Source organism: Oncorhynchus mykiss, chromosome 12 (assembly GCF_013265735.2).
Source record: "Oncorhynchus mykiss isolate Arlee chromosome 12, USDA_OmykA_1.1, whole genome shotgun sequence".
Taxonomy (NCBI): Eukaryota; Metazoa; Chordata; class Actinopteri; order Salmoniformes; family Salmonidae; genus Oncorhynchus; species Oncorhynchus mykiss.
The window spans coordinates 18321841-18466019 of record NC_048576.1 but is presented as its reverse complement, the minus strand read 5'-3'; the positions used below and the strand labels follow the sequence as shown (position 1 = coordinate 18466019).

Genomic DNA, 144179 nt, shown 5'->3' with positions numbered 1-144179 from the left:
CTGATTCTACGTGGAATAGAGTTCCATGTAGTCATGGCTCTATGTAGTACTGTGCGCCTAGTCCGTTCTGGACTTGGGGGCTGTGAAGAGACCTCTGGTGGCATGTCTTGTATTAAATTGCTTCAACGGAATCTGGATGAACCTAAGGCATCTTACATAGAAAAAATACTGAAAGAGGCTGCTATGCCAAAGAAGTTGATTGCCAAGTTTTTCAAGGGTTGTTTGAAACTCTACCTGGTGGTTCAGAACCTAAAAGGAAAAAACGGGAAACAGATCTAAAGGAAGAAATTGGGGGGAACCATTTGTCACAGATATCGAATTGCTGGAGAGAAAAAAATTGAGCCATCAATTGGAAAGCCTCATATCCGCCCTCAATAACAAACTAGAGGACTGAACTATCTAGCTACATCCCATTAGACATTACAAAATCAAACATAAACCAGACACATTTGAATGTTTTCTATAGTTCCTGTTTCATTGAGTTTTTGTTGTGTTGTGTTATACAGTATGTGTTGTATGTAATAATAAAAAATGTAAACAAACAACATAGACAAAAATAGCTTTTTGCTAAAAAAATATTCCGCAATAAAGGATTTTGCTAGGACTTTCTGGGAGTAGTCTGAGTTGGGAGGGGAAAACTGAAAACTAGCTGTTATTGGCTGGTTCGGAACTCTCTTTGTTTTTGGTCTATTAACCAATTTACCCCCTGGTGATGTCACCAGGCAAGCCGAAACTCCCGCCCATGCAAACCTGCTGATTAGAAGGTCCTATGTAGATTTAATTTTCAACCAGCAACTGTCAGGAAATAACACTGATCAAATTTGTTCACACTTTTACAGCATTAGTTTCCTCAGCTGTTGTACAATATGATACAAAACAAAGGAACAACTGAATTTTGACTGCACTGGTTAAGTCTTTGACATAGCCATAAACCAGAAACACAACACATATTTTAGTAGTCCATCAATGATGACTAATATGCAAAGCAGAAGTAAAAAATAATGTACGTGAACACAGACCTTAAGCGCACCTTTCTGATTCAGTGTGGTAGGGTTAAATGCGGAAGACACATTTCAGTTGAAGGCATTCAGCAACTGACTAGGTATCCCCCTTTCCCTAGGCTTCTGGAAACAGGACATTCTCTCTAATTAAAAAAGTCTGGTTCTGAAAAGCATGTGCATTTGTTTTTTCATTTCCATATTTGTCACATATATTATGTAAATGAATGCAATACATTGATAAACTGAGAGCAGGGATCGGTAACCTGGTGTCCAGTCAATAGTGAATGAAGCCCCAATCTGTGGTAAGGCATCCATACCAGGCTACGGTATCAACTGGAACTATGTGAACAGTTTGGCTTTTGCAATTTGTGACCCTTCTTCAATTTCAGTTGGACAACCAGATCCCAGGTTAAGTCTGAATAGTAACACTGTGGAAGATAAGCCACACCAGCCAGTAAACGATTGACTTATTTACCCTATTGCCCTGATCTTGACTCGATGAGACAGTGCCCCCTCCCCATGATAATGATCAGTGTCAGGCCAAGGGTTGCCCTTATCTTCATTCTCATCCAACATAAATTTGCCACAGAAACCGGTTTGTCAGTCTCCTCGGGGGAAGCGAGCGAGGTGCATGTATGACACTGCCAGAGAGACAGTGGAGACGGGGGAGACAAAAGTAGAGAGAGAGAAACGAGCGAGCGTGTGACACGTTGGCTTTAAGTGTGAGGGACAGTACAGATAGCGGTGATTATTTTCAGGTATACCTGAAGATACATGTACCCGACTATAAAACTAAGACACCCAGTTTGCATTCCTCTTTGGGTTGGCAGAACACAGTGTGGGTGAGTTGTTGTTTTACCTCAGCCTGAACGTTGTTAAAATAACAAGTAGCCTAACTTTGTAACCTACAGTATGCATGCCATATCATGCATTTAGATGTTTTAATACAGGTATAAAATATAATTTAGAGGAGAGAGTGTTAAAAATTGTGTTCAAATCTGGAGTGTCTACCAATTCGATTTTTTACCTAAAATTTATCTTACTATTTGAGTCCCCTTAGTGCAGTTATTGCTGTACATGGGTGGTGGGTGTTGACTTCGGCACACAAAGTAAAAGCAGGAATCAAAGCCCATTAGACAGTTGTAATGAGGTTAGGATGAGACACAATGATGACTTGATCTTCTGTGTACTGCTACTGTAAGGGATTATCATCCTAGTTATCATATACTGCATCGTTTAGTGCTTCTGAAGACATGATGAGACATGAACGGCTCTATGGTGAATGTCTGTATTACCCATTCATCTCAATCTAGGGATGTTCAGACTGTCCACAGCGGGAAATGGAGTCATTTTTTGTTTTTTTTCACTGATATCATTAGAGGCATGCTTTGATACTTTCCGTTAGGTCCCATTTAAGATATATTGGGGTTTTATATGATAATAATTAGTATTATAAGAACAGATTTTATTTTGAACCCTTTTCAAGACCCCCAGTCACTTTACATACACAAGCTAATCAGCAGGATAAAAAGTAATACAATCACACATTAAAATAAGCAAATGCAAAAATACATACAGTGCCGTGAAAAGGTATTTTTCCCCTTTCAGATGTTCTCTATTTTTGCATATTTTTACACTGAACGTTGTCATAAAAAAAACAACTAATATTAGATGAAGGGAACCTGAATGAACAACAAACACAACATTTTGATACGTATTTCATTTATTTAATTTGGGGATGCTTTGCTGCCTCAGGACCTGGACGACTTGCCACCATTGAAGGAACCATGAATTCTGCTCTGTATCAGAGAATTCTAAAGGACAATGTCAGGCCATCCGTCAGTGAGCTGAAACCAAAGCGCAGCTGGGTCATGCTGCAAGACAATGATTCAAAACACACAAGCTAGACTACATCAGAATGTCTGAAAAGCAACACATTTAAAGTTTTGGAACGGCCTAGTCAAAGTCCAGAAAATCAGAAAGTGGAAAAATATTTATTCATGGCACTGTATATGGACTGTCAATACATTGTCTGTGTTTGTCTTTGGATTGAGGGGCAATCTGAGATGGGTTGACATATATGGTCCTTGAGTAAGTTTTTCCATTGCCACTGTGCTGAACATCGCTGTGCAATATTGAACTGGATGTGGGAGCACATCAACAGCAGGCTCTATGAGGATAGTCTAACTTATCTCTCATATATAATTACACGTTTATTGCTTTTCAATGTATTCATGTTATCCATACAGTGAAGCTATTTTCACTAAATCACTTACAATTTCATCGGTCTACACTACCCATCAAAGTTTAACTAGCAGACTATGTGAGTGATGTAACACCCCTTGAATTCCAATGCTAGCTTGGAAGTTGCTGTGTTTAATCATTGTTTCCTTTCAGGGAGGAAACACCATCTAATGATCAAAGAGTATCATGATGAGTGAAGGTTCTCTGTCTGATTCATTCCAGGAGCACGGCTAAGCGCCACACCAAGACCACCACCACAGCCTACCCCTTCCAGAGGCCATGGAGGAAGCCAAGGTCACAGAAGTTCCCCACCTGGAGCGGAGGGTCAGGAAGCGGAAAGAGCACATGGCCCTCCTGAAGACCAAGCTGAGCCGTAGCCTGTCCTGCTCCATGCCCAGGGTCAAGACAACCCTGACTGGATTATTCCCTGTGGTGCTCTGGCTGCCCAAGTACAAGCTGAAAGAGTATATCTGGGGTGATCTAATGTCGGGCCTCGTTATAGGCATCATCCTGGTCCCTCAGGCCATCGCCTACTGTCTGCTGGCCGGAGTAGACCCCATCTATGGCCTCTACACTTCCTTCTTCGCCAACATCATCTACTTCTTCATGGGGACCTCCAGGCACGTGTCTGTGGGCATATTCAGCCTGATGAGCCTTATGGTGGGCCAAGTGGTGGACAGAGAGGTGTATATGGCAGGGTTCGATTTGGATGACACCAAAGCAGATGGAATCTTGAATGTGACAGTTGACTCAGACAGCTCAGCCGTCAACCTGACCATGGGGGCCTTCGGCATGGAATGTGGGAAAGAATGTTATGCCATCAGTATCGCAGCAGCCATGACATTTTTGGTTGGGATTTACCAGGTACATTTTCAACTCAACCACTCTGATTCATCACTCTCAAAACTGCTTTGAAGATTTTGTGAAACAGATGTAACAATTACTCCTGAAATGATTTTACTTGATTAAACACTGATGTCATAAACATCGTAGAACCCCTACAGATGTAGGATCTTAATATGAACCTTGTTTCTACAGCAGAAAATAAATCCTGCAGCAACAGGAAAAGATGTAGATTATAATTCATGGGAATTTATTGTAGGGGTTGATACATTTTTCATTAGGGCAAATCAAGTCTGACATTTTTAAGTGGAAATTACTAACTTTAGAAGCCTTTTTAAGCCTTGAATACGGTACAAGTTTGCATTTCCTGCTGTACAGGAAAGTTATCGCCAATAAACGAGTGATCAAATGAAGATCCTACATCTGTACATCAAAGATGACTGTGCTGAATATATTGACCTTCAGAATAGATTAAATGAACTATCTGATAAAAATGGTTGTCTCCTTCCAGGTATTGATGGCTGTGTTCAGACTGGGCTTTGTCTCCGTCTATCTCTCTGCCCCCATGCTGGACGGCTTCGCCACTGGCGCCTCGTTCACCATCCTCACCGTCCAAGCCAAGTACCTCCTGGGGCTCAAGATCCCTCGCCACCAGGGCTATGGAACAGTGGTGGTCACCTGGATCAACATCTTAAGCAACATCCAGAATACCAACTACTGTGACCTGATCACCAGTGCCATCTGCATCTCCGTCCTGGTGGCGGGGAAGGAGCTCCAAGAGCGCGTCAAGGACCGTCTTAAGATCCCCCTGCCCACAGAGCTGGTGGTGGTGGCGATCGCTACACTGGCGTCCCACTTTGGAGACTTTCATAGACGGTACGACTCCAATGTCTCTGGGGCTATCCCCACAGGCTTCATCCCCCCTAAGGTGCCCAGTTTTGGGTTGATGCCCAGGGTGGCCTTCGACGCCATCCCACTGGCTGTGATCAGCTTTGCCTTCACGGTTTCCCTCTCTGAGATGTTTGCCAAGAAGAACGGCTACACCGTTCGCCCCAACCAGGAGATGATGGCCATTGCTTTCTGTAACATCATCCCTTCTTTCTTCCACTGTTTTACCACCAGCGCTGCCCTGGCTAAGACTATGGTGAAAGACTCCACGGGCTGCCAGACTCAGGTCTCCAGCATTGTGAGTGCCTTCGTCGTTCTCCTGGTCCTACTCTTCTTTGCCCCTCTCTTTTACTCCCTCCAGAAGTGCGTCCTGGCCTGTATCATCATCGTCAGCCTGAGGGGTGCGCTCCGTAAATTCAGAGACGTGCCCAGCAAGTGGCGCATCAGTAAGATGGACGCTGTTGTCTGGATGGTGACGATGAGTGCCTCAGCTCTGATCAGTGTGGAGATGGGGCTGGTGGTTGGGGTAGTTTTCTCTATGCTCTGTATCATCGTCCAGACCCAGAAGCCCAAGGTTTCTCTGCTGGGACAGATCCATGACACTGCCCACTACGAGGATATGGAGGAGTATGAAAACCTCATGTCTCTCCCTAAAGTAAAGATCTTCCGTTTCCAGGCCCCGCTGTATTATGCAAACAATGACTTCTTCCTGAAGTCCCTGTACAAAGCCGTGGGCTTGGCACCTTTCCTGGAGATGACCAGGAGGAGGAAAGCAGAGAAAAAAGGGGAAACACTGGCAGCGAAGGAGGCTGGGAGAGCCGACAAGACTAATGGAGAGGTAAAGGTAGGGCTGGGTTCCAGAGAACTTGACTTACATACGATCATCCTAGACTGCTCTGCCATGCCCTTCATAGACTCAACAGGGATGCAAACCTTCAAAGGGATCCTTAAAGACTATAAGGAGGTGGGTGTCACGGTGCTGCTAGCGAGCTGCAACACCACGGTCATAGATTCTCTCAGTCAAGGCTCTTTCTTTGGGAAGGCTGACAAAGACATGGAAAACTTGTCATTTTACACTGTACATGCTGCAGTTCGATTTGCCAATGACAGGGCAGCTTCTACATCAGAGCTCTCCTACCCAGTTCCTCGAGAGCTACCGTCCTGTAGGTTTTCGATCCAACCCTAATCTAGCACAGTTGTTAGTTGATAAACTGAATCAAGTTAGTTAAAACTGGGGTTGGAGTAAAAACCTACAGGAGGCCAGCTCTCTAGGAACAGAGTTGGAGAACCCCGATCTACATCCATTGGTGACGCACAGAAAGGTTGGTGGCACTTTCATTGGGGAGGACAGGCTCGTGGTAATGTCTGGAGCGGAATCAGTGGAATGCGACCAAATACATCAAACACATGGTTTCCATGTATTTGATGCCATTCCATTTGTTGCGTTCCGGGCATTATTATGAGCCGTCTTCCCCTCCGCAACCTCCACTAGACTAGAGCCATATATATTCAAATACATGGAAATGGAAATAAATGGCTCTGGTGTAGACTGAGACAGAAGAACAAGGTTTTTTTAATGTGAGGGAGAATGAGTAGTTGAAGAGTTAAATAGTGTATGTATGCAAGATTATGAAAGATAAAGTGAGCAAACAGCATCACTGGTAATTTTGCTCCTCACTTAGAGGCATGAATACATAATGTTTTACATTTTAATAAATGAATATGCTGATTAAGAATCCTCAAATGGAATAATACCAAAAGGGAAGTGTTTGGAGGGAAATTTTACTTGACTCCTCAATCAATACATAACATACAGCTACAGTTAACAGTATTGAACTTTTCAACAACAAAATATTCCCTTAATGTTATACTTGAATTATAAGACAAGCAAGCTTTTGTACAGTGATGACCATGTGTCAGTGATACTGTTAATGCGCTGGATGTTTTATCAGGGATTTATGATTGACCATCCAATTAATAATCAAGGGAGTATCAATATATTTTATGTTACATTTTGAGTTTGGCCAGGACAGATTCAACGTAACATAGTCCATTTCGACTTCACAATTTATTTTCTAAAACACAACCTATGGTTACTAATCCAATATGTTACCTCAAGATGTACAATATTAGTTGACTTTTCAGATTAATTTTTGAAGTTTGGAATCTCATCAAATAATTAAATTCCCATTTAATATTTCTTAAAATCTGTACATTTGAGTTACCAAAAGAAACAATAATTTTGTATATTTATACAGTATCTGGAAATCCATGGTTTAATAAACTATTACAATACATTGTGTAATTTAACTGACTAATGATTTTGAAACTGTGAAGTTATAATGAATGCCATTTTCAGCACGCAGTGTGTTAATTATTAACTGGCAAACATGGAGCATTGGACAACACTTCGTCTGTGCTCAGCCATATACAGCCTAGGCCTACTACTTTGTTTGATCATTTCATAATTTGTTCCATCGGTATGACATTGTTAAAATGTTTATTTAGCATTTATTTAACTAGTCAAGTCAGTTAGGAACAAATTCTTATTTACAATGACGGCCTACCCCGGCCAAACTCTAACCCGGACGACGCTGGGCAAATTGTGCCCCGCCCTATGGGACTCCCAATCACGGCCGGTTGTGATACAGCCTGGAATCGAACCAGGGTCTGTAGTGCTGCCTCTAGCACTGAGATGCAGTACCTTAGACCGATGACCGATTGGGTGCCCCCAAGTGGCATGTATTACGGTGACTTTTCCTATTACAGGTTCAAACATATGTCCAGACTATTACAGACATTCATTACAATTTGATCTAACTGTTTATTGAAAATGTATTGAATGCTCTGTCTAACGTGTCCATCTAATCAGCAATAGCTGGCTACAGTATTTGGACTGACAACGTTCAGTACTGAAGTGAAAATGTAATGTAGCTTACTATCCACTTGACGGAGGCAGAGAGCCTCTCTGACCAAAACGAGAAAAGGGGAGTGTCATTAGTGAATAGCACCATTGCTTCGTCGCGGTTATAATGACAATTCAAACCAGCCAGCCACACGTCTTTTTAATTTAATGTAAAACATTTATATTCGTCAATAGCTACCTAGTTTTCAGAGCAGCTAACGTTATGTCAAGCCGGAGGAGGTAAGTTGACTTGGTTTGCTAGCTAAAGTGGCTATAATTAACGTTAGCTAAACTTAGGAGTATCTCTAGTTAAGTTTGCTGCAGCAATGTGTGAATTAAATTAGAAGTAGCTACCAGAATGCAAAAAGCCAATACCATTGCTGGGATAGGGGAACGTTTCATACTAGACTACTCTTATTCTGACAATGACTATAGTAGGTTAGCTAAATTAAGTTATTCCGCGTTCAAAACAACTGGCAACTCGTATATATCGGACTGTGAGTTCAAGACAATTGGGAACCCGGCTGGCGGAAAAAAATCGTTTAATGGTCATCTAACTCGGAGTTCCAACTCAAGAACTCGGGCCTATTTCTAGAACTCTAACTTTCCGACCTGAAGATCAGACGTCATGATTTGACCGTCATTTTTAGTGTTCCCAGGTGTCTTGAACGCACCAATAGTTAAACACACGTTGTTTTCTAGCTCGGGAGTATTCATTACAGAACACGTTCAGTTTAATAACCAAACAGAACTAAACTCGTTTTTGGACAAATGCAGGTCTCTCATAGTTTCGTTTGCTTCCGTTTTAAGGACAGAATACAGAATTGGCGCAATGAATAGACCCGTGGGGCAAGAGGAGTCTTCAACGCGCTTTATCGTTAAATCATCCCCACATCACACATTTTTATTAGTGACTGGCTTTAACACGCTTTTGTTAATCATTAAAGTAAAAATGTTGCTAGAGTAGTGACAAACTTCCTCTGCTAGACCCACCAGACTAACGTTAGCTCCCGAGTCATAGTACAGATCCAACCCAGGCGAGGGGGGTCATGACTAATTTACCACAGCCCATAGAGAATGATAGAGGTCTCTAGTGGCCAAAAGGCCTCATTTCCATGGGCTGCGCCATGGAGGGCATCCACAATTGTAATGTAGTCAACTGGGTGGGACTTCCAACTTCATTGGGTGATCCCTCCTGGTGACCCTGTTCAAGTCATTTGTAACATGGTTACAAAGAGAGAAAAAGCATCAAAGGCACCCAAGATTTTGATAACTAAGCCAAGATAGACCACAGCCTGTCATTTCCAATGGGAATAAATTAGTCGTGGTGTGCAGAACAGGCAAGGAGGGGGCAGAGCCAAGCACGAGCTAGCGAGATCCTATTGGGCATTCAAGCATATTTGCATAAGGGAATGCCTACTCCGTGAAATCCATCTTCTCCTACTGTCTGCCACTGGGCTTCCTCTCATCACCATATTTGGTAGTGAGAGGAAAATGCCAATGAGATGCTTCACATGTATACTTCCGATTAACTATCTGGCTCATACCATACAACATCTCCTTTCCATAAAGTATATATTCAATTTTTCATACTATATTTCATTGGAAAGGCAGAGCGTTTATCAAAAGCAATCACTTTTGCATGTGAACACAGAATCGTACTCATTACTCCACATCCTTAATCTACCTCACTTTCGTTTTGAGTGAACTTTGCCAACGAATGCAATCACTCTTCACCCGATGCAAACTACTTTTGCCCGGGCCAGGGGTGTATGCATTAAGCCAAGTCTGTTGCAAAATGTTTTGTCTGTTCAACGTGATGTAAAAGCGGTTGGGTTCTTAAACGGAAGTTGTAGTTAATTTGAATTGTATGATTTCCACGCATTGCCATTTCAATCAGAATAGTCTGTGATGTGTTTGAGACAAAATATCCACAGGAAAATAGTATTAAACAGACTTCAAGACTTCAAGACTTTGCGGTCTCTGTGTGGCAGTCAATACTTGTTTGGTCATCGGCTAAGACACGTGCACAAGACAGAAGTACATGGATAGGATACAACAAAAGTCTTGAAGGTGTTTACATGGTGTACGCATGTGACAGATATAACAACGCCAGTACCAGCGCTCTAATAATTCAGGAAGACAACACTTTTCTGTGGATATTTTGTCTCACATTTTGACCAGCTGAAGAACCAACCGCACATACAACCAGTAGAGTAAGTGAAAATGTAATTTTATACAAGATTCTGGCTTGTAAGGAAACTTTCCAAGTTTTTGCAGTGCTTGGTTTGACTGTATACCAATAATTGGTATCATATCCAATTTATTAAGTAATGTGTTGGCGAATGGGGCTGAAGTATGGGATTAAAAACAAACAAAAATAACTATTGTAAATTATAAACTGGGTAGTTTGAGCCCTGAATGCTGATTGGCTGACAGCCGTGGTATATCAGCCCGTACACCACGGTCTTGACATGTATTTTTACTGCTCTAATTAACTTCTTGGCGCACCCATCCCGTTAGCGGGATCATTTTCGTCAACATCCGCTGAATTGCAGAGCGCCAAATTCAAATTAAATTACGAAAAGGATTTAATTTTCATGAAATAACAAGTGCAATATAGCAAAATACAGCTTAGTTTGTTAATCCACCTGGCGTGTCAAATTTCAAAAAAGCTTTACAGCAAAAGCTATCCAAGCGTTTATGTTAGGACATCTCTCTCAGCAGACAAAACATTACAAACAGCTAGCAGCAAAGTAGATTCGTCATGAAAGTCAGAGAAGCCATAAAATGAATCGCTTACCTTTGATCTTCGGATGTTTGCACTCACGAGACTCCCAGTTACACAATGAATGTTCCTTTTGTTCCTTTTTGTTTTTATATCCAAAATACCTCAATTTGTTTGCCGCATTTGTTCAGAAATCCACAGGCTCGAGCGGTCACGACGGGGCAGATGAAAATTCCAAATAGTATCCATGAAGTTCGTAGAAACATGTCAAACGTTTTTTATAATAAATCCTCAGGTTGTTTTTACAATAAATAATCGATAATATTTCAACAGGATCGGAGCTTTTTCAATAGGAGAGAGGGAGAAAATGTCTGCTCCAAGCTGTTGCGCATGCAAAACTCTGCTGGCACCCAGTCATCCAATGACGCGATGTGATCCTTCTCGCTCATTTTTCAGAATAAAAGCCTGAAACTGTGTAAAGACTGTTCACATCATGTTTAAGCCATAGAGAAAGGAATCTGGTTGATATATCTTTAAATGGAAGGAAGGCATGCAATGGAACAGAGGTTTCTGGAAAAACAGCACTTCCTGGTTGGATTATCCTTAGGTTTTCGCCTGCAAAATCAGTTCTGTTAATCTCACTGACAATATTTTGACAGTTTTGGAAACTCTAGAGTGTTTTCCATCCTAATCTGACAATTATGTGCATATTCTGGGCCTGAGAAATAGGCCGTTTCATTTGGGTAAGTTTTTCATCCAAACATCAAAATACTCCCCCCTACACTCGAGGTTAAGTTGGTAACCAGTTGTGTCATGCCTAAGAACTGCCCTTGGCCATGGTATATTGGCCATATACCACCCACCCCCCATGCCTGATTGCTTAAATATACTGTCTGTAAAATGTATGTATGAGCTGGATGTAGAAGCCTGACGGTTGTCCATTAGTTTACTCCAATTAGGGGAGGGATGGTAGGGTTGGGGAAAAATAATATATATCTTTTTTTATACAGTACCAGTCAAAAGTTTGGACAACTACACTCTTTCAAGGGTTTTTATTTTTTACTATTTTCTACATAGTAGAATAATAGTGAAGACATCAACTATGAAATGACACATATGGAATCATGGAGTAAACAAAACAAGTGTAAAACATTTTTTTATAATAATCTAAATATATTTGAGATTCTTCAAAGTAGCCACCCTTTGCCTTGATGACCGCGTTGCTCACTCTTCACATTCTCTCAACCAACTTCATGAGGTAGTCACCTAGAATGCATTTCAATTAACAAGTGTGCCTTAAGTTAATTTGTGGAATTTCTTTCCTTAATGCGTTTGATCCAATCAGTTGTGTTGTGACAAAATAGGCTTGGTATACAGAAGATAGCCCTTTAGTAAAAGCAAAGAGAAACGACAGTACATCATTACTTTAAGACATGAAGGTCAGTCAATCCGGAACATTTCAAGAACTTTGAACGTTTCTTCAAGTGCAGCCGCAAAAGCCATCAAGCGCTATGATGAAACTGGCTCTCATAAGGACCGCCACTGGAAAGGAAGACCCAGAGGTACCTCTGCTGCAAATACAGTGCCTTGCGAAAGTATTCGGCCCCCTTGAACTTTGCGACCTTTTGCCACATTTCAGGCTTCAAACATAAAGATATAAAACTGTATTTTTTTTGTGAAGAATCAACAACAAGTGGGACACAATCATGAAGTGGATGACATTTATTGGATGTTTCAAACTTTTTTAACAAATCAAAAACTGAAAAATTGGGCGTGCAAAATTATTCAGCCCCTTTCCTTTCAGTGCAGCAAACTCTCTCCAGAAGTTCAGTGAGGATCTCTGAATGATCCAATGTTGACCTAAATGACTAATGATGATAAATACAATCCCCCTGTGTGTAATCAAGTCTCCGTATAAATGCACCTGCACTGTGATAGTCTGAGGTCCGTTAAAAGCGCAGAGAGCATCATGAAGAACAAGGAACACACCAGGCAGGTCCGAGATACTGTTGTGAAGAAGTTTAAAGCCGGATTTGGATACAAAAAGATTTCCCAAGCTTTAAACATCCCAAGGAGCACTGTGCAAGCGATAATATTGAAATGGAAGGAGTATCAGACCACTGCAAATCTACCAAGACCTGGCCGTCCCTCTAAACTTTCAGCTCATTCAAGGAGAAGACTGATCAGAGATGCAGCCAAGAGGCCCATGATCACTCTGCATGAAATGCAGAGATCTACACCTGAGGTGGGAGACTCTGTCCATAGGACAACAATCAGTCGTATATTGCACAAATCTGGCCTTTATGGAAGAGTGGCAAGAAGAAAGCCATCTCTTAAAGATATCCATAAAAAGTGTTGTTTAAAGTTTGCCACAAGCCACCTGGGAGACACACCAAACATGTGGAAGAAGGTGCTCTGGTCAGATGAAACCAAAATTGAACTTTTTGGCAACAATGCAAAATGTTATGTTTGGCGTAAAAGAAACACAGCTGAACACACCATCCCCACTGTCAAACATGGTGGTGGCAGCATCATGGTTTGGGCCTGCTTTTCTTCAGCAGGGACAGGGAAGATGGTTAAAATTGATGGGAAGATGGATGGAGCCAAATACAGGACCATTCTGGAAGAACCTGATGGAGTCTGCAAAAGACCTGAGACTGGGACGGAGATTTGTCTTCCAACAAGACAATGATCCAAAACATAAAACAAAATCTACAATGGAATGGTTCAAAAATAAACATATCCAGGTGTTAGAATGGCCAAGTCAAAGTCCAGACCTGAATCCAATCGAGAATCTGTGGAAAGAACTGAAAACTGCTGTTCACAAATGCTCTCCATCCAACCTCACTGAGCTCGAGCTGTTTTGCAAGGAGGAATGGGAAAACGTTTCAGTCTCTCGATGTGCAAAACTGATAGAGACATACCCCAAGCGACTTACAGCTGTAATCGCAGCAAAAGGTGGCGCTACAAAGTATTAACTTAAGGGGGCTGAATAATTTTGCACGCCCAATTTTTCAATTTTTGATTTGTTAAAAAAGTTTGAAATATCCAATAAATGTCGTTCCACTTCATGATTGTGTCCCACTTGTTGTTGATTCTTCACAAAAAAATACAGTTTTATATCTTTATGTTTGAAGCCTGAAATGTGGCAAAAGGTCGCAAAGTTCAAGGGGGCCGAATACTTTCGCAAGGCACTGTAAGTTCATTAGTTAACGGCCTCAGAAATTAACTGCACCTCAGATTGCAGTCCAAATAAATGCTTCAGAGTTCAACTAACAGACACATCTCAACATCAACTGTTCAGAGGAGACTGCATGGTTGAATTGCTGCAAAAAAACACTACTAAAGGATACCAAGAAGATACTTGCTTGGGCCAAGAAATACGAGCAATGGGCTAGGGTCAGTTGGTTATATCTGGAGTACTTCTCCTGTCCTATTCAGTGTCCTGTGTGAATTTAAGTGTGCTCTCTCTAATTCTCTTTCTCTCTCTCGGAGGACCTAGGACCATGCCTCAGGACTACCTGACATGATGACTCCTTGCTGTCCCCAGTCCACCTGGCCGTGCTGCTGCTCCAGTTTCAACTGTTCTGCCTTATTATTATTATTATTATTATTATTATTATTATTATTGGACCATGCTGGTCAATTATGAACATTTGAACATCTTGGCCATGTTCTGTTATAATCTCCACCCGGCGCAGCCAGAAGAGGACTGGCCACCCCACATAGCCTGGTTCCTCTCTAGGTTTCTTCCTAGGTTTTGGCCTTTCTAGGGAGTTTTTCCAAGCCACCGTGCTTCTACACCTGCATTGCTTGCTGTTTGGGGTTTTAGGCTGGGTTTCTGTACAGCACTTTGAGATATCAGCTGATGTACGAAGGGCTATATAAATAAATTTGATTTGATTAGACCGGTGGAAATCTTCCCTTTGGTCTGATGAGTCCAAATTTGTGATTTTTGGTTCCAACCGCCGTATCTTTGTGAGATGCAGAGTAAGTGAATGTATTATCTCCTCATGTGTGGTTCCCACCGTGAAGCATTGAGGTGTGCTTTGCTGGTGACATTGTCTGATATTTATTTAGGATTCAAGGCAAACTTAACCAGCATGCCTACCACAGCATTCTGCATCGATACGCTATCCCATCTGGTTTGCGCTTAGAGGGACTATCATTTGTTTTTCAACAGGACAATGACCCAACACACCTCCAGGTTATGTAAGGGCTATTTGACCAAGAAGGAGAGTGATGGAGTTCTGCATCAGATGATCTGGCCTCCACAATCACCTGACCTCAACCCAATTGTGATGGTTTGGGATAAGTTGGACCTCAGAGTGATTGAAAAGCAGCCAACAAGTGCTCAGCATATGTGGGAACTCCTTCAAGACTGTTGGAAAAGCATTCCAGTTGTAGCTGGTTGAGAGAATGCCAAGAGTATGAAAAGCTGTCATCAAGGCAAAGGGTGGCTACTTTGAATACTGAAATGTATATTGATTTGTTTGACTTTTTTTTTCATTTATTTTTTATTTTTTACTACATGATTTTATAGTTTTGATGTCTTTTTTAATTTTTTTTATTTATATTTATTTAACCAGGTAAGCTAGTTGAAAACAAGTTCTCATTTGCAACTGTGACCTGGCCAAGATAAAGCATAGCAGTTCGACACATACAACAACAGAGTTACACATGGAATGAACAAAACATAGTCAATAATACAGTAGGAAAAAAAAGAAAACAAAGTCTATATACAGTGAGTGCAAATGAGGTAAGATTAGGGACGTAAGGCAATAAGTAGGCCATGGTGGCGAAGTAATTACAATATGGCAATTAAACACTGGAATGGTAAGTAGCAAGCAAGTAGAGATACTGTGGTGCAAAAGGAGCAAAATAGATGGGCTGTATACTGATGGGCTATGAACAGGTGCAGTGATCTGTGAGCTGCTCTGACAGCTGGTTCTTAAAGCTAGTGAGGGAGATGGGAATCTCCAGCTTCAGTGATTTTTTTTGCAGTTCGTTCCAGTCAGTGGCAGCAGAGAACTGGAAGGAAAGGCGACCAAAGGAGGAATTGGCTTTGGGGGTGACCAGTGAGATATACCTACTGGAGCGTGTGCTACGAGTGGGTGCTGCTATGGTGACCAGCGAGCTGAGATAGGGCGGGGCTTTACTTAACAGAGACTTGTAGATAACCTGTAGCCAGTGGGTTTGGTGACGAGTATGAAGCGAGGGCCAGCCAACGAGAGCGTACAGGTCGCAGTGGTGGGTAGTATATGGGGCTTTGGTGACAAAAAGGATGGCACTGTGATAGACTACATCCAGTTTGCTGAGTAGAGTGTTGGAGGCTATTTTATAGATGACATCGCCGAAGTCAAGGAAGGGTAGGATGGTCAGTTTTACGAGGGAATGTTTGGCAGCATGAGTGAAGGAAGCTTTGTTGCGAAATAGGAAGCAGATTCAATTTTTGATTGGAGATGCTTAATGTGAATCTGGCAGGAGAGTTTACAGTCTAGCCAGACACCTAGGTATTTGTAGTTATCCACGTATTCTAAGTCAGAGCCGTCCAGAGTAGTGATGCTGGATGGGCGGGCAGGTGCGGGCAATGATCGGTTGAATAGCATGCATTTAGTTTTACTTGCGTTTAAGAGCAGTTGGAGGCCACGGAAGGAGAGTTGTATGTCATTGAAGCTCGTCTGGAGGTTAGTTAACAGTGTCCAAAGAAGGGCCAGAAGTATACAGAATGGTGTCGTCTGCGTAGAGGTGGAATAGAGAATCACCAGCAGCAAGAGCGACATATCATTGATGTGTACAGAGAAGAGAGTCGGCCCGAGAATTGAACCCCATAGAGACTGCCAGAGGTCCGGACAACAGGCCCTCCGATTTGACACACTATCAGAGAAGTAGTTGGTGAACCAGGCGAGGCAATCATTTGAGAAACCAAGGCTGTTGAGTCTGCCTATAAGAATGTGGTGATTGACAGTCGAAAGCCTTGGTCAGGTCGATGAATACAGCTGCACACTAATGTCTCTTATCGATGGTGGTTATGGTATCGTTAAGGACCTTGAGCGTGGCTGAGGTGCACCCATGACCAGATTGCATAGCAGAGAAGGTACAATGTGATTCAAAATGGTCAGTAATCTGTTTGTTAACTTGGCTTTCTAAGACCTTAGAGATGTAGGATAGATATAGGTATGTAGCAGTTTGGGTCTAGAGTGTCTCCCCCTTTTGAAGAGAGGGATGACCGCGGCAGCTTTCCAATCTTTGGGAATCTCAGACGATACGAAGAGAGGTTGAACAGGCTAGTAATAGGGGTTGCAACAATTTCGGCAGATAATTTAAGAAAGAGAGGGTCCAGATTGTCTAGCCTGGCTGATTTTTAGGGGTCCAGATTTTGCCGCTCTTTCAGAACATCAGCTGTCTGGATATGGGTGAAGGAGAAATGGTGGGTTGCTGTGGAGGGTGCCGGGCAGTTGGCCAGGGTAGGGGTAGCCAGGTGGAAAGCATGGCCAGCCGTAGAGAAATGCTTATTGAAATTCTCAATTATAGTGAATTTGTCGGTTGTAACAGTGTTTCCTAGCCTCAGAGCAGTGGGTAGCTGGGATGAGGTGCTCTTATTCTCCATGGACTTTAGTGTCCCAGAACTTTTTTGAGTTTGTACTGCAGGATACAAATTTCTGTTTAAAATAGCTAGCCTTAGATTTCCTGCCTGTGTATATTGGTTCCTAACTTCCCTGAAAAGTTGCATATCACGGGGGCTATTCGATGCTAATGCAGAATGCCACAGGATGTTTTTCTGCAGGTCTGGAGTGAACCAAGGGCTATATCTATTCCTGGTTCTACATTTTTTGAATGGGGCATGCCTATTTAAGATGGTGAGGAAGGAACTTTTAAAGAATAACCAGGCATCCTCTACTGTCTGGATGAGGTCAATGGCGTTCCAGGATACTCCGGCCAGGTCGATTAGAAAGGCCTGCTCGCAGAAGTGTTTTAGGGAGCGTTTGACAGTGATGAGGGGTGGTCGTTTGCTCGCAGACCCATTACGGATGCAGGCAATGAGGCAGTGATCGCTGAGATCTTGGTTGATAACAGCAGAGGTGTATTTGGAGGGAGAGTTAGTTAGGATGATATCTATGAGGGTGCCACTGTTTACGGATTTGGGGTTATATCTGGTAGGTTCATTGATAAGTTGTGTGAGATTGAGGGCACCAATAGGATGGCCGGGTGTTAAGCATGTCCCAGTTTAGGTCACGAGCTCAGAAGATAGATGGGGGCAATCAAATCACATATGGTGTCGAGGGCACAGCTGGGGGCAGAGGGTGGTCTATAGCAAGCAGCAACGGTGAGAGACTTGTTTCTGGAAAGGTTAATTTTTAGAAGTAGAATTTTTTTTGGGTACAGACCTGGATAGTAAGACAGAACTCTGCAGGTTTTCTTTGCAGTAAATTGCAACACCGCCCCCTTTGGCAGTTCTATCTTGTCGGAACATGTTATAGTTAGGAATGGAAATTTCACGGTTTTTGGTGGTCTTCCTAAGCCAGGATTCAGACACAGCTAGGACATCCGGATTGGTGGAGTGTGCTAGGGCAGTGAATAAAACAAACTTAGGGAGGAGGCTTCTAATGTTAACTTGCATGAAACCAAGGCTTTTACAGTTGCAGAAGTCAACAAATGAGAGAGCCTGGGGGATGGGAGTGGAGGTAGACAATGCAGGGCCTGGATTAACCTCTACATCACCAGAGGAATAGAGGAGGAGTAGGATAAGGGTACGGCTAAAGGCTAACAGAACTGGACGCCTAGTACGTTCAGTACAGAGAGTAAAAGGAGCAGATTTCTGGGCACGGTAGAATATATTCAAGGCATAATGTACAGACAAAGGTATAGTAGGATGTGAATACAGTGGGGGTAAACCTGTGCATATAGTGATAATGAAAGATTTTCTCTAGAAATAGCATTTAAACCAGGTGATGTCACTGCATGTGTGAGGGGTGAAACTAAATTGTTTGCCGAGGCGTGTTGAGCAGTGCTAGAGGCTCTACAGTGAAATTTTTCTATTGTAGAAAATAGTAAAAATAAAGAAAAACCCTTGAATGAGTAGGTGTGTCAACTTTTGACTGGTACTATGTATACATTTTTTAAATATTTGATTTACTTAAAAAATAGGCATTGGAAATGCAGACAATTACATAGATTCTGTCAATCTGCAATATTAAAGCCGATCTACCTCCTAAAAAAATATTGTTTTTGCAGTGCTTGGTTTCAAACTGTATACCAATAATTGGTATCCTGTTCAGATTTGTTAGGCAATGTGTTTGCTACTTAGCCAGCTGAAGTTACCAAATGTGATGGTCATGTCACTCATCTCTGCAGTGAAGCCCTGGCTTTCTCTCTAGTGACGGGTATAAACCATGCCATGGCCAAGCTGGTGGACATCTGGGACAGCATGGGCATCATGGAGGAGCAGAGGGTAGAGCGGATGGAGACGGTGAAGAAACACATTGAGGTGAGGCTTCAGAAAACAGGAAATGTAGATGAACTGAAAATGAAACGGAAGCCTTGTCAAGTAACTAATTAACAGACTGACTTGACATTCCTAATCTAAAGGGCCTTTTGAATGACATGATCACTGAGGAAGAAGCTTTGAAGCACCGCATCCGAACCAATATCATCACTTTTGAAAAACAGTTGGATACCTTGTGTCTGGAAATGTCAATGGATCCATACAAAGTAAGTGGTTATTTCTTCAGGCTTAACAACAACAGTAAAGGTTGGTCTTTAAAGGTTCTGTGTCTCAATAGTTTAGCTGGTTCCACCCCTTGACTCTTTTCCTTCCATTGTGCTAACCTCCTGTTTCCATCTTGTCCACCTGTCAGTTTGAGGAGGGCCTGACAGTCCTCCAGATCGAGAAGAATCTGCGTCTGCGTGTGGAGGTTCTGACCAAGGAGAAGGTGGACCGTTTGAAGGAGTTACACGGACTGCAGCAGCAGGATAAGGAACTGTGCTTGGAGCTGTGCGTCACTCCCTATTATGCTCCCACAGGCAGCATACCCTCACGCACTCAGTTGCAGGAGTTCCGGGAGCACCTCAAGACCCTCAGTGAAGAAAAGGTATTGCAACAGCTGCCAGGATGGCAAGACATTAGTGTGAATGTTATGAATACCTGACTCAAGTATTACTAAGAACACTATTATTAATTTCTTATTTTTTAAGTCTCTTTTGTGGTCTTGTGATGTTTGTCTTTTGTTGGAAGCATCTCGTCTCTTGTCCCTCCCTTCCCCCGTTCTGTAGAAGAGTCGTGCAAAGGTGTTTTCAGGGCTGCGTGAGGACATCAGGAAGCTCATGGAGGACATGGGTCAGAAACCAGAAACCAGTCTGGAGAAAGAGTCGGTGTGTCATGGCGAGGAGATATTCCTGCTCACGCATGAAAACATCAAAGCCCTCCAACTGCTGTTGTCCCAGGTACTGAAAATAATTTGATAAAACTTACTAATGATTACTCAAATATTTTTGTTGTTTTGGTTCTAGGACTTTTGACCAATTATATTAGTATATTTTTGTTTAGATGAAGGTCAAGAAGGAATCCCTGATGAATACTCTGGCTGAGCTGAAAGAACGAGCTATGTGCCTGTGGAATCGTCTGGAAGCGCTGGAGCAAGATCGCACTGCGTTCCAGGAGAGTGTGCAGGGTACCCTTTCTGACCAAATCACACAGGTTGGAACTCCCTCTTCATACATATCTCTTCACCACTGTGTTGGACAAAGCTTCACTGGCATACCACTGCAAAACAGTAAACATGGCACCATAACTATTAAGTTTCCCCAGTATTGACTAACAAGGGAACAGAGAATACCTCTACAATGGTGCTAGAACATCAGTGTTTGACAGTCCTGTATCATTAGGGCAGTGTTTCCTAACTCCAGTACCTTCAACAGTACACATTTTTGTTCTAGTCCCAGACAAGCACACTTGATTCAACTTATCAACTAATGATCAAGCCCTCAATGAGTTGAATCAGGTGAGTTTGTCTGGGGCTACAACAAAAACATGTGCTGTTGGAGGTACTTGAGGACTGGAGTTGAGAAACACTGCATTAGGGCATACGGAAAATGTTAAATTAGTATTTCTTAAGGAACGAGTTCAGATGGTACCTCCTCATGTCGCTGTTTCAGAGATTTATTTTTACTCCTACTGAACCTGACCTTGTTGCCCTTCCAGTGGCAGGGGGAGGTTGATCGTCTGACAGTCCTGCAGAAAGCCATGTTGGAGGATGTGATTGACAAGGTCCGACAGGAACTAGTGGCTCTCTGGGACAAGTGCAACCAGGGCACTGAGCAGCGTGAACCCTTCAACGCCCACATCTGTGACGGTAGGTAGAACAATAATGGAAATACTTCCTCTCACTCATACGCAAAACGCATACATACTGATCGAACCGATCCGTCTTTCCCTAGATGACTTCACAGAGGAATTGTTGGCACTGCATGATGCTGAGCTATTGAAGGTGAAGAATTACTATGACCTGGCTAAACCCTTACTGGAGGTTCTGCAGAAATGGGAGAAGTACTGGGCCCTCTTCCAGGACTTTGAGGTAATGCTGGAATTTGCGGTCAAGCTATGTTTGTGAAATAAATTGCAAATATGTATTTTTAATTGTGTACCACTTGATGCATGTAATGGTTTTCAATCAAAAATATCCACAGTAGATACCAGCTGCTCTTGTTTCTGATACATGTTCAGTGTGGTGCAGAATTGTTTTTGTTCCACTTGACATAGAAACATATCTAATTTTCAAACCTCTTTGCAGAAAAAGGCCAATGATCCAAACCGCTTCTCCAACAGAGGAGGAGCCCTTCTCAAAGATGCCAAAGAGAAGGTCAAAGTTCAGAAGATGTTGCCAAAGGTAAGGCTGGATTTGACTCCTCAACATGTCCCTCTAATAACTTTATTTGGCAGTTGGAGGGAGGGAGAGAAAAACAATGTATATATTCTTTATTTTTAAAGTAGGGCTGTTGTACATGTTGGTCTAGAGCATCCCAATCATGCTCAATGGGTGACATGTCTGAGAATGGAAGAACTGGGACATTTTCAGCTTCCAGGAATTGTGTACAGATCCTTGCGATATTGAGCCGTGCATTATCATGCTGGACATGAAGTGATGGTGGTGGATGAATGGCACCACAACGGGCCTCAGATCTCGTCACGGTATCACTGCATTCAAATTGCCATCAATAAAATGCAATTGTGTTCATTCTCTGTAGCTTATGCCTGCCCATACCATAACCCCACTGCCACCATGGGGCACTCTTCACAACATTGACATCAGAAAACCGCTCGCCCACACGTCTGCGGTTGAGGCTGGTTGGACGTACTGCCAAATTCTCTAAAAGGTTCTTGCAGTCAGGAAACTTTTATTGTCCCCAGCACAATGTGCACCTGTGGTAATGATCATGCTGTTTAATCAGCTTCTTGATATGCCACACCTGTCAAGTGGATGGAATAGCTTGGCAAAGGAGAAATGCTCCCTAACAGGGATGTAAACAAATTTGTTCATAATTTGAGAGAAATGAGCTTTTTGTGTGTGGAAAGTTTCTGGGATCTTTTATTTCAGCTCATTAAACATGGGACCAACACTTTACATGTTGCATTCATATTTTTGTTCAGTGTATATATTTTTTTAAATATAATGTACATTTAAAATGTAATGTCTGCAAAGTGGCAGCAATGGTTGATGGTAATCAAAAGATCACTGCCTCCTTTATTCAATGTCAAATCTCGCCCCACTGTATGCTGCTGCCCCACTGTATGATGGGTATATGATGGTGTCATTGAGGTTGTGACCTTATGTAAAATGCCAATGATGAATACAGTTTAAATGCCAGTGAAGTGTGTGTATATAAAGGATTTTAACAAAGGAAACGTGATGTTGATCCTCCCTGTTATGTGATGTGACTAGTTGGAGGAAGAGCTGAGGACTGGTGTTGAGAGCTGGGAGAAGGACCAGGGTACTGCCTTCCTGGTCCAGGGCCAGAGAGTCATGACCTACATCTCCACCCAATGGGAGGAGCACAAACAGCTGAGGGGCAAGGAGAAGAGTGAACGTGCCACTGTAAGTCCAGCCCCTCATAATGCTCTCACATTGACCCAGCAGTGTTCCCCAGTCAGCCCAATACAGGTCCATAGAGGCTTCAGGTGGGCGTTTGCTATTTGTCTTTAAAAACTATCATCAAACCTGATCTCCCTGTTCCCATGTGCAAAAGGCCAATTCTAAAACGTACTGTGCTGAACTTGGATTGAAATAGACTTGTACACCATATGGTGGTCAGCATGTGTAACTGTTGAATGGTGGGAAACAGGGATTTGACCATTCTGTCCCCAGCAGAATGGTCTGTTTGTTATTGACTGGTATGTGACTGAGGCTTTGTTTGTCTCGGTGTTGCAGACATCAAAGAAGGGGGAAATGACAACTCTCTTCAAAACTCCCACGAAGAGGGCCCATGGCGGGATGAACACCCTCACCCCCAACAAGATCAGGAAGGTACAGTAACTAGCAGTGGTTCACATAAGGCTAGTTCACTCCCCTCCAAAACCAACTGGCCACTTTACTATTGTAACTTTTTTTTATTTATTTAACTAGGCAAGTCTGTTCTTAACTTTCTTATTAACAATGACTGCCTACACCAGCCAAACCCAGACGACTCTGGGCCAATTGACCTTGACCACCATGACTGTCCTTTCAGCAGACTCCTACACAGCCTATCATGGTGCGCTCCTACAGCTGCAACTCATCCAGCACATTCATCAGTGTGCCTAGCAGCAAGCCTCCTCTCTCCCAGATTCAGATGCAGGTACACACACAGCACTCACTCCAAACTGTGGCCCATCATTGGTTCTTGTGCTTGCACACGTATATCCAAATTGAATGTTCAACATCTTCCTTTTATATTGCTGGACAACTATTAAAACAACCACTAGGTGATGCTGTTATAGAATTTTTCTTATTCAAGCGGTAAGCCATTCGGCCACAGTCAACTTAGCTTGTGAAAGAATATTGACAGTAAAATCAAAACTTGTCTTTTAGAATCTAACCTCTTTCCAAGGTCAATCATTCTGGTAAAGAGATGCAGAAATTGAATACTTCAAATGATTAGCAGAGACTGCTGGGAAGGAAGTGTGTTGCATGCTCAGTTTGTTGACTGATGTGCTGTTTGTTTGTCCATTCATTGGCTAAGCAGAAAACCAAGTCCCTTGAGAGAAGCAGCGGTAGTCAGAGAACACCCCTGCAGGAGTACAACGGTACAGAGGAGAAAAAACCTGTTGACATCAGCTACTCTGACTTCACTGTAAGACCAGCCTTTTAAACTATACTCTAACTCAGCGGTCACCAACCTTTTCTGAGTCAAGATCACTTTCGGAGTCAAAAAGCAAGCCGAGATCTACCTCACAGAATTGATTAAAAGCATGACATGAATCGAGGCCTATGCAACATTAATCTAATTAAACCAGTTCTGTAGGAATGAGGTTTGTGCTGTATGCCTAATATATTACCACAGCATACTGCCAATCTTGTTCTTGTCGGACCATACACTGCCATTCAAACGTTCGGGGACACTTAGAAATGTCCTTGTTTTTGAAAGAAATTCACTTTTTTTTTTCAAATTGATCAGAAATACAGTGTAGACCTTGTTAATGTTGTAAATGACTATTGTAGCTGGAAACGGCTGATTTTTATGGAATATCTACATAGGCGTACAGAGGCCCATTATCAGCAACCATCACTCCTGTGTTCCAATGGTACGTTGTTAGCTAATCCAAGTGTATCATTTTTTAAGACTAATTGATCATTAGAAAACCCTTTTGCAATTGTTAGCAAAGCTGAAAAATGTTCTGATTTTAAAGAAGCAATAAAACTGGCCGCCTTTAGACTAGTTGAGTATCTGGAGCCTCAGCATTTGTGGGTTTGATTACAGGCTCAAAATGGCCAAAAACTAAGCACTTTCTTCTGAAACTCAGTCTATTCTTGTTCTGAGAAATGAAGGCTATTCCATGTGAGAAATTGCCAAGAAACTGAAGATCTGGTATAACGCTGTGTACTACTCCCTTCACAGAACAGCACAAACGGGCTCTAACCAGAATAGAAAGAGGAGTGGGAGGCCCTGGTGCACAACTGAGCAAGAGGACAAGTACATTAGAGTAATGGAGTACAAATTCATGACCTCCATATTAAAATAGACACGACGAGCTGCTTATAATTATAACGCAGGGCTGTCGATACTTTTGGCTACTCATTCATTGCAGCTACAGTTCTGGTTGTAGCGGGAGTAGAAGTAGGGTGAAGCGCATTTTTATGTTTTGTAAAAGTGTTGAATAAAAACAGTGTTGACGGTGCTGAATTAAAAACTGAAGTATGAACTCACTCATGAAAACAGCAGCTCTTTGCTGTGTTCTTTAAGTCTCTCTGGTCATGGGTTTTAAAGTGATTAGATCTCATGTAGTTTGGGGGTTGTGGAAGCTGTAGGCATGGTGATTTGAGCTATTCAATAGGCCAGTGCACTTGATTTAGCTCTCAGGTCTGCCGGGTAGGCAGAGTTTGTTCCTTCAGACAAATGAAATGGTTCAAAATGGGAGTACTTTGATTATCTGGCGTGCAGGGCTTCTGAATCAAGTGCACCTACCGCCAGCAGCACAAGATGAATAAAAAATAATAATAATAGGCGCATAAGGCTTTATCGACCAGTTAACTTCACTGTAAGACCAGCCTTATATGCTGCCACCTCAACTTGCAATGTTTACTTCAATAATCCATACCAGACACATGAATTGAAAGCAAAGTGACAGAAAAAATGTTTTCTCCCATTCTGCTTACTCCTTTAGATTGCTTTTTTTAATGGGGGTGGGGAGGGGTATATCAGTTACTAAAATATGTGTCTTTCATTCCCCCCAGGGTGACCTGTCCAAAAAGACAAATGATGCCATTTTCAATTCGACAGCAAAGGACCTTTTCTGATTTTCTCATGATGGTCCTCATGTTTTAAGATGTGCGTGTGGACAATTCACCCCGCACAGGTTGTGTTGTGTCCACTTGGCACTCCTCTCGTGTGTGTATATATGGCCGGTGTTTGTAATGGTCAGTGAGCATTTCAGGTCTTTGTTATCTTGATGTAAATCATTTTTTGTAGTTGGTGTTGCTGTTACTTTGAAATGTGACCAGTTTAGCCTTTTTGTAATGCTTATTTTTGGACACCCTGTATGGAAGTGAATAGGTCTAAAGGGACTCTGTATGTGTCAGGTGTGGATGAAACATCATAAAGCCATGTTTTCCAGTTATTAATACTGTGCAGTCCAGGGAAGTGAATCACAAGTTTGATACGGTAGAGCCCCTTAGATGTTACATGCAGTACTTTTGATATTCCTTTTGATATTTGACTTGTTTATAAATGGCCAGGCTCCACCGGAGGAAGCATCCTGTTTTGATACAGACCTTCCAGCACAACAACATGCAGCTCTTTCTGTATGTAAATATTGCTCTCTTGAAAATATACTTTTCTTATTGCACATACGGTATTGACAATGTGTTTTGTCTTGACGTGTGCGTTGTCTTGTCAACATGTGCCTGTTTTTATTTTATATTTTTTGACTTAATTAATAAATATATATATTTCAATGACATCTTTTGAGTTTATTTTTTAATCTACGGTATCATATCATAATACACATGAAACAAGAGTTTGGCTTTAATCATATGGAGGAGTGTTCGATTAGAGCCAAAGTCCTTAAATTGAACCAGGCCCTGTAAACTTGAGTGGTTATAGAGAATATGAATTCCTCTTCTGCGCCATCAATCCTGGATTGTATCGTTGACCTTGAGGTAAAACACTCCTCTACCCTCGACCGATGAGTGGGATTGTAGAAACCATGTAATTATCATGGATAATCAAGTTAGTCATTTATGAAAAGGGAGAAGAGGATTTTTGCTGTGTAATTGCCTCACTGAAATAATAGCCTAATGGTCAAACATGTTTTAAATGCTTTCAAGGCAACCCAGTATTACACAATTAAAGCTGTTTGCTATTCAGCGGTCTTCATTGAAGCCCATCAATTTTTCTGGCCTGCATAATCAGAAGTACAAGGCTAGACAGCAATTCAAAAGCAATTTTGTTAGTTCTTGGCACATAAAATTGTGAAGTTACACATTTATTTATCACAAATAATATCCAACAATGCAAAATAAATCTGACTAAAAAGTTGTCACATAGTAACAAGACATTGCTCCTTATTTTCTGAAGCCAAAATAAATACAATTTAGTAATGTCTATTTTATACCATCAATTCTCTTCAGATTAAAATGTACATGAAATAGTTGTTGTCAGAGTCAAAACTGAATATAAATAGTAAATGCTAAGTTGATTGACATAATTAAATACAGTTGTTAACATACACGGGTCACTACCAGGAATGAGACTCTTTCATCCAGTGTTTCCCCCAGATATTTTTTCAGCAGCGGTGGCAAGTAAAGCAGGGGGTGGTAGGCATGGTCAATGGAGCGGTTTTAGAAGCCCTCTTGACAATTCTACACGTTTTGCCGTAGGGCAGAGAGAATTTTACACTTTTAAAGCTAGTTTCCTACAATTGTTCTTATGCTGAGTAGCTCAAACAAAACTAAACTAAATGCCATGACATTTTTGGAATTTCAGATTCTCCCTGACTAGTTTTTATTGTGGTGGTTGTTAGTTCCTCAAATATGATCTTATTTTTTTTTTTAAGTGTGTATGTATGTGTATATATATATATATATATTGCTCCATTATCTTTTCTACATTCCTTATATGGTTTTAGTTGTTGAAGTTTAGATTTAAAATGTTTTACCATCCCGAAAATATATATTTTTTCAGTGGCGGCAATGATTTAGCAGCGGCGGTGCGACACTTGTAAAATACATATAGGGGAAACACTGACAAAACTGGTGAGCCAACAATAGCTTTTAACTTCATAGGGACCTGTAGAATATTAATCACCAACAATCATCTTGGCGTAATGCTCAAGTCATTCCACAGACACTAACTGGCTTTTGATCTCTTCATGCATCTTCATTGTCTGATTGTCTTCACCTGGGGAAAAAAAACTCTGACTGGACAGTGCTTTTACGCAGTCAATTCATAAAACCACGATCTGGTAATTCAATAATCAAATGATTGACTTCTTCACTATCAGACTGTAGTCCTTCAGACCAGAGTCTCATTGTGGTGACCATACGTCCCCATTAATACATACTGTATTTCACTTGTTGAACTTGTGTAAGACATAAGCAGGTTTAGGTCATTATCTCTGGGCTATAGACAGTCCACCCATGGAGTCCTGAGATTCCAGCTCATTGGATAAAATCCTCCTGCTGTTGTCACTGTAGCTTCCGTTGGGAAGGAAGGATAGTCTAGAAGGGGGAAATGAAAAGAATGTTGTTAGTTATGAGCTCAGCCGGCCGCGACCGGGAGACCCATGGGGCGGTGCACAATTGGCCCAGCGTCGTCCGGTTTAGGGGAGGGTTTGGCCGGTAGGGATGTCCTTGTCCCATCGCGCTCTAACAACTCCTGGGCCGGGCGCATGCATGCTGACACGGTCGCCAGGTGTACAGGGTTTCCTCCAACACATTGGTGTGGCTGGCTTCCGGGTTAAGCGGGCATTGTGTCAAGAAGCAGTGCAGCTTGGTTGTGTTTTGGAGGACGCACGGCTCTCGACCTTCGCCTCTCCCGAGTCTCTGTACGGGAGTTGCAGCGATGAGACAAGACTATATCTACCAATTGGATACCAAGAAATTGGAGAGTAGAAAGGGGTAAAATAATAAAAACACTTTTTTTTTTAAAGAGTTATGAGCTGATGAGGGTCCAAGTAAAAGACCGATGATATCCAATGGAAAGTGAATCTGAAAAAAGACAGTTCTTGACAAATGAAGGCTCCTAGCAGGCAGGGCAGATACCAGACAGTGTTACACAACCAGCTACGCTAACCGTAGAATAGACGCATCTCCCACGCCTCAAGACATGAATTCTTAATTACAATGTTCCTCCATGTGAGACAAGGGAGATGTACCTGTCCATAGTTTTGTCTGTCTTTGTCTTGTCACTACTATTGCTGCCAAACTTTGCTGCATCCCCCTTCCCCTCCAAAAGGACCACAATGAAAATAAGCTTTTAAGCTTTGTGTTATCATTAATGATTTTCTTAAATTGTTTGTGGAGGCGTCACTGGCTGGAGCGCCCTTATGTATGTATTTAAAATGGTCTAAATTCAATCCAATCAACCTCCAAATGCACTCTGTTCTCGCAGAAGACTGTTTACTGTCAAAATAGAGCTCTCAATCTCTATTTATCAAACAAGTACTTATCATACCCATATGAACAATGTCAGATGCTATTTGTCTAAGCCTGTACAGAATGTCATATCAGGCATTGTCATGATCAACTTGACAACATGAAAATGTCACCAGGACATCCATCAAACTTGGACATATCACTCCTACACTGATGTTTCAAACATACATTTTCTGTCAGGAATGACAAATGGTTTATAAATAGCCTACTGCAATTGCCTTAGTTCATATTTACACTGCTAAACGGCCATTAAAGCTGCCATAATGCACAGCTATATATAATGCTACAGTGCCTATTCTATGCCAGGTATTTTGTCAGTGTAATGATGCCACTTAAATGGAATGAATCACGATGGCACAATGTGGCATCACACCACACACAGTAGCAGAATCACTCTGTACCTATGGCATCCTGTGGCACTGGACTTGTTCACTGCAGTTATGTTTCAGCACTTCCTGCAGGGTCGACAAAGGTACCTCATAACATGCGTTCCTGATTGACAAAATACACAAGACGTTCAATGTTATTTCTAGATTATTAATGTTATGCACTCTAGACTAGCGCCAGCTCAAACCTGAGGGCTGCATCCATGGAATCAGACAGTTGTGCTATCCACTGAGAACCGAAGGCATTTTGCGGGAATTAGACATTTTGAATGCTGATGATACATTTCTAGAGCACCACCCTTATATGGTTCATTTCACCTACATGCCATGTGATTCAGCTTAAGATGTTTATGGTTAAAGAACTAAAATAGATCTCCATAATGGACATTCCCACGTTTGACCACAGTGGGATCTATAAAAACTGTGCTCCACATTGTGAACCCTGAACCTTGAACTGTATTTCGCATCATGCAAATGCTTTGGCAGAGATGTCACCCTATCTCTTACACTAAGCAGTAGATCCAACTGATATCTTTGGCTGTAGTGCAAACTTCATTGCAAGAACAAAATGTGTTGTCCACATTTTTGAAAACAGGGTGACCTCCAGCCAGGATGTACTGTTTTGAAAGAACAAGTGCCAAAATAAACCCACATGAGGTCAAGCACTCAACATAAACATACTGTATCAAAAGAAGCACTATAACTATATAGATACCATTCAATGCATGTCCAATTTGGCCTAAACTTTCCAACAACTCTCCAACTCTATACAACTCCTCGAAAGAGAATGTGTAGTGAGCATGAGAAAGCCGATTTGGTTTATTAGCTTAGATCGTTGTCACTTAATACAATATTTAGGCAAGTGAAGAGGGAACACAACCCCTTCTGCCGTTTTCTATGCTCCATTTCATGGCAATATTTTTTTTTGTATATCAAATAATCAAACCCTCATCAAATAAAAATGAAAGCAAATTTTATTTGTCACATACACATGTTTAGCAGATGTTATTGCAGGTGTGGTGAAATGCCAACAATGCAGTAATATCTAACAATTCACAACAATACACACAACCTAAAAGTAAAATAATGGAATTAAAGAACATATAAATATTAGGATGAGCAATGTCGGAGTGGCATAAACTAAATACAGTAGAATAGAATACAGTATATACATATGATGAGTAAAGCAAAAAGATGTAACATTATTAATGTGACTAGCGTTCCATTATTAAAGTGGCTAGTGATTTCAAGTCTACGTAAACTACCGTTCAAAATCTTAGGGTCACTTAGAAATATCCTTGCACATTGTTTTGTCCATTAAAATAACAAATTGATCAGAAATACAGTGTCAACATTGTTAATGTTGTCAATGACTATTGTAGAAACGGCAGATTTCTTTTATGGAGTATCTACTGTACATGGGTGTACAGAGGTCCATTATCAGCAACCATCACACCTGTGTTCCAATGGAACTTTGTGTTTAGCTAATCCAACTGTATCATTTTAAAAGGCTAATTGATCATTAGAAAACCCTTTTGCAATTATGTTAGCAACAGCTGAAAACGGTTGTGCTGATTAAAGAAGCAATAAAACTGGCCTTCTTTAGACTTATTGAGTGTCTGGAGAATCAGCATTTGTGGGTTCGATTACAGGCTCAAAATGTCCAGAAACAAAGAGCTTTCTTCTGAAACTCGTCAGTCTATTCTTGTTCTGAGAAATTAAGGCTATTCCATGCGAGAAATTGCCAAGAGCCTGAAGATCTCACAATGCTGTGTACTACTCCCTTCTCAGAACAGCGCAAACGGGCTCTAACCAGAATAGAAAGAGGAGTGGGAGGCCCCAGTTCACAATTGAGCAAGAGGACAAGCACATTAGAGTGCATTTTAAAATGATAAACTTGGATTAGCTAACAACGTGCCATTGGAACACAGGAGTGATGGTTGCTGATAATGGGCCTCTAATGGGCCTCTGGCCTATGCAGATATTCCATAAAAAATCTGTCGCACAACTGAGCAAAAGGACAAGTACATTAGAGTGTCTAGTTTGAGAAACAGACGTCTCCCATGTCCTCAACTGGCAAAACACCAGTCTCAACGTCAACAGTGAAGAGTCGACTCCGGGATGGTGACCTTCTAGGCAGAGTTCCTCTGTCCAAAGCCCTGACCTCAATCCTATAGAAAATGTGTGGGCAGAACTGAAAAAGCATGTCCGCTCAAGGAAGCCTACAAACCTGACTCAGTTACACCAGCTCTGTCAGGAGGAATGGGCCAAAATTCACCCAACTTATTGTGGGAAGCTTGTGGAAGGCTACCCGAAACATTTGACCTAAGTTAAACAATTTAAAGGCAATGTTACCAAATACTAATTGAGTGTATGTAAACTTCTGACCCACTGGGAATGTGATGAAACAAATAAAAGCTGAAATAAATAAATCATTCTCTCTACTGTTATTCTGACATTTCACATTCTTAAAATAAAGTGGTGATGCTAACTGACCTAAAACAGGGCATTTTTACTAGGATTAAATGTCAGGAATTGTGAAAAACTGAGTTTAAATGTATTTGGCCAAGGTGTATGTAAACTTCTGACTTCAACTGCATTCAGACCCCTTGACTTTTTTCACATTTTGTTACATTACAGCCTTATTCTAAAATGAATGAAATTGTTTTTTTCTCTCATCAATCTACACACAATACCCCATAATGACAAAGCAAAATAAATTGGAAATATCACATTTACATAAGTTTTCTGACTCCTATGTTGTCTTGGCTGTGTGCTTTGGGTCGTTGTCCTGTTGGAAGGTGAACCTTCGCCCCAGTCTGAGGTCCTGAGCGCTCTGGAGCAGGTTTTCATCAAGGATCTCCCTCTACATTGATCCGTTCATCTTTCCCTCGATCCTGACTAGTCTCCCAGTCCCTGCCGCTGAATAACATCCCCACAGCATGGTGCTGCCACCACCATCCTTCACTGTAGGTATGGTGCCAGGTTTCTTCCAGACTTGATGCTTGGCATTCAGGCCAAAGAGTTCAATCTTGGTTTCATCAAACCAGAGAATCTTGTTTCTCATGGTCTGAGAGTCTTTAGGTGCCTTTTGGCAAACTCCGAGCAGGCTGTCATGTGCCATTTACTGAGGAATGGCTTCCACCAGGCCATAACCATAAAGGCCTGATTGGTGTAGTGCTGCAGAGATGGTTGTCCTTCTGGAAGGTTGTCCTTCTCCCATCTCCACAGAGGATCTCTGGAGCTCTGTCAGAGTGACCGTCAGGTTCTTGGTCACCTCCCTGACCAAGGTCCTTCTTCCCCGATTTCTCAGTTTGTCTGAGCAGCCAGCTCTAGGACGAGTCTTGGTGGTTCTAAACTTCCATTTAAGAATGATGATGGCCACTGTGTTCCTGGGGACCTTCAGTGCTGATGACATTTGTTGGTACCCTTCTACAGATCTGAGCCTCGACACAATCCTGTCTCGGAGCTCGACGGACAATTCCTTCGATCTCATGATTTGGTTTTTGCTCTGACATGCACTGTCAACTGTGGGACCTTATATAGACAGGTGTGTGCCTTTCCAAATCATGTCCAATCAATTGAATGTACCACAGCTAGGCTCCAATCAAGTTGTAGAAACATCTCAAGGATGATCAATGGAAACAGTATGCACCTGAGCTCAATTTTGAGTCTCATAGCAAAGGGTCTGAATAATTACGTAAATACATTTATAAAGTTTTGAAAACCTGTTTTCACTTTGTCGTTATGGGGTATTGTCTGTTGATTGGAGAAAAATACATTTTAGAATAAGGCTTTAACATAGCAAAATGTGGAAAGGGGAAGGGGTCTGAATACTTTCCGAATGCACTGTCATCAACAGAGACGAAGGGAGACCAGTTGAACGTCTCCAGGGGAAGGTTGTTTCTGTTTAATTTAGTCTTAATTCCTCGGGCGCTGGTACACATGGTTCTTTTTATCAACATATGTGATCAGTCTTAAACTATAAACTCTGAATCCTGGAGGACTCTGAGTGGAAATGAAACCAAAATACAGGACCTCAGACCTTGCCCTGGCAGACACCAGGAGCCATGGGGATTGCATGTTGATTAGCTTAATAATGATGTGATTTTCTTCTGACATGACATCAAGGAATGTAGAAATAGAGCTACAACAGGGGTGGGCCAGTTCCGGCCCGTGAGCTCATTCAATCTGGCCCGCGGGAGTCTTGAGTAAGAATAAAATAAAAATCACTCCAGGCCACTCTTGAATGTCTTCAACTAGATAGAAAGTATGTAGAAATTATAATGGACCTATATATTTTCAAATACTTGCCCTTTTTCTGAAATTTCTTTTGACAAACAAATCCTTCCAACAAAAAAAATCTGTGAAGCCCTCCGCTGAATTTTTAAATCCCACCTCCTGATCTACAGTATATCTCTCAGACACTTCGACCTTATTTCACAGGGTCAGAAAACAGAAAATGGCTTGAGTCCCTTGGGTACCTGACTACCCTGAATTTCTTACTGCCAAAACATGTTACAAAGAATTTGTGCTGCCCCTGAAAACAAATAAATTGCATTTTTGCAGCTCTATCAAATCCCTAAGTCCCAGTCAGTCTCAAATGAATTACAACCAAATCCCATCTATGGTGCAGTATTTGTTCAAATGTAGTCATGGTACATTTTACAACTGTTTATTCCCAGACTAAAAATAACATGTCTTTCTATTGAAGAGGGCAGAACAGCAGTACATTCCCCTAAGGAAATTAAAACACTGACTTTCAGATCACTTGACCATTATCCAAGGCATTATGCCACCGGTATAGTACGTCTATAATATACTATTCTGATATTTTAAAACATCTATATAATAGATGAAAACATCTTATATTTTTTATACCTATTCATCCATTCATCTTGCACTGCATAAATCCATTTGCAGTCACTGACGACAACTGAAATTGCCATCCGGATCAGCTCCTCTGATCCCTGGTATGTGGACGTTACTAGTTTCAGTTTGTATGGGGTTTATTGGATTGAGGCTGAGACACACTGTTAAATTCCCCAATCCTGGTATGTGGACGTTACTAGTTTCAGTTTGTATGGGGTTTATTGGATTGAGGCTGAGACACACTGTTAAATTATCCAATCCTGTGGTCCTAAACTCAAACCTTTGATCATAACCAGATGACCACCAGTATGGTGAGGGCAGGACAGGAGTGAAAGGGGCTATGTGTGAGAGACCCTTCTATCTGAGCCCTGCTATCTGAGCCTTGCTCTCTCAGCCCTGCTATCTGAGCCCTGCTATCTGAGTCCTGTTATCTCAACCCTGCTATCTGAACCCTGCTATATGAGCCTTGCTCTCTCAGCCCTGCTATCTGAGCCCTGCTATCTGAGCCCTGCTATCTGAGTCCTGTTATCTCAACCCTGCTATCTGAACCCTGCTATATGAGCCCTGCTATCTGAGCCTTGCTATCTCAGCCCTGCTATCTGAGCCCTGCTATCTGAGCCCTGCTATCTGAGTCCTATTATCTCAACCCTGCTATCTCAGCCCTGCTATATGAGCCCTGCTATCTGAGCCTTGCTATCTCAGCCCTGCTATCTGAGCCCTGATATCTGAGCCCTGCTATCTGAGTCCTGTTATCTCAACCCTGCTATCTGAGCCCTGCTATCTGAGTCCTGTTATCTGAGTCCTGTTATCTGAGCCCTGCTATCTGAGCCCTGCTATCTGAGCCCTGCTATCTGAGCCCTGCTATCTGAGTCATGTTATCTCAACCCTGCTATCTCAGCCCTGCTATCTGAGCCCTGCTATCTCAGCCCTGCTATCTGAGCCCTGCTATCTCAGCCCTGCTATCTGAGCCCTGCTATCTGAGCCCTGCTATCTGAGCCCTGCTATCTCAACCCTGCTATCTCAGCCCTGCTATCTGAGCCCTGCTATCTGAGCCCTGCTATCTGAGCCCTGCTATCTCAACCCTGCTATCTCAGCCCTGCTATCTAAGCCCTGCTATCTGAGCCCTGCTATCTGAGCCCTGCTATCTCAACCCTGCTATCTCAGCCCTGCTATCTGAGTCCTGCTATCTCAACCCTGCTATCTCAGCCCTGCTATCTGAGCCCTGCTATCTGAGCCCTGCTATCTGAGTCCTGTTATCTCAACCCTGCTATCTGAGCCCTGCTATCTGAGTCCTGTTATCTGAGCCCTGCTATCTGAGCCCTGCTATCTGAGCCCTGCTATCTGAGCCCTGCTATCTGAGCCCTGTTATCTGAGTCCTGTTATCTGAGTCCTGTTATCTGAGCCCTGCTATCTGAGCCCTGCTATCTGAGCCCTGCTATCTGAGCCCTGCTATCTGAGCCCTGCTATCTCAACCCTGCTATCTGAGCCCTGCTATCTCAGCAGGTAGCCAAATCTCCACAGGTTAGATCACTGAAGGGATCTGTCAAGCATCAAACCAGCTCTAGTAAAATAAACAACACAAACCTTGTATCTGAAAAAGTCAAATGAACATTACTGTTCAAGTTTCAAAACATGCATATTAATTACACATGAACATGTAGTGCTCATAAAAGCTTCCGTTGAGTCCATCATAAATCTATTCTGTGCAGTAAACAAACACCTGGTTTGACTAAAGTCTGCAGAACCTAGAGGGGCTGAGTTGTGAGTTTAGTACAGTTAAAATTATATTAAATTATATGGTTTGACTCAACCATGTTTATTTGGTTTGAATCAACCATATTTGCATGATATTGTGAGAAGTAGTAAACAATTTATATAACATAATATAATCGGGAAATTCACAGTACATTTGTAATACAATATAACATGGTGAACTATGTTTATTACAACTTGTTGACGTCAAAGAAAGTACTGGAAGCTTTGTTATTAAACTGGAACAGATCAGTTGCCCCCAGGTCCTGAAGTCATTTCCCCCCCATTTTTCCACAGTCTTTCACTATTACATCAAGACATAATAATAATAGTAATAATATGTGCCATTTAGCAGACGTGACTTACAGTCATGTGTGCATGCATTTTACATATGGATGGTCCCGGGAATCGAACCCACAACCCTGGCAGTGCAAGGACCACAAGACAAGGCAGGAAGAGATAGAATCAGACATCCACATCAGTTGAGGTCCTGCTGTATTTATGAGCTATATTAAAATCCAGTCTCCAATAATACACTCAGTACACTGTACCAAAATACACTCCACGGCCAGTTTATTAGGTACACAACCCTGTTCACGAAAATGGTTCGCTCCTAGTGAGTCACGTGTCCATGGCTTGCTATATATATTTTTTTATTTAACTAGGCAAGTCGGTTAAGAACAAATTCTTATTTACAATGACGACCTACCGGGGAACAGTCGGTTAACTGCCTTGTTCAGGGGCAGAAAGACAGCCACTAGGCTACCTGCCGCCCTACAGCAGGCAGACAAGCATCGAGCCATTCAGTTACTGTTCGATTGAATGTTATAATGGGAAAAACTAGTGACCTAAGTGACTTTGAGGGTGATATGATCGTCGGTATCTCAGAAAAGCCTGGCCTCCTGATCTTTTCACGCATGTCTAGAGTTTATTAAGAGCGGTGTGACAAAACAAAAACCATCCAGTCAGCGGCAGTCCTGAGGGTGAAAACAGCTAGTTGATGAGAGGTCAAAGGAGAATGGCAAGAATCGTATAGGCTAACAGGCAGGCCACAAACAGGCAAATAATGGCACAGTACAATAGTGGTGTGCAGAACGGCACCTCAGAACCCACACCTCGTCGGTCCCTTTCACAAATAGGTTATTGCAGCAGATGACCGCACTGGGTTCCACTCCTATCAGCTAAAAACAAGAAGGAGCGGCTCCAGTGGGCATGCGATAACCAACACTCGATAATATGAGGAATGGAAATACATTGCCTGGTCCGACGAATCCCGGTTCCTGTTGCGTCATGCTGATGGCAGAATCAGGATTTGCCTGGTGTCAATGGTACAGGCTGGTGGCGGTGGTGTAATGGTGTGGAGAATGTTTTCCTGGCACATGTTAGGTCCCTTGATACCAATTGAGCAATGCTTCCATTCCCCAAAAAATTCTGTCTGTTCTGGAGACAAAGGGGACCGACTCTGTACCAGATGGGTGTGCCTAATAAACTGTCAACTGAGAGTAGATTCCCACAATAGAAACAGCCTGGACCTGGCTTGTTTTTACAAGTTTTAAAAAACTGCCTGGCTCTGTAAGTTTGTTTTCTTTGAAGAAAATGAAAACGATTTCATAAAAACGTTCCTTCTTTTGATCATCCTGTGCCTTCGGAAAGTATTCAGACCCCTTGACGTTTTCCACATGTTGTTACGTTACAGCCTTATTCTAAAATGGATGCAATAAAAAAATCCTCAGCAAACTACACAGAGTACCCCATGAGGACAAAGCGAAAACAGTTTTTTAGACATTTTTGCAAATACCTTATTTACATAAGTATTCAGACCCTTTGCTATGAGACTCAAAATTGAGCACAGGTGCATCCTGTTTCCATTGATCATCCTTGAGATGTTTCTACAACTTCATTGGAGTCCACCTGTAGTAAATTCAATTGATTGGACATGATTTGGAAAGGCACACACCTGTCTATATAAGACCTCATAGTTGACAGTGCATGTTAGAACAAAAACCAAACCATGAGGACGAAGGAACTGTCTGTAGTGCTCCGAGACAAGATTGTGTCAAGGCACAGATCTGGGGAAGGGTACCAAAACATTTCTGCAGCATTGAAGGTCCCAAAGAACATTATCATTCTTAAATGGAAGAAGTTTGGAACTACCAAGATTCTTCCTAAAGCTGACTGCCAGCCAAACTAAGGAATCGGGGTAGAAGGGCTTTGGTCAGGGAGGTGATCAAGAACCCGATGGTCACTCTGACAGAACGTCACATCTGGAGGAAACCTGGGACCATCCCTACAGTGAAGAATGGTGGTGGCAGCATCATACTGTGGGGATGTTTTTCAGCTGCAGGGACTGGGAGACAAGTCAGGATCGAGGGAAAGATGAACAGAACAAAGTATAGAGAGATCCTTGATAAAAACCTACTCCAGAGTGCTTAGGACCTCAGACTGAGGTGAAGGTTCACCTTCCATCAGGACAACGACCCAAAGCACACAGCCAAGATGACATAGGAGTGGCATCGAGACAAGTCTCTGAATTCCCTTAAGTGGCCGAGCCAGAGAACGGACTTCAAATAGTCCATAGTCTATTGGTAAATAGCCCACCCATTTTCACCTACCTCATCCCCATACTGTTTTTATTTATGTATTTTTCTGCTCTTTTGCACACCAATATCTCTACCTGTACATGAACATCTGATCATTTATCACTTCAGTGTTAATCTGCAAAATTGTAATTATTCGCCTACCTCATGCCTTTTGCACACATTGTATATAGACTCCCCCTTTGTTTTCTACTGTGTTATTGACTTGTTAATTGTTTACTCCATGTGTAACTCTGTGTTGTCTGCTCATACTGCTATGCTTTATCTTGGCCAGGTCGCAGTTGCAAATGAGAACTTGTTCTCAACTAGCCTACCTGGTTAAATAAAGGTGAAATAAAAAAATAAATAAAAATTAAAAAATTAAAAAAATAAAATCTAAGTTTATTTGTCACGTGCGCCGAATACAACAGGTGTAGTAGACCTTACAGTGAAATGCTTACCTACAGGCTCTAACCAATAGTGTAAAAAAGGTTAGGTGAACAATAGGTAAGTAAAGAAATAAAAACAACAGTAAAAAGACAGGCTATTTACAGTAGCGAGGCTATAACAGTAGCGAGGCTACATACACCAGACACCAGTTAGAAAGGCTGATTGAGGTAGTATGTACATGTAGATATGGTTAAAGTGACTATGCATATACACTGCTCAAAAAAATAAAGGGAACACTAAAATAACACATCCTAGATCTGAATGAATGAAATATTCTTATTAAATACTTTTTTATTTACATAGTTGACTGTGCTGACAACAAAATTACACAAAAATGATCAATGGAAATCAAATTTATCAACCCATGGAGGTCTGGATTTGGAGTCACACTCAAAATTAAAGTGGAAAACCACACTACAGGCTGATCCAACTTTGATGTAATGTCCTTAAAACAAGTCAAAATGAGGCTCAGTAGTGTGTGTGGCCTCCACATGCCTGTATGACCTCCCTACAACGACTGGGCATGCTCCTAATGAGGTGGCGGATGGTCTCCTGAGGAATCTTCTCCCATACCTGGACTAAAGCATTCGCCAACTCCTGGACAGTCTGTGGTGCAACGTGGCTTTGGTGGATGGAGCGAGACATGATGTCCCAGATGTGCTCAATTGGATTCAGGTCTGGGGAACGGGCCGGGCCAGTCCATAGCATCAATGCCTTCCTCTTGCAGGAACTGCTGACACACTCCAGCCACATGAGGTCTAGCATTGTCTTGCATTAGGAGGAACCCAGGGCCAACCGCACCAGCATATGGTCTCACAAGGGGTCTGAGGATCTCATCTCGGTACCTAATGGCAGTCAGGCTACCTCTGGCGAGCACATGGAGGGCTGTGCGGCCCCCCAAAGAAATGCCACCCCACACCATGACTGACCCACCGCCAAACCGGTCATGCTGGAGGATGTTGCAGGCAGCAGAACGTTCTCCACAGCGTCTCCAGACTGTCACGTCTGTCACATGTGCTCAGTGTGAACCTGCTTTCATCTGTGAAGAGCACAGCGCGCCAGTGGCGAATTTGCCAATCTTGGTGTTCTCTGGCAAATGAAAAACGTCCTGCACGGTGTTGGGCTGTAAGCACAACCCCCACCTGTGGACGTCGGGCCCTCATACCACCCTCATGGAGTCTGTTTCTGACCGTTTGAGTAGACACATGCACATTTGTGGCCTGCTGGAGGTCATTTTGCAGGGCTCTGGCAGTGCTCCTCCTGCTCCTCCTTGCAAAAAGGCGGAGGTAGCGATCCTGCTGCTGGGTTGTTGCCCTCCTACGGCCTCCTCCACGTCTCCTGATGTACTGGCCTGTCTCCTGGTAGCACCTCCATGCTCTGGACACTACGCTGACAGACACAGCAAACCTTCTTGCCACAGTTCGCATTGATGTGCCATCCTGGTTGAGCCACTTGTGTGGGTTGTAGACCCCGTCTCATGTTACCACTAGAGTAAAAGCACCGCCAGCATTCAAAAGTGACCAAAACATCAACCAGGAAGCATAGGAACTGAGAAGTGGTCTGTGGTCCCCACCTGAAGAACCACTCCTTTGTGTCTTGCTAATTGCCTATAATTTCCACCTGTTGTCTATTCCATTTGCACAACAACATGTGAAATTTATTGTCAATCAGTGTTGCTTCCTAAGTGGACAGTTTGATTTCACAGACGTGTGATTGACTTGGAGTTACATTGTGTTGTTTAAGTGTTCCCTTAATTTTTTTGAGCAGTGTATGATGAACAGAGAGTAGCAGTAGCGTAAAAGAGGGGGTGGCAGGTGGTTGGTGGCGGGCCACAATGCAGATTAGCCAATGTGCGGGAGCACTGGTTGGTCGGCCCAATTGAGGTAGTATGTACATGAATGTATAGTTAAAGTGACTATGCATATATGATAAACAGAGAGTAGCAGCAGCGTAAAAAGGGGGGTTGGGGAGGGGGGGCACACAATGCAAATAGTCTGAGTAGCCATTTGATTACCTGTTCAGGAGTCTTATGGCTTGGGGGTAAAAACTGTTGAGAAGCCTTTTTGTCCTAGACTTGGCACTCCTGTTGTGTCGTCTGCAAACTTAATGATGGTGTTGGAGTCGTGCCTGGCCATGCAGTTGTGGGTGAACAGGGAGTACAGGAGGGGCCTGAGCACGCACCCCTGTGGAGGTCCAGTGTTGAGGATCAGTGTGGCAGATGTGTTGCTACCTTCACTCACCCCCTGGGGACAGCCTGTCAGGAAGTCCAGGATCCAGTTGCAGAGGGAGGTGTTTAGTCCCAGGATCCTTAGCTTAGTTATGAGCTTTGAGGGTATTATGGTGTTGAACGCTGAGCTGTAGTCAATGAATAGCATTCTCACATAAGTGTTCCTTTTGTCCAGGTGGGAAAGGGCAGTGTGGAGTGCAATAGAGATTGCATCGTCTGTGGATCTGTTTGGGCGTTATTAAAATTGGAGTAGGTCTATTGTTTCTGGGATAATGGTGTTGATGTGAGCCATTACCAACCTTTCAAAGCATTTCATGGCTACGGATGTGCATGCTACGGGTCTGTGGTCATTTAGGCAGGTTGCCTTTGTGTTCTTGGGCACAGTTGGTCAGCACATGCCCGGAGCACACGTCCTGGTAATCGGTCTGGCCCCACAGCCTTGTGTATGTTGACCGGTTTAAAGGTCTTACTCGCGTCGGCTATGGAGAGCGTGATCACACAGTCGTCCGGAACAGCTGATGCTCTCATGCATGCCTCAGTGATTTAGCTCGTCTGGTATGCTCGTGTCACTGGGCAGCTTGTGGTTGTGCTTCCCTTTGTAGTCTGTAATAGTTTGCAAGCCCTGTCACATAAGACGAGTGTCAGAGCCGGTGTAGTATGATTCAATCTTAACCCTGTATTGACCCTTTGCCTGTTTGATGGTTCGTAGCAGGGCATAGCAGGATTTCTTGTAAGCTTCCGGGTTATAGACCGAGTCACTGGTGCTTCCTGCTTTAATTTTTTCTTGTAAGCAGGAATCGGAAGGATAGAGTTGTGGTCGGATTTACCAAATGGAGGGGAGGGAGAGCTTGACTAATGATGATAAATACAATCCACCTGTGTGTAATCAAGTCTCCGTATAAATGCACCTGCACTGTGATAGTCTCAGAGGTCCGTTAAAAGCGCAGAGAGCATCATGAAGAACAAGGAACACACCAGGCAGGTCCGAGATACTGTTGTTAAGAAGTTTAAAGCCGGATTTGGATACAAAAAGATTTCCCAAGCTTTAAACATCCCAAGGAGCACTGTGCAAGCGATAATATTGAAATGGAAGGAGTATCAGACCACTGCAAATCTACCAAGACCTGGCCGTCCCTCTAAACTTTCAGCTCATACAAGGAGAAGACTGATCAGAGATGCAGCCAAGAGGCCCATGATCACTCTGCATGAAATGCAGAGATCTACAGCTGAGGTGGGAGACTCTGTCCATAGGACAACAATCAGTCGTATATTGCACAAATCTGGCCTTTATGGGAGAGTGGCAAGAAGAAAGCCATTTCTTAAAGATATCCATAAAAAGTGTAGTTTAAAGTTTGCCACAAGCCACCTGGGAGACACACCAAACAAAGAAGGTGCTCTGGTCAGATGAAACCAAAATTGAACTTTTTGGCAACAATGCAAAACGTTATGTTTGGCGTAAAAGCAACACAGCTGAACACACCATCCCCACTGTCAAACATGGTGGTGGCAGCATCATGGTTTGAGCCTGCTTTTCTTCAGCAGGGACAGGGAAGATGGTTAAAATTGATGGGAAGATGGATGGAGCCAAATACAGGACCATTCTGGAAGAACCTGATGGAGTCTGCAAAAGACCTGAGACTGGGACGGAGATTTGTCTTCCAACAAGACAATGATCCAAAACATAAAGCAAAATCTACAATGGAATGGTTAAAAAATAAACATATCCAGGTGTTAGAATGGCCAAGTCAAAGTCCAGACCTGAATCCAATCGAGAATCTGTGGAAAGAACTGAAAACTGCTGTTCACAAATGCTCTCCATCCAACCTCACTGAGCTCGAGCTGTTTTGCAAGGAGGAATGGGAAAAAATTTCAGTCTCTCGATGTGCAAAACTGATAGAGACATACCCCAAGCGACTTACATCTGTAATCGCAGCAAAAGGTGGCGCTACAAAGTATTAACTTAAGGGGGCTGAATCATTTTGCACGCCCAATTTTTTAGTTTTTGATTTGTTAAAAAAGTTTGAAATATCTAATAAATGTCGTTCCACTTCATGATTGTGTCCCACTTGTTGTTGATTCTTCACAAAAAAATACAGTTTTATATCTTTATGTTTGAAGCCTGAAATGTGGCAAAAGGTCGCAAAGTTCAAGGGGGCCGAATACTTTCGCAAGGCACTGTACATTTTATTGTTTGCAAGTTCATTGAGAATTCTTTAGGCATGTGAGTGTGAAGGTGTATAATTTATAGAATGCATTTCATCGTTGTTATATGGAATGTTTGTCCAAAGTTAATTTAATTGTTTTGCTGCATAATGTGGAGGATAGCTTGCCTTAAAAAAAAAATCACAAAACCAATTAGCAATGCTGTATCAACAACTGTCAAAGCCAACACATTGATTTGGAATGGTCATATCAAGGCTAACCAATGTAAATAAACCTTTAATAATCTCTTAATCCAATTTAATCAAAGCCAAGAGGTGATACAGTATGTAACCAATTCCAGCATTTGTACTGAACACCGCTGAATCTCCAGAGGTTACTGCGGACTGATCAAATCCAGGCTTCATCTACGCCACTAATCCAAGCACACTGCTAACAGAAACCACTGAAAAGCTCAGTGTGAATAGAACAGTGCATATTTATACTGGCAATTGCTTAAAAGCAAAATCCTCCAAACGCAGATCCTGCCAAATGCCTGTCTTGAATTGGGTCCGGAAAGACTCATCAAAATGATAGTTTTGGACAGATCTGGCAGAATCAACACCTCGGCTGGATTTGTACACGGACATCAGACGATACACATGAGATGATGTGCTAGATGTTTTGCTGTTACTATACAATCAATCAGGATGGGAAACAACCTCTTTGGTTGTTAGTATCATTCTGAAAGTACCTGATATTATTTATTTATTGTAAAATTGTCATTTATTGTCAAATGAGTCATGCAAGCTGAAGAAGAGACTCCCTGAAATCTACACTGGAACCAGTATAACAGTTTACAACAGAAATCATTCCGCAAGCGTTTCCAGGTTACACAGGTTACGATGATGATTACTGAGATCATAAAATACAAATCTACCACAATTAGGAAAGCTGCTCTTCTGGATGTTAAAACAACTACATTAGCAAGATATTTCAGGATGCTGTATTTGACAGACATAAGAGGCGAACCTGATAAAGAAATCATTGTTTTCAATGGCTAATCAATGTGATTGACTGACGCTGTAGCCCAAAGACTGACAGGGCTGGCCATCAACCTGAGATGGGTTGATTTGGTGCTTTAGAGAAAAACATTTTCCTTGGTTTGACCAAATATGGAGATATACTTCTAGGTAATTGCTTAGAAATGAGGTTTTACTAAATGCTTACTGCAGCTGGAGAAATTGGCACACAAGGGTTATTCTCTTGGTAATAGTCACCATGGTGATAAACACTTATAGAAAGCCTAATAATTGTGAGACAAATCTACAGCACAGCCTCACTCAATCCACTATTATTATCCGCATCAATTATTTTCTGTGATTTCAGTAAAAAGAGGATTTGATTCATTCTAGCGGTAAATCAAAAACATTGATCTCCCTACCAACAGTGCAGTTGACTGTAAGAGGGGATTGTATATTTACCTAGATATGTCACACTCACAGGATTAAATTGAGATTTTGTGTCACTGGCCTACACACATAACGTTAAAGTGGAATTATGTTTTTTGAAATTTGTACAAATGTATAAAAAAATCTGAAATGTCTTGAGTCAATAAGTATTCAACCCCTTTGTTAGGGCAAATCTAATTTCAGGAGTAAAATGGGCTTAACAAGTCACATAATAAGTCGCATGTGCAATAATAGTGTTTAACACGATTTTTGAATGACTCCCTCATCTCTGTACCCCACACATACAATTATCTGTACGGTCCAACGGAATCAGTCGAGCAGTGAATTTCAAACATAGATTCAACCATAAAGACCAGGGAGTATCACTCTTCATATTTTCAAGCATAGTGTTGGCTGCATCATGTTATGGGTGTTAAAAATACATGGAAATGGAAGTTTCCCACTGCAGGCGGTCAATGAGTTTGAGGTGCTAAAGGAACTCCTTAAACTTGACCCCCAAAAAACATCTGGGTCAGATGGTTTAGACCCTTTCTTCTTTAAGGTTGCTGCCCCTATCATCACAAAGCCTATCTCTGAACTGTCTATTCTTAGAGCTTGAGGTAGTTACCTCATACAAATACTCTTCAAATGACCATCCTACCCATACTAGACTACGGAGACGTAGTCTAGTATGGCAGGTAAGGGTGCTCTCGAGCGGCTAGATGTTCTTTACCATTCGGCTATCAGATTTGCCACCAATGCTCCTTATAGGACACATCATTGCACTCTATACTCCTTTGTAAACTGGTCATCTCTGTATACCCGTCACAAGACCCACTGGTTGATGCTTATTTATTAAGCCCTCTTAGGCCTCACTTCCCCCTATCTGAGATACCAACTGCAGCCCTCATCCTCCACCTATTCTGCCAGTCACAATCTGTTAAAGATCCCCAAATCACACACATCCCTGGGTCGCTCCTCTTTTCAGTTCGCTGCAGCTAGCGACTGGAACCAGCTGCAAAAAACACTGAAACTGGACCGTTTTTTCTCAATCTCTTCATTCAAAGACTACATCATGGACACTCTTACTGACAATTGTGGCTGCTTCACTTAATGTATTGTTGTCTCTACCTTCTTGCCCTCTGTTCTGTTGTCTGTGCCCAATAATGTTTGTACCATGGTTTGTGCTGCTACCATGTTGTGCTGCTGCCATGTTGTATTGCTACCATGTTGTTGTGACGTTGTGTTGCTACCATGCTGTGTTTTCATGTGTTGCTGCCATGCTATGTTGTTGTCTTAGGTCTATCTTTATGTAGTGTTGTGGTGTCTCATCGTTTTTCATTTTCACTTAGTCATTGTGGGGTTATTGTGTGTAGATGGGTAAGAAAAAAAAATATTTAATACATTTTGAATTCAGGCTGTAACACAAAATGTTGAATAAGTCAAGGGATATGAATACTTTCTGAAGACACTGTATGTCAAGTCACTATAGGAATAAAACAGGACAATGTGATACAAGGAGGCAACCTACCCTCTTCATGCAGCTTAATTCCACTTCCATAAAAAGAAAATATATTTAGCTGTTCAGGTCTACAAAGTACAGCTGTTGGTGGTTCACATTGGCATAATGAATAGAGACTACATCACATCAGTTTCTACAGAGCACAGACTTTCTACACAGTAAACAGAAAACCAAAGGGTGACCACTAGGGCTGTTACATTGGCCGTATTACTGCCACACCGGAGGTCACGAGTCATGACGGCAGTCAAATTCCACGTGACCATTTAGTCACGGTAATAAGGCTTCTCCAAGCTCTGATGTTGCTGATGGTCATTAGTAGCCTACCAAACTTGCTAACTGCCTGGTACTCAGCACTCTATTGTCCATCTAATCACTCTGACATCAATGCAAATGTAATCGAAAATCAAATCAAACACTTCATGAGAACCCATGAGCTCATGTTGCACAACATTTCTATAGATTGCAAATGTGTGAGAAAACAGAGTGATGGTCTCTATTAAAAATATGAGGATCCCATTAGCTTTCTATAGGCTAGGCCTTATATTTATTTCTAAACTTTCCTAATATTAAGCACATTGCTTATCATTACAACAGGAGTATAGGCCACCTAGCTGGCATGAAAATGAACCACGCAAAAAGCACACTCCATTCTCTATTTAAGTACATAGATGACATTTATTTTTTTCACCTGTTTCAGACATCATGAAAACGGTCCATTCTAAATAAAACAAATTTCACACATATATTATTTGGTATACAGTACCAGTCAAAAGTTTGGACACACCTACTCATTCAAATCAAATCAAATCAAATGTATTTATATAGCCCTTTGTACATCAGCTGATATCTCAAAGTGCTGTACAGAAACCCAGCCTAAAACAGCAAGCAATGCATGTGTAGAAACACGGTGGCTAGGAAAAACTCCCTAGAAAGGCCAAAACCTAGGAAGAAACCTAGAGAGGAACCAGGCTATGTGGGGTGGCCAGTCCTCTTTGTCTTCATTCAAGGGTTTGTCTTTATTTGGACTATTTTCTACATTGAAGAATAATAGTGAAGACATCCAAACTATGAAATAACACATGGAATCATGTAGTAACCAAAAAAGTGTTCAAATCAAAATATATTTGAGCTTTGAGATTCTTCAAAGTAGCCACCCTTTGCCTCGATGACAGCTTTGCGCACGCTTGGCATTCTCTCAATCAGCTTCACCTGGAATGATTTTCCAACAGTCTTGAAAGAGTTCCCATATATGATGTGCACTTGTTTGCTACTTTTCCTTCAGTCTGTGGTCCACCTCATCCCAAACCATCTCAATTGGGTTGAGGTTGGGTGATTTAACTAGGCAAGTCAGTTAATAACAAATTCGTATTTGCAATGACGGCTTACCGGGGAACAGTGGGTTAACTGCCTTGTTCAGGGGCAGAACGACAGATTTATTTTACCTTGTTAGCTCAGGGATTCGATCCAGCAACCTTTCGGTTACTGGCCCAACGCTCTAACCACTAGGAGGTCAGGTCATCTGATGCAGCACTCCATCACTCCCCTTCTTGGTCAAAGAGCCCTTACACAACCTGGAGGTGTGTTGGGTCATTATCCGGTTGAAAAACAAATGATAGTCCCACTAAACACAAACCAGATGGGATGGCGTATTGCTGCAGAATGCTGTGGTAGCCAAGGTCAGTCAATACAGAACATTTCAAGAATTTTGAACGTTTCTTAAAGTGCAGTCGCAAAACCATCAAGTGCTATGATGAAACTGGCTCTAATACCCAGACTTACCTCTGCTGGAGAGGACAAGTTCATTTGAGTTACCAGCCTCAGAAATGGTCAAAATAAATGCTTCACAGAGTTCAAGTAACAGACACATCTCAACACCAACTGATCAGAGGAGATTGCATGAATCAGGCCTTCATGGTCTAATTGCTGCAAAGAAACCACTACTAAAGGACAACAATAATAAGAGGATACTTGATTGGGCCAAGAAACACAAGCAATGGACATTAGACTGTTCTTTGGTCTAATGAGTCCAAATTTGAGGTTTTTAGTTCCAACTGCCGTGTCTTTGTGAGACACAGAGTAGGTGAATGGATGATGTCTGCATGTGTGGATCCCACAATGAATCTTGGAAGAGGAGGTGTGATGGTGTAAGGGTGCTTTGCTGGTGACACTGTCTGTGATTTATTTAGAATTCAAGGCACACTTAACCAGCATGGCTACCACAGCATTCTGCAGCGATACGCCATCCCATCTGGTTTGGTCTTAGTGGGACTATCATTTGTTTTTCAACAGGACAATGACACAATACACCTCCAGGCTGTGTAAGGGCTATTTGACCAAGAAGGAGAGTGATGGAGTGCTGCATCAGATGACTTGGCCTCCACAATCACCTGACCTCAACCCAATTGAGATGAACTGGGATGAGTTGGACCGCAGAGTGAAGAATCTCAAATATAAAATATATTTTGATTTGTTTAACACTTTTTTAGGTACTACATGAAAAGCAAAAAAAGCAAATAAAATAAAATGTTATTGAACATATACACATGTTTATGTGGCAGGTTGCCTATTGGTTAGAGCGCTGGGCCAGTAACCGAAAGGTTGCTGGATCAAATCCCTCAGCTAACAAGGTCAAAATCTGTCGTTCTGCCCCTGAACAAGGCAGTTAACCCACTCTTCCCCGGTAGGCCGTCATTGTAAATAAGAATTTGTTTTTAACTGACTTGCCTAGTTAAATAAAGGTTACATTTAGCAGATGTTATTGCGGGTGTAGCGAAATGCAGCTTCATAAAATAGTATCCGCAAAACACCAGTCTCAAAGTCAACAGTGAAGAGGCGACTCCGGTATGCTGGCCTTTAAGGCTGAGTTGCAAAGGAAAAGCCATATCTCAGACTGGCCAATAAAAATAAAAGATTAAGATGGGCTAAAGAACAAAGACAACGGACAGAAGAACTCTGCCTAGTAGGCCAGTATCCCGGAGTCGCCTCTTCACTGTTGACGTTGAGACTGGTGTTTTGCGGGTACTATTTAACGAAGCTGCCAGTTGAGGACTTATGAGGCGTCTGTTTCTCAAGCTAGACACTCTAATGTACTTGTCCTCTTGCTCAGTTGTGCACCAGGGCCTCCCACTCCTCTTTCTATTCGGGTTAGAGCCCGTTTGCGCTGTTCTGTGAAGGGTGTAGCACACAGCGTTGTACCAGATCTTCAGTTTCTTGGCAATTTCTCATATGGAATAGCCTTAATTTCTTAGAACAAGAATAGACTGACGAATTTCAGAAGAAAGGTCTTTGTTTCTGGCCATTTTGAGCTTGTAATCATACCCACAAATGTTGATGCTCCAGATTCTCAACTATTCTAAAGAAGGCCAGTTTTATTGCTTCTTTAATCAGCACAATAGTTTTCAGTTGTGCTAACATACTTGCAAAATGGTTTTCTTTTTTTTAAAATTATATATTTTCTATTTTACCCCTTTTTCTCCCCAATTTCATGGTATCCAATTGTTTTAGTAGCTACTATCTTGTCTCATCGCTACAACTCCCGTACGGGCTCGGGAGAGACGAAGGTTGAAAGTCATGCGTCCTCCGATACACAACCCAACCAAGCCGCACTGCTTCTTAACACAGCGCGCATCCAACCCGGAAGCCAGCCGCACCAATTTGTTGGAGGAAACACAGTGCACCTGGCAACCTTGGTTAGCGTGCACTGCGCCCGGCCCGCCACAGGAGTCACTGGTGCGCGATGAGACAAGGATATCCCTACCGGTCAAGCCCTCCCTAACCCGGACGACGCTAGGCCAATTGTGCGTCGCCCCACGGACCTCCCGGTCGCGGCCGGTTGCGACAGCCTGGGCGCGAACCCAGGGTCTCTGGTGGCACAGCTGGCGCTGCAGTACAGCGCCCTTAACCACTGCCCCACTCAAAAAATGGTTTTCTATTGATCAATTAGCCTTTAAAATGATAAACTTGGATTAGCTAACACAACGTGCCATTGGAACACAGGAGTGATGGTTGCTGATACTGGACCTCTGTACGCCTATGTAGATATTCCATTAAAAAAATCTGCCATTTCCAGCTACAATAATCATTGACAACATTAACAATGGCTACACTGTATTTCTGATTAATTTGATGTTATTTTAATGGACAATTTTTGAAACCTTGAAACCTTCAAACCTTTGAATGGTAGTGTAGGTATTCCTCCGGTCCATATGGGATAGGGCAGTGTGCAGTGCGATGGCGATTGCATCGTCTGTGGATCTATTGGGGCGGTAAGCAAATTGAAGTGTATCTAAGGTGTCAGGTAAGGTAGAGGTGATATGATCCTTAACTAGCCTCTCAAAGCAATTCATGATGACAGAAGTGAGTGTTACGGGGCAATAGTGATTTATTTCAGTTATCTCTGCTTTCTTGGGTACAGGAACAATGGTGGACATCTTGATGCAAGTGGGCACAGCAGACTGGGCTAGGGAGAGATTGAATATGTCCGTTGCCAGCTGGTCTGCGCAAGCGACCAGGGTTAACACGCTTAAATGTCTTACTCACGTAAGAAGGAAGAAGGAAAGGAAAGCCCACAGTCCTTGGAAGCGCGCCGCGTCGATGGCACTGTGTTATCCTCTCAGTGGCCGAAGAAGATGTTTAGCTTGTCCGGAAGCAAGACGTCGGTCTCCATGACGTGGCTGGTGTTCCCTTTGTAGTAGGTGATTGTCTGTAGATCCTGCCACATACGTCTCATGTCTGAGGCGTTGAATTGCGACTCCACTTTGCCTTTATACTGACATTTTGCCTGTTTGAGAACCTTACTGAGGGAATAACTACACTGTTTGTATTTGGCCGTATTCCCAAACACCTTGCAATGATTAAAGGCGGTGGTTTGCGCTTTCAGATTTTAGCAAATCCTGCCATCTATCCACGGTTTCTGGTTAGGGTAGGCTTTAATAGTCACAGTGGGTACAACATCTCCTATACACTTCCTGATAAACTCAGTCACCATATCCGTGTATTTGTCGATGTTTTTCTCAGTGGCAACGTGGAACATATCCCAGTCTGCGTGTTCAAAACAATCTTGAAGTCTGGATTCCAATTGGTCACCTCAACGTTGAATAGTTCTTTGCATGGGTACTTCCTGTTTGAGTTTCTGCCTATAGGAAGGGAGGAGCAAAATGGAGTCATGATCAGATTTCCCGAAGGGAGGGCGGGGGATGGCCTTGTAGGCATTTCGAAAAGCTGAGTAGCAGTGGTCTAATGTTTTCTCAAAGCGAGTGCTACAGTCAATGTTGGTAGATCCTCTTTAGCATTTTTCTCAAATTTGATTTGTTATAATTCCCAGCCACATGTGTTATTTCATAGTATTGATGTCTTCACTATTATTTTACAATATAGAAAATAGTAAAAATAAAGAAAAACCCTTGAATGAGTAGGCGTGTCCAAACTTTTGACTGGTACTGTACATACGCAGCAAGTGAGTTTCAAGCTTGGGTAAGCAAATTATCACCATAAAAATTCACCTTTATAATAAAAGCATTACATGCATAATCGCATTTGTCATCACTTTTGAGAATGGTGTTTTCTTGCAAATGAAACATTTGCACTTCGTCTACTGCCATGTGCGCATTGCTGAACTTAAAATGTGAAGAAATAGCCTAATAGTTTATCATCATTTTAAGCTAAACGTTCTCATCTGTTGCGTTAGGCTCATTGCTTTTAAAACATCTTTCTTGATGCTAGTGGTTATATTCATTTGGGATCTATCGCATCCCACAACTGTCCCAGACTATCTATTGAATATTTATTTCTCACACAGAATAGAATTTGGTCAACTTTTGTATTATGGGGGATAGTAGATTGACATAGGCTAGTGCTTTTGCTGTTCGTTAGGCCTACTCATCTTGTTGGCTAACTAAAAGTACATGTGGACAGTTCTTCCAATATGCAGCTGGGAAAATGTAGGCATTATCCAGTCCTTGTCAAATTATTAATGAGAGACTGATGAAGTGTGTACAGCCTTTGCAAAAAACAAAGCAGATCTCATGTCTTTCATGCAACTTTTTTCAAATCATTGTTAGAGTAGTTTCATGCAGCCTTAGAATATATAAAAACATCTGAAACATATAGCTCAACATTTGTATCACAACTAAAGTTTCATAAATAACTCTAAATTTAGCATATAGAAGTACCTGTTCCTTTGTTAACCTCTCAACACAGAATAGACGCATGTGTGCACTCCCTCAAAACATTTGGAGAAAATACCCCTTCTATTTTATTCAGTTATGTTCAATTGTATTATTCATACTGTCAAACATACATACTGCCAAACATAAGGACAACTCAGAGTATGCAATTCTGTTCTTCTGAAATAAACCACCTTTTCTTCATATAATGTTTCTTTAGACCTGTCTAAAATAAAGAATGGATTTATTGTGATGGTGTAGGCTATATTACAAGGATTTATTAGACTTAGACTCCTAGATCAGCACTCCTACTCTGAGAAGCTTTTTGGATACGGGCCCAGGGCTGTTTGAGCTGAAGGTCATTAAACTCTCACTATGTAGTTGAACATTTTACCAGAACTATACTGTAGCTACCTGGGCTTTTACAACATGCAATAACCACACTTCCCCATCATTGCATACAGACCAATAAAGCAATATCACCGCCTTTATAAAGGGAAAACCAGCTGTGTGGCAAACACAGATGCCTCTCTCCCAGACGAGCTAAACGCCTTTTACTCTTTCTTCGAGGTAAACAACAGCGATCCTCCTACGAGGGCCCCCGGTGCTCAACGGGATGTGTGCTCAGCCCCCTCCTGTACTCCATGTACACTCACGACTGTGTGGCCATGCACGACTCTAACACCATCATTAAGTTTGTCAGCGACAAGACGGGGGTGGGCCTTATTGCTGACGGTGACAAGACAGCCTACAGGGAGGAGGTTAGAGCCTTGGCAAAGGGGTGCCTGGGGAACAGCACCTCCCTCAATGTCAAGAAAACCAAGGAGCTGATCATGAAATCCAGGAAATGGGGGAGGATCACACCCCCATCTGCATCGACGGGGCTGCAGTGGACATCACAGAGGAACTGACATGGACCAATCACACCGACACTGTGGTGAAGAAGGCACCACAGTGCCTCTTCAACCTCAGCAGACTGAAGAAATGTGGCATGTGCCCTCAGATCCTCAAGAAGTTATACAGGTGCACCATCGAGAGGATCTTGACCGGCTGCATCACCGCCTGGTATGGCAACTGCACTGGCCTCGACCACAAAGTTCTACAGATGGTGGTGCGGACAGCCCAATACATTACTGGGGGCGAGCTCTCTTGTCTGAGGAAGTCCAGGGAGATCGTCAAGGACTCCAGTCACCCGAGCCATGGAATATTCAATCTGTTACCATCTGGCAAATGGTATCGGAGGATCGTGTCTTGGACCAACAGGCACTGAGACAGTTTCTACCATCAGGCTATCAGACTGTTGAACAGCTAGACCCTAGCTGTATAACTGCTCAGACCTGCACCACCAAGACTATCTGCACCACCGAGACTGTCTGCACCACCGAGACTGTTTACACCGACTCTCCACACATCCAACCTTTACACACAAGCACAGACACATACAACCACAAACAGCTTTGTTTTGGTAAAATGTCAAGACTTTTTGGAATGTAAATATGTTTGACCATTAAAAATCCCTAACCCTTACCTTAACCCCAAAACCCTAAATCTAACCCTTAAGCTTAAAATAGCATTTTTAACAAATTCAGGACCTGAAAAAAGTCCTGACTTTTCAAAACAGTTCTTGTTTTCCTACCTTTTCAGGACATTTGGGTGAAATGTCAGGACATTGGGTTCCTGATAACGTAGGAAAACACCCACACACCCACATAGTCAACGCTACTGTTCTATTATATACTTTTATTAAACTGTGCGACCAAGACACAATCCACTTTACATTTGTAACAGAGTTATAGTTGATCATAGCACATTCATTATTTATATCGTATATCCTATTATGTACATATCAGTTTTATTACTATGCATACTACCTTCCTCTATTCATTGTTATTTTCCATATGGATTATTATTGATATCGATATTGTATCGCAATGTTCAGGGAGCTAGCATGTAAGCATTTCACTGCACCTTAGACCTGCTGTAAACTATGTCCGTCATTAATAAAATAGGATTTTATTTAATTTCATTCAAGTCTGCCTTGAGATAACTAACAGCCAACACAATGCTCTACTACCGTAAAAGGATTCCATCTTCTTGCCAGAAGTAGCGGACTAGAGCCATCAATGCTGCATCCAAGTTAAATGCATGGATGCAATACAGTTGAAGTCGGAAGTTTACATACACTTAGGTTGGAGTCATTAACTTCTTGGTGACAGAGGGGGCAGTACTGAGTAGCTTGGATAAATAAGGTGCCCAGAGTAAACTGCCTTCTACTCTGTCCCAGATGCTAATATATGCATATTATTAGTCGTATTGGATAGAAAACACTCTGAAGTTTCTAAAACTGTTTGAATGATGTCTGTGAGTATAACAGAACTCATATGGCAGGTGAAAACCTGAGAAAAATCCAACCAGGTAGTGGGAAATCTGAGGTTTGTAGTTTTTCAACTCTTTGCCATTCCAATATACAGTGTAAATGGGGTCATATTGCACTTCCTACGGCTTACACTAGATGTCAACAGTCTTTAGAACTTTGTTTGAGGCTTCTACTGTGAAGTGGGGGCGAATGAGAGGGGATAAAGCCAGGTGTCTGGCAGAGTGCCACATGCTCGTGAGGCGCGGTCTCGTTCCATTGCTTTTCTACAGACAATGGAATTCTCCGGTTGGAACATTATTGAAGATTTATGATAAAAAAAACATCCTAAAGATTGATTCTATACTTAGTTTGACAAGTTTCTACGACCTGTAATATAACTTTTTGAACTTTCCGTCCGACGTTCGGCTGGACCTGAACGCGTGTTTGGATTTGTTTACCAAACGCCCTAACAAAAGAAGCTATTTGAACATAAATTATGAACTTTATCAAACAAATAAAACATTTATTGTGGAACTGCGATTCCTGGGAGTGCATTCTGATGAAGATCATCAAAGGTAAGTGAATATTTATAATGCTATTTCTGACTAATGTTGACTACACAATATGGAGGATATCTTTTGGGCTGCTTTGTTGTCCAAACGCTGCACTCAGATTATTGCATTGTTTGCTTTTTCCGTAACGTTTTTTTAAAATTTTATCTGACACAGCGGTTGCATTAAGGAGAAGTACATCTCTAATTCCATGTATAACACTTGTATTTTCATCAACATTTGTAATGAGTATTTCTGTAAATTCCAGAAGATGATGTCATGGCTTTAGAAGCTTCTGATAGGCTAATTGACATCATTTGAGTCAATTGGAGGTGTACCTGTGGATGTATTTCAAGGCCTACCTTCAAACTCAGTGCCTCTTTGCTGGACATCGTGCTTGAAAATCAAAAGAAATCAGCCAAGATCTCAGAAAACAATTTGTAGACCAACACAAGTCTGGTTCATCCTTGGGAGCAGTTTCCAAACGCCTGAAGGTACCACATTCATCTGTACAAACAATAGTACGCAAGTATAAACACCATGGGATCACGCAGCCGTCATACCGCTCAGGAAGGAGATGCATTCTGTCTCCTAGAGATGAACGTACTTTGGTGCGAAAAGTGCAAATCAATCCCAGAACAACAGCAAAGGACCTTGTGAAGATGCTGGAGGAAACAGGTACAAAAGTATCTACAACCTCAGTAAAACGAGTCCTATATCGACATAACCTGAAAGGCCGCTCAGCAAGGAAGAAGCCACTGCTCCGAAACCACCATTAAAAAAAGCCAGACTACCGTTTGCAACTGCACATGGGGACAAAAATCGTACTTTTTGGAGAAATGTCCTATGGTCTGATGAAACAAAAATAGAACTGTTTAGCCATAATGGCTTGTTTGGAGGAAAAGGGGGAGGCTTGCAAGTCAAAGAACACCATCCCAACCGTGAAGCATGGGTGTGGCAGCATTATGTTGTGGGGGTGCTTTGCTGCAGGAGGGACTAGTGCACTTCACAAAATAGATGGCATCATGAGGTAAGAAAATTATGTGGATATATTGAAGGAACATCTCAAGACATCAGTCAGGAAGTTAAAGCTTGGTCGCAAATGGGTCCTCCAAATGGAGTTCCAAGTGGACAATGACCCCAAGCATTCTTGCAAGCAAAGTTGCGGCAAAATTGCTTAAGGACAACAAAGTCAAGGAATTGGAGTGGCCATCACAAAGCCCTGACCTCAATCCTATAGAAATTTTGTGGGCAGAACTGAAAAAGCATGTGCGCTCAAGGAGGCCTACAAACCTGACTCAGTTGCACCAGCTCTGTCAGGAGAAATGGGCCAAAATTCACCCAACTAATTGTGGGAAGCTTGTGGAAGGCTACCCGAAATGTTTGACCCAAGTTAAAACATTTAAAGGCAATGTTACCAAATACTAATTGAGTGTATGTAAACTTCTGACCCACTGGGAATGTGATGAAAGAAATAAAAGCTGAAATAAATAAATCATTCTCTCTACTATTATTCTGATATTTCACATTCTTAAAATAAAGTGGTGATCCTAACTGACCTAAGACAGGGAATTTTTACTCGGATTAAATGTCAGGAATAGTTTAAAACTGAGTTTAAATGTATTTGGCTAAGGTGTATGTAAACTTCTGACTTCAACTGTATGTTTGACCTGAAATGTATATATCTAAGTGATGTACAGTGGCCATTTTGCACCAGGACACCCATCATCCTATGTATGAACTATTTTGGTGGCAAGATGACGAGTCGACACAACCAATGGAACATGGCCAGACTGGGAATTCCACAAGGAAATCAGGGTCAGTATACAAATGTGTACTCTCTGAATCTTCAAATCAATTTTTATTGGTCACATACACCTGTTTAGCAGGTGTTATTGCGGGTGTAGCGAAATGCTTGTGCTTCTAGCTCCGACGGTGCTGTAATATCTAACAATTACACAACATAAACCCAATACACATAAATCTAGTAAAGGAATGGAATTAAGAATATGAAAATGTATGGACGAGCAAAGTCAGAGAAGGCACAGAATAAGATACAGTAGAATAGTATAGGATACAGTATATACATATTGACCATAAAAGGTTGAGAGCAAAACATTTGTAAATTAATGAAAGGGGCGTAACAAGAAAAACTTCCCAAAAGGATTCATTCAAGGCAGAAAAAAGTTTGAGCACTCAACAAAAAAGGCTAAAAATTATTTTCTCCATTGGTCAGGTTGAGTAAATCACCTGTAGTCATCCTGAACAAAGGATTAAATGGAGCAAATGAGTGCTCCAATTTAACACAACATTTTGCCTCAAATTAGTCCTTTTGGAAGTTTTTCTTGGTAAGCCCCTTAGATGGATTTTGGTCATTGTTGTCGAGCACCCCTCCCACTTTTCATTGTTTGCAGTAGCGCGGAGGCCTACCTGAACTCTCAATTGGAAAGTAAATGCACTCATTCTCAGACTTTTTTTCCACTAATGGTTCTTTTGACCAATTAGGTCAGCTCTGAAAAAGATCTGATGTGAAAAGATCTAATGTGATTGGTCAAAATGCCAATTAGTAGGGCAAAGTTTAGCATTGGTCTGCCTGTGTAAACACAGCAAGAGAGGCTGAAGGGGTGTGTGGCTGCTAGAGCCTGACACAATCCTCTAAAATATCCCTGAAAAAAAACAACTCAGTACATCCCTGCCAACAGATCAGCACCATTGGGACATGTTTCTGCATTTGGCATTCCTGGATTACAATCTTAGGGTTTATGTGAAAGTTAAGAACATTCACAACATAGCAAAAATAAGAAGTCCAAAGTACTTGGAATAGAAGATATTCCAGCTCTTTCCAGGCACATGCAATATCTGTTAATATAATTAACATTCTTACCAATTTTACCTAACAGCTCGAACAAGACTGATGACACACTTCAACTGAATAGAACACCAGAGACATGGTTAGAAGGGGGGAAAAAATGAATAACCAGCATTCTGTGCATCGGCGTCTGCTTTTGAATCCTTCACTACTTGCTATGTGAATAAAACCATTGAATGAACCAAGGATTATTCATGTGTGAAGCAAGGTGAGAGCTGAGTGCAGCAGAGGGCATGGTCTGTGTGAACCAAGGCTAAACCTGCTTTTCAGTCACAGGAACTCCATTCTCTCTCTGCATTATGACTACACTTGTTACACAAGGCTTGGTTTTTGACGTGTAATGTGCTTATGCCTTTTTCCTTCAGATTACTAAACACACACTATGAATCCACACTTTGTTCTGATGCTGAAAGCAGCTTTATAATGAAAACACAGACTAAAGCTGCTAAAGTCGCTGAAAAAGGAAATGTTTGTCTATAATGATATCCATAAAAAACACTAAAAACAATGGATTTGACCATCCTATGTAAGCATTATAAACTAACTATCAAAGTGTTATTCAACATCCTACAACCTCCTGGAAGGACGACTGGGACCCTGTGTGGGACGTTGAGTTCAACCCCCGACCCCCAGTCAAGCCAGGTGCTCATTTGATCTGCCACAGTATAATACAGATAGGCTAGATAAAGACACAGAGCTGACAGTGAATTTCTCTGTACTGTATCTCTGAAATGATTTACTATAGTCAGTCACATGGTGAAGTGAACATTTGAACCAATAACCTAACAGCATGGCTATAGTACTCTCTCTAACCCACTGCCCTGAATAATCATGGGATTAGCAGCCAATGTAAGGGCTGTAGTACTCTCTCTAACCCACTGTCCTGAATAATCATGGGATTAGCAGTCAATGTAAGGGCTGTAGTACTCTCTCTAACCCACTGTCCTGAATAATCATGGGATTAGCAGTCAATGTAAGGGCTGTAGTACTCTCTCTAACCCACTGCCCTGAATAATCATGGGATTAGCAGTCAATGTAAGGGCTGTAGTACTCTCTCTAACCCACTGCCCTGAATAATCATGATATTAGCAGCCAATGTAAGGGCTATAGTACTCTCTCTAACCCACTGCCCTGAATAATCATGGGATTAGCAGCCAATGTAAGGGCTATAGTCAGCATTGATGCGTTGTATGACTGCTAGGGAGCAAAACAGTTGCAAGCAGAAATAGCTCTTGTGATTGAAAACATTTGACTAATACATGTATATTATTGATGTGTAATGAATATAGAAACGTCACAAAAATCACATGGCTGCACTAGTGCATGTGGAACTGTATCTAAATTAACAGCGCTGACCACTTTAATGCTGGAAGAAAAAGTATCTTACTCAAAATCCGGAATTACTTTCCAACAGCTTCTATTCTAGTTGCAGTAATTTGATTCTGAGCGGAAAAAAGAGACATCTGCTTTGTGTCTCAGACACGTTTTAATAGACAGACATTAATACTGTTTGTTTTTCTGCCTACTAAATGAATCTGAGGAGTAACCTCTACATCTGTGAATATAGCCGCAGAGTTACCAGCTAAACATGAAATGTTCTTTTCCACAACTGAATAAAATAGAAACACATGGATGGTAGACTTGTAACACTTTGCATGGAAACAAAGTCATAATCATTATATGTGAAAAACCCACAAAAAAATGGAACAATAACAAGAGGCTAAGTCACACCCTGTATGTAAAACCAGCAACTGCTCTCTGTCTCTGTCTCTCGCTCTCTCTCCCTCTCTCTCTGTCTCTCTCTCTCGCTGTCTCTCTGGCTGTCTCTCTCTCTCTCTCTCTCGCTCTCTCTCTCTCTCTCTCTCTCTCTCTCTCTCTCTCTCTCTGTTTCTGCCTATGTCTCTGACTCTCTGTCTCTCTATCTCTGACATTCCACGATAGAGTCAGGTCCATTTTCCTTTTCCACCTCTGTGTAACTAGTACCGTTGAATTCATGTAGATGCGTGCTGCTTGTGGCGCCGGGCTGAGGGGCGTAAGTGCCTTCCTTACTCATGAGCCTCTGACTCTGTCAGAAGAGTACAGCACTGTTCAATGAGCCCAACCAAATTGAGTATGGAAAAATCAGGGTATAGGAGCAGATCTAAATCTCCCTAATGATGCCCCATCCTTCACTTATCTTCACTTGAAGATAACGTCCTCAGTACTCAGTAATACAGTACCAGTCAAAAGTTTGGACATACCTACTAATTAAAGGGTTTGTATTCATTTTTACTATTTTCTACATTGTATAATAATAGTGAATACATCAAAACTATGAAATAACACATATGGAATCATGTATTAACAAAAAAAAGCATTAAACAAATCAAAATATATTTTATATTTGACATTCTTCAAAGTACCCACCCTTTGCCTTGATGACAGCTTTGCACACTCTTGGTATTCTCTCAACCAGATTCATGAGGTAGTCATCTGGAATGCATTTCAATTAACAGGTGTGCCTTGTTAAAAGTTAATTTGTGGAATTTCTTTCCTTCTTAATGCGTTTAAGCCAGTTGTGTTGTGACATGGCAGGGGTGGTATACAGAAGATAGCCCTATTTGGAAAAAGACCAAGTCCACATTACGTCAAGAACAACTCAAATAAGCAAAGAGAAACAACAGTCCATCATTACTTAAAGACATGAAGGTCAATCAATCCGGAAAATGTCAAGAACTTTGAACGTTTCTTCAACTGCAGTCGCAAAAACCATCAAGCGCTATGATGAAACTGGCTCTCATGAGGACCGCCACAGGAAAGGAAGACCCAGAGTTACCTTTGCTGCAGAGGATAAGTTCATTAGAGTTACCAGCCTCAGAAATTGCAGCCCAAATAAATGCTTCACAGAGTTCAAGTAACAGACACATCTCAACATCAACTGTTCAGAGGAGACTGAGTGAATCAGGCCTTCATGGTCGAATTGCTGCAAAGAAACCACTACTAAAGGACACCAATAAGAAGAGGAGACTTGCTTTGGCCAAGAAACAGGAGCAATGAACATTAGACTGGTGGAAATCTGTCCTTTGGTTTGATGAGTCCAAATTTGAAATGTTTGGTTCTAACTGACGAGTCTTTGTGAGACGCAGAGTAGGTAAACGGATGATATCCACATGTGTGGTTCCCACTGTTAAACATGGAGGAGGAGGTGTGATGGTATGGGGGTGCTTTGCTGGTGACACTGTCAGTGATTTATTTAGAATTCAAGGCACACCTAACCAGCATGGCTACCACTGCATTCTGCAACAATACGCCATCCCATCTGGTTTACGTATAGTGGGACTATCATTTGTTTTTCAACCGGACAATGACCCAACACACCTCCAGGCTGTGTAAGGGCTCTTTGACCAAGAAGGGGAGTGATGGAGTGCTGCATCAGATGACCTGACCTCCTAGTGGTTAGAGCGTTGGGCCAGTAACCGAAAGGTTGCTGGATCGAATCCCTGAGCTAACAAGGTAAAATAAATCTGTCGTTCTGCCCCTGAACAAGGCAGTTAACCCACTGTTCCCTGGTAGGCCGTCACTGTAAATAAGAATTTGTTCTTAACTGACTTGCCAAGTTAAATAAAGCTACAAAAATAATAAATAAAATAAAATAAATAAAAATCAACCTCAACCCAATTGAGATGGTTTGGGATGAGCAGCCAACAAGTTCTCAGCATATGTGGGAACTCCTGTTGGAAAAGCATTCCAGGTGAAGCTGGTTGAGAGAATGCCAAGAGTATGCAAAGCTGTCATCAAGGCAAAGGGTGGCTACTAAAATATATTTTGATTTGTTTAACACTTTTTTGGTTACTACATGATTTCATGTGTTATTTCATAGTTTTGATGTCTTCACTATTCTCCTACAATGTAGAAATAGTAAAAATAAAGAAAAACCCTTGAATGAGTAGGTGTGTCCCAAACTTTTGACTGGTACTGTATGTGCTGCTTCAAGGCTTTCCTAATGTTTTCTTCCTTCCCCTCATTCAGAGCAGAGCTAAATGTGTTATGTGTACTGAAAGATGAGGGGAAAAGATGAGGCTGTTTGTCTATAAATGTCACGACTTCCTTGTACGGGCGGCATTCGGTGGTCGACGTCACCGGTCTTCTTGCCATCCTGATCCATCTTTCATTTTCCATTGGTTTTATCTTGATTTTCTACACACCTGTTTTTCATTATCCAATGACATGTTCTTGTACTTAACCCTCTGTTTCCCCCATGTTTGTTGTGGGTGATTATTTCTATGTTCAGTTCGGTTCCTGATGGCTGGTTTTTCGACGGGTGCTGTGTTTACCGGTGCGTAATTATTACCGTTGGTTTTTGGTCAAGTGTATTTGTTTACCTTGTGCTTTTATTGTTTGAGTAAAGTACGTTGCTCACTCATTTTGCTCTCCTGCGCCTGACTTCATGCACCAGCTACACTCCGCTTCTGACAATAAAAACACCTCATAACAGCGCTGAACCACGGATAACTAAGAAAAATGTTAAAATAACACAGACATTCAACACATTTAATATTCAACATCTCGAAATCTGATCTAAATATGAATTATTTGATTACCCTGATGGGAGTTGGAGAATAACCAGATTTTTCCAAATGTTTTTGGCAATGTCTCAACTTAGATGTTTAAAAATGTATTTTAAGTAAGATTAGACAACAGAGATTCCGCATAACCCACCTACCTAAGAGAAGATGATGCACCTGTACCTGAGAGAGAATTATCTTAATTCAGGGCTAGTTGATAAAAGGGAGGACATGGGTGGGTGGTCCAGTATCAGTTCCTTACCTGAGCGCGATGGAGGTCCCGTTGACAGATCCAGAGTAGTGTCTGGTGGGGCCATAGCTCCCCTGGCGTACGTATCTCTCATCACCACAACACAGTATCATGAGGAAGGCCCGTCTGAAGGCCCGGTTCAGGAAGGCGTAGAGAAAGGGGTTAAGGCCAGAGTTAATATAGCCAAGCCACAGCCAGGCGGTCCACATCTGCCAGGGCACACTGTAGTGGATGAAGGGGTCCACCACGTTGGTGATGAAGAAGGGGGCCCAGCAGAGACAGAAGCAGCCCATGATGACAGCCAGGGTCTTGGCAGCCTTGGTCTCTATGCGCATGCGACTGGAGCCCTGCTGCTCGGAGCTGAGGTAGTGCTGGGGGGGTGCCGAGTAGGGGGCGGAGCCTGCCCGCTGCAGCGTGCCAATCTGACGCACGTGGCCCATGGCAGTGACGTAGATGCGCTGGTAGGCCAGGACCATGAGGCTCAGGGGAACGTAGAAGGCCACGGCGGAGCAGATGAGAGCATACGGACGGTTCACCACGAATACACAGTTGGTCTCGTTGCTGTTGCCGCTAAACTTCCTCTGCTCTATCTGAAGGCAGTGTGCAGAGAGAACAATCCATTAACAAGTCGATCCACATACAGGAAGAGACATGCACGTTCTGTAGTATCCACATCCACATATGCAATAGTTACACACATGTTTCTCATTCAACCAACAGTATATAAGTAGAGAGAGTGCAACGACTGACTGCCTAATGCCCATTTCCTGACTCTCTTATAACAAACTTCGAACAGGTATTATTTGTGTTCATAAACTGGTAGCTGTGGATTGTGCTCAGCACTGACTTACAGTAGGTCTCAGAGCAAGAGGCTGTATGCCTGGTGTTTATGTCTGTCTATGTAAATGGTATTAGTAGCTTTAGTCTTATGATTATTGAGTGCATGGAGAAGGCCTCCATTTGACAGAGGGAAGTTTTTTCAGGTGTCAAAGGTGAAACAATGAGTCATAGTGCTGTTTTTAGAACTATAAAAGGGCTTGTGTAAGTTTGCTCTTCCCAAAGAGCATGATGCTTGAACTGACTACTACATCCCCATCCCATGAATTTGAAATATGTTATGCTTGTTGGTTTAACCATGTGTCCTTCACTTAACATGTGTCCTGTTCACATTTTCAAGGATCAACAAAATTTAGTATTTAGTATAAAAAGGATTTAGATGTAATGAATAAGACTAAAGAGCAAGCCACTGTCTGTAGTAAAACCATCAGACAGACAGGAAGAACATAGCTGCTTATAGACTTACAATGTCCTCTATGCCGATGGCGTGCCAACTTTGCATGATGGGAAGGAAGGAGATGAAGGAGGGGATGACCCAGCATCCTCCCAGCATCAGGGCCACTCTCAAGGGCGTCATTTTATTCCTGTACACCAGCGGTTGGCAGCAGATTGCGTAGTACCTATCAATAGAATATAACAACATTATAACAACATTATAACAACATCCACAACATCATAGATTCAACTGAGGTAAAAAAACATAATATATTGATGGTATTTTTCTGAATTCTATCTACAGGCCACAAATATCTACCTAATATGTACATACCAAAATATTGCCAGTGGTGACTCATACCTAATTCCGTTTTCTTTAAAATAATCTCATGACTTGCATAACCAAATAATAAACAAAATTCACATCCTATTGAATTCACCATGTATGGTGGCTTTAGCCCTTAGTACATATTTTGGTATGTACATATTAGGTAGATATTTGTGGACAATAGTGTCCAAAATATTAGCAACACCTTCCAAATATTGAGTTGCACCCACTTTTGTCCTCAGAACAGTCTCAATTCGTCAGGGCATGGACTCTACAAGGTGTCGAAAGTGTTACACAGGGATGCTGGCCCATGTTGACTCCAACACTTCCACAGTTGTGTCAAGTTTGCTGGATGTCCTTTGGGTGGTGGACCATTTTTGATACACACAAGAAACTGTTGAGCGTGAAAAGCATTGCGGTTCTTGACACACTCAATCCGGTGCGGCTTGCACCTACTACCATATCCTGTTCAAAGGTACTTAAATATTTTGTCTTGCCCATTCACCCTCTGAATGGCACACATACACAATCCATGTCTCAATTGTCTCAAGGCTTATAAATATATATTTTTTACCTGTCTCCTCCCCTTCATCTACGCTGATTGAAGTGGATTTAATAAGTGGCATCAATAAGGGATCATAGCTTTCACCTGGATTCACAAGCAGTGACTCATCACTTCATATGCTACTTTAAAAAAGATAAGCATAATTCTAACAACCAATCAGGCCTCTTGTCATGACTCATGTCTCATATTTCCACCCAGGGAAGCTAAAAGAATTATTAGTCCTGTGGAGAAGCAGAAATCATATTTGTGTTTGGAGTGAGGGGCTGAGCTAGCAGGTGACTCACTGCAGTGGCTTTTCACTGTATGGTGCAGGACAAGACAACATAGCTGCTCATCTGTCAGCCATGACAGGCTGCCATATGCTATGGACAAAGGACAAAGAGGTGCTCGAGGGCCATCCAAGGCACATGCTAATTCTAATACAGCTGGGTGCTAACAGAGGCGTACGGCTATTAGGCCGAACGGATGCATCAAGGTGAATGGGATAGGCGCGTGGAAAAAGTTAGCAATAGCTGGCTGACATATTTACAAATGTTTACATGAGTAAAGGTATGTTTTTCACTATATTCATTGCTCACCTGTCCAGTGCTATGCAGCACAGGTGTAGGATAGATGCAGTGGTCAGCAGCACGTCCAGTGAGGTCCGAACCAGACAGAATATCTCCCCGTACCGCCACTGACTTGTGGTCAACTCAATGGCTGCAAACGGCATGACAACCACAGCAACCAGGAGGTCTGCAAACGCTAAAGACACTATGAAGTAATTGGTCTTCTTTTTCCTAGAGGGAGACGAGGAACAAAAACATTTTGATTTATTTCCAGAAAGGCACATGAGTTGAATGTAAAGATAATTATATTTTTGTTATCTGTTAGAATTGTCAACTGATCTGCACAAGACAGAACAAACCTAATGACCCTTTAATACCATATCGCTAAACATAAAACATGACAGAAAGGATGCCAGTGCCGGATGTAAAAACAGCTACTTAGTTTGTCTCCAAATAGCTAGGAAGTGGCCTGTTCATCAGTCTGTCCATCACACGCCCTACTTCAATTGAATTCTGATCAATCATCTTTTGGTACATCATTTCATATACAGAACCAGTCAAAAGTTTGGACACACCTAATCATTCAAGGGTTTACTTTTACTATTTTCTATATTGTAGAATAATAGTGAAGACATCAAAACTATGAAATAACACATATGAAATCATGATGTAACCAAAGAAGTGTTAAACAAATCAAAACATATTTTTTATTTTAGATTCTTCAAAGTAGCCACCCTTGCACACGCTTGGCATTCTCTCAACCAGCTTCATGGGGTAGTCACCTGAAATGCTTTTCCAACAGTCTTGAAGAAGTTCCCACATATGCTGAGCACTTGTTGGCTGCTTTTCCTTCACTCTGCTGTCCAACTCATCCCAAACCATCTCAATTGGGTTGAGAACGGGTGATTGTGGAGGCCAGGTCATCTGATGCAGCACTCCATCACTCTCCTTCTTGGTCAAATAGCCCTTACACAGCCTGTAGGTGTGTTTTGGGTCATTGCTTGTATTTCTTGGCCCAAGCAAGTCTCTTCTTCTTATTGGTGTCCTTTAGTAGTGGTTTATTTGCAGCAATTCAACCACGACGGCCTGATTCAAGCAGTCCCCTCTGAACAGTTGATGTTAAGATGTGTTTGTTACTTGAACTCTGTGAAGCATTTATTTGGGCTGCAAACTGAGGTACCGTTAATTGACGATATCTGGGGCTGGTAACTCTAATGAACTTATCCTCTGCAGCAGAGGTAACTCTGGGTCTTCCGTTCCTGTGGCAGTCTTCATGAGAGACAGTTTCATCATAACACTTGATGGTTTTTGCGACTGCACTTGAAGAAAGTTCTTGAAATTTTCCGTATTGACTGACCTTCATGTCCTCTAAAGTAATGATGGACTGTCATTTCCCTTTGCTTATTTGAGTTGTTCTTGCCATAATATGGACTTGGTCTTTTACCAAATAGGGATATCTTCTGTATACCACCCCTACCCTGTCACAACACAACTGATTGGCTCAAACGCATTAAGATGAAATAAATGATGATGAACTTCACAGGGTGGTGAAAGTGCAAGGCGGTGAGCTTGATGCTCCTTTCCAATAAATATTGAAGGTCTTATTCTGGTGACATGATGATCGATCCTTGGCCGCCGTTTGACAAATAAAAAGAATCATATTATTTTACCATAATAATCTCAGCATGTAAACTATGCGTGCGCTCTAGCCAACAGCATTGAATCTGTACCCTGTGCGCTGTTGGCTAGAGCACACGTGCCAAACCCAGAGTGGGCACACTCACTATATAAAGCAACATGTTTCATGAGAAAACCATCAGTAAAGTTGAAAATGCCATTTAACTTGTATTTTTTATCCGGTACATGGGAATTTAACAGTATTTTTATGTGAACTACATCATCACGCACAGCCCTTTTGGGATCCCGAGTGGCGCAGCGGTCTAAGGCACTGCATCCCAGTGCTAGAAGCGTCACTACAGACCCTGGTTCGATCCTGGGCTGTATCACAACCGGCCATGATTGGGAGTCCCATAAGGCGGCGCACAATTGGCCCAGTGTCGTCCGGGTTAAGGTTCGACCGGGGTAGGCAGTCATTGTAAATAAGAATTTGTTCTTAACAGACTTGCCTAGTTAAATAAAGGTTAAATTAAATTAAAATAAAATGTATCTGCAATAAGTCAATTTGATGGAAACATCTCTGGTGGGAAAATGCGCATATGTTTTTATCCTGATTTTAGAATATTTGCATGAAAATCTATTGTCAATCGGATGAAAAACCACACTCTAAAGAGGTCACATTTTTTCCTCTGACAACTTTTATTTGACAGAATGTGACTTACATGTAAACAGGAAGTGTGCTTACCGCAGTTGTCTGTCCTTGCAGAGCGCCACCATCACCAGCAGGTTCCCCAGAACAGTCATGATGATGATGATGGTGAGGAAGATGGTGAGAATGATCCTCTCCAGCGAGTTCAGCACTTGCTCCGTGTTTGCCACTTCATCGACTGAACTACACAATCAAACAATGATGGTTATTGAGTTCATCATCATCATCACATCATTTCAAATGTGACTAATGAATACAGTAATGCATTAGATACAAGCACAACTCAATCATGACACATGTATAAATGAAGACCTTTCATAGAAAAATATATAATTTTCTGAGTGGCCTTTAGATGTTTAATGTTGATCATCACATGTTCCACTGTGTGTTCTTACTGATCAGGTGGGTGTGATTCTGTGGCCATCACTGTTCATCTGCATGGAGTTTGCTAGAGGAGAGTCCTCCACACAAAATGCTGTGGCCCTGAGGACAAACACAACCAGGCCCATTCATCACAGCTCCAATACAAACACTGTGAATTATTCAAGTCTACAGCTCTAATCCTGTATGATGGTAATGTTACCCACTCTAAACCTGTCTCGTACGCATGTAACAATGGCTGTTTAGAGGACTTCTTTATCAGTTTTGAATATTATTAACTCAGAAGTCCAGGAAAGTGGTGTTGTCTTATAGCAAACAGTTACAAAGTTCCTGTCATAACCCACCATATCTAAAGTGTGTGAGGTTTACCTCATGTTACAGTATCATATTCTCTATGTCAACATAGTTGAGAATCCCCGTCTATGGTCAACGTTTGGCCAACAGTTTTCTTACCACAAGTAAACTTCCTTGAAGCAGACTTGAGATAGGACAGCTACAATAGATAACCAGTACAGTCTGAGAAGGGCTTGAATCCAGGGTCTGGATCCCTCAGACTTTAACAAAACAATAGTGAAAGAGCAAACAGAGGGCAGTGGTTGCATGTATCTGCACAGCGTGCTTATGACCCACAAATCTCCCCTCCACACAAAGCTTAGGGGCCTGACAGCACACATAGACACACAAGCACACGTGCGCACTGTGCACCCACACACACACCTTACAGAACAAACACAACCCACACAGCCAGCGGAATGAGACAATATTTGCCATATCTGTATGTCAACGGCATAAAAGAGAGCAGAGAAAGTTCAGACAATGGCACTATTTTCTTTGACCCAGTATTTCCCTAGATTTTCCGATCATAAATGTGTCATTTGTTAGACAGGGAGTTGAGATGAACAGGAAGATTTCCTTACACAACATGAGGAAGGGAGAAGGGTTTTGGCACATTATTATGAACATGGAGTCCTCTGTGGCCAAATCACACCTCAGCCTCCGGAGAGGGAGCAGTGGGTCCAAGTCACACAGGAGTGCTCTGCCTGGAGCCCCTGCTGGATAAATACATGCGGAGAGTGAGAGTGAGGTGGGAGTATGCTGAGATCCAAGTGGGTAAATACATGAGAGGACTGAGGTGTATGCTATTTTAGAAGACTCCTCATTCCAATGGAGATCACACTCTTAAGCACAGCTCTTCAAAACAAAGGCATGCCTCCCATATTGGATTTCTCCATAATCTGCCAGGCTTCAGTACTCCATGAATTTTGCAGCCTCAGAGTGGGATGACAGTCCGACAGCTTCTGATGGAATGATGGACCATACCAGAGCAATTATATCCTCACAAGTTACATTTATAAGCATGTAATCACATTGGAATGACTGTCATTCTATAGCATTCCAAGAGTTGTATAAAAAAAATGTAGGTAAATAAATATACAATCATTTGACACTGTCTTCACAAATCACAGTTTGAGATCTAGTTATCCTTAATCCTAAACTGGAACATAAAGTACACATCTTACAAAGTGAAGACGCATTCCAGGAACATAAACACTTGACTTGGCGATGGCATCACAGTCTATTTCACAATGCTCACATTGAGTCCTCGAAACACTCTCTCTGGGAATTTTATTCATGTAAGGCTTTTCTTTTGTGTTCAAATACTTCAGAGAAGTATATTAACTTCTCATTCCAAGGCTTTGAGGCAAAGAAACACAGTCATGGTTGAGCATAAAAACAGTCTGAAGCCATTGAAATTAATAGCTTGTCGGAGTCAAGTCCTCAGCAAGCACTACAATAGTTTAGAACAGGAATGTCATGCAGAATGTATCCAAAGCACTGCAATCCTGTGAAATAACTGCCATCCTTGCAATTACAAGAACCAAGATATTTGCAGATGATTATGCCATGAATACAAATACAACTTACTGTAAAAGCCTTGAATGAATCCCAATTCATTTACCAGTGCCTCCATATAAATAATTAGCAAGTAGATACTCCAAAACAACTTCACACATAATTTCACAAATCTTGCTTTAAGAGGTCTGGCATGCTGTGGATTTACATGCGAGGAGGAGGAGGGTAAAATCTGGCCACTGGCAGCTTGGATTCCTCCATGACACCACTGTAGTGCTCTCGTTGCTCAATGGGCGAGGTTCCTCTTATCATATCCACAACCAATACATTCCAGAAAACACAAACAGACATTATATTGAAAAGCACGTTCCTTGTCTTTGAAAATTGTAATATACACTGAGTATACCAAACATTAGGAACAACTTCCGAATAATGAGTTGCTTTATCGACACTGATTGAAGTGAATTTAACAAGTGACATCAATAAGGGATCATATCTTTCACCTGGATTCACCTGGTCAGTCTATGTCATGGAAAGAGCAGGTGTTCTTAATGTTTAGTACACTCAGTGTAGTTCAACTGGTATTGGATAAATAAAATACAATTGTTTACTACTAAAATCCATGAAAATAACACTTGTTGCCTTTGTTCATTTTCATCCGTGGTCCCAGAATAAAAATAAAGGATTTCAAATCTGGGCAATTAACTTTCCAGTGTGTTCAGGGCACACTTTTGTCCCAACAAATTCAGCCAAGGAGCCGAGTTTAACTCAGACAGACATGCCTGAAGAGAAATTGAAGGGAATTTTAGAAATAGCATACTTACAAAGTTTGTTCAAGAACCAATATATATGAGCTCCTAGAGAATCAAAATTACTAAATCAGAGATCCCTGATATGTTAAACACCTGCCACCATCACAATTCTGAGTTATTGAGAAGATCTAAAACAGATTAATTGAATCACAGTACAGTACATTACATAACATTAGTGGAGGAATAACAAACAGTTCTGACAAATTCTGCTCGCATAATCAGATCTGACACCTTCCCACACTAGCTGTCTTTACCGTGTGGCTCTTCAACAGGCAAACTGATTCATTTTTGATACACCTCCACTGACCACATGCCACAATTTGTGTCATTTATTTTATTTTAATTATAGAATATATCATGTAGCTATGCTATAATCTCAGCCACAGTAGTTTATTACAATAAGAGTAAGTAACTGTAACAGCAGATTGATAGTAACTGTAACAGTAGGTTGATAGTAACTGTAACTGTGGGTTGATAGTAACTGTAACAGTAGACTGATAGTAACTGTACCCGTGGGTTGATAGTAACTGTAACAGTAGGTTGATAGTAACTGTAACAGTAGGTTGATAGTAACTGTAACAGTGGGTTGATAGTAACTGTAAGAGTGGGTTGATAGTAACTGTAACAGTAGGTTGAGATTAACTGTAACAGTGGGTTGATAGTAACTGTAACAGTAGGTTGAGATTAACTGTAACAGTGGGTTGATAGTAACTGTAACACTAGGTTGATAGTAACTGTAACAGTAGGTTGATAGTAACTGTAACAGTAGGTTGAGAGTAACTGTAACAGTGGGTTGACAGTAACTGTAACATTGGGTTGATAGTAACTGTAACAGCAGATTGATAGTAACTGTAACAGTAGGTTGATAGTAACTGTAACAGTAGGTTGATAGTGACTGCAACAGTGGGTTGATAGTAACTGTAACAGTGGGTTGATAGTAACTGTAACAGTAGATTGATAGTAACTGTAACAGTAGGTTGATAGTAACTGTAACAGCGGGTTGATAGTAACTGTAACAGTAGGTTGATAGTAACTGTAAAAGTAGACTGATAGTAACTGTAACAGTGCTTTGATAGTAACTGTAATAGTAGGTTGATAGTAACTGTAACAGTGGGTTGATAGTAACTGTAACAGTGGGTTGATAGTAACTGTAACAGGAGGTTGATAGTAACTGTAACAGTGGGTTGATATTAACTGTAACAGTAGATTGATAGTAACTGTAACAGTGGGTTGATAGTAACTGTAACAGTGGATTGATAGTAACTGTAACAGTGGGTTGATAGTAACTGTAACAGTAGATTGATAGTAACTGTAACAGTAGGTTGATAGTAAATGTAACAGTGGGTTGATAGTAACTGTAACAGTGGGTTGATAGTAACTGTAACAGTAGGTTGATAGTAACTGTAACAGTAGGTTGATAGTAACTGTAATAGTAGGATGATGTAACTGTAACAGTAGATTGATAGTAACTGTAACAGTAGGTTGATAGTAACTGTAACAGTAGATTGATAGTAACTGTAACAGTAGGTTGATAGTAACTGTAACAGTAGGTTGATAGTAACTGTAACCATGGGTTGATAGTAACTGTAACAGTAGGTTGATAGTAACTGTAACCATGGGTTGATAGTAACTGTAACAGTAGGTTGATAGTAACTGTAACTGTGGGTTGATAGTAACTGTAACAGTGCTTTGATAGTAACTGTAATAGTAGGTTGATAGTAACTGTAACAGTAGGTTGATAGTAACTGTAACAGTAGGTTGATAGTAACTGTAACAGTAGGTTGATAGTAACTGTAACCATGGGTTGATAGTAACTGTAACAGTAGGTTGATAGTAACTGTAACAGTAGGTTGATAGTAACTGTAACAGTAGGTTGATAGTAACTGTAACAGTAGGTTGATAGTAACTGTAACAGTAGCTTGATAGTAACTGTAACAGTAGCTTGATAGTAACTGTAACCATGGGTTGATAGTAACTGTAACAGTAGGTTGATAGTAACTGTAACAGTAGGTTGATAGTAACTGTAACAGTGGGTTGATAGTAACTGTAACAGTAGCGTGATAGTAACTGTAACAGTAGGTTGATAGTAACTGTAACAGTAGCTTGATAGTAACTGTAACAGTAGGTTGATAGTAACTGTAACAGTAGGTTGATAGTAACTGTAACAGTAGGTTGATAGTAACTGTAACAGTAGGTTGGACAGTGTGTTCTATGTACCATACGTTCTAAGTATGTTTTGGGACTGTTCCTCTAATGGCTGACTAATTGTACTTCTCTACAGTATTACTATGGTGTCATCTTTACAAATTCACATGGCGAGCATTTCAAAGGCTCTCAATTTCTCCATAAACAACATTATTAAGACGACTTTAACTTTCCCATGTGCTCAGGGAGACAATTTCACACGCGATGCACACCAACGACAGGGACAAGACGCAAACCCGGACATTCGTTCAGTGCAAAGAAATATATTTCATGAATTGAGCTACTTGATCATGCAGGGACACTCAGATGAGTTGTGACAGCCTGTGATGGGGGTAAACAGAGAATGAACATAGACACACCAGGCACCATGGAATAAAACAGCTATTTGCTACCATCAGGCTGCTGTGGTTGTGGTTTTCCCTTTATTTGGTGGGAACTGACTGAATCTCCATTCTCTCAATGCACCATATGGCAGCACTGTCAATATCAATGATTTCTAGATGCTTGAGCTATTGACTGTGACTAAAGCTATGTCAAGTGTACCATAAACAAGTTTTCACATGATTTCACATGTGAAATTTCACATGAAATCATGTGATTTTCCACATGTTAAATCATGTGGTTTTCCCTGTAAGGGAGATAGGAGAATTTCACTTTGTCAAAAGTGGAGCTTGGAAGTCAAAGCAACCTGAAACAGAAGGAAACAAAAGGAAAGTCGTAGCAGAATCCTATGGGTGTGGTAGGCTACATTGGAGCACTAGCAGAGACAGACTCATAACACTGTGTGCAGCCACCTGGAAGGCACAGTGCTATATCTATAGCCGAGTTACTATCGTCCTGATTGTGTCTGCTGGTGCCTTAATTAAGAGAAAGAGCAAAGTTCCTAATCAGAAAACTGTACCTACACATGCAAACATCCTCTTGAAGGTATTTCAGCAAGGCTATACATGATGCCTTGGAAATGAATGAAATTAAATGAAACAGGATTGGCTACAGGATAAGCATTCCTCCTGGAGGGTAACGTTACATAATCACTGGAGCTCTCCTAAACAAACTGTAGACCAGGGAGCAGCTGATATCTGTTTTGGTAATATATTTCAAAGGGGCAGGAGATGATAATCTGACCCAGAGAGAGCAGTGAAAGGGGGGATGTGCACGTGCATACGTGTGTAGGGGTGGCAGGTAGCCTAGCGCTTAGAGTGTTCGGCCAGGGCTAAGTAACCGAAAGGTCGATGGTTTGAATCCTCGAGCTTACAAGGTGAAAATCGGTCCATCTGCCCTTGAGCAAGGCACTTAACCCTAATTGTTTCTGTAAGTCACTCTGGATAAGAGTGTCTGCTAAATGGCTAAAATGTTTTTTAAAAAATTTGTGTGTGATAGAGATAGCGTGTGTACTCTGTGCTGTTAAATGGATGTTCTGTACTTTCTTGTCTCTTTTTACCTCCTTTTTTTACAGCGGTGTTAGTTGAACTGTGGACAGCCAACCTGATCTCTGCTCTAATGAAATCCACAAGGTGTTACACTATAAAACCCAACAAGGTGTTAGACAATAAACCAACCCCGTGTGTGATAGGCTACTGTTTCTAAAGGGTGATGAAGTAACAAGGAAGGAAGAATTCATATCTGATGTTAATGGAATATTCATTTCGAAAAACATTATTTAGATTAAAAAGTGCTCTTTGGTTCTGAAAGACTTCTATTAATATTATTACAATTTATAAGCCTACTATTATTTTGATATAGCCTACAAGCACTTAGATTTGCCAATGTCATATCACCATCAAGCAATCAACTGTAATTTAAACTATGGAGAATAAACTGTTCTTTGCCAGTTAAGTACGAAAACTGGGTTAAAATAGTGCACTAGAATGGACAAAAATATGCACAAAAAAAGCAAGTTTAATATGATACAGCTCTGTTCCAGTTTTGGGGAAGTTACTCTGAAAATATAGTTGAGTCATGTTTATTAAGGTTTCTTTACTTATACTCAAGTATGAAAATTGGGTACTTTTTCCACCACTGATTTCTCTACTCCCCAACACTACTCTGTTCACAATCAAATTAGCTACCCTATCATAACCATGAACACATAATAATAATGGCTAGATAAGTGCTATCTCGATTATAACATGCATTAATTAGTAATAAAAATAAATAATTAGCATATACAATTCCAGTGGTGGAAAAAGTACTCGATTTTCATACTTGTGTAAAAGTTAAGATACCTTAATAGAAAATGACTCAAGTGAAAGTCACCCATTAAAATACTACTTGAGTAAAAGTCTAAAAGTATTTGGTTTAAAATATTCTTAAGTATCAAAAGTAAATGTAATTGGGGCAGCAGGGTAGCCTAGTGGTTAGAGCGTTGGACCGGAAGGTTGCAGGTTCAAACCCCCGAGCAGACAACGTACAAATCTGTCGTTCTGCCCCTGAACAGGCAGTTAACCCACTGTTCCTAGGCCGTCATTGAAAATAAGAATTTGTTCTTAACTGACTTGCCTGGTAAAATATTTAAGTAGTAAAAGTACTAATGCACAATTTTCTAGTTGTTTTTTAATTTACGGATAGCCAAGGTCACACTCCAACACAGACATCATTTAAAAACTAAGCATTTGTGTTAAGGTCAAGGATTTGTGTTAAGGACTCACGTCCGCCAGATCAGAGGCAGTAAGGACCAGTCATAGTCTCTTGAGAAGTGTGCGAACTGGACAATTTTCTGTCCTGCTAAGCATTCAAAATGTAACGAATACTTCTGGGTGTCAGGGAAAATGTATGGAGTAAAAGGTACATTCTTTTCTATAGGAATGTAGTGAAGTAAAAGTAAAAGTTGTCAAAAATATAAATAGTAAAGTACAGATACCCCCCAAAAAACTACCTAAGTAGTACTTTATAGTATTTTACTTAAGTACTTTACACCACTGTACAATTCAGGGTTTGTATGGGGGCTGTGTATGTCTATAACATAATTATGATAATGCGTCCGTTAATCATAGTCGGATATACCAGTCAATTTGCTGAATTCTCGTACGTAATTGTGTTACACACAACTATATCGCCCATGCAGAATATCCCTAGAATATCCCTAGCTATATTATTTTCGACGTAACCCATTCATTTTCAATGTCTGAATAACTTAAAAACAAACCACAACGCTGCTGAGAGGTTCCGAATTTGATCTTAAAGTTTTCCTCACCTCTGGGCTCGGCGCCTCGGTTTACGGGTTCGAACAGCCCTGTGTTGCTATGGACTCTCATATTCCATTGGTATTTTGTCACAGATTACACACATCAAGCAATAACCATTGAGTGCCATAGGTGCGGGTAAATGAGATACCATGGTGCGCAAGGCGATGTGCAGGAGAACAGATGATTGAGCCGCGATCACAGTTTGCAAACGAACTAAATTGTCGAGTTGCTGTAGATGGGAAATCCTCTTTCAAAGCCCGCTTCTCCCAGATGAAAGAAAGAGTTGACTATGACGCCCCCGTGGGGTGCCAATAGGGAGACACCAGACCACATATCTCCATATCGATGGCTCTGTCTGTACCAGCTTTTATTGTGTCAAGTGCTAGGCTAGATAAACACTTTGTTTCATTTTTGTTTGGCAGGACAACTGTTACTTTGGTGGCCAACACTGACATTCTGCTTGCCTCAGAATCTGCATTGGTCTGCAGCTTCAAATAAAAATGTCAAATGAAAACAAAGTAGATGTTCAAACAGTATTAATCCAAGACATAGCGAAAGAGGATTATTTTGGAACAATACACAATGAATCTTGCTTACAACAAACGTGTGCCTTTATTTAGATTGTTTTTGTGCTGATTGCACATATATTGTGACAGCTGGTTAAATGAAATCACTTGCGAAGGCAAGAACAATAATCATGTAAGGAGAAGTGCAGTATTATCATAAGGAGACGTATACTTGTAATACGGAGGAGGAATGGAGGAAAAAAGAGAGGCAGAGGAGGTCTAAGAGAGAGAGGGAGGAAGAGGGTGAGCTTGAGTCGGTTAAAAAGGGTGGGGAAAAGGGAGATGGTTTGTTTAAACAAGAATGGTAGAAAGTGTAAGCAGAGTGAGCTGAAGACAGGAGGAGAAATGGAAGTGAATGAGGGTGAAGTATCGGAGGTGGTAGATGTGGTGAAGTTCTCGGAGCCCGAGGCTTGCACCAAAGGTCAGGATGAAGATGATTCTGTGACAGTAGGAGTTACTTTTTTGGAAAAGGTGGACCCTTGCCTTTTAGCTGATCCCTTCATCACCAGATTCCACAGTACCCAACTCTGTTTTGACCCACCCTGAAACCACAATTCACATCTCTTCCCCCCATTCATTTAACGCGGAGCGCCTGCTCCCTCTGACCAGCAGAAACACAAACAATTAACACAAGACCACTTCTGGTTGCCCTCACCGATTCCACAGCGCCCAACTCTGTTCATCCTGACCTTTGGTGCAAGTTGGGTGCTGTGGAATCGGTGAGGGTAGCCAGAAGTGGTCTTGTGATAATTGTTTGTGTTTCTGCTGGTCAGAGGGAGCACGCGCTCCACGTTAAATTAATGGGGGGAAGAGATGTGAATTGTTTTGCTCTCAAGAAAAGGGCACCATTGAAAGGAATGATTATTGGAGTAGCTGTAAATGGGAACGTTGACCAACTGAAAGGGAAGATTCCCGGTGTTTGTGATGCTCGTCGTTTGGTGCGACACAGATAGGGTGGCGTGAGTGGTGAAACAGAAGAGTTTGTTCTTTTGAGTTTTGATGTTGAGTCTTTGACCGACAAAGTGATGTTAGGATATATAAGTTAGCCTGTACAAGCTTTTGTGCTGAATACATTAAATTGTTACAGGTGTCAATCTTATGGACATGTGGCAGCAGTGTGTAGGAGGGAGGTTCCTAGGTGTGAGAAGTGCAGAAAGGCATGAGACAAAGGAATGTGTAGCACTGGGGAAAGTAGTGGCATGTGTTAATTGTAGGGGTGCCAATGGGGCTGGGGATCAGAAATGTCCCGTGCTAGAGAGGTCGGTTGGGGTTTCCAGGTTTAGAGTGGTGCAGAAGTTGTCATATGCTGAGGCAGTGAAGAAAGTAGAGGAAAATGGGTAATGGGGGAGGGGTCCTGAGATGAGTGGTGTGAGAATAAACCAAGAAGTGATATATGTTTCAGTACGATTGGATTTTTAGCATTTAGTGCAGGGAGGGAACGTAAGAGTGTGCAGGGAGGTATTTGGGTGTGTGAGTATTGACGTCAAAAGAGTTACAGGGTGTGTTAAGTGGTGGGGTCCCATCCTTTCAGACTGTTGGCCTGAGGTAGGATTAAATATATTTAAATAATGGAATAGGGTGTTATTTTATTTTCTTGTTTCTTTTTTGTGAGTGTAGTGTTAGATGGTAGTGTATTTGTTTATTTAAATAAATAAATAAATCTATCAAAGGATGAGGGATTTATACTCCAGTCTAGTAGGTGGCGGTATTGCAACATTCATTCGATGCCAACCGCCGTTAAACCTCATCGAAGAAGAAGACAAACGTGTGCCAATCTGCTACAGGAGGCTCGAACTGCAGGCACTGCGCTTGATGAAGTGGTGGGGGTGGGACTAACTGAAGTCCATCCAGGAAGCGTTTTGCTGAATACTTTCAGTTGCCATCGAGATATCGCGATGAGATAGCAGTAATGTGATAGTTCTGTGTAATACAATATGCCAGTTTTTAGAAAAAACTAAACACATTTCGTAACGTTAATAATGAGTTTTTTTTCCGGAGTTTGTTTTCATGGCATAGTTAGACAAATAGCCATGTGTATCGTCAACCTTGTTGCAGAATTGATCAATAGTATATGCAGAATAGATGCAGAATAAGTGTTGTTTTGGACCATCTGTTGTCTAATCCAACAACTGTGTGGTTTAATTTACCACTGAACTAACCCCAGCAGTAAACTCATTTTAAATAATGTCGAAACTAGTGGGCACTGCGGGGGTCTCTGTGTTGGGCGACAAATCTTTGGAGTTTTACCGAGATCCAGTGGCTTTTTGTGAACAACGTATTGAAAAGCATGGGTCACGGATATTTCAATCAAGACTTCTGAACAAACCAACTTCCTTCGTCTGTTCGGTGGAAGGGATGAAGGAATTACTTTGCGGTATAGCCACGTATTCGTGTGTATGTGCGTGTGTGTCACAATAACCTAATAAGTTCAACGGTAACAAGTTTTGACTAATAGGCCAACATTTTATACATTCATAGTTTTTGCTTTTCGGTCCACATATCAGTTTAGAGTCAATTTCAATTTTTAACGCATTAGTAGGAAGTGATATGATTATATCAATGATGGGCTCCCGAGTGGCGCACTGCATCTCAGTGCGAGAGGCGTCACCCTGGTTCGAATCCAGGCTGTATCACAGCTGGCCGTGATTGTGCGCTGCCCTATGGGACTCCCAATCAGCCCAGCGTCGTCAGGGTTTGGCCGGTGTCAGCCGTCATTTTAAATAATAATTTGTTCTTAACTGATTTGCCTGGTTAAATTAAAAATACATAAACAAATATATATGATTTGTACATTGATTAGACATGGCTTGGTAACTGACCATGTCAAGAGATAGACCTGTGACTTTGCCTAGTGGGTAGGGGTGAGAATTGTGTGTTTCCCCATTGAAAGAGGACATTGCAACTTATGTGATCATGACTGTATTTCAGAGAAGTCTTCTGTGTTCCTGAAAGACCCCACTGATGTAATGCACAACATGTATGGAGACAACATAGTGACTGCTAATGGTGAGTTGATGTCCCAAAGGTCCACAGGGTGCTGCTTGCATGCAACTTGCTTATAAGGGTATAGGGGTTGTATTAGAGAGCCTACACCTCCTCTGGCCTTTACAAAAACACATTTGATTGTACATGTTCACAGGGTAAAGCTGCTTTAGGCCTTCACACTATTTGCTTGTTTTATTAATTTATCCGAAGTTGAAAAACATACAAACAGAATATTCGTTATTTTGCACATTTTTTCTTTATTTCTGCTATGAGCAACTCCATAATGATATTCTATATGGTTCATCCAGGCGAGGAAGCCTGCTTGCTGCGTCTGTCTCTCACCAACCTTTTCACAGGAAAGTGTCTGGCCTCAGGCTCTGACCTCATTAACAGGTAAAGACTAGTTTCATTTATTGAGTATGACAGGGTGACCAAATGTCATTATAAATATACCTTCATTAAGGATAACAATGCTTGTTTCTCTGTTTTTCTTTCCTGCACAGTGTTTCTGAACGGTGCTTGAAGAACCTTTCTGCAACGTAAGAACCCTTGAAATCCCCACTTCATGCACTTCTGTCTTACTCAACATACACTAGCAGGACCATACCAGAAATGTTTCACCTACACTGCCTTCAGAAAGCATTCATAACCCTTGACTTATTCCACATTTTGTTGTGTTACAGCCTGAATTCAAAATTAAAACAAAAAATATAGAATTCTCTCCTACAGTATCTACACACAACACCCCATAATGACAAAGTGAAAACATGTTTTTAGACGTTTTTGCACATTTATTTAAGATGAATACAGACATTTCTCATTCACACCCTTGAGTCAAGACATGTTAGAATCACCTTTGGTAGCTATTACAGCTGTGATTCTTTCTGGGTGAGTCTCTAAGAACTTTTCACACCTGGATTGCACAAAATTCTTCAAGTTCTGTCAAGTTGGTTGTTGATCATTGCTAGACCGCCATTTTCAAGTCTTGCCATAGATTTTCAAGCTGATTTAAGTCAAAACTGTAACTAAGCCACTCAGGAACATTTCATGTCATCTTGGTAAGCAATTCCAGTGTATATTTGTCCTTGTGTTTTATGTTATTGTCATGCTGAAAGGTGAATTTGTCTGCTGGAAAACAGACTGAACAAGGTTTTCCTGTAGGATTTTGCCTATGCTTAGGTCTATTCTGTTTCTTTTTATCCACTCCAAAAAATCCATAGTCCTTGCCGATGACAAGCATACCCATAACATGATGCAGCCACCACCATGATTGAAAACAGTGGGGGCTGGTGTGAGGAGCTATAGTAGGATGGGATCATTGTAATGGCTGGAATGGAATTAATGGAACGGAGTCACACGTGGTTTCCATATGTTTGATGTGTTTGATAACATATCAATTTATTCCATTCCAGCCATTACAATTAGCTCGTCCTTCTATAACTCTTCCCACCAGCCTCCACTGATTGAAAATATGACGCATGGTACTCAGTGATGTGTTGTTGTGTTGAAATGTTTCCTTATTTAAAAATATATATATTTGTCATTTTTGTATGATTCAGCACCCCTATTTCCCGTGGCTATGACTGGGTGTATTGATACACCATTCAAAGTGTAATTAATAACTTCACCATGCTTAAAGGGATATTCAATGTCTGTTTTTTTTTTAAAACCTATCTACCAATAGGTGCCCTTCTTTGCAAGCACTGGAAAACCTCCCTGGTCTTAGTCATTGAATCTCTGTTTGAAATTCACTGCTCGACTGAGGGAACTTATAGATAATTGTGTGTGTGGGTTACAGAGATGAGGTAGTCATTCAAAAATCATGATAAACACTATTATTGCACACAGAGGGAGTCCATGGGGTAGTGTGTGTAGGCCAGTGTCACAAAATCTCTATTTAATCTATTTTAAATTCAGGCTGTAACACAACAAAATGTGGAAAAAGTCAAGGGGTGTGAAACTATCTGAAGGCACTGTTTTTCCATGTATGTCCTGTTCACTTCTCTGATTACCACTTCTTGTGTAGTGGGGAGCCCGTGTCGGTGTACCCTCTGTTTAAACGACTGGGAACAGAACTGGTGTTGGGGCTGTTCCTGAATGTGAACCCAGATGAGACACCAGAGCTTTTCCAGGAAATTACAGCACTCTGTACCCTACACTGGCATGGTGAGACTACATGCTCTGTATCCTGAACTGGCATGGTGAGACTACATGCTCTGTACCCTACACTGGCATGGTGAGACTACATGCTCTGTACCCTACACTGGCATGGTGAGACTACATGCTCTGTACCCTACACTGGCATGGTGAGACTACATGCTCTGTACCCTACACTGGCATGGTGAGACTACATGCTCTGTACCTGGCATGGTGAGACTACATGCTCTGTACCCTACACTGGCATGGTGAGACGACATGCTCTGTACCCTACACTGGCATGGTGAGACGACATGCTCTGTACCCTACACTGGCATGGTGAGACGACATGCTCTGTACCCTACACTGGCATGGTGAGACTACATGCTCTGTACCCTACACTGGCATGGTGAGACTACATGCTCTGTACCCTACACTGGCATGGTGAGACTACATGCTCTGTACCTGGCATGGTGAGACTACATGCTCTGTATCCTGAACTGGCATGGTGAGACTACATGCTCTGTACCCTACACTGGCATGGTGAGACTACATGCTCTGTACCCTACACTGGCATGGTTAGACTACATGCTCTGTACCCTACACTGGCACAGTGAGATTACAGGCTCGGTACCCTACAATAGCACAGTGAGATTACATGCTCGGTACCCTACACTGGCACGGTGAGATCAGTCTCTGCCATCTGTAGGTTTTCCCCTCTTACAATGGAAGGCATGCCGCCCACACTGGGCCTCAATGAACAATCACAACTACAATTTCAGCATACCAGCAATTGAAGAAACACTTTAGTCTCACTTTCTTTCAAAGAACTTACTGCCCCCTGAAGGTGGTGAATATATGTATAGCCAGATAGATGTCTGACAAAACAGACTGCTCTGCATTCAAGGAGCCCTGTTTTCAAAGGCGAGTGGAATAGACTCACAGATCTGTGCATTAGCTGAGCGACAGTGGTAATTAGATCTCAACACCTTCATTGACAACTGCCTCAGGCATCTCGGGGGAAACTCAGTAGGTGTCAATGACTATTACATTAACACAGCATGTTAATGTGGTAATTGTGGGGCCAATATACTTTTCAAAAGGGAAACTGTAGTGGTTTCTTTTCTATAGGTAGACATAGGCCCCTTTTCAGGTTGATGTAAACATAGAGATAGAAACATATATTTTGTCAGAAAGTGACTTTTGACCTGTACTTCCCCTACAGGGATCATCTCAACTCCAATCAGTGTGAAGGTTCCTCTGTGGTCCTCTGGCTTTTGCACAGCGCTGGAGGCTAAAGACAAGCTCATGGACATCATTAAAGACAAGCTGGAGTGTCAGAGACAGGGGTGAGTCCATAAATATGTTGTCATAGACACACAACCTTGTGGTCACATTGTCACTTTCTCTTATTAATGCTTTCTCATTTACTATCTTTTTCTCTCTCTATCGCTCTGTAGGTTTGTAGGTTATCTCCGTGATCTACCTCTCCCTGATGCCAGTTGTGCCTCCCAGCATCTGCTGTTGTTCATCTCTGCTCTGATCCCCAAAGCCCTGGCATCCTTACTCACCTCCTTCACCCTGGTTCTGAGTGGCGCAGGCAAGGTGAGACGGCCCGGTTCTCTTACTAAACCTTCAGAGCACGGGAACGTACTTTAAATCATGTTGACCTTACATTGTAGTAACAACTACACAGCTTTGGATCAGTGTAGTACTGCAGCAATCCTGGATGAACACTAACGTTTCATTTTTTTTGTCAGAAGGAAATTAGGAATCGTGCGAGGGCAGACCCTGATTACCTTTACTACGTCCTCCTGGAAGTACAGAGACTTTGGCCTCCGTTCATTGGTGGAAGGAGAATAGCCAATCAAGTGAGTCCACTACATTGCTTGTTATCAATAACATTTGATCTGATATCTTCCCTCTCTCTGTCCATTCATGATCTGAGCTCAAGGGGGAGTAGCATGCCCACAAATAGATCTCTAAATAAGTAACATCATGTATTTTCCTAGACTTATGATAGCCAACTGTGATCTCCCTGCGGCATGCAGTGACAATTAACTTATTTCTAAGTTGTTTAAAATGATGAATGACAAGTATGTTCACATGTTCCCCAGTTGATATCCTCTATGAATGATTATCTTTCTGAAATATTGCATGAGCAGCCCAAGCATGAGTATACAGCTATCGACTCTGTTCATCTCATTGTATTCTATGTCTGATAACAGGAAGGCTATTAATCAAAACAGGCCTCCTACATCCAAGTCAATGTTTATGATGCAGATGCAGAAATGAATGCATTGTGTGACAAAAAATAAGCTATTGAATATTGTATAATGGTTGTTTTTAGTAATAGAGCTGTCAGCCAGTAGATTATTGGCTTACTGTGATTGTCATCTCTTCATTGTTCACTGGCTGGCTTTGTAATCAAAATGGTCCAGTTCATGACGTCCATCTTGGAATAGTGTGACCTCATGCCTCTTCACGCAACAACAACAGCCCATGAGGGGAATTGATTGGGCTCAAATTGATTGACCCTCTTACCCAAGGGCTGTGTTTGCTTTATGAGTGGAAAAAGTAATAGCATTTGCAATTGCTTAAATTGTTTACTAGCTAGTATGTTGTGTAATTTATTTTTCACCTTTTTTAACACGGAGTGAGTATAGTTAGCATAGTCTTTGAACTTTTATTTTTTACTAGGAAAATACTTCAATTGGTCTGATGTAGAGATATCTCCCTGTGTGAGTCCTAGCCTGGAGAGGTTGTTAATAATAAGTGACTTTGGACTTCAACCAGCCGGTGAGGTGTTGACACAACTAGGAGCAGAAAAAAACAAGTATTGAGATTAATCGGTTATTGGTGCATATTTAATCAAAATAGTTCATGAATATGAATCTGTTGTGCAGAGTGAACTGTCAGGGTGACAGAGTGTTGGGGACGGGAAGGATGGATGGAGAGGGAGAGGATGATAGAGAGTGAGATGGTAGAAAGGATGGAGAGAGGGATAGGGGAGGAGGGAGGGATGGAGAAGGAGGAAGGGAGAGGCGGGGAGGAGAGGAGCCCTGAGTTTCTGGTCGTCTTGCTTCAGAGCCCAGCTCCCAGTAGACCTAGCAGCCATAGGGAAATACAGCTGGGCCTCTTCTGCCTTTGGGCCATAGCAACACACACAGAAAGTCACTAACACACATTTTCATATCAGAATATTTTTAGTCGTGAATTAATTAACATTGCACTACACTCTGTACTGTACATTTAATTTTCTCCAGGGTTGTCGGGAAAAGGAACATTTTGTGACTCACCCTCCTCCCATTCCATCGATGGTAGTCAGTGAACTGTGGTTATGCCCACAGTCTCACATGTAGATTGGGATGTTTGGCTCCTGTTTGCCTGTGAGTGTTAACGTCACTGTGGTAACAAAAAGGTGTGTGAATGGGTGTTACATATTCATGATGGAGGTGGAAGGCGGGGGGAGGCACCATGTGTGTGTAACAGTATAGCTTCCGTCCGTACCCGGGCTCGAACCAGGGAGAGCAAGTGAGAGGGACCCTCTGCACACACAGACAACTGACACCCACGAAGCATCGTTACCCATCACGCCACAAAAGCCACGGCCCCTGCGAAGAAAGGGGAACAACTACTTCAGGTCTCAGAGCGAGTGACGTCGATTGAAACGCTATTAGCGAGCACCACCGCTAACTAGCTAGCCATTTCACATCGGTTACACTCGCCCCCCTTTTGACCTGCTCCTTTTTTTACGCAGCAACCAGGGATCCGGGTCAACAGCATCAATGTAACAGTATTGCTTTTGTCCCCTCGCCCGACCCGGGCTCGAACCAGGGACCCTTTGCACACATCAACAACAGTCACCCACAAAGCATCGTTTCCCATCACTCCACAAAAGCCGCGGCCCTTGCGGAGCAAGGGGAACAACTACTTCAGGTCTCAGAGCGAGTGATGTCACCGATTGAAACGATATTAGCGCGCACCACCGCTAACTAGCTAGCTGTTTCACATCAGTTACATGTGCATCCCAAATGGAACCCTATTTTTACCAGAGCCCTAGTAGTGACAAATAGGGTGCCATTTGGGACACTTTCCTTGTCATGTGCTCTCATGGCTCCCCCTCCTTCCCTCCCTTCCTTTCTCCCTCCCTCTATCCCGGCTGGTTGGATGAATAATGGATACCCACACGCCCAGGTTATGATGGGTAATTGATTGAGGCGGTAAACACTGATGTTACAGTGTTGGAGTTGGGTGGAGGAGCGGAGGGGGAGGGAGGGTGATTGCCATGGGTGGAGGGGGGTTCGTCACGCCCTCCCCTCACCTGGGGTAAAGCAGCTCCTCCACAATGAGAGAGAGAGGGGAAGGGGGCTGGGCCATTTTTTTTGTTTGGTGGGCTGGTCGAAATTGACACACACAAAAATATATATTTTTAGAAATAAAACAATTTAAAAAGGGCCTGTTAAGATGTTTTTTATATATATATTTGTGCAATTTCGCAGTTATAATAATCTATGATGAGCCTTTGGCTGATCAGTGGGTAATGGCCTGCCCCCCTACCAAGATGTGCCGGCCTGGTTTTCTGATAGGCTGAGCTGAGGTTATGCAAACTCATGTTCAAAGTCAAACACGGCATCAGCAAAGTGACCTGCTCCGACTCTGTCATCAGTTAGACAGCCAAGATCATGGGTCGTAAAAAACAGAAAAGGTTGCGGTAGATACTGTATGTACATATCACAGGAGGAGGCTGAGGCAAGAATGGCTAGTAACAGTGACTCAGGTTCAGGGCAGGGTATGGCTAGTGATGACTGTCTATTGACACAAATGTGTGTCAATCAAATTTACATCATAATATTTTTTTACCCCACTGCAACCGACTGTGTCTACATTCAGCATCTGCGGTGGAAAGTGACAGAGCTACAGCGCTGTTTGTCAGACCAGGAGACATCCCGAAAATCGGTCTTCTCACAAAAACGTCTGTGGTGTCCGAAAGTTTTGGCTTACTAACTAATATGACCACTCTATGGAAAGATGAGACTTTCACGAACATGACAGGGATATGAACATGAATATTTCCATAAACACTCCAGCTAACTGGTCTGCACATGCTTTGAGGACGCGGCTTGGGATGCTGTCTAGGCCGACAGCTTTCTGACAATTAACACACTTAAATGACTTACGTCGGCAACGGAGGCGTCGGTGGCTGACTGGCTTTCCCTTTTTAATCCTTAATTATCTGGTGTCCTTGACGTCGAATTGCAGTCCTTGTAGCCGTCCCGGAAGGGAGAGTAGCAAAGATCAAGAGTTTGTGATGCACGTGTAGCACCGGTGATGTGTTGATAGAATTTGGTTTTCCTCAGATTTCCTTCATTAAAGTCCCCAGCTACAAAAAAATGTGGCCTCAAGATATGCGGTTTGCAGTTTGCACATAGTCCAGTGTAGTTCCATGAGAGCCGTCGTGGCGTCTGCTTGGGGGGAATGTACACGGCAGTGATGATGAGCGAAGAAAATTATCCCGGGAGGTAATTTTTCCGCTCCATTGGCCAATGTGCAATCACTGGAGAATATACTGGATGATCTCCGTTCGAGACTATCCTACCAACGGGACATTAAAAACTGTAATATCTTATGTTTCACCAAGTCGTGGCTGAACAACGACACAGATAATATACAGTTGGCTGGGTTTTCCGTGCATCGGCAGGACAGAACAACTATGTCTGGTAAGACGAGGGGTGGGAGTGTGTGTCTAATTGTCAATAACAGCTGGTTCGTGATGTCTAATATTGAGGAAGTCTTGAGGTATTGCTCGCCTGTGGTAGAGTACCTCATGATAAGCTGTAGACCACACTATCTACCAAGTGAGTCTATATTTTTCGTAGCCATCTATTTACCACCACAAACTGATGCTGGCACTAAGACCACCCTCAACGAGCTGTATAAGGCCATAAGCAAACAATAAAATTATCATTCAGAAACGCCGCTCCTAGTGGTCGGTCACTTTAATGCAGCCAAACTTATAACTGTTTTACCTGATTTCTACCAGCATGTCACATCTTTTATTTTTTAAAATTTTATTTCACCTTTATTTAACCAGGTAGGCAAGTTGAGAACAAGTTCTCATTTACAATTGCGACCTGGCCAAGATAAAGCAAAGCAGTTCGACACATACAACGACACAGAGTTACACATGGAGTAAAACAGACATACAGTCAATAGTACAGTATAAACAAGTCTATATACGATCTGAGCAAATGAGGTGAGATAAGGGAGGTAAAGGCAAAAGAGGCCATGGTGGCAAAGTAAATACAATATAGCAAGCAAAACACTGGAATGGTAGATTTGCAATGGAAGAATGTGCAAAGTAGAAATAAAAATAATGGGGTGCAAAGGAGCAAAATAAATAAAAAAATTAAATACAGTAGGGAAAGAGGTAGTTGTTTGGGCTAAATTATAGGTGGGCTATGTACAGGTGCAGTAATCTGTGAGCTGCTCTGACAGTTGGTGCTTAAAGCTAGTGAGCGAGATAAGTGTTTCCAGTTTCAGAGATTTTTGTAGTTCGTTCCAGTCATTGGCAGCAGAGAACTGGAAGGAGAGGCGGCCAAAGAAAGAATTGGTTTTGGGGGTGACTAGAGAGATATACCTGCTAGAGCGTGTGCTACAGGTGGGAGATGCTATGGTGACCAGCGAGCTGAGATAAGGGGGGACTTTACCTAGCAGGGTCTTGTAGATGACATGGAGCTAGTGGGTTTGGCGACGAGTATGAAGCGAGGGCCAGCCAACGAGAGCGTACAGGTCGCAATGGTGGGTAGTATATGGGGCTTTGGTGACAAAACGGATTGCACTGTGATAGACTGCATCCAATTTGTTGAGTAGGGTATTGGAGGCTATTTTTAAATGACATCGCCAAAGTCGAGGATTGGTAGGATGGTCAGTTTTACAAGGGTATGTTTGGCAGCATGAGTGAAGGATGCTTTGTTGCGAAATAGGAAGCCAATTCTAGATTTAACTTTGGATTGGAGATGTTTGATATGGGTCTGGAAGGAGAGTTTACAGTCTAACCAGACACCTAGGTATTTGTAGTTGTCCATGTATTCTAAGTCAGAGCCGTCCAGAGTAGTGATGTTGGACAGGCGGGTAGGTGCAGGTAGCGATCGGTTGAAGAGCATGCATTTAGTTTTACTTGTATTTAAGAGCAATTGGAGGCCACGGAAGGAGAGTTGTATGGCATTGAAGCTTGCCTGGAGGGTTGTTAACAGTGTCCAAAGAAGGGCCAGAAGTATACAGAATGGTGTCGTCTGCGTAGAGGTGGATCAGAGACTCACCAGCAGCAAGAGCGACCTCATTGATGTATACAGAGAAGAGAGTCGATCCAAGAATTTAACCCTGTGGCACCCCCATAGAGACTGCCAGAGGTCCGAACAGCAGACCCTCCGATTTGACACACTGAACTCTATCAGAGAAGTAGTTGGTGAACCAGGCGAGGCAATCATTTGAGAAACCAAGGCTGTCGAGTCTGCCAATGAGGATGTGGTGATTGACAGAGTCGAAAGCCTTGGCCAGATCAATGAATACGGCTGCACAGTAATGTTTCTTATCGATGGCGGTTAAGATATCGGTTAGGACCTTGAGTGTGGCTGAGGTGCACCCATGACCAGCTCTGAAACCAGATTGCATAGCAGAGAAGGTATGGTGAGATTCGAAATGGTCGGTAATCTGTTTGTTGACTTGGCTTTCGAAGACCTTAGAAAGGCATGGTAGGATAGATATAGGTCTGTAGCAGTTTGGGTCAAGAGTGTCCCCCCCTTTGAAGAGGGGGATGACCGCAGCATATGCAACTAGAGGAGAAAAAACTAGACCTGCTTTACTCCACACACAGACACATACAAAGCTCGCCCTCCATTTGGCAAATCTGACCATAATTCTCTCCTCCTGATTCCTGCTTACAAGCAAAAACTAAAGCAGGACGTACCAGTGACTCACTCAATACAGACGTGGTCAGATGACGTGGGTGCTACGCTACAGGACAGTTTTGCTAGCACAGACTGGGATATGTTCCGGGATTCATCCAGTGGCATTGAGGAGTATACCACCTCAGTCACCGGCTTCATCAATAAGTGCAGCGACAACGTCGTCCCCACAGTGACTGTATCCCAACCAGAAGCCATGGATTACAGGCAACATCCGCACCGAGCTATAGGTTAGAGCTGCCGCTTTCAAAGAGCAGGACACAAATCCAGAAGCTTATAAGAAATCGCGCTGTGCACTCAGATGGAGCATCAAACAGGCATAGCGTCAATACAGGACTAAAATGTAACCCTACTACACCGGCTCTGACGCTCGTCGGATGTGGCAGGGCTTGCAAACTGTTACGGACTACAAAGTTAAACCCAGCCGCGAGCTGCCCGGTGACGCAAGCCAACCAGACGAGCTAAATGCCTTTTATGCTCGCTTCGAGGCAAGAATCACTGAAGCATGTATGAGAGCACCAGCTGTTCCGGACGACTGTGTGAAAACGCTCTCTGTAGCCGATGTGAGTAAGATCTTTAAAACAGATCAACATTCACAAGGCCGCGGGGCCAGACGGATTACCAGGACCTGTACTCAGAGAGTGCACGGACCAACTGCCAAGTGTCTTCACTGACATTTTAAACCTATCCCTGACCGAGTCTGTAATAACTATATGTTTCAAGCAGACCACCATAGTCCCTGTGCCCAAGAAAGCGAAGGTAATCTGCCTAAATGACTACCGTAGCCATGAAGTGCTTTGAAAGGCTAGTCATAGCTCACATCAACACCATCATCCTGGAAACCCTAGACCCATTCCAATTTACATACTGCCCCAACAGATCCACAGATGACGCAATCTCAATTGCACTCCACACAGCCCTTTCCCACCTGGACAAAAGGAACACATATATGAGAATGCTGTTCATTGACTAGAGCTCAGCATTCAACACTATAGTGCCCACAAAGCTCATCACTAAGCTAAGGACCCTGGGACTAAACACCTCCCTCTGCAACTGGATCCTGGACTTCCTGATGGGCCGCCCCCAGGTGGTAAGGGTAGGCAACAACACATCTGCCACGCTGATCCTCAACACGGGGGCACTTCATGGGTGCAAGCTTAGTCCTCTCCTGTACTCCCTGTTCACCCAAGACTGCATGGCCAAGCATGACTCTAACACTATCATTAAGTTTGCTGATGACCGGCAACGATGAGACAGCCTATAGAGAGGAGGTCAGAGACCTGGCAGTGTGGTGCCAGGACAACAACCTCTCCCTCAATGTGAGCAAGACAAAGGAGCTGATTGTGGACTACAAACAAACTCACCAAGACAGTTGTGAAGAGAGCACGACAACATCTTTTCCCCCTCAGGAGACTGAAAAGATTTGGCATTGGTCCCCAGATCCTCAAAAGGTTCTACAGCTGCACCATCGAGAGCATCCTGACCAGTTGCATCACCGCCTGGTATGGAAATTGCTCGGCGTCCGACCGTAAAGCGCTACAGAGGGTTGTGCATATGGCCCAGTACATCACTGGGGCCAAGCTTCCTGCCATCCAGGACCTATTTTTTATTTTTTTTATTTTTTTTTATTTTTTATTTTTATTTCACCTTTATTTAACCAGGTAGGCTAGTTGAGAACAAGTTCTCATTTGCAACTGCGACCTGGCCAAGATAAGGCATAGCAGTGTGAACAGACAACACAGAGTTACACATGGAGTAAACAATTAACAAGTCAATAACACAGTAGAAAAAAGGGGAGTCTATATATACATTGTGTGCAAAAGGCATGAGAAGGTAGGCAAATAATTACAATTATGCAGATTAACACTGGAGTGATAAATGATCAGATGGTTATGTACAGGTAGAGATTGGTGTGCAAAAGAGCAGAAAAATAAAAATAAATAAATAAAAACAGTATGGGGATGAGGTAGGTGAAAATGGGTGGGCTATTTACCAATAGACTATGTACAGCTGCAGCGATCGGTTAGCTGCTCGGATAGCAGATGTTTGAAGTTGGTGAGGGAGATAAAAGTCTCCAACTTCAGCGATTTTTGCAATTCGTTCCAGTCACAGGCAGCAGAGAACTGGAACGAAAGGCGGCCAAATGAGGTGTTGGCTTTAGGGATGATCAGTGAGATACACCTGCTGGAGCGCGTGCTACGGATGGGTGTTGCCATCGTAACCAGTGAACTGAGATAAGGCGGAGCTTTACCTAGCATGGACTTGTAGATGACCTGGAGCCAGTGGGTCTGGCGACGAATATGTAGCGAGGGCCAGCCGACTAGAGCATACAAGTCGCAGTGGTGGGTGGTATAAGGTGCTTTAGTGACAAAACGGATGGCACTGTGATAAGCTGCATCCAGTTTGCTGAGTAGAGTGTTGGAAGCAATTTTGTAGATGACGTCGCCGAAGTCGAGGATCGGTAGGATAGTCCAGGACCTATGTACTAGGCGGTGTCAGAGGAAGGCCCAAAAAATAGTCAAATACTCCAGTCACCCAAGTCATAGCTACCGGAGTGCCAAATCTAGGTCCAAAAGGATCCTTAACAGCTTCTACCCCCAAACCATAAGACTGCTGAACAATTAATCAAATGGCCACCGGACTATTTACATTGACACCCTCCCCCCTTGCCCTTTGTTTTTACACTGCTGCTACTCGCTGTTTATTATCTATGCATAGTCACTTTATTTCTACCTACAAATTACCTCGACTAACCTGTACCACCGCACATTGACTCTCTACCGGTACCCCCTGTATATAGCCTTGTTATTGTTATTTTATTGTGTAACTTTTATTTAATTTATTACTTTAGTTTATGTAGTAAATCTTTTCTTAACTCGATTTCTTGAACTGCATTGTTGGATAAGGGCTTGTAAGTAAGCATTTCACGGTAAGGTCAACACCTGTTGTATTCGGTGCATGTGACAAATACAATTTGATTTGATTATAGTTACTCCACAATACTAACCTAATTGGCAGAGTGAAAAGAAGGAAGCCTGTACAGAGTACAAATATTCTAAAACATGCATCCTGTTTGTATCAAGGTACTAAAGTAATACTGCAAAAAAAATGCTCTGAAATCAAAGTGTTATGTTTGGGGCATCATATTATGGGTGTTCTTGTAATTGTTAAGGGCTGGGGATTGTAAATGTCACTGTAGGCACTGTATGTGTTTGCGTGTGTGTGTGTGGATAGAGACCTGTGAGTGTGCATATCGCCAGTGCAGGTAGAGTCACTGCAGATAGTCCATACAGATAATCTGGGTAGCCATTGATTAGCTATTCAACAGTCATCAGAGGCGCCAGGCCTTACATGGCATCATTAAGGTTGCGGATTAAGATTCCTGAGCTTTCGGAAAGACGTGAGTAATCCTCTCAAATGGAACGGGGGGTGTGTGCAGCAGCATTTTGAGCATGTCCTGTTGTTGCTTGCTAGTGGAATATTAACTGAGGTCAGTGAGTCTCACTGTTCTCTACAATGGACTGACTGGAGATGAGATGTTTCCACTCTGGACAGTCAGAAATAATGAGGAAACACTGACAGACCATCGCCTCTTCTTTCCTGCTCTAGCTAGGCCACTGCGTTCATTGACTTAGCCCTGGACTCTTGGACATCAGCACACTTTGCCTCTGTAAAGTCCTCTGCAACAATCACTCTTGGACTCACTCACTTTATTCTGGAGCTCATGAAAGGCTTTATGTTTCGCGTCAGCCGCTGCATCCCCTTTGTGCCAGCCTATGATCAGAGAAGGTCCAGACAGCAACTCTTCAAATCCAGACCCATCTCTGCCCATGTTGTGTTTCTTTCCCTCAGAACCCAGAGCCCCAGCCAGCCCCAGCCCAGCCCAGGTGGGCCCATATGCTGCCTGCTAATGGGGTTATACATAAAACATTCTCATCTGGCCAACTGCCTGCCTGGCTTCCTGATAGAAGGATGTGCATGTCACTGGGAATAAGGACCAGGCCTGATGAGGGGCTGTAGTCTACTGGGGACCTGTGATACATTACTGTAGCTCCTCAGCTTCAATCAGCCCTCTTTAAAAGCCAGGGATCATGAATACAGACATCCTAAATATGCGATATCTCTTTTCCCAGTTTTTAAATCGTTTTCATAGAATCTTATTTCCCCAGAATCTCTGCTGCTGTACAATGATCAGTGTTCCTTTAAAAAAAAAACAATGATCAGTATTCCTTTAAAAAAAACAATGATCAGTATTCCGAGAAGTGTTTTGTCTAGCACTCTGCAGAGTGTGGAGACACATTAAGCAGTGTTTTTCAGAGCCCGTGTGTGTGTTTTTGTATGTTTGTGTGTGTGCTCATGCCTGCGTGAGTGTGAACCGTGTGTGTGTGAGAGTGATCTCTGCTCTGCTCTGAGAGGAGGCTCTCTGTCTGCCCTTGATAAACAGGAAGCAGCTTTTCAATAATGACATCTGTGCTTCTCTGTGATGGACTTAATGCCTTAACAAACACCCCACTGCCTCTAAATGAGTTAATGCCTTAACAAACACCCCACTGCCTCTAATTGAGTTAATGCCTTAACAAACACCCCACTGCCTCTAAATGAGTTAATGCCTTAACAAACACCCCACTGCCTCTAAATGAGTTAATGCCTTAACAAACACCCCACTGCCTCTAAATGAGTTAATGCCTTAACAAACACCCCACTGCCTCTAAATGAGTTAATGCCCTAACAAACACCCCACTGCCTCTAAATGAGTTAATGCCCTAACAAACACCCCACTGCCTCTAAATGAGTTAATGCCTTAACAAACACCCCACTGCCTCTAAATGAGTTAATGCCTTAACAAACACCCCACTGCCTCTAAATGAGTTAATGCCTTAACAAACACCCCACTGCCTCTAAATGTGTTTTTTTTTCTTTTCTTTATTTAACTAGGCAAGTCAGTTAAGAACAAATTCTTATTTTCAATGACTGCCTAGGAACAGTGGGTTAACTGCCTGTTCAGGGGCAGAACGACAGTTTTGTATCTTGTCAGCTCGGGGGTTTGAACTTGCAACCTTTCAGTTACTAGTCCAACGCTCTAACCACTAGGCTACCCTGCCACCCCCTAATTTAATTAATGTTTTAACAAACACGCCACTGCCTCTAATTGAGTTAATGTTTTAACAAACACGCCACTGCCTCTAACTGAGTAAATGCTTTAACAAACAGAGCGAGATAATTAATTATTCCTCTGGATTCCCTCTCTACGTTTTTTGCCAGTCTAAATATATTCAGTAAGTAAATAGTGATTACTAATTATATACAAAATGTATGTTTCTATAATTACAAACCTCCGGTTGTTTCTACCATGTTCATAGCGGCACTGTATGTGAGGATTTCTAGGAAAATCAACCATTCCCACATGAAAAAATACTTCAGTATTTACTACATTATTCTGTAGTAAACTGCAGTATACTTAAGCAATAAGGCATGAGGGAGTGTGGTTTATGGCCAATATACCATGGCCAATATACCATGGCCAATATACCATGGCTAATATACCATGGCTAATATACCATGGCTAATATACCATGGCCAATATACCATGGCTAATATACCATGGCCAATATACCATGGCCAATATACCATGGCCAATATACCATGGCTAATATACCATGGCTAATATACCATGGCCAATATACCATGGCCAATATACCATGGCTAAGGGCTGTTCTTAGCAACGACGCGTCACACCCCTGAGGTGCCTTATTGCTATTATAAACTGGTTATCAACATAATTAGAGCAGTAAAAATAATTGTTTTCTCATACCCGTGGTATACGGCTGTCAGCCAATCAGCATTCAGGGCTCTAACTACCCAGTTTATAATGTAGAATACTATACTACAGACTGTAGTATCCCTTGATCATGTGTAGTACTTATTATACTGTTGTAGTATACTGTAAAATGCTATGGTAAATACTACAGAATTATCCGCAAAAATAACACTGTGTAATGTTCGCAAAAACACTACAGTCAGCAGAAACACTACACTTTTTGTACTATAGTTAACACTACAGTATTTCATTTGCATATACAGTTGAAGTCAGAAGTTTACATACACTTAGGTTGGAGTCAATAAAACTTTTTTCAACCACTCCACAAATGTCTTGTTAACAAACTATAGTTTTGGCAAGTCAGTTAGGACATCTACTTTGTGCATGACACAAGTAATTTTTCCAACAATTGTTTACAGACAGATATTTCACTTATATTTCACTGTATCACAATTCCAGTGGGTCAGAAGTTTACATACACTAAGTTAACTGTGCCTTTAAACAGCTTGGAAAATTCCAGAAAATGATGTCATGGCTTTAGAAGCTTATGATAGGCTAATTGACATCATTTGGGTCAATTGGAGGTGTACCTGTGGATGTTTTCAAGGCCTACCTTCAAACTCAGTGCCTCTTCGCTTGACATCATGGGAAAATCAAAAGAAATCAGCCAAAACAAATTGTGGACCTCCACAAGTCTGGTTCCTCCTTGGGAGCAATTTCCAAATGCCTGAAGGTACCACGTTCATCTGTACAAAAAATGGTACGCAAGTATAAACACCATGGGACTACACAGCCATCATACTGCTCAGGAAGGAGACGCGTTCTGTCTCCTAGAGATGAACGTACTTTGGTGCGAAAAGTGCAAATCAATCCCAGAATAACAGCAAAGGACCTTGTGAAGATGCTGGAGGAAACTGGTACAAAACTATCTATATCCACAGTAAAACGAGTTCCATATCGACAGAACCTGAAAGGCCGCTCAGCAAGGAAGAAGCCACTGCTCCAAAACCGTCATAAAAAAGCCAGACTACGGTTTGCAACTGCACATGGGGACAAAGATCGTACTTTTTCCTCTGATCTGATGAAACAAAAATAGAACTGTTTAGCCATAATGACCATCGTTATGTTTGGAGGAAAAAAGGGGGAGGCTTGCAAGCTGAAGAACACCATCCCATTCCCAATAGATGGCATCATGAGGTAAGAAAATTATGTGGATATATTGAAGCAACATCTCAAGACATCAGTCAGGAAGTTAAAGCTTGGTCGCAAATGGGTCCTCCAAATGGACAATGACCCCAAGCATACTTCCAAAGTTGTGGCAAAATGGCTTAAGGACAACAAAGTCAAGGTATTGGAGTGGCCATCGCAAAGCCCTGACATCAATCCTATAGCAAATTTGTGGGCAGAACTGAAAAAGCATGTGCGGACAAGGAGGCACACAAACCTAACTCAGTTACACCATCTCTGTCAGGAGGATTGGGCCAAAATTCACCCAACTTATTATAGGAAGCTTGTGGAAGGCTACCAGAAATGTTTGACCCAAGTTAAGCAATTTAAAGGTAATGCTACCAAATACTAATTGAGTGTATACTACAGTTTTCTTTTACTACAGTATTTATACTATAGTTAACTGTAAATACTACAGTATACTACAGTAAATACTACAGTGAATACCTCAGTCAAGTCTGCAAAAACACTAAAGTACTATAGTGTATAGTACCACGTTGAGTTATTATCAAATGACTGCCCTCACAACTCAATGCCAGTCTCCTACTGTTTTATTCACTCCAAAGGACACTACTCTGGGAGGCTTCCACATTCCCAAGGCTTACGCTGCCATGTACATCAGCCACGCCATCCACCGTGACCCGGAAGTGTTCCACCAGCCAGAGGACTTCCTGCCAGAGAGGTGGTGTGGAAGGTGAGGACTTTACACAGAAACCCTTCTCTTTTTGCTTTTACAGTAGCATCGTTCACTTCTTTGCTCAAACAGGCCAACCTCCACCTATACTAAGATCTTCTGTCTGAGCACACAGCTGTGCCTCAGTGTTAAACAGTTTACCAAATCAAAAGGAATGTTTTGTTCTGACCTTGTCCTGTCTCTGTGTGTGTGCCTCTGTCCATGCCGGTAGCCAGGCTGCAGCTGGAGTTAAGCAGTTTTATCAGTATTGTCTCTTTCTCTCTCTTTCCTTCTCTCTATTTCTCTCTCTCAGATTTTTTAAGTCTAACAGCTTTCTCTCTCTCTGCAGGGTTTTATTCTGGTATTATTCTCCCTCTTTTCTTTACCGTGACCTGGTTGACCCCTTGCATTCTCCAGCTCACTTCACAGACACCTGGGGCTCCGGTTTAAAAATAACACCCTCTGTGCTGAGAACATGTTATGTATTCTCTCGTCCTCCCTCTTTCTTACTGACTTGCTTTCTTTTGCTTTGAAGCTTCCTGTGTTTGTGTGTGTATACATTAGGTTGAACTCTTTACTCCAGTGTTCATGAGTTCCCTTGAATCATTAGAGAGTGTGTCCTCTGAGTGCATCATGGAGCCCAGGCTGGAAAAACAGCCAATTATAAAGGTCTCAGGACAACTCTCACATACTCTCAAATTTCCAATAACATATCCACAAATGTACTCTAGTTTGTCTAATACCTTTAGAATATAGCCCATGTAATGTAAGGATTTTATATTTTTGCCATCATTGGATGATGAGCTCGAGATGAACATTTTAAATATGCTGATGATTAATCTATTCAATGGAGTTACCATCTGGTGTTGCCTGTGGTTCTAAAGGAGGGACTTCTATATTGTGAGCTCATCTTGTCCTGTTCTGAAGGATTTACCATAGAAATAGATACATTCATATATATGGGATTTATCTTATCTCTATTCTATGGGAGAGGCTGATCATGAGAACAACTGAGTATCAGAGATACTGTTGCGAAGGCTGTCAATGCTTAGCGCCCAAAGATCTGGCAAGAGACAAAATGAGTCATACAGTTATAGTGTTACAGTGAAATTCTGTGCTAAAACTGGGATAATGTCTGATAAGCGCATTATAACAATGTGTGAGATTCATACCATGACTGATGAATCAATAAACAATGTTCAGGGTAGGTGCTCTGATGATGATGGGGGGGGGTCACTGAGAGAGAGAGAGAAATAGTAAGACGGTTAGAAAGGTGGAGACGGTGAATCGAACTGGCCTAATTGTCATTTGGATGCACACAGATGCTGCCCACTGCTGTATGGCATGATCCATGATGGGACCTGGCTTGTCCGCCGTGTATGAGGTCACAGTGAGTGGTGGTTCGCTTCCGGTTCCTATCTCTCCAGCTGTGACGGCCTCTGCTGAGGGTAGGGCTTCAGACTACTGGGGGGTGGGGGATAGCAGAGCTCAGTGAGAGGAGAAAGGCCTGAGGATGGCAGGGGATGGGGGTAGCAGTGCTCAGTGAGAGGAGAGAGGCCTGAGGATGGCAGGGGATGGGGGTAGCAGAGCTCAGTGAGAGGAGAGAGGCCTGAGGATGGCAGGGGATGGGGGTAGCAGAGCTCAGTAAGAGGAGAGAGGCCTGAGGATGGCAGGGGATGGGGGTAGCAGTGCTCAGTGAGAGGAGAGAGGCCTGAGGATGGCAGGGGATGGCAGGGGATGGGGGTAGCAGAGCTCAGTGAGAGGAGAGAGGCCTGAGGATGGCAGGGGATGGGGGTAGCAGAGCTCAGTAAGAGGAGAGAGGCCTGAGGATGGCAGGGGATGGGGGTAGCAGAGCTCAGTAAGAGGAGAGAGGCCTGAGGATGGCAGGGGATGGGGGTAGCAGAGCTCAGTGAGAGGAGAGAGGCCTGAGGATGGCAGGGGATGGGGGTAGCAGAGCTCAGTAAGAGGAGAGAGGCCTGAGGATGGCAGGGGATGGGGGTAGCAGTGCTCAGTGAGAGGAGAGAGGCCTGAGGATGGCAGGGGATGGCAGGGGATGGGGGTAGCAGAGCTCAGTGAGAGGAGAGAGGCCTGAGGATGGCAGGGGATGGGGGTAGCAGAGCTCAGTAAGAGGAGAGAGGCCTGAGGATGGCAGGGGATGGGGGTAGCAGAGCTCAGTAAGAGGAGAGAGGCCTGAGGATGGCAGGGGATGGGGGTAGCAGAGCTCAGTAAGATGAGAGAGGCCTGAGGATGGCAGGGGATGGGGGTAGCAGTGCTCAGTGAGAGGAGAGAGGCCTGAGGATGGCAGGGGATGGGGGTAGCAGTGCTCAGTGAGAGGAGAGAGGCCTGAGGATGGCCTGAGGATGGAGGTAGCAGTGCTCAGTGAGAGGAGAGAGGCCTGAGGATGGCAGGGGATGTGGGTAGCAGAGCTCAGTGAGAGGAGAGAGGCCTGAGGATGGCCTGAGGATGGAGGTAGCAGTGCTCAGTGAGAGGAGAGAGGCCTGAGGATGGCAGGGGATGTGGGTAGCAGAGCTCAGTAAGAGGAGAGAGGCCTGAGGATGGCCTGAGGATGGCAGGGGATGGGGGTAGCAGAGCTTAGTGAGAGGAGAGAGGCCTGAGGATGGCAGGGGATGGGGGTAGCAGAGCTCAGTGAGAGGAGAGAGGCCTGAGGATGGCAGGGGATGGGGGGGTAGCAGTGCTCAGTGAGAGGAGAGGGCCCTGGGGATTAGGATGGGTAGTGGTCGACCCCCCCCCCCCCCCCCCCCCCCCCAAGAAGAGAGAGTTTTTACACACTGCTCTGGTGATTATCCATGAGCATCATGCTCTGTGGCAGCAGGATGGAAAATGTGAGGTAGACTAATCTAGAGACTCACTCATCTAGGCAGTTGAAGCTCAGTTTTGCTCTTTTTATTATATTGACTCATATCTCCCTCGCCTGTAGTGCTTCTAAGTAATTTGAGTCTAAATGAGACATGGAGCAATATGTGGAGGAAAAAGTAGAGATAGGGAATATTGTATGGATATGCACCAATGGAAAGTCATCAAGTAGTCATCAACAGGATGATTGGCCACTGTAATCCTTCTATATACACACACACACACACACACACACACACACACACACACAAGGTTTAAGTGAGGGGAAGCTTTCAGTACTGTCTGTGTCACATGAAGAATAGAGAGACATTCAGGGGGGAATGCGTTAGAAAAACACATTTTAATAAAAACCAGGGGGAAAATAACTAATACATTTTTCATAAATGGAATTGTGTTCATAATTTTTTTGTATTTTTAAAAGCACTGCATAAACAGAGAGGGAGGGGCTATGTTTACGTGTTTATGTTTTACAAACAGTGACTGTCTGGGAGTAATGTGGATGAGTTCAGAGCTACAGGTGTAGGGTCTTAATTTGAGCCAGTTCGCTATGTCAAGTATATACAGTAACAGGAAATGTGAATTATTATTTTGTAGGGGGGTTGATACATTTTTCGTAAGGGAAAATCAAGTCTGAAATTTCAGTGGAAATTACAAACTTAAGAAGCATTTTTAAACCTCAAATGCACTACAAGTAAAAAATGTCCTGCATAATCAACCAATCAACAACTGACCACAACCACACAACTACTGACTACAACTACTGACTACAACTACTGACTACAACTACTGACTACAACTACTACTTACCAAAACTACTGACCAAAACTACTAACCACTACTGACCACAACTACTGACCACAACCACACAACTACTGATCAGAACTAATGACCACAACTACTGCTCTGGCCTGCACTAGATCGGGTCCAGCTCTGGTCCTGGGCGTAGCTAGCTAGCTCTGGTTCGCACTAGCTCTGGTCTAGCTCTGGTCTGCACTATAAATTATAACTACTTAAATGTGCTTAAATTAGCATATAATACTGTTGTGTGTTTGGCAATGCCGGATTAAGTGAAATGACATGCTATTCTATAAAATTATTTCTCCGTAATTAATATCACCTGATTGAGCTAATCATGTAAATGTAATTAACTAGAGTCGGGCACCACAAAATAATATTTATAGAGTTATCTGTTATCTTCCGAATAAACTCTTAAAGACCTAGTAATATTTTACTTCAATAGCAGTCAATATCAATCGTCGTCTTAATTCAGTCTCATCTGAAAGTTGTAAATTCTTGGCACAATTTGAATCAGCAGTGCAAAATTGGGTTTAATTGTTTATTTACTAAATACCTAACTAATCACACAGAATTACACATACACATAATTAAATCATAACTTGATTACAAATTACGTCATACAGGAAAACGTCCCTAGTGGGCGGAACAGATATGACAGCTTGTTACACAAAGGAAAAGGGCTGGGTTTGAGTGAAAGAGCGGGAAGACTGAGGGACACAGGGCGAAGCTGTGCTATCGTAAATACAGTATCTGATGCATTCTAAATTACCGCCCATTTACTTTTTTAGCTATAACCAGTTACCAACATTAGTACTGCAGACACTACTACAACTATAACTTGTTTCAAAACCATGCATATTTTAAAACAAGCACACCACATTTTATTCAAAAATGTACTTTTCAGTGATCTTTTTTATTGTATTTATTTGTTATTTAATCTTTGTTTAACTAGGCAAGTCAGTTAAGAACAAATTCTTATTTACAATGACGGCCTACCAAAAGGCCTCATACGGGGATGGGGACTAGGATTAAAAATACATTTAAAATAAAAAAATATAGGACAAAACACACATCACGACAAGAGAGACAACACAACACTACATGAAGAGAGACCATGGCAGCAACACATGACAACACAGCATGGTAGCAACACAACATGGCAGCAGCACATGTTAGCAGCACAAAACAAGATACAAACCTTATTGGGCACAGTCAACAGCACAAGGGGCAAGAAGGTAGAGTCAACAATATATCACGCAAAGCAGCCACAACTGTCAGTAAGAGTGTCCATGATATAGTCTTTGAATGAAGAGATTGAGATAAAACTGTCCAGTTTGAGTGTTTGTTGCAGCTCGTTCGAGTCGCTAGCTGCAGCAAACTGAAAAGAGGAGCGACCCAGGGATGTGTGTGCTTTGGGGACCTTTATCAGAATGTGACTGGCAGAATGGGTGTTGTATATGGAGGATGAGGGCTGCAGTGGATATCTCAGATAGGGGGGAGTGAGGCCTAAGAGGGCTTTATAAATAAGCATCAACCAGTGTGTCTTGCGATGGGTATACAGAAATGACCAGTTTACAGAGGAGTATAGAGTGCAGAGTGAGAGCACCCTTACCTGCTGATCTATGAATTATGTTTCCGTAATCTACCCTGGGTAGGATGGTCATCTGAATCAGGGTTAGTTTGGCTGCTGGGGTGAAAGAGGGGCGATTACGATAGAGGAAGCCAAGTGTAGATTTAACTTTAGCCTGCAGCTTTGATATGTGCCGAGAGAAGGACAGTGTACCGTGTAGCCATACTCCCAAATACTTGTATGAGGTGACTACCTCAAGCTTTAATCCCTCAGAGGTAGTAATCACACCTGTGGGGAGAGGGGCATAATTCTTATCAAACCACATGACCTTTGTTTAGGAGGTGTTCAGAACGAGGTTAAGGGCAGAGAAAGCTTGTTGGACACTAAGAAAGCTTTGTTGTAGAGTGTTTTAACACAAAATCCGGGGAGGGGCCAGCTGAGTACAAGACTGTATCATCTGCATATAAATGGATGAGAGAGCTTCCTACCGCCTGAGCTATGTTGTTGATGTAAATTGAGAAGAGCGTGGGGCCTAGGATAGAGCCTTGGGGTACTCCCTTGGTGAGAGGCGATGGATGAGACAGCAGATGTTCTGACTTTATACACTCTTTGAGAGAGGTAGTTAGCAAACCAGGCCAATGACCCCTCAGAGACAGCAATACTCCTTAGCTGTCCCACAAGTATGGAATTGTCTACTGTATCAAAAGCGTTGGCCAAATCAATAAAAATAGCAGCATAACATTGCGTAGAATCAAGGGAAATGGTGACATCATTGAGGACCTTTTAAGGTTGCAGTGACACATCCACAACCTGAGCGTTAACCAGATTGCATGCCAGAGAGAATACTATAGAAGAAAGCCAGTCAGTTGATTATTGACAAGTTTTTCCAACACTTTTGATAAACAAGGCAAAATAGAAATAAGCCTATAACAGTTAGGATCAACTTGATCTCCCCCTTTAAATAAAGGATACACCGTGGCTGCCTTCCAAGCAATGGGATCCTCCCCAGAGAGAAGAGACGAGTTAAAAAGGTCAGAGATAGGCTTGGCGATGATAGGGGCAGCAACATTAAAGAAAGGGTCTAAACCATCTGACCCAGATGTTTTTTTGGGGTCAAGTTTAAGGAGCTCCTTTAGCACCTCAGACTCAAACATTTGTAATGGGGCAGGGGAAAAAGAGGGAGGAGCATCGGGGCTAGTCGCATTAGAAGAGGTGGTAGATGAGGAAATGTTGGACGGGCAAGGAAGCATGGCTGAGTCAAATAGGAATCCTGACTTATTGAATTGGTGATTTTAAAGAGCTCAGCCATGTGCTTCTTGTCAGTAACAACCACATCATCAATGTTAAGGGACATGGGCAGCTGTGAGGAGGAGGGTTTATTCTCCAGGTCTTTAACTGTTTTCCAGAACTTTTTGGGGTTAGACCCACAGAGAGACAACTGCTCCTTAACTTCTTATGGCTGCAGGGGCCGTATTGAGTAGCTTGGATGAAAAGGTGCCCATTGTAAACGGCCAGCTCCTCAGTATCAGTTGCTAATATATGCATATTATAATAAGTATTGGATAGAAAACACTCTAAAGTTTCCAAAACTGTCAAAATATTGTCTGTGAGTATAACAGAACTGATATTGCAGGCGAAACCCTGAGGAAAATCAAAACAGGAAGTGGCTTCTATTTTGAAAACGACATGTTCCATAGCTTCCCTTTGCTCCATTTAAAGGGATATCAACCAGATTCATTTTCCTATCGCTTCCTCAAGGTGTCAACAGTCTTCAGACATAGTTTCAGGCTTTTATTTTGAGAATTGAGCCAGAACGATAACATCGCGTCAAGTGGTCGCATGAGTTTTGCTCACGCAACTGAGTTTGGACAGCCATTGCTTTTCCCTCTACTACTGATAAAGACATTTGCGGTTTATATATGATTGATTATATATTTTAAAAACAACCTGAGGATTGATTATAAAAAACGTTTGACATGTTTCTGTGGAGATTACGGAAACTATTTGGTATTTGTCTGCGTTGTCGTGACCGCTCTTTCCTGTGGATTTCTGAACATAACTTGCCAAACAAACGGAGGTATTTTGGATACAAAAATAATCTTTATGGAACAAAATAAACATTTATTGTGTAACTGGGAGTCTCGTGAGTGAAAACATCCGAAGATCATCAAAGGTAAACAATTCATTTGATTGCTTTTCTGATTTTCATGACCAAGCTACCTGATGCTAAGTGTGTTTTGTCGAGCGATCGATTAACTTACACAAATGCTTGGATTGCTTTCGCTGTAAAGCACATTTTCAAAATCTGACATGACAGGTGGATTAACAAAAGGTTAAGCTGTGTTTTCCTATATTGCACTTGTGATGTCATGAATATTAATATTTTTAGTGATATTCATTGAATGTAGCGCTATGCAATTCAGCGGTTGTTGATGACAATTATCCCGTTAACGGGATGGCAGCCATAACAAGTTAAAGTAACTAACTTTGGCCTTCCGGATAGACTGAGTGTACTTATTTATTTATAATTTGCCTGAATGAGAGCCTGAGTGTGTGTGCCGAGCCTTTCGCCAAATGCAGTTCTTAACTCTTCAAGATCACGATCAGACTTGGGGCTGAACTTGATTTTAATTCTCATTTCCTTTATAGGGGCGTGTTTGTTAACAATACCACTGAAAATATTAAAAAAGCATCCAAGCGTATTCAACAAAGGGGATCAAGCTGACTCTTTAACAATTACAGAGGCCAGGTCATGAAGGAAGGCTTGCTCATTGAAGTTTTTTCGCAAGCGTCTATGACAAATCAGGACAGGTTGTTTCACTGAGCAGCCATTATGAACACAGGCTGTAAAACAGTGATCACTAAGGTCATTACAGAAAACACCAGAATGATACCTATCAGGATTATTTGTGAGGATAACATCGAGGAGAGTAGCCTTTTCGGGTGTTTGGAGTCATACCTTGAGAGATTGGTAATAATCTGAGAAAGATTTAGGGAGTCCCATTGCTTTAGGACTTGGTCAGGTGGTTTAAGCTTGTCCCAGTTTAGGTCAGCTAGCAGGACAAATTCAGACTTAGTGTAAGGGGCCAGGAGAGAGCTTAGGGCAGGTAGGGTACAGGCCGGTGCTGATGGAGGACGATAACAGTCAACAAAGAGCCATTTGAAAGTATAATGCTTAAAACCAGCAAATGAAATTGTTTGGGGACCGACTTGGTGGAGACAACCGAGCACTGAAGGTGATCCTTGGTAAAGATTGTCACTCCCCCACCTTTGGAAGATCTGTTTTGCTGAAAAAGGTTATAACCAGAAAGGTTAACATCAGTATTCAAAACACTCTTCCTTAACCACGTCTCAGTAATGACCAACACATCTGGATTGGAGCTGTGAGCTCACACTTTCAATTGATAATTTTTAGGTAATAAGCTTCTAGTGTTATCATGCAGAAAACCCAGGCTTTTACGAGAGCAGAAATCTATGAAGCATATATGAGCGCACAATTCATAATTTGGGATAGCAACAGAAGATGGGCAAGTGTGTACATGCACATTTCCAGATATAACCAGCAGTAATACAATCAAGGCATGGCAGAGGACTGGGAGAGCTCTGCAGTGTTGATTTATGACATTTGAATGTGCAATAGATGGCAATGTGCATTACATGGCAATGTGCATTAGATGTTAGCCTAAATAGTGTATGTATTAGATAGAACTAAAGCTAGCTATCAGTAGTTCTTCAACTACAACAAAAATAATTTTAAAGCGCTGTCATCACTAGATGCACCATTATATTTCTCTCCCCAAACAATAGCCTAAAACTTTCCAACCATCACATCATCATTCAATTAAAATGAAACTTAATTAACACTGAACGTTTTACAAAAGTAAATCAGACATCTATTTATCTGAAACCCACAGCATGAATGATTCAGAGTTACTTTGCTTTCCTAAAAGTGCCGTCCACATGATCCTACCTTTTATTCGCATTTTCTTGTCCTATGTCTTTCTTCTTTCAGTTTTCACATGCAAAAACTGTAGTTTATACTTTTATTCATCTAACCCATAATTCAAAGTAATAATGTTGATACAGTAGTTTATCAAAGTAATCAGACCAATTATTTTACGAAATGTAACTTTGACAATATGTACCTGCTTTGCTTTAAATAGTAAAGTAAAACTTTTTGAACTTCTTCCGTGACCACAAAAGTACTTTTAAAGAGCTAAAGCAAGCCCCACACCTTTACTTGTAAAGTACCATATAGTTATTATTCTTTATAACGCTACTCCTCTTACACCTTTACTTGTAAAGTACCATATAGTTATTATTCTTTATAACGCTACTCCTCTTACACCTTTACTTGTAAAGTACCATATAGTTATTATTCTTTATAACGCTACTCCTCTTACACCTTTACTTGTAAAGTACCATATAGTTATTATTCTTTATAACGCTACTCCTCTTACACCTTTACTTGTAAAGTACCATATAGTTATTATTCTTTATAACGCTACTCCTCTTACACCTTTACTTGTAAAGTACCATATAGTTATTATTATTTATAACGCTACTCCTCTTACACCTTTACTTGTAAAGTACCATATAGTTATTATTCTTTATAACGCTACTCCTCTTACACCTTTTAAGCTAGAAACGCCATTCAAACTTTAAAATGTGCAGACTGGTCTGGGACAGTGTACTTGTATACAACTTTTTGATACTATTTATACTTTTTAAACTGTAAAAGCTTTATTAACCTCTCTGGGATTGTTCGGGATGCTAGCGTCCCACCTCGCCAACAGCCAGTAAAAGTGCAGGGCACCAAATTCAAAACAACAGAAATCTCATAATTAAAATTCCTCAACCATACAAGTATTTTACACCATTTTAAAGATACACTTCTCGTTAATCCAACCATTTCAAAAAGGCTTTTCAGCAACTATTCACAGAAAGCATTCAGCCATTTTCCAACCAAAGAGAGGTGTCACAAAAAGCAGAAATATAGATAAAATTAATCTCTAACCTTTGACGATCTTCATCAGATGACACTCCCAGGACTCAATGTTACACAATACATGTATGTTTTGTTCGATCAAGTTCATATTTATATCCAAAAACCGCCATGTTCAGAAATGCCTCCAAAACATCCGGAGAAATTGCAGAGCCACAACATGGCAAAAGCACAATATTCAATAATCTGAGAACAGGTTCAGCCACAAAAGCAAGCCATACAGTTACCCGCCAAATTGTGGAGTCAACAAAAGTCATAAATAGCATTATAAATATTCACTTACCTTTGCTGATCTTCGTCAGAATGCACTCCCAGGACTCCCACTTCCACAATAAATGTTTGTTTTGTTCAATTACGTCCATATTTATGTCCTAATACCTCTGTTTTGTTTGCGCGTTTAGTTCACTATTCCAAAGGCACAATGCGCGAGCTCAAAATCCAGACGAAAAGTCAAGAGTTTCATTACAGTTTGTAGAAACATGTCAAACAATGTTTACAATCAATCCTTAGGGTATTTTTATAATAAATCTTCAATAATATTCCAACCGGACAATAGCGTATTCATTACAGAGAAAAAAGAAGGAATGGCGCGCCCGCCTGACCGCGCAGTAAACAACTGATTGAGCTCAGCCTAGTCCACTTGTTGAAACAGCTCTTATTCGACCCCCTTCCACAATAGAAGCCTCAAAAAACTTTCTAAAGACTGTTGACATCTGCTGGAAGCCTTGGGACGTGCAATCTGGCCCCATAGACACAGCATATTGGATAGGCAATCACTTAAATGAAACTACAAACCTCAGATTTCCCACTTCCTGGTTGGATTTGTCTCAGGTTTTCACCTGCCATATGAGTTCTGTTATACTCACAGACATCATTCAAACCGTTTTAGAAACTTCAGAGTGTTTTCTATCCAAAACTAGTAATAATATGCATATATTAGCATCTGGGACAGAGTAGCAGGCCATTTACTCTGGGCACCTTATTCATCCAAGCTACTCAATACTGCCCCCCTGTCATCAAGAAGTTAAACTTATTAAACTTTCATGGGATTTCATGGGATCCACTTTCATGGGATTTCTTCAACATTCTGAAGCTTCCATTGTGACATCATCATTTCCAACCTTCCATTCACTGTGAATGCAACAATGCAACTTCTGATACAAATCAGATACTTTGACTACTTCCCAAAAAGGTCTAACTGCCCTGCAATTCAAATCTGAAATCAGAACAGAATTATCTAGTTTCGATCAAATGTTACACCTGTTGATTAAGTAACCACATCAACAAAATGTTCCCTTACGTTTTCCAAACTGCTTTTCCAGACACATTGGTATACTTCTCTGCTATTCAAATCTGGAATCAGAACAGGATTATCTGGCACCAATCAAAAGTTACAGCTTTTTTTTCCTGAGTTTATAATGGCGAAAAGTAGCTAGATATTGCCAGCTAACAGATCTCTCATGTCGTCATTGAGCAGCCCAAACAGAGCCGTTGCTATGGATACTCACACATGCAGAGGAGCACATGGGCAGCGCAGGCAAAAAATATTGAAGAGGGTGATTGAATTTAGAACAACATATTTTATGATGATGAAGAATTGTGAACACCAAGAAAGCAGATACACATAGTCTTCCTTCATATTTCACGCGATCACTTCTGATCACATGTTTTGGTCTGATCATATAAAATAACTCGCCAACAGTAACTCTTGAACCATTCAAGCTAGAGACACCAAATCAACTTTCACATATTCATATTAATTTTTACTTTTATCTAATATAACAATATAAATTTGCTGCAACTAGCCTAAAATAACTCACTAACAGTAACTAATGACCTGTTTAAGCTGGAGACACCAGGGCCTCCCGGGTGGGGCAGCGCCAGCTGTCGTAACCGGCCGCGACCGGAAGGTCCGTGGGGCGACGCACAATTGGCCTAGCGTCGTCCGGGTTAGGGAGGGCTTGGCCGGTAGGGATGTCCTTGTCTCATAGCGCACCAGCGACTCCTGTGGCGGGCCGGGTGCAGTGCGCTCTAACCAAGGTTGCCAGGTGCACGGTGTTTCTTCGACACATTGGTGCGACTGGCTTCCGGGTTGGATGCACGCTGTGTTAAGAAGCAGTGCGGCTTGGTTGGGTTGTGTATCGGAGGACGCATGACTTTCAACCTTGGTCTCTACTAAAAACAATTGGATACCACAAAATTGGGGAGAAAAAAGGGGTAAAGGGGGTAAAATAACATTTAAAAAAGCTGGAGACACCAAACCAACTTTGAACCCATCAACAATAACTCTTGTACCATTCAAGATAGAGACACCAAACCAACTTTCACATGTTCAGGCTATCCTATCCACTGCCACATAAATACTTTCAAAGAGCTGAAGCAAGTCACATCATTTTTATTAATGGAAAATGACAATCTAGTTCCCATTTTTCACTGTAGCATGGCACCATTATCAGGACTGGCAGACTGGGATGTGACAGTTTGTAGGGAGGACAGTGTGGGAGAGAGGGGGTAATCAACAATGCTCAACTGCTTAGTACTGCTCTCTCTAGCACCTCCAAGAATAGAAGCAAGCTAATAAACAACCTAATAAACCATTTGACTTTTACTTGACTATTCTTGTTTTGCCAGACATCCAGCATTATTAGAGCCCCATAGATTCCATCTCTCCATCTAGACAGGATGTTGATCTGGGGTAACGGAGGGTACCTGCTGTGTCTGCTTCTCTGTCATTTAATAAATAATAATAATTTCCTCCTCGGACGAGACAGGATGGTCCTTTTGGCTGCTGTTGCTGTGGTTTCAGTGCAGCTGTGCAACAGATGTTGTGTGCAGCTGTGTGCATGTGTGTGTATGTGTGTTGGGCAGGGCAGTAAGCTTAGTTTGTCTTAGCAGACCCAGTGTAACTGAAACTCTGACCAAAAAATAGATAGCAGCCTGAAGACATTTGGATACATCCATTACAGCCATTGTTGAAGGAGGCCACATCAAGTGGTTTAGGTTAGTCTCAGACGTATGTCTGGGTTTTTATTTCACCAAGTAACTCAAGGACAGCTTCTGTTTCACTGATAGCTCAGTACATACACATTGACTGTGACGCCATTTTAAGGGAGTAAAAACAAACAAGAATAAACTTGTCACCATTCCAAAGGTTATTTAAGCTATAGTCTATAAAATCTCCCACATCACAAGATAATTAATGGAAATAAATAGTCTTGTTACCATGCATTTAAAGGAAGAAAACACTCCTCCTCCCTGATATGAATTATTTGTATGGCTCTTACTAGCATTGGTAGTTCTCAATAGGCTGGAGGTCCTGATCAGAACCAGGTAAAGACAGAGGCTGATGGCAGGTCCTGCTGGTTTAGCCCGCTGCTTTATTATTCTCTGAGTGAGTCGTGAAGTCATGAATTAGATTTACGAGCCCTCCTGTGACACACGGCTCACTCCACATAATAAGGAAAATCCACTGAAATTCATACTGTGCGAGATTTGTGGGTTAAATGCTTTAATGCTCCTGTTGATCGTTATTGCAGCACATTAGGTCCAGGCTCCACCCTTAAGTCCCTCAATAATAGTGATTATGTCATTTCTCAAGGTGCACTCGAATTATGATGAAACAGAGGTTAATGGATATGGGATGTGATAATGGCTACATAAGGCTTCTGTCATTTATTCATATAATTAAATATATTTAATCGTCACTCTCCGAAGGGGATATCTGCCTTCCATCAAAATTAATGTATTGTAGTGGCAATAGGTTATTGTAAATTATCTTAAAACGGTGAATTGTTTTCCTTTATCATGTCAGATTTGTACCATATCAAATGTGAGTGTCTCTCTCTCTCCACACGCAGTAGATAACTGTTGCCATGGCAACTGGTAACCTGACTGTGTCTGTACCAATGGGGATTCCCCTATGCATATGGCTGGGCCTCCATTCTTATGTTGTATTAGCCTTATGAATGAAGTCTTCATATTTCTTGCATGTCTCTTTATCGATACATCCATTTGCATCCATGAAATGTCCATTGGTATGTGTCTGTGTGTGTGTGCACTGGTGTGTTTGTTTGTGGGAAAACTGTGTGTCTCTGTGTGTGTGTTAGCGTCCAAGTTTGTGTTTGTGAGTTGAGAGAGAGGGATGCTTCTCTCTTGTATGAAGCCCTGGGGAGGAGGATGATTCAGAAGTGAGTCAGAGCAGAGCATCCCTCTGCCCCCCTGCCTTAGCTACAGAAAGGGGATGGATGAGGCTCCTCTCTTCTCTACAGCTGCTCTTTCTGCGGTGAGGTGAAGGACACAGAGACACAGGGACTCATCATCACACAGACTAATGACCTCTGAGTTGGGGTTCCTTCCTAGAAAGTAACACCCTTAAGATTTGGGGGAGAGACACAGGATCAAGTCAGTCAATACGCTGGCCACAAGCCAAGCTTCTGTTTCGCTCTGCGTGATGATTATTTCAGAGACTGTCCCAAAGGACACACTATTCCGTATATCGTGCCTGGTCAAAAGTAGTGAACTAGTGCATCATTTGGGAGGCCGTCAGACCCTCTCCTACTCTCCTTATCAACTGCCTCTTCAAATCAATCCGCTCGCTCTTCGAGGACCAACATCCTTCTTCATCTGCATAAACCCTCTTCAACCTCTTCATCTGCATAAAACCTCTGAGACTGTAGTGTTTTTCATCAGCATACAGAGTACAATAACCCTTTACACAGGGCCGTCTGTAGCCTTTTGTGGGCCCTAAGCAAAATTGCCCCCCCACCACCACCAAGCTGGCAAAATGTTTACGTGGCCCCCCTATTGACAGCGGAGAGAAACATTTATGTTTTAAAGTTAGTTTTCTGCACTTCTACACATTTTGCCATAGGTGAAAATAACATTTTATAGAACATATCATGCAATTCTTCCTAATTTGCCATGTGGTGTAGAGAAATATTTGCAGTTTTAAAGCAAATTTCCTGCAATTCTACACATTTTGCAATGACTTATGCCATGTTAATGATATGAGTGAGAGTGACTAACAAAATCAATGGGGGCTCCCTGGAGGTCAGGGCGCCTGGATAGAGGAGTGCCCTGTCGGTATTCATCCATGATAACTGACTAGACTAATTTACCAAGGTCAGGGCGTCTGGGTAGAGGCATGCCCTGTCTGTATTCGTCCATGATAACTGGCTAGACTAAGTTACCAAGGTCAGGGCGTCTGGGTAGAGGCGTGCCCTGTCAGTATTCGTCCATGATAACTGGCTAGACTAAGTTACCAATCCAAAAATTGTTAGCTGACATTGTTAATTGAGTGACTGTCAGTGACTGACAAAACAAGAGAGAACTGCTGATGCGCTCGCACCTTGTGTATTAAACTATTGTAACTCTCAACAATAAGTTGACACCCCGAAATGTATGTGATGGTGCCAACAGAGATGGTCGCCTTGCTTAAGGTCCTTAGGAAACTATGCAGTAATTTTTTTTTATTTTAAATGTATTATTTCTTACATTGTTAGCCCAGAAAATCTCAAGTGTTATTACATCCAGTCGGAAAGAACTATAGGATATAAAAGCGACGTCAACTTACCAACATTACAAACAGGAATACGACTTTCCCGAAGCGGATCCTTTGTTCGAACCTCCACCCTGAACGTGGGATCTTATCCCAGAGGCCGACCCAAAACAACGCGTTCCCCGCAGGAGAGGCAGACGGAGCGGCCTACAGTTCAGACATAGAAGGCGAGCACACCATACACCACTTCCCAGCATATTACTCGACGATGTCCAGTCTCTAGACAACAAGGTGATGAAATTAGGGCACGAGTTGCCTTCCAGAGAGACATCAGAGATTTTAACATTCTCTGTTTCACGGAAACATGGCTCGGGATGTGTTGTCAGATGGTACAGCCACCTGGTTTCTTCACGCATCGCGCCTACAAACAAACAACTCTCTGGTAAGAAGAAGGGTGGGGTGTATGCCTATGATTAACGACTCATGTGATCATAACATACAGGAACTTAAGTCCTTTTGTTCACCTGACCTAGAATTCCTTACAATCAAATGCCGACCGTATTATCTACCAAGAGAATTCTCTTCAATTATAGTCACAGCCGTGTATATCCCCCAAGCAAATACCTCGACGACCCTGAAAGAACTTCACTGGACTCTATGTAAACTGGAAACCATACATCCTGAGAACCTGGGTCTCGACCACGCCCTGTGCAACTGGGTCCTGGACTTTCTGACAGGCCGCACCCAGTTGTAGGAAACAACATCTCCACCCCACTGATCCTCAACACTGGGGCCCCACAAGGGTGCGTTCTCAGCCCTCTCCTGTACTCTCTGTTCACCCATGACTGCGTGGCAATGCATGCCTCCAACTCAATCATCAAGTTTGCAGACGACACTACAGTGATAGGCTTGATTACCAACAATGATGAGACGACCTACAGGGAGGAGGTGAGGGCCGTCGGAGTGTGGTGTCAAGAAAATAACCTCCCACTCAACTTCAACAAAACAAAGGAGATGAACCTGGACTTCAGGAAACAGCAGAGGGAGCATCCCCCATCCACATTGACGGGACAGTAGTGGAGAAGGTGGAAAGTTTTATGTTCCTCGGCGTACACATCACGGACAAACTGAAATGGTCCACCCACATAGACAGTGTGGTGAAGAAGGCTCAACAGCGCCTCTTCAACCTCAGGAGGCTGAAGAAATTTGGCTTGTCACCTAAAACACTCACAAACTTTTACAGATGCACAATCTAGAGCATCCTGTCGGACTGTATCCCCGCCTGGAACGGCAACTGCTCCGCCCACAACCGCAAGGCTCTCCAGAGGGTAGTGCGGTCTGCACAACGCATCACCGGAGGCAAACTACCTGCCCTCCAGGACACCTACAGCACCAGATGTCACAGGAAGGCCTAAAAGATCATCAAGGACAACAACCACCCAGCCACTATCATCCAGAAGGCGAGGTCAGTACAGGTGCATAAAACTGGGACAGAGAGACTGAAAAACAGCTTCTATCTCAAGGCCATCACAGCCATCAGGCCATCATTAACATTGAGTGGCTGCTGCCAACATACAGACTCAAATCTCTTGCCACTTTAATAAATTTAATAAATGGATTTAATTAATTTAATAAATTGATTTAATAAAGGTATCACTAGTCACTTTAAAATAACACCACTTTAATAATGTTTACATATCCTACATTACTCATCTCATATGTATATACTGTATTCTATACCAACTACTGCATCTTGCCTATGCTGCTCACCCATATATTTCTATGTACATATTCTTATTCATCCCTTTACATTTGTGTATAAGGTTACATGTGTGTGAACTTGTTAGACTACTTGTTAGATATTACTGCACTGTCGGAACTAGAAGCACAAGCATTTCGCTACACTCACATTAATGTCTGCTAACCATGTGTATGTGACCAATAAAATGTATTTAGATTTTTGACTGATTCCCGGGGCCCTAAGCAACCGCAGAGGTTGCTTATGCCTCGAGCCGGCCCTGCCTTTACACCTTTACTCCAGGCTGGGGTTCCCTTTCTCTTGTCCTGGTTGTTGTCACACTCCTCTTCTGGGCCTCGTCGTGCTCAATTAATGCAGAAGGAAGAGTAATGCCCTACCTCTTTTTAATGGTATCCTTTGCTCTCTTCCCATCATTGGGTTCTTTCTATTTTCGGTTTTCTCATCTCTCCCCTTTTTCTTCTCTCCTCTCTTAGTCCCTGTCTCTTCTGAATGTCCCTGTCTCTTCTGACTGTCTCTGTCTCCTCAGTGGACATCAGATGGAGAAAGCAGTGTGCTGGGTTTCAGTCAGCTCTAAGGCTGGATCAGCTGTCTAAGCAGCACTAATGACTGTGCAGTCCTGTTATGAGATGTTATGCATGGACCACAACCCTGATCTCCGCAGGCAGGCAGTGTGCTCAAATCTCAGTCGAGTCATCAATTATAATTTATGGTCATTTCCACTAAATCCTGTGGAAAGAGATAGAACTCTGGCCAGCTGGAAGTGGTGTTGGAGGGCCAGTAGGAGGCACTCTTTCCTCTGGTCTAAAAAATATCCCAATGCCCCAGGGCAGTGATTGGGCACACTGCCCTGTGTAGGGTGCCGTCTTTCAGATGGGACGTTAAACGGGTGTCCTGACTCTCTGAGGTCATTAAAGATCCCATGGCACCTATCGTAAGAGTAGGGGTGTTAACCCCGGTGTCCTGGCTAAATTCCCAATCTGGCCCTCAAACCATCACGGTTACCTATAATCCCCAGTTTACGATTGGCTCATTCATCCCCCTCCTCTCCCCTGTAACTATTCCCCAGGTCGTTGCTGTAAATGAGAATGTGTTCTCAGTCAACTTACCTGGTAAAATAACGGATAAATAAATAACTTGCAGCTGTGGAAACGTCGGCTGTGATACCATACAGAGGGATGTAGAGACTGGACAAGTCTGAGTGGGGATGCTTGCCCAAGTGTGACAATGCATTGGCCTGAAGAAGGATGACAGCGAGATGTCCTGCTGGAGCTCATTCACACCTGGCTAGTCATTGATAATGTGTGCTGTGCAGGAAGAGAGAAGTGTGGAGCCCTAGAACACTAAACCCTTGACATTCAGTATGAGCCCATTCATGTTGAATGTCAGTGCAATTTCCTTCATGCTTGAGAGAAATCTTACGTACTCTCATCCACCGTTTCACATGGAAGTAGAAATTAGGTATTTTGTATTTGAAAATGATTGCTCTTTACAATGTTGCTTTAATCTATTGAGTTACATCAGAAGCATCAAACTTCCCAAAAATAAGATACAAGGGCGGTGTGATTCATTGTATCTTAATATGATATTTACAACATGTGATATGACGTTCAACACAATACTGCCCTCCAAGCTCATCACGAAGCTCAGGGCCCTGGATGTGAACCCCGCCCTGTGCAACTGGGTCCTGGACTTCCTGACTGGCCAACCCCAGGTGGTGAAGGTAGACAATAACACCCCCGCCACGCTAATCCTCAACACGGGGGCCCCACAAGGATGCTTAATCAGCCCCCTGCTGTACTCCCTGTTCACCAATGACTGCTTGGTACGTCTCCAACTCAATCATCAAATTTGCTGACAACACAACAGTGAAGTGGCACAACAGCGCCTCTTCAACCTCAGGAGGCTGAAGAAATTCAGCTTAGTCCCGAAGTCACAAACTTCTACAGATGCACCACTGAGAACATCCTGTCGGGCTGTATCACCAACTGGTAAGGCAATTGCAATGCCTGCAACCGCAGGGCTCTCCAGATGGAGATGCGGTCAGCCCAACACCCTCCAGGACATCGACAGCACCCGCTGTCACAGGAAGTCCAAGAAGATCACCCCACTACCTTCAAGAAAGCGGATACAGTACAGGTGCATCAAAGCTGGGACCGAGAGACTAAAAAACAGATTCTATCACAAGGCTATCAGACTGTTAAAAAGTCACCACTAGCCAGCCTCCGCCCATTACCCTGCCCTGAAAGAAGAACTGCACTGTTGGTTAAGGGCTTGTAAGTAAGCATTTCACGGTAAAGTCTACACTTGTTGTATTCAGCGCATGTGGCAAATAAAGTTTGATTTGATTTTTGAACTTAGTAATTTAGTTACATAATATTTTATCACTTCATATGGACCGTATTTACAGTATTCTAGACAAGACTCGTCCAATATAACTGCTTCTGTATACACATCTTCTATTAATTTACTATCCATGCTGTCTATACAAACCGTTATACATACCAGGTGAAGCTGGTTGAGAGAATGCCAAAAGTGTGCAAAGCTGTAATCAAGGCAAAGGTTGGCTACTTTGAAGAATCTCAAATATAAAATATATTTTGATTTGTTGAACACTTTTTTTGGTTACTACATGATTCCATATGTATTATTTCATAGTTTTGATGTCTTCACCATTATTCTACAATGTAGAAAATAGTCAAAATAAAGAAACCATTGAATGAGTAGGTATGTCCAAACTTTTGACTGGTACTGTGTGTGTGTATATGTGTGTATATAAATATGTGTATGTATATACAGTGGGGCAAAAAAAGTATTTAAAGTATTTACACTTAAAAAGATGAGAGAGGCCTGTAATATTCATCATAGGTACACTTCAACTATGAAAGACAAAATGAGAAAAAAAATCCAGAAAATCACATTGTAGGATTTTTAATGAATTTATTTGCATATTATGGTGGAAAATAAGTATTTGGTAACCTACAAACAAGCAAGATTTCTGGCTCTCACAGACCTGTAACGTCTTCTTTAAGAGGCTCCTCTGTTCTCCACTCATTACCTGTATTAATGGCACCTGTTTGAACTTGTTATCAGTATAAAAGACACCTGTCCACAACCTCAAACAGTCACACTCCAAACTCCACTATGGCCAAGACCAAAGAGCTGTCAAAGGACACCAGAAACAAAATTGTAGACCTGTACCAGGCTGGGAAGACTGAATCTGCGATAGGTAAGCAGCTTGGTTTGAAGAAATCAACTGTGGGAGCAATTTAGGAAATGGAAGACATACAAGACCACTGATAATCTCCCTCGATCTGGGGCTCCACGCAAGATCTCACCCCGTGGGGTCAAAATGATCACAAGAACAGTGAGCAAAAATCCCAGAACCACACGGGGGGACCTAGTGAATGACCTGCAGAGAGCTGGGATCAAAGTAACAAAGCCTACCATCAGTAACACACTACGCCGCCAGGGACTCAAATCCTGCAGTGCCAGATGTGTCCCCTTGCTTAAGCCAGTACATGTCCAGGCCCGTCTGAAGTTTGCTAGAGAGCATTTGGATGATCCAGAAGAAGATTGGGAGAATGTCATATGGTCAGATGAAACCAAAGGGACCAGGATGACTGATCCGTGTAAAGGAAAGAATGAATGGGGCCATGTATCGTGAGATTTTGAGTGAAAACCTCCTTCCATCAGCAAGGGCATTGAAGATGAAACGTGGCTGGGTCTTTCAGCATGACAATAATCCCAAACAAACCGCCTGGGCAACGAAGGATTGGCTTCGTAAGAAGCATTTCAAGGTCCTGGAGTGGACTAGCCAGTCTCCAGATCTCAACCCCATAGAACATCTTTGGAGGGAGTTGAAAGTCCGTGTTGCCCAGCAACAGCCCCAAAACATCACTGCTCTAGAGATCTGCGTGGAGGAATGGGCCAAAATACCAGCAACAGTGTGTGAAAACCTTGTGAAGACTTACAGAAAATGTTTGACCTCTGTCATTGCCAACAAAGGGTATATAACAAAGTATTGAGATAAACTTTTGTTATTGACCAAATACTTATTTTCCACCATAATTTGCAAATAAATTCATAAAAAATCCTACAATGTGATTTTCTGGATTTTTTTTCTCATTTTGTCTGTCATAGTTGAAGTGTACCTATGATGAAAATTACAGGCCTCTCAACTTTTTAAGTGGGAGAACTTGCACAATTGGTGGCTGACTAAATACTTTTTTGCCCCACTGTATGTATGTATGTATGTATATATGTGTATATGTGTGTGTACGCGACCAACAAGATTTGATTAGATATGACAATATATAGTTTAACAAAGAATATTGTACATTTATCTATTTTTTTATTCATCATGTCATCGTAATCAGCATGCTATTCAGATGGGGACACCATATACCATATGAATAAACCAATTTGAACATTGAGCTCAGAGGACTCAAAAGCTGCCCTTCCTCTCTGAGCTCACAGTGGGTCACTGCTACAGATATGTATTAATCATGACATTGTTTAATTTAGGAAATGTGCATGTCTGATATTACTGTGGCTTTGAACATTGGTCACCATTATGTAACGAGGCTTGATCACCTGGTGCAGGAATCGAGTTATGTGCCTGTCTACACCACATGCAGTGTGCACGTCCTCCTCCGGAAGCATCTTTTTTACTCTGACCTTAATAACGACGATAAACATACTGATCTAAAAGCATGTACACAATCAGACATTCTTCTGTAACTAAACATGCAGACATTTTGAACAAGCATACATTCTAAAGACTCAGACACTCTAAACAGTAGTCATTCTGACTGAACAATGACGGTTTTATACATTCAGTTATTGTTTGTGTGGGTTTTTAACCTCTTCTATATTGCTTTCTGGAGACTGTGATATGCTTGACCCCTGAGGTGATTGATATGTCAGTCATCTGCAGGTGTGACTCATAGCAGAGTGTTGGACCCCCTCCCTGCGTCATAGTGACTGACTGCACACTCACTGGTACACAGTGATAGAGAAGGGGAGGCAACACTTATTTATTGGGTGCCTTTATGTCAGCTTGAGTGTAGAAAATACTTACATGAACATACTGTATATATTCCCCTACACTCTGTTGCAAGTATGTTTGTTCAAAATGGTTTACATTATCACAGTTGCATTACTCCCAGGAAGCACAACAAGGGGGATGGAAAACCATTTCACACATTAGAATAACATTGTTGAAACTGACCACAGGATCCGATGATCTGGTCGGAAACACAGCTCTGCATGATTCTGGAAGCCAGCCACTCAGAACTTGCACTTCATCTCTGTCCACTTAGTGCATTAGTCCATAATCCTGTCTCAGAGCAAGCCAATATGTTTCTTCTCACTCCACTTAATTCCTTCCTGTAAATGCGAGTGGAGAAAGAGAATTATATCAAAAACATGTTAGTTAATGTGTGTGGTGCAGAGACGAGTAAGTAAGTTCCTGCTGTCAGTCCAACAGCTACAGATGTAGGATCTTAAATTAATCACCCTGTTGGAGGATAACTTTCCTGCAATGCAGGACATTTTAAACGTATAGTGTATTTGAGGTTTTAAAAGGCTTCTGAAGTTTGTCATTTTCACGTAGAAATTTCAGACTTAATTTCCCTACAAAAAATGTATCAACCACTACAAAAATGTAAATTAATTATAATCCACATAACAATTAAAATGTCCTGTTGCTGCAGGATTCTTTTCTTGCTGGAGCAAACTGGCTCAAATTAATATTTGAGCCAGTTTGAACTTTTGAACTTTGCGACCTTTTGCCACATTTCAGGTTTCAAACATAAACATAAAACTGTATTTTTTTGTGAAGAATCAACAACAAGTGGGACACAATCATGAAGTGGAACGACATTTATTGGATATTTCAAACTTTTTTAACAAATCAAAAACTGAAAAATTGGGCGTGCAAAATTATTCAGCCCCCTTAAGTTAATACTTTGTAGCGCCACCTTTTTCTGCGATTACAGCTGTAAGTCGCTTGGGGTATGTCTCTATCAGTTTTGCACATCGAGAGACTGAAATTTTTTCCCATTCCTCCTTGCAAAACAGCTCCAGCTCAGTGAGGTTGGATGGAGAGCATTTATGAACAGCAGTTTTCAGTTCTTTCCACAGATTCTCGATTGGATTCAGGTCTGGACTTTGACTTGGTCATTCTAACACCTGGATATGTTTATTTTTGAACCATGCCATTGTAGATTTTGCTTTATGTTTTGGATCATTGCCTTGTTGGAAGACAAATCTCCGTCCCAGTCTCAGGTCTTTTGCAGACTCCATCAGGTTTTCTTCCAGAATGATCCTGTATTTGGCTCCATCCATCTTCCCATCAATTTTAACCATCTTCCCTGTCCCTGCTCAAGAAAAGCAGGCCCAAACCATGATGCTGCCACCACCATGTTAGACAGTGGGGATGGTGTGTTCAGGGTGATGAGCTGTGTTGCTTTTACGCCAAACATAATGTTTTGCATTGTTGCCAAAAAGTTCAATTTTGGTTTCATCTGACCAGAGCACCTTCTTCCACATGTTTGGTGTGTCTCCCAGGTGGCTTGTGGCAAACTTTAAACAACACTTTTTATGGATATCTTTAAGAAATGGCTTTCTTCTTGCCACTCTTCCATAAAGGCCAGATTTGTACAATATACGACTGATTGTTGTCCTATGGACAGAGTCTCCAACCTCAGCTGTAGATCTCTGCAGTTCATCCAGAGTAATCATGGGCCTCTTGGCTGCCTCTCTGATCAGTCTTCTCCTTGTATGAGCTGAAAGTTTAGAGGGACGGCCAGGTCTTGGTAGATTTGCAGTGGTCTGATACTCCTTCCATTTCAATATTATCGCTTGCACAGTGCTCCTTGGGATGTTTAAAGCTTGGGAAATCTTTTTGTATCCAAATCCGGCTTTAAACTTCTTCACAACAGTATCTCGGACCTGCCTGGTGTGTTCCTTGTTCTTCATGATGCTCTCTGCGCTTTTAACGGACCTCTGAGACTATCACAGTGCAGGTGCATTTATACGGAGACTTGATTACACACAGGTGGATTGTATTTATCATCATTAGTCATTTAGGTCAACATTGGATTATTCAGAGATCCTCACTGAACTTCTGGAGAGAGTTTGCTGCACTGAAAGTAAAGGGGCTGAATAATTTTGCACGCCCAATTTTTCAATTTTTGATTTGTTAAAAAAGTTTGAAATATCCAATAAATGTCGTTCCACTTCATGATTGTGTCCCACTTGTTGTTGATTCTTCACAAAAAAATACAGTTTTATATCTTTATGTTTGAAGCCTGAAATGTGGCAAAAGGTCGCAAAGTTCAAGGGGGCCAAATACTTTCGCAAGGCACTGTAACATGATGTCAATTATATGGATTTGTGAATAGGCACAAATCATTGTTGTGTATGATATGAATATATAGCACTGCTATAACTCCATGGTAGGCAAGCTCTACTTCCTAAAGGTAGTGATAGCATTGTCTGTTCTGTTGGCTCCCTGATGCTGCTGACTTAATCACCAGGGTCGTCACCTCACATCTCTGCACCGTGGCAGGACATGACAGCTACAAACCACAGCACCCGAGGTCTCGGTTCTAGTCATATGAGGACAGAGAAATGAAACCGAGTGGGAAGAGAACACTGTTATGTAATGGTTGGTTATGCTGTGCTTTGTTGTCTGTCTTAGAAACGCAGGACAGGAGCACCTCCTCTGCAGCCTAGGCAACGGCCCCAGGAACTGCATCGGAGTCCAGCTGAACAACGTCTTTCTCAAGGTGACTCCTCTCCTTTCCTCACCTCCCTCATCTTTCTACTCTAATCACTTTTCTCTCCTCTCATCACTCTTATTTTATTTTTCTCCACCAAAGTTATCGTTGATCTTTTTTTTATGGATTTAACATGACGCCACCAATGTCCTTTAAATGTAAATACTATAAGGTCTATGTACATTTGTTGATAAAAAAATGTCCTACATTACTGACCATTTAGATAGGAATGGTCTGTCTGCAATGCCTGAAGTCTACAGTTTCTCCAGAAAGTAAAGCACCCCTCAGGAGACAGGGACAGGGATGTTCAGTAGGGATTCCTCTTGGCTAAAGGGGTAATGTTGTTACGGTGGTAAGTTTTGCTGTGGATGTTCTATTGGCTGCTTGTAAGAAAAGGCCAGCTGTGCAGGGCCCTCTGTGGCGTCATTACCAGGCTAGCAACCGCTGACTGAGACTGTCTGTCTGCGTCCAAAATGGCACCCTATTCCCTGTATAGTGTTCTACTTTTGACCAGAGGCCCTGGTCAAAACTAGTGCACTACAAAGGGAATAGGGTGCCATTTGGGTTACAGCACTGTCTGTCCAGACCTGGAACACTCAGTGGGAGGCAGGTGAGAAAGAGGACAGGTGTGCAGCGGCCATAATGACAGTAAGGTGGGAGGGGATCCACTTCCTGTTTCTGGTGTCTATGATAACTTGGTGTGTACTGGTAGTATATATGCGGTGGCTTAGATGGGCAGGAGGCAGGAGTCATAGCATCTGATTACCAGAGCTCGCTCTGCTTATCTGTCTATGGCACAGAGAGATGTGAGACAGGCCCTGTTGACAGGGATATTGATGTCCCATGTTTGCTGTTCGCAGTCAGGGTCGGCCGGTGGTGGTGACACATGATGTCCAGTAATTGCACTCTGAAAACCAACACAGCAACAATTGTTTTAACAACAGCAGCTGCTTAAACCCCCACATACACACCACACTACGTCCTCCTGGCCTGGCCTGGTCGACAGATCATATCAGACCCCTGTGGGGCATGAGGGAGGCTGGGTTCCTACTACCCTGGCCTGGTCGGCAGATCATATCAGACCTCTGCGGGGCGGGTGAGGGAGGCTGGGTTCCTACTACCCTGGCCTGGTCGGCAGATCATATCAGACCTCTGCGGGGCGGTAAGGGAGGCTGGGTTCCTACTACCCTGGCCTGGTCGGCAGATCATATCAGGCCTCTGCGGTAAGGGAGGTTGGGTTCCTACTACCCTGGCCTGGTCGGCAGATCATATCAGGCCTCTGCGGGGCGGTGAGGGAGGCTGGGTTCCTACTACCCTGGCCTGTTCGGCAGATCATATCAGACCTCTGCGGGGCGGTAAGGGAGGTTGGGTTCCTACTACCCTGGCCTGGTCGGCAGATCATATCAGGCCTCTGCGGGGCGGTGAGGGAGGTTGGGTTCCTACTACCCTGGCCTGTTCGGCAGATCATATCAGACCTCTGCGGGGCGGTGAGGGAGGTTGGGTTCCTACTACCCTGGCCTGGTCGGCAGATCATATCAGGCCTCTGCGGGGCGGTGAGGGAGGCTGGGATCCTACTACCCTGGCCTGGTCGGCAGATCATATCAGGCCTCTGCGGGGCGGTGAGGGAGGCTGGGTTCCTACTGCCCTGGCCTGGTCGGCAGATCATATCAGGCCTCTGCGGGGCGGTGAGGGAGGCTGGGTTCCTACTACCCTGGCCTGGTCGGCAGATCATATCAGGCCTCTGCGGGGCGGTGAGGGAGGCTGGGTTCCTACTACCCTGGCCTGTTCGGCAGATCATATCAGACCTCTGCGGGGCGGTAAGGGAGGTTGGGTTCCTACTACCCTGGCCTGGTCGGCAGATCATATCAGGTCTCTGCGGGGCGGTAAGGGAGGTTGGGTTCCTACTACCCTGGCCTGGTCGACAGATCATATCAGGCCTCTGCGGGGCGGTAAGGGAGGTTGGGTTCCTACTACCCTGGCCTGGTCGGCAGATCATATCAGGCCTCTGCGGGGCGGTAAGGGAGGTTGGGTTCCTACTACCCTGGCCTGGTCGGCAGATCATATCAGGCCTCTGCGGGGCGGTAAGGGAGGTTGGGTTCCTACTACCCTGGCCTGGTCGGCAGATCATATCAGGTCTCTGCGGGGCGGTAAGGGAGGTTGGGTTCCTACTACCCTGGCCTGGTCGGCAGATCATATCAGGTCTCTGCGGGGCGGTAAGGGAGGTTGGGTTCCTACTACCCTGGCCTGGTCGACAGATCATATCAGGCCTCTGCGGGGCGGTAAGGGAGGCTGGGTTCCTACTACCCTGGCCTGGTCGACAGATCATATCAGGTCTCTGCGGGGCGGTAAGGGAGGTTGGGTTCCTACTGCCCTGGCCTGGTCGGCAGATCATATCAGGCCTCTGCGGGGCGGTAAGGGAGGCTGGGTTCCTACTACCCTGGCCTGGTCGACAGATCATATCAGGTCTCTGCGGGGCGGTAAGGGAGGTTGGGTTCCTACTACCCTGGCCTGGTCGACAGATCATATCAGGTCTCTGCGGGGCGGTAAGGGAGGTTGGGTTCCTACTACCCTGGCCTGGTCGACAGATCATATCAGGTCTCTGCGGGGCGGTAAGGGAGGTTGGGTTCCTACTACCCTGGCTGCGTCCCAAATGGCACCTTATTCCCTTTTTAGCGTTCTACTTTTGACCAGGGCCCATAGGGACACCGTAGTGACGCCCATGGGGCTCTGGTCAAAAATAGTGCACTGTATAGGGAATAAGGTGCCATTTGGAAGGCAGCGTTATCCTGCCAGATCAGCCTGCTTCCTCTGACGTACTGAACTGAGTGTCTGTACTGAGCTCTCTAATGCCCACTGATAGACAAGGATCTGGGAGATTACCATCCACTCAGCAGGGAGTATGACTCACTCTCTATTGCTTTTTATCCAATAGAACTAGATACTGTCAGTCAAATAAACGGTAGGTACCACAACAGTACTTCATCCAGCCCGTCATTCACCCTGGGAATTGCAGATGTTCAGAACTATGAAGCAGTAAGAGACTCCAAAGGCACAGCATTGTAACAGGAGAATCTGGTGTGTGCTTACGGACGTCATCAACTTCCATACATCTTTTTTTTTCTAGGAGAAAATAATCACCCCTCCCTTCTCCTGTTCAATGATTTAGTGCATACGGACGGACAAGGCTGTAGTGAGGGATGACTCAACCCTGATCATCTTATCATGGGAGAGTTGATGCTGAACTATACTTACACTGCATACAGATGTGCTGACTGACAAAGGCGGCCATATGGCTGCTATAAGAACTGGTGAGCTGGCTTAGGTGTTTTGTTTGTTGGAATGGAATGCAATCCATTGTGTCATTGCTTAATTATGGTGTAGGTAGGTTTATAGGGAAAATACTGTATAGGTCTCAAACTCGTATATGAGATATTGTGTCTCTCTGAGTAACTGATATTTGATGACAGAGCCAGAGCAGAAAGCATATCTTTGAGACAGTTACCATGGCAACAGACAGACAGTGGTTTGAGAGGATGAGCTGTACTGAGTCTGTTGTATCAAAACAGCTACGTTACCTAGCTCAGGTCAAAATCTTAAGCAATAAAAGCAATGTTGATGTTTTGTAAAAGTAATAATACATTACTCTTATATGTTGACTAGAATGCAATTCCTCCCTGTTGTGGACAGACACCCAGTAACAGGTTTTGATGGTATATACTGTATAGGCCCTATACGTGTCCATTGTGGTACTTGAGACAGATTCACAACGCTTAAGGTCAAATCCTAGGTGATATTGCATTATAAAGAAGTGATATAATGTCTTGTCATGTCAAGGCTGCTAACAAGCTGCAGTGGGCAGTGACGGTAACATTGCACCCAGACATACCCATTCTGAGGAGCGGGGGGTGACAGGGCGGTTTCATGTCATGGAAGAGATGAGGCATCACTGTTTGGCTTAGTGAAATCCAGCGTGGCCAGTCCCCCAAACCCAGGCCACCCCTGAGGGGACAGTCCATTTGTCATCCTCCTTTACACATGGCAGCCTCCACACCTACACACACATCAGCAGTGCTTTCTCACTGGGAAATTTCAACAACAAAAAATGATGTGATGACGTTGAATCAACGTGGAAAACTGATTGGATTTGCAAATGGTCATCAACATAAGTGAATTTTGTCTTTTTTTCACGCCTCCTTTTAATCTAAATCCAGTGAGATGGTGACATGTTTTGAACTGACGTCTGTGCCCAGTGGGCTCTCTCTCTACAGCACAACCAAGAACACTACTACTGTATAAGAGTGGTAGGAGAGGTGACAAGATGTGAGACTCATGGATATACTCTAAGGGTTGATATATATTATATCTAAGTAAAGCCAATCATATATTTCCCTTTAAGCATGAAGGGATATATTACGAGAAGAGAAATGGGGTTAGTGTCATGTTAGTGTGACACTAAATTAGTGTCACACATCAACATTTTTAAAGCTTTTTAAATGACATGCATTGGAATAATAGCCTGATGGAATCTGTCCTGAACATGCTCTGTCCTTATCCTTGTGATTTATTACCTGGCCCATCCCAACTGCAGCAGTGTGGTCATTACCGAGGCACAATCACTAGAGAGGTGGCTGGCTGTCTCTGTTTTGGCCATACTAGTGCATGGGATGGGTGTGACCAGAGACCAGTGAGGAGACTCTGGAGAGCAGTGGGATGTAGGTCAGAAGCTGTGAGTCATCTTTCCCCCTTCCCTCCCTCTTACCGCCTCTGGCAAAGGCACTCTCTCGGGAGAGAGAGGAGAGGCAAGGACGATCTGTCACTCATGTACTGTTAGCGTCAAACTGGTCACTTCAGAGATCCTGCCAAAATGCCACTCTGCAGTGGACGAACAAGACACTACGACACAAGCAGCGCTGTTATTTGTCGTTCATTAGCCAGATTGGCCAGAGTGATTGTTCATGTAGCCTAATGTGTTGTCTTAAAGGGACATCTCTATTGTACATGTAGCCTAATGTGTTGTCTTAAAGGGACATCTCTATTGTACATGTAGCCTAATGTGTTGTCTTAAAGAGACATCTCTATTGTACATGTAGCCTAATGTGTTGTCTTAAAGGGACATCTCTATTGTACATGTAGCCTAATGTGTTGTCTTAAAGGGACATCTCTATTGTACATGTAGCCTAATGTGTTGTCTTAAAGAGACATCTCTATTGTACATGTAGCCTAATGTGTTGTCTTAAAGGGACATCTCTATTGTACATGTATCCTAATGTGTTGTCTTAAAGGGACATCTCTATTGTACATGTATCCTAATGTGTTGTCTTAAAGGGACATCTCTATTGTACATGTATCCTAATGTGTTGTGTCTTAAAGGGACATCATGTGTTGTGTCTTATGGTACATCTCTATTGTCACCAGCAAGACATCTGTATTTGTGTTTCAGGTAGCGTGTGGGTACCTGCTCCAGCACTATGATTGGGACCTGAGTCCCTACTCACAGGACCTCCAGTACAAATGGTTGCCTGTGTCCCGGCCCACTGTCCCTCCAATGGTGAGCTTCACTGAGCTGGAGCTGGAGAGCAGTGCCACAGACCTGCCTGATGGTCCACCCTAAAGACCAAAGCATGGACACTGAGAGGCAGGTGGATAGGACGAAGAGAGGCCCCACTGTAGCAGTGGTCCTAATGGTCTCTCAAGGACACCAGTATGTGCAGATCTTAGTTATTACCCTTCCCTCGATCTTCCTGTACTGATTTAAAGATAATGTTGATATGGATCACTGTTCACATACTGTTCACATACAATACTGTATATTGTCCAGAACGGGACTGAAAACAGTGACAGTGTCATACAGTTGAAGTCGGAAGTTTACATACACCTAGTCAAATACATTTAAACTCAGTTTTTCACAATTCCTGACATTTAATCTGAGTAAAAATTCCCGTCACCACTTTATTTTAAGAATGTGAAATGTCAGAAAAATAGTAGAGAGAATGATTTCAGCTTTTATTTGTTTCACACATTCCCAGTGGGTCAGAAGTTTACATACACTCAATTAGTATTTGGTAGCATTGCCTTTAAATTGTTTAACTTGGGAGAATCATTTCAGGGTAGCCTTCCACAAGCTTCCCACAATAAGTTGGGTGAATTTTGGCCCATTCCTCCTGACAGAGCTGGTGTAACTGAGTCAGGTTTGTAGGCCTCCTTGCTCGCACATGCTTTTTCAGTTCTGCCCACACATTTTATATAGGTTTAAGGTCAGGGCTTTGGGATGGCCACTCCAATACCCTGACTTTGTTGCCCTTAAGTCTTTTTGCCACAACTTTGGAAGTATGCTTGGGGTCATTGTCCATTTGGAAGACCCATTTGTGACCAAGCTTTAACTTCCTGACTGATGTCTTGAGATGTTGGTTCAATATATTCACATAATTTTCCTCCTCATGATGCCATCTATTTTGTGAAGTGCACCAGTCCTTCCTGCAGCAAAGCACCCCCACATCATGATGCTGCCACCCCCGCGCTTCACGGTTGGGATGGTGTTCTTCGGCTTGCAAGCCTCCCCCTTTTTCCTCCAAACATAACGATGGCCATATGGCCAAACAGTTCTATTTTGTTTCATCAGACCAGAGGACATTTCTCCAGAAAGTACAATCTTTGTCCCCATGTGCAGTTGCAAACCGTAGTCTGGCTTTTTTATGGCGGTTTTGGAGCAGTGGCTTCTTCCTTGCTGAGCGGCGTTTCAGGTTATGTCGATACAGGACTCGTTTTACTGTGGATATAGATACTTTTGTACCTGTTTCCTCCAGCATCTTCACAAGGTCCTTTGCTGTTGTTCTGGGATTGATCGCACCAAATTACGTTCATCTCTAGGAGACAGACTTGTGGAGGTCTTGGCTGATTTCTTTTGATTTTCCCATGATGTCAAGCAAAGAGGCACTGAGTTTGAAGGTAGGCCTTGAAATACATCCACAGTTACACCTCCAATTGACTCAAATGATGTCAATTAGCCTATCAGAAACTTCTAAAGCCATGACATAATTTTCTGGAATTTTCCAAGCTGTTTAAAGGCACAGTCAACTTAGTGTATGTAAACCTCTGACCCACTGGAATTGTGATACAGTGAATGATAAAAAATCAAATCAAATGTATTTGTCACATACACATGGTTAGCATGTTAATGCGAGTGTAGCGAAATGCTTGTGCTTCTAGTTCCAACAATGCAGTAATAACCAACGAGTAATCTAACCTAACAATTCCAAAACTACTACCTTATACACACAAGTGTAAAGGGATAAAGAATATGTACATAAAGATATATGAATGAGTGATGGTACAGAACAGCAGAGGCAAGATGCAGTAGATGGTATCGAGTACAGTATATACATATGAGATGAGTAATGTATGTAAACATTATATTAAGTAGCATTGTTTAAAGTGGCTAGTGATATATTTTCCATCAATTCCCATTATTAAAGTGGCTGGAGTTGAGTCAGTGTGTTGGCAGCAGCCACTCAATGTGAGTGGTGGCTGTTTAACAGTCTGATGGCCTTGAGATAGAAGCTGTTTTTCAGTCTCTCGGTCCCTGCTTTGATGCACCTGTACTGACCTCGCCTTCTGGATGATAGCGGGGTGAACAGGCAGTGGCTCGGGTGGTTGTTGTCCTTGATGATCTTTATGGCCTTCCTGTGACATCGGGTGGTGTAGGTGTCCTGGAGGGCAGGTAGTTTGCCCCCGGTGATGCGTTGTGCAGACCTCACTACCCTCTGGAGAGCCTTACGGTTGTGGGGGGAGCAGTTGCCGTACCAGGCGGTGATACAGCCCGACCAGATGCTCTCGATTGTGCATCTGTAGAAGTTTGTGAGTGCTTTTGGTGACAAGCTGAATTTCTTCAGCCTCCTGAGGTTGAAGAGGCGCTGCTACACCTTCTTCACAACACTGTGACCGGAAGGTTGCAAGTTCAAACCCCCGAGCTGACAAGGTACAAATCTGTCGTTCTGCCCCTGAACAGGCAGTTAATCCACTGTTCCTAGGCCGTCATTGAAAATAAGAATTTGTTCTTAACTGACTTGCCTAGTTAAATAAAGGTAAAATAAAACAATTTAAAAAAATAAAATAAAAGTTTGTGTGGGTGGACCAATTCAGTTTGTCTGTGATGTGTACGCCGAGGAACTTAAAACTTACTACCCTCTCCACTACTGTCCCATCAATGTGGATAGGGGGGTGCTCCCTCTGCTGTTTCCTGAAGTCCACAATCATCTCCTTAGTTTTGTTGACGTTGAGTGTGAGGTTATTTTCATGACACCACACTCCGAGGGCCCTCACCTCCTCCATGTAGGCCGTCTTGTCGTTGTTGGTAATCAAGCCTACCACTGTAGGATTGATGCTGCCATCAAGCCACGGTTTCTGGTTTGGGAATGTTTTAATCGTTGCTATTGGAACGGCATCTTCAATGCACTTTCTAATGAACTCGCTCACCGAATCAGCGTATTCGTCAATGTTGTTGTTGGACGCAGTGCGGAACATATCCCAGTCCACGTGATGGAAGCAGTCTTGGAGTGTGGAGTCAGATTGGTCGGACCAGCGTTGAACAGACCTGAGCGCGGGAGCTTCTTGTTTTAGCTTCTGTCTGTAGGCAGGGAGCAACAAAATGGAGTCGTGGTCAGCTTTTCCCAAAAGGAGGGCGGGGGGGGGGGGCCTTATATGCGTTGCGGAAGTTAGAATAGCAATGATCCAAGGTTTTACCAGCCCTGGTTGCGCAATCGATAAGTGAAATAATCTGTCTGTAAACAATTGTTGGAAAAGTTACTTGTGTCATACTTGTGTCATAACCGACTTGGAAAAAGTATAGTTTGTTAACAAGAAATTTGTGGAGGGGTTGAAAAAATAGTTTTAATGACTCCAACATAAGTGTATGTAAACTTCCTACTTCGACTGTGTCTCTGTTCTTGAGTCCGCCTCGTAGGGGACTGTTTCCTGACTACTGCCAAGGTGTGGTGGTCTTTCTAGCGCTTTTAGCTGCCGAAGCATCACCCAGGCAGAGCCTGCTTCAGGCATAAGTTACATAAGCTGTCACTTAGGGCCCCTGGCCACTAGGAGGCCCCTGACCTCAATTAGCCATGTCAGCTAACACTTTTTATATTGGTAAGTTAGTTTAGCGAGTTTTCTAAACTAGTAGAAGGCTAATCATGGCCGAATACCGACTGGGAAAGCAGGGCACGTGCCCAGTGGCCTTGACTTCCATTGGGCCTCCATTGATTGATCTCTGCCCCGAAGCTAAATTAGTAGAATTGCATGAAATTTGTTATAAATTATTTAAAATGTCTCTCCCAGCCCCATGGCAAAATGTGTAGAACTGCAGGAAGAGAGGGGGAACACAATTCTTTTTTTGCAGGATTGGTGGGGCGGCCCCGCCACCCAAATCTCGATTAGGGCCCCCAGAAGGCTAGATCTGGCCCTGTACCCAGGTATGTGCTACACTTCAGAAGCACACAGCTACCCGATGAAGAGCTCCGGGCATGTCTAAATAACTGTCGCTGTTCCCTCTGTGTCATCGAAGCTTTCTCCGCTAAATCTACTGCCCAGCCTTTCTGAACTACCAAGCTGAACAACACAGTATCATTTGAAGCTGTGGAAGAACATTGCCCAAGAACTACCAGATAATTTGTTTTGTTTGTTTTTTATTCATCTTTGAGATTCTCTTTGTAATGAAAAGCACTATATAAAATAAATTATGCTGATTTTTTTACTTATTTTAAATGGTCAAGTTGCTGCCAATGATTGCAATATAGGTACATACTGCAGCCTACATTAGATGATGTTGCCCTATTTTAAGATTGTTGTTGTTTATATGTGTGTTTATTTAACCTTGGGAAAAATCTACTGTATCACACTTTGGATGCTTTAGGACTGTCTCTATCACTGCACCGTTAGCCTGTCATATGACAGGGGTTTTAACAGTTCTGCAGCACCAGAAGTCAAGGAATGCCCTCAGATTTCAGCATTGCACCAAGGGCTCCTGAAATGTTCCCCCTCTCACTCTCACTTAGCAACCAGAAGTGCTTAGCAACGGTTCGTCCTAGCTACTCAGAGGTACCTAGCCCATGTTATTGTCTGGCTGCTTATTATCATGCAGCTCTCACCCTCACACAGACAGACATCTTCACATTAAACCTTTTGTTTATTATATCGGAGGGAAGGGAAATATCTTATGAATGGCAATGAAGTGCAAGCTGTTTTAGGTGAATGTGAATATGTCAATGGATATCTCATAATGTACATGTTTTTTTATTTCTTTTTTCCGTTCAATAGTAACTCTGAAATGATAGCCATTCTAGACTACTCTTAAAGGTTAAATATTAGCACTGTATAATATATTTGAATCCGTCTTTATTAAAGATTATGATAAACTGTGAAAAGATGATTATGTATCTGATCATTACGATAGTAATTGAGCTATTTTTTCATTAGACAGATTGTGATAATATAACTTATTTATTCAGGTCATGTAATATCCTCTGTATTACCTGGAAACACAATTCCATCAGATGTCATACTTTTAAAAAAATGTAATGTTCATTTTAAAAGTTCTATCAAATATTTAATATGCATTTACTATGTACTGATATTTTGTAGGTAATGTTTCCACTGTTTTTCTGTCAATCACAAGTAGTAAATCCCTAAGAATGCAAGCTATTTGAATGTAGAAACTCTCACTTTCTTTTGAAAAACACTAGCACAACAGTAGTTCAGTCTTAGTTAGTGAACAAATCTATTAAATGCAAGTTATGCTGCTTATCCTGGATGATGTTCCTATAAAGTCTACAAGACACTGTTGTCCAGCGCTGCTACAGATGTAGGATCTTAATTTGAGCCAGTTTGCAACAGCAGGAAAATAATCCTGCAGCAACAGGAATTTTGTATTATTTTGTGGATTTTAATTAAGATTTTTGTAGGGGTTGATACATTTTTTCATGAAGGGAAAATCTAGTCTGAAATTTCAAAGTGGAAATTACACATTTCACCTTTTTAAACCTCAAATACACTACAAGTTTTACATTTCCTGCATTTCAGGAAAGTTCTCCTTGAACAGGGTGATCAAATTAAAATCCTACATGTGGACACTGCATAAACCTGTTGTCAGCACACATGAACACACTTTAGACATTGCTTGCACTATTACAGACAGGCTGGAGACAGAAGGTAAATAATAGCTGATTTGTGTCAATAGTAGTAATGCATGAGTCACTCTTGTTTTCCATTTAAGTTTCATGTTGAATATAAATGCAGGAAATACACACTTGTAGTGTGTTCAAGGCTTGAAAAGGCTTATAAAGTCTGTAATTTTCACTTTAATTTGTCAGACTTGATTTGCCCTAACGAAAAATGTATTACACCCTACAAAAAATGTCTGTTAATTATAATCCACATAATTATTCACATTTCCTGTTGCTAAAGGATTATTTGCCTGCTGTAGAAAACTGGGTCAAATTAAGATCCTTCATCTGTAGTATCGACATTCTGGTCTGTGTGTGTGTTCTGTATTTTTCCCTGTTTTGTGCAGAATAGTTAAACCCATTCCGTTTACCTTCTCGCAGACCGCTGTTTTGATCCTGTTGCATTAATGTAACATTGTGCACACATAGCTCTGTATTTTGATGCACACTGTAGGGCACTCCTATCTCCTTCTCTAACTCCTACACAGACGAAACAGAATAGCAGGCCATCTGCCTCCAGTGAGGGCACGTATCTCAATACATTTCGCCTACAGAGCCCAAGGCTCATGTACTGTATTAGCACTCAGCACTGTCAACAGAAAGAATGAACACATGCATGAGAGTTCTAAGATGAGCTGCTTTTGAATGCGTACATAATATCACTCAAGTTAGAAACACACATGTCCGGCTGTAACGGAAAACATACAGAGGAGCCCTTCAAGATCAGTTTACATATGTACAGACTTCTGGACACTGGAGAGAAAAACACACATACCACCACACATACACACATAAACACGTTTTAGCACCTCAAGATCCAGTGGTCGCTCTTCCTGTCTCCCTGACCTCTCACCCTTTGTCCTGTCATGGTGATGAGGAAGTCATAGCCCACTTAGTTTTGTTTGGCCTGTTTCTCCACCCCTGATACAGGAGGTGGACGGGGAACCAGATGTCACTACAAAGGGACAGACTCTCTTTTTAATTACCATGCCTAATTAGAGTATGGCGGCTACAAGGAGCCCTGTGCCATTCAGCCTCACAGGACAACCTTTCACATGGTAATCAGATGAGGAAGAGGTCACAGGATACACCCCTGCATGGTCTGGAACTGGGTAGTATATGGACGGACACCACTCTATAATTGATCTGCTTTGTCCTTATTTGACTTTGTTGAGCATGTTCTGTCCTGCGTAGTGCTATTGATATGGAGCTGTTAGATATAGGTCATTTAGACCTATTTAGTGCAATAAACCTTATAGGACATAAAAACAACGGTCAATATACTGTATTACTTCAATACACAATGAATCAGGTTACATTCAGAGAGTAGAGTAGTACTTTATTGATCCCAAATTAGGACATTTTTATTTTACATTTAGGGGTGGTGAGCGTGTAGATTTCGACAAGGCGGTTTACAAAGCCACACCACGCCATGTCCCATTCACTCACCTGCTCCAGTAAATTAAGTAACCTCCCTCTGTGTGCTGGGAGAATAAGTCCATCCCTCCCGACATCCCTTTGTCCAACTCTCCTTCCATCTCTGCCTTTCTCCCTCAGAGAGGCCCAGGAGGGACCATGTCAGAGCACATCCCTCAGGGTCAGGTCAATTCCATTATCACAGATAGAATTGGCTTCCTGTGCAGCGCTGGGACTAATAACCATCTCTCCACACACACACACACGCACGCACGCACGCACACACACACACACACTTACTTCTCCAAGCTGGGGGGAGACTGACTCACATGTTAAATCTCTGGTCCGGTCTGTGTGCATTTGCTGAGGTATTAGGAATGGGTAACATGCTCTCTCTCCTCACACTGTAGCGGGGACCATCTCTACCCTTCCATATGACTGTTCATGCTAATAGTAATGAATACTGCAAGAAGTCCATTCACCCCCACAGCTGAGTCGTGTACTCTATTTACAGCCACTTGGAAGCTCATGCAGAGGTAGGCCATGTATCGTTTTGCGCACTACATGCCTACTAATGTTATGGCAGAATCTGCAATAAATCAATTACCGGCCTGAAACAACACATTTTTCACTGTCACCTCAGCGAGCACAGGAGATCATTTGGTTTTATTTTCCTGGCTTTCTTGTCACATTCCATTAGGCAGGAAGGGAGAGGGTGAGAAAGTAGAACATTAGGATTCACAGAGACAAGTGATACACCCACAAGTGGATTCATACCAATAATCTATTCAAGCCTTCAAACAAACATGAACTGTAGTGTATTGCACAGGCAGGTAAAAAGGAGAAGGAGAGATAAACTACTATTTCCATACCCAGCACCTCTCCTATGCCATGTAAAATCAAGCCTGGTAAACAGACACTGTTACATACACACCTGCTCACTCAGCTCCTTCTACTGATTGCTCCTCATTGACCCTCAGCACTGACATCTTCTGTCTCTCTCTGCACTAGCAAGCTCAGCTCAAGTACTCACGCATGCACACATGCGCACACGTACAGATGCACACACATAGATACACACCTCCTGTCTCCCTGCTGTGTGTGGTTGCCTGCATGGCTGGCTGGATCTCCAGAGCTGGCAGGAAGATGGGCAATTACTCACTGGGGTCTCTTTAATTGTGTCACTTTTCATCCCAAGAGTCACAGCTCTCTCTTGTCTCCTCAATCAACACTAGTTGTTAATTGCAACACCATGGAACAACACTTTGAACTGTGTCTTCACCTGTGGAAAGGGGAAGAAAAGTAGGTTAGGTGAACCAAGGTTACAAACATGTCCTGAAGAGACAATAATTCATAGTCAATCTACAAAACCTGAATATATATATATATTTTTAAACGTGGCCGATATAGGTAGTTTTAAAAACCTGGATAACTTTTCAAAGCAGCTTTTTAAAGTAAGAAGCAGAGTGTCAACATCTACGTGACACATGCCTCTCCTCTCCTCCAGTGATTTGATCAGCTCTATCTCCAGTGGCAGGCAGGCAGCCGACCGGGCGATGAGGAGTGGGCTATATCTCTGTGGTGACTCACTACAGGTGAGCTGACAGGCCACAGCCCTGCAGCATATCAAACAGAATGATTCATCCTTTCTCAGGAGCCAAGACACACCTGGATGACTGGCCTCTGAGCATGTGATGTTGCCAGAGAGACTCTTCTCCTTCCTCCTGTGATAAAGGCCGTTTGAACTGATTACATCCAACAGGGACAACATGTCCTTTATTTCCCTCTTTGGAAAATCTGCATCTTAATGTTAATAATATGTTGACTAATAGCTTTATTTGAAGTGATAACTCTTAACTCTGTTATGGGTATGTTTGTAATCATTAAGGACTGGGGAGTTTTTCAGGATAAAAAATAAACATTATGTAGCTAAGAATAGGAAAAATCCTGATTCAGTCTGCTTTACACCAGACACTGGGAGAGGAAGTTGCCATCATTAACTTAGCTGATGACACAACAGTGTCCTGATCACCGACAACGACGAGACAGGCCATAGGGAGGAGGTCAGAGACCTGGCTGTGTGGTGCCAGGACAACAACCTCTCCCTCAACATGATCAAGACAAAGGAGATGATTGTGGACTACAGGAAAAAGAGGACCGAGCACGCCCCCATTCTCATCGACGGGGCTGCAGTGGAGCAGGTTGAGAGCTTCAAGTTCCTTGGTGTCCACATCACCAACAAACTAACATGGTCCAAGCACACCCTGACAGTTGTGAAGAGGGCATGACAAAACCTATTCCCCCTCAGGAGACCAAAAAGATTTGGCATGGGTCCTCAGATCCTCAAAAGGTTCCACAGCTGCACCATCGAGAGCATGGTGGCATCACTGCCTGGTATGGCAACTGCTCGGCCTCCAACCGCAAGGCACTACAGAGGGTAGTGCAAACAGCCCAGTACATCACTGGGGCCAAGCTTCCTGCCATCCAGGACCTTTATACCAGGCGGTGTCAGAGGAAGGCCCTAAAAACTGTCAAAGACTCCAGCCACCCTAGTCATAGACTGACTCTCTGCTACCGCACGGCAAGCGATACCAGAGCGCCAAGTCTAGGTCCAAGAGGCTTCTTAACAGCTTCTACCCCAAGCCATAAGACTCCTGAACATCTAATCAAATTGCTACCCAGACTATTTGCATTGCCCCACCCCTCCCCCTACTTTAATAACTCTACCTATATGTACAGATTACCTCAACTAACCGGGGCCCCCGCACATTGACTCTGTACCGGTACCTCCCTGTATATAGTCTCGCTATTGTTATTTTACTGCTGCTCTTTAATTACTTGTTACTTTTATTTATTGTTCTTATCCGTTTTTATTTGTTTAACGGCATTGTTGGTTAGGGGCTCATAAGTAAGCATTTCACTGTTGTATTCGGCGCATGTGACTAATACCATTTGATTTGATTTGATTCCACCCTTCAGCGGGACAATAACCTAAAACATTCCAAATCTACACTGAAGTTGCTTACCAAGAAGACAGTGAATGTTCCTGCGTGGCTGAGTTACAGTTTTGACTTAAATCCACTTGGAAATCTATGGCAAGACCTGAAAATGGTTGTAGCAATGATCTAGCAATGATCAACAACCAATTTGACAGAGCTTGAAGAAATAATGGGCAATGTCGCCCATCTTCGAGACTTACACAGAAAGACACAGCTGTAATCGCTGCCAAAGGCTTTTTCAAAGTATTGACTCGGGGGTATGAATACCTATGTAAATTAGATATTTTGGTATTACATTTTCAAAAAATGTGCTAACATTTCTAAAAACATGTTTTCACTTTGTCATTATTGGGGTATTGTGTGTAGATGGCTGGGAGAAAAAAATCCAAACCATAAGTCAAGGGGTATGAATACTTTCTGAAGGCACTGTAAGTGTCTTCCTCAAGGGCACATCAACAGATCTTTTGGTTGCTGGCCCAATGTTATAACTGCTACGCTACCTGCCCCCCATTAGACATGTAAATAATAAATGGTAGTCCGATTCGGTCAGATTCTGCAGAAACAAATGGTTCTCAGAATCAGCAGGCAAACTATTTAAAAAGGAACTATGTGACAAACATACGCATCAGACTCTCCAGCCTAGTAGTACTTCATAATATAATATACAGTGCCTTGCGAAAGTATTCGGCCCCCTTGAACTTTGCGACCTTTTGCCATATTTCAGGCTTCAAACATAAAGATATAAAACTGTATTTTTTTGTGAAGAATCAACAACAAGTGGGACACAATCATGAAGTGGAACGACATTTATTGGATATTTCAAACTTTTTTAACAAATCAAAAACTGAAAAATTGGGCGTGCAAAATTATTCAGCCCCCTTAAGTTAATACTTTGTAGCGCCACCTTTTGCTGCGATTACAGCTGTAAGTCGCTTGGGGTATGTCTCTATCAGTTTTGCACATCGAGAGACTGACATTTTTTCCCATTCCTCCTTGCAAAACAGCTCGAGCTCAGTGAGGTTGGATGGAGAGCATTTGTGAACAGCAGTTTTCAGTTCTTTCCACAGATTCTCGATTGGATTCAGGTCTGGACTTTGACTTGGCCATTCTAACACCTGGATATGTTTATTTTTGAACCATTCCATTGTAGATTTTGCTTTATGTTCTGGATCATTGTCTTGTTGGAAGACAAATCTCCGTCCCAGTCTCAGGTCTTTTGCAGACTCCATCAGGTTTTCTTCCAGAATGGTCCTGTATTTGGCTCCATCCATCTTCCCATCAATTTTAACCATCTTCCCTGTCCCTGCTGAAGAAAAGCAGGCCCAAACCATGATGCTGCCATCCCCATGTTTGACAGTGGGGATGGTGTGTTCAGCTGTGTTGCTTTTACGCCAAACATAACGTTTTGCATTGTTGCCAAAAAGTTCAATTTTGGTTTCATCTGACCAGAGCACCTTCTTCCACATGTTTGGTGTGTCTCCCAGGTGGCTTGTGGCAAACTTTAAACGGCACTTTTTATGGATATCTTTAAGAAATGGCTTTCTTCTTGCCACTCTTCCATAAAGGCCAGATTTGTGCAATATACGACTGATTGTTGTCCTATGGACAGAATCTCCCACCTCAGCTGTAGATCTCTGCAGTTCATCCAGAGTGATCATGGGCCTCTTGGCTGCATCTCTGATCAGTCTTCTCCTTGTATGAGCTGAAAGTTTAGAGGGACGGCCAGGTCTTGGTAGATTTGCAGTGGTCTGATACTCCTTCCATTTCAATATTATCGCTTGCACAGTGCTCCTTGGGATGTTTAAAGCTTGGGAAATCTTTTTGTATCCTAATCCGGCTTTAAACTTCTTCACAACAGTATCTCGGACCTGCCTGGTGTGTTCCTTGTTCTTCATGATGCTCTCTGCGCTTTTAACGGACCTCTGAGACTTTCACAGTGCAGGTGCATTTATACGGAGACTTGATTACACACAGGTGGATTGTATTTATCATCATTAGTCATTTAGGTCAACATTGGATCATTCAGAGATCCTCACTGAACTTCTGGAGAGAGTTTGCTGCACTGAAAGTAAAGGGGCTGAATAATTTTGCACGCCCAATTTTTCAGTTTTTGATTTGTTAAAAAAGTTTGAAATATCCAATAAATGTCGTTCCACTTCATGATTGTGTCCCACTTGTTGTTGATTCTTCACAACAAAATACAGTTTTATATCTTTATGTTTGAAGCCTGAAATGTGGCAAAAGGTTGCAAAGTTCAAGGGGGCCGAAGACTTTCGCAAGGCACTGTATATCATAATAGTACTTCTAACAGAAGCCTAGTCTATAACAATGGTCATTATCATCTGATTTGGAACTGACTATACAGTTGTCAGCCTTATCCAATCAAGAATAGAAAGCATATGGCTGGCCTCATTCATAAGGGTGAAGACTACTGTGTGTTCTACTGTGTGTTCTGCTGTGTGTTCTACTGTGTGTTCTGCTGTTTGGTCTGCCGTGTGTTTTACTGTGTGTTTGTTCTACTGTGTGTTTGTTCTACTGTGTGTTCTACTTTGTGTTCTGCTGTGTGTTCTACTGTGTGTTCAGCTGTGTGTTTGTTCTACTGTGTGTTCTACTGTGTGTTTGTTCTACTGTGTGTTTGTTCTACTGTGTGTTTGTTTTACTGTGTGTTTGTTCTACTGTGTGTTCTACTTTTTGTTCTACTGTGTGTTCTGCTGTGTGTTCTGCGATGTGTTTGTTCTGCTGTATGTTCTACTTCATTTATACCAAAGCTTCTTTATGACCTTTTAATTGGGTCAGAGGGCCCAGGAAATAAGTATCTTTATCCTGGTTGAGAAATAGGGTTTATAAACACTCTTTGAGAAAGACCCAACAAAAGGCCACTTGTTTTTGTGGCCTTGCTTTTACCGTTGCAGCAGGCCAGACCAGACCAGGGCACAGTTAAAGGGGTCGGACACGTTTCTGATGTTCCTTTCAGATCAAGGAGGTCAGCTGCCAAGCTAGTATTTGTCCTTATAAACCTCATAGTTTGTGATTAGGTTAAATTAACAAAAATAATAGTTTTTATTATTTTGACTATTAATGTTATTGGTTGCCTGTTACAAACATGACTATACCACTAACACCATGTGGCACAACATTCACACGGCTCCTTGGATATTCGCATTTTCCTTGTAAAGTGAAAGGCAGTTTGTTGCAATAGGCCTACAATGTTCATTTAAGTATAGCCAAGTATGAGTTGGAAAAAGTACCAGGGAATTTTGAATTTTGCTTCCTGGTGGTACGATCTGAGTAGATGGTAGCGTGGGCGAGTTAGGAATTCACGTTGAGCTGTTTGCATAATTAAGCCTTTCATGGGAAGATTGTGGGTTAAAATACACTACTATGATCCCTGAGTAGAATACATATTGGAGTCATGGTTAGGCAATTGCCTATTCTTCCTTCCTCAACAGTATAAATAGGCAGCATATCACCTGGAAAACTGTGAGTAACTGTCATTTCCCCATAAGGTACCATTATAGCCTAGATAGATCCACACAGAGATGGTCATGTGGTCATGAACAGCCCACTCAAACAACTTCACTATTCTTCACTTGAAATGATCACCGCATATTAACCTTCCAGATTACCCTTCATTCCAGCCAGATTAGTCTAAGAACATTATATTGCAAACTTTTATAATCTTTCAGACAAGCTGGACAGGAATAGTTAGTGAAAATGAAAGGACTGAATTAAAGTGATTCTTTGTAGAGGTCATAATTTCTCTCTGCATTGTGATTACAGGTATATGCAGTAATTAAAAATAATTATACAGCATGAAGAGAACCTCTCTTCTGAAGGCTACATTGTACCCTGAATTTGTTGTCTTCACCTGTTCTTTTATTCTTTATTTAGTCTATCTTACAAACATATTGCCAGGGCATTCAAATTTCCACTGAGGTGTTACCACAGCAACTTGTCTTCCTGTCAAGAACGGACATCTTTGATGCATCACCTCTCTCTTCTCTCTAAAATCCCACCAAGCCACACCCCTGTCCTATGGTCCTATTTGTTCTGTAGAGATTTGAATTTCAATCTTTCTAACAGTCAATGGATTCAACCATGGGCCTACAGCCTAAAAATGATATGAATAAGAGGCAGTGAAGGGTACTGACTAGATAAAGCTTGAACAGGAACATTGGCACCTCCACCAATATTTGGCTGCTTTTACTTTTTGTTTTAATTTAGTTTTATTTCCCAATACACACATCAGTAGAGGAAGTGTCCATATCAGGGTTCCCCAACTTGTGGCCCAGAGCCAAATTTTTCTCCGGGTGGTTTTATTTGGTCCCCCAAGTTGTCTGAGCAAAAATATATATATATATATATTTGTATTTTATTTTATTTTTTTACATTAAAGACTGTAAAAACACCAGGAGTTTTGAAATTATTAGGTTTTAGTCTACTATTATACAGTGGGGCAAAAAAGTATTTGGGCAGCCACCAATTGTGCAAGTTCTCCCACTTAAAAAATATGAGAGAGGCCTGTAATTTTCATCATAGGTACACTTCAACTATGACAGGCAAAATGAGAAATAAAAATCCATAAAATCACATTGTAGGATTTTTAATGAATTTATTTGCAAATTATGGTGGAAAATAAGTATTTTGTCAATAACAAAAGTTTATCTCAATACTTTGTTATATACCCTTTGTTGGCAATGACAGAGGTCAAACGTTTTCTGTAAGTCTTCACAAGGTTTTCACACACTGTTGCTGGTATTTTGGCCCATTCCTCCATGCAGATCTCCTCTAGAGCAGTGATGTTTTGGGGCTGTTGCTGGGCTGTTGCTGGGCAATACGGACTTTCAACTCCCTCCATAGATTTTTTATGGGGTTGAGATCTGGAGACTGGCTAGGCCACTCCAGGACCTTGAAATGCTTCTTACGAAGCCAATCCTTCGTTGCCCGGGCGGTGTGTTTGGGATCATTGTCATGCTGAAAGACCCAGCCACGTTTCATCTTCAATGCCCTTGCTGATGGAAGGAGGTTTTCACTCAAAATCTCACGATACATGGCCCCATTCATTCTTTCCTTTACACGGATCAGTCGTCCTGGTCCCTTTGCAGAAAAACAGCCCCAAAGCATAATATTTCCACCCCCATGCTTCACAGTAGGTATGGTGTTCTTTGGATGCAACTCAGCATTCTTTGTCCTCCAAACACGACGAGTTGAGTTTTTACCAAAAATTTATATTTTGGTTTGATCTGACCATATGACATTCTCCCAATCTTCTTCTGGATCATCCAAATGCTCTCTAGCAAACTTCAGACGGGCCCCACTGTATCTGTTTGGGATTCTTGAAGTCATTTTGCAGT

At 42.4% G+C, this 144179-nt stretch overlaps 4 protein-coding genes across 9 annotated transcripts in view; 3 read left to right on the top strand and 1 right to left on the bottom strand.

Annotated features, from left to right (window-relative positions):
- The window catches only part of LOC100136215 (SLC26A1-like protein), a 12684-nt gene extending 5411 nt beyond the window's left edge, over positions 1-7273 (top strand). Inside the window, exons 1-3 of one of the 4 annotated variants that reach the window (XM_021622411.2) lie at positions 1565-1843; positions 3468-4109; positions 4600-7273. In XM_021622411.2, the coding sequence (XP_021478086.2) occupies positions 3525-4109; positions 4600-6162 (2148 nt within the window). In that variant the 5' untranslated portion in view covers positions 1565-1843; positions 3468-3524 and the 3' untranslated portion in view covers positions 6163-7273. 4 annotated transcript variants of the gene reach the window in all.
- A 690-nt stretch (positions 7274-7963) lies between these two features.
- Positions 7964-26261, top strand: LOC110537121 (protein regulator of cytokinesis 1). 2 transcript variants are annotated; one of them, XM_021622906.2, is made up of 14 exons: positions 7964-8121; positions 18965-19097; positions 19199-19321; positions 19468-19701; positions 19883-20053; positions 20157-20306; positions 20811-20961; positions 21047-21183; positions 21400-21495; positions 22549-22701; positions 23035-23130; positions 23333-23440; positions 23828-23935; positions 25537-26261. In XM_021622906.2, exons 1-14 carry the CDS (start codon positions 8105-8107, stop codon positions 25597-25599), a joined length of 1740 nt encoding a protein of 579 aa, XP_021478581.2. In that variant the 5' UTR covers positions 7964-8104; the 3' UTR covers positions 25600-26261. The 2 variants fall into 2 exon arrangements, with proteins under 2 accessions (XP_021478581.2, XP_021478582.2); XM_021622907.2 differs by having other exon boundaries at positions 23336-23440; positions 25537-26015.
- Positions 26262-26790: 529 nt separating this feature from the next.
- si:dkey-247m21.3 (5-hydroxytryptamine receptor 4) lies at positions 26791-68891 on the bottom strand. The gene is made up of 6 exons (XM_021622905.2): positions 68500-68891; positions 68141-68287; positions 65809-66009; positions 64369-64522; positions 63078-63655; positions 26791-28020 (listed from the first exon to the last, which is right to left on the bottom strand). Exons 1-6 carry the CDS (start codon positions 68526-68528, stop codon positions 27912-27914), a joined length of 1218 nt encoding a protein of 405 aa, XP_021478580.1. The 5' UTR covers positions 68529-68891; the 3' UTR covers positions 26791-27911.
- A 10015-nt stretch (positions 68892-78906) lies between these two features.
- Positions 78907-129169, top strand: LOC110537119 (putative cytochrome P450 120). Of its 2 annotated transcripts, none has more exons than XM_036937111.1 (11): positions 78907-79481; positions 80036-80113; positions 80401-80485; positions 80596-80631; positions 82119-82258; positions 83454-83577; positions 83689-83833; positions 83992-84099; positions 97807-97934; positions 123122-123209; positions 128641-129169. In XM_036937111.1, exons 1-11 carry the CDS (start codon positions 79292-79294, stop codon positions 128809-128811), a joined length of 1293 nt encoding a protein of 430 aa, XP_036793006.1. In that variant the 5' UTR covers positions 78907-79291; the 3' UTR covers positions 128812-129169. The 2 variants fall into 2 exon arrangements, with proteins under 2 accessions (XP_036793006.1, XP_021478579.1); XM_021622904.2 differs by having other exon boundaries at positions 78909-79481; positions 83989-84099.
- Positions 129170-144179: the final 15010 nt, after the last annotated feature.

What these genes read in the sequence shown, in the direction of transcription:
- LOC110537121 (XM_021622906.2), top strand. An exon ending in TGTCAATGGATCCATACAAA is followed by an intron (nt 19,322 to 19,467) that starts GTAAGTGGTTAT and finishes TCCACCTGTCAG; the next exon opens with TTTGAGGAGGGCCTGACAGT. An exon ending in TCAGCTACTCTGACTTCACT is followed by an intron (nt 23,936 to 25,536) that starts GTAAGACCAGCC and finishes CATTCCCCCCAG; the next exon opens with GGTGACCTGTCCAAAAAGAC.
- si:dkey-247m21.3 (XM_021622905.2), bottom strand. Translation starts at nt 68,528, where the DNA reads ATGGCCACAGAATCACACCCACCTGATCA. An exon ending in TGCAAGGACAGACAACTGCG is followed by an intron (nt 66,010 to 68,140) that starts GTAAGCACACTT and finishes GTCTCCCTCTAG; the next exon opens with GAAAAAGAAGACCAATTACT. An exon ending in CCATCGGCATAGAGGACATT is followed by an intron (nt 63,656 to 64,368) that starts GTAAGTCTATAA and finishes CACTGCCTTCAG; the next exon opens with ATAGAGCAGAGGAAGTTTAG.
- LOC110537119 (XM_021622904.2), top strand. Translation starts at nt 79,292, where the DNA reads ATGTCGAAACTAGTGGGCACTGCGGGGGTCTCTGTGTTGGGCGACAAA. An exon ending in TTGAAGAACCTTTCTGCAAC is followed by an intron (nt 80,632 to 82,118) that starts GTAAGAACCCTT and finishes CTTCTTGTGTAG; the next exon opens with TGGGGAGCCCGTGTCGGTGT. An exon ending in TTCTGAGTGGCGCAGGCAAG is followed by an intron (nt 83,834 to 83,988) that starts GTGAGACGGCCC and finishes TTTTTTTGTCAG; the next exon opens with AAGGAAATTAGGAATCGTGC.